This window comes from Urocitellus parryii, chromosome 1 (genome assembly GCF_045843805.1).
Source record: "Urocitellus parryii isolate mUroPar1 chromosome 1, mUroPar1.hap1, whole genome shotgun sequence".
NCBI lineage: Eukaryota > Metazoa > Chordata > Mammalia > Rodentia > Sciuridae > Urocitellus > Urocitellus parryii.
This window is the reverse complement of record NC_135531.1, coordinates 103,690,166-103,833,950: the sequence shown is the minus strand read 5'-3', so window position 1 is coordinate 103,833,950 and position 143,785 is coordinate 103,690,166. Positions and strand designations below refer to the sequence as shown.

The following is a 143,785-nucleotide window of genomic DNA, read 5'->3' as shown; positions in this document are numbered from 1 at the left end:
GAATATTAGTGTTGACAGAGCACTCAGAGTGAATGAGTCCAACTTGTTTATTCTTCAAAGGGGAAAACGGGCCCAGAGAGGGCAAGGGATTCCTCCAAGGTCACAGCAGATCCAATGCAGAGTCAGGGCCACCTACTGGTGTGCACATGTGGACATAACGCTGCGACATCAACACATTTGTCACAGATGCAGGATCTGCTGGGCCTGTAACTTGAGGATGAAGAGGAAAAGCCTCAGAACCAAAGGGGCCTGGGAGACATGGGTCCTGTCCACAGCCAGTGTGCCCCGAGTGTCCTGGGCTTGTTGAGAGCCATCCATGGACTATATATGAACGAAATCAGCATGGAAGCCCACTGAATAGGAAAATCCGGTATTTGGGAGTTTCAGTGGCAACCCTGCTGGTAAGATCTTCCAGATACATATGAATCCTATTCAGCTCTGCCTGGTCCCACACAGCCTGGAGAAGGGGTGACACACAGCCTCTCAGAGATGGAGAGGCCAAGATGCCAATCAACCTGTGACTGCAAGACATCATGAAGCAAGACTCAACCCCTGAAACCCTATCCATGCCTTTAATGTACCCCTTTAAATAAACCATTAGAGGCATTTTCTAATTGTTCTGTTCCAGCTCCAACCAGGACTGGAAGTTCCTATTAAGCTCTTAAAAACTATTCTTTGACACTGCCTCTTAATTAATTTATTTATTTTTTAATCTTTTATCAATTTTTTAAAATACACAACAGCAGTGGAATGCATTACAATTCTTATTACACATACAGAGTATAATTTCTCATATCTCTGTATATAAAGCTTGTTCACGACAATACATGCCTTTATACATATACTTTGTGTTTTTTTGCATTATAATTCTTAATATACATATATACCACAATTTTTCATATCCATATCTCTGTTGGAATATAAAGTAAGTTGACACCCAATTCAAGTCTTCATACATGTACTTTGTATAATGATGTCCATCACATTCTACCATCCTTGCTATTCTCCTGCCCCCTCCCTTTCCCTCCCACCCTTTTTCCCTATCTAGAATTCATCTAATCCTCCCATGCTCTCCCTCCCTACCCCACTATGAGTCAGCCTCCTTATATCAGAGAAAACATTTGGCATTTGTTTTTGGGGGGATTGGCTAACTTATCTTAGCATTATCTTCTCCAATGCCATTCATTTACCATGATTTTGTTCTTTTTTAATGCTGAGTAATATTTCATTGTGTATATATGCCACATTTTTTTATCCATTCATTCCACTGAAGGACATCTAGGTTGGCTCCACAGTTTAGCTATTGTGAATTGTGCTGCTATAAACATTGATGTGGCTGTGTCCCTGTAGTATGCTGTTTTTAAGTCCTTTGAGTATAGTCCAAGGAGAGGAATGGAATCAAACTAAAAATTTCTTCTCAGCAAAAGAAACAATCTGTGGGGTGAACAGAGAGCCTACATCTTGGGAGAAAATTTTTATCCCTCACACATCAGAAGGAGCACCAATCTCTAGGGTATATAAACAACTCAAAAAGCTAAACACCAAAAATACAAATAACCTAATCATCAAATGGGACAAGGACCTGAACAGACACCTCTCAGAAGAGGATATACAATCAATCAACAAATATATGAAAAAATGTTCACCATCTCTAGCAATCAGAAATGCAAATCAAAACTACTCTAAGATTTCATCTCACTCCAGTTAGAATGGCAGCTATTATGAACACAAACAACAATAAGTGTTGGAGAGGATGTGGGGGGAAAGGTACACTCACTCATTGCTGGTGGGACTGCAAATTGGTGCAGCCAATTTGGAAAGCAGTATGGAGATTCCTTGGAAATCTGGGAATGGAACCACCATTTGACCCAGCTATCCCTCTCCCTGGACTATACCTAAGGACAGTTCCTCTAATTTCTTCACTAACTATTTTAGACTCTATTTTCTCGGGTGGCTTATCCCCTCATGAGCAAGAAAATTACCATGGTGAGGTACTGGCCACCTTGTGATACGGGCTGGGTCTGCAGGCCGGGGAGTGCTGTACTTGGTTCAGTCCCAGCAACAATTACAGCATTAGTTAAGCATGGCTGGCCCCAGACCTGCTAGGGCCTGGGAAAGCAGAGACTGGTGTCAGGGGAGGTGGCTTCAGAGTGAAGCAACACTGGCCAGGGCAGGCCCAGCTCAGCCAGGAGCCAGGGGTGCCGGGGTTTCTTCCCCAGCTCCTGGGCAGATGGAAGTGTGGGGACAGGCCTGTGACGCCTTGAGGGGCAGCTGGCTGAACAGAGAGAGGTTACTGACCCCCTCATTCCCCAGGAAGCTCCCCCAGATTCCAGCCTCCCCACTTGTCAGCCAGGGAGACTCCCAGGTAGACTGTGAACTACCAAGTTCAATGTCTCATCTTGTGCATTGGGAAACTGGGTCCCCTGGGAGGGACCCTGGCTCAGTCACATGGCCTCCCAGAGGCAGAGGCTGGGCATGGTCCTGCAGTTCTCTGGCCTCCTGAGTTAGCCCCAGGGCTTGGGGAGCAGTGTGGCAGGGACAGAGCCTTCCACATGGGACAGCTGGCAGGAGCAGCATGGCTCACAGGATGCCAGGCCTGGGGGCTGTGGCCTGGTGGCAGAAGGGGAGCTTCTGGTGGCACAGGGTGGGGGCCACCCCTACAGAAAGCTGTCCTCTGCTTCGGCCCGAGGCCCAGGGCAGCCTGCATCCATTGGTGGCTCCAGCTCCATCTGGGAGTCCCCCTGGGGATGGGGCAGGGGTTCTGGCTCTGGTTCTTCCTGGGGGTCGAGAGGACTGTCACAGGAGATGGTAGAGGAGGTGTTGGCTTCATTCAGGGTGGAGCTGGGGGAAGAAGGCAAGTGGGTGAGGGCTGGGCCACAGCAGGACAGTAACTGCGCTGAGGGATTTCTGTGAACCCAGCTTTGCACACTTCTGCTCGTTGAATCCTGTAAAGACCCCATAAGGCCTGAGCCTGGAGACAAGTGCAGCTCAGAGAGCTCAGGTCATTGCCCTACCTCACACCGTGGGCGTGTGCAGGGGTTAGGCCCCCAGGAGGCCCCATTTGCCTCTGAGCAGCCTACAACAGGGTCTGAGGGCTTGGGTTTGGAAGCCATGTGGCCTGGGTTGTTCACACCTCTGAAGGAGCCCCAGGAGTGGGCAGAGGTCGTAGCTCCTCCTCCCTGTGTCACCAGTCAGTGTCCCTTTTTGGAGCTGCTGGAATAACCTCAGCCTCCGCCCACCCCGTCCTGGGATCAGCAGAGAAACTGAGGCCCAGAGCAGAGGAAGGCTGTCCCCCAAATGCCAGCACAGCACTCGGAGCCCGGGACCCAGGGTCTGAACTGATGGAGCGCCATGCCCCACCCCCACCCTGCTCCACATACCTTTCTGTAGCCCTCGCCAAGCAGCCTCTCCAGAAGCAGCACCAGCTGGGAGAAGGGGGGCCGAACCTCAAACTTCTCCTCCCAGCACTTCTGCATGATCTCGTAGCTGGGGAGGGGCAGAGAGGGTCAGGCCCCCTGGCACTGGTGGGGGCGGGTGGCATTGGGAGCTGGAGCCACCGCCTCTCAGAGCAAGAGGAGCAAGGACCAGGGTGTCGGGAGGCGTGGCAGCCAGCACCACCCACCACTGGCTCTGTGGGGTTGGCCACCCATGGGGAGCACGTGGACCAGGTGCAGCTCAGAGGGGTTTCATCCTCTGTGGTCAGAGACAGGTTCTGATGGCATGCCACCCCAGCTGAGCCACAGAGGTCAGCTCTGGGGCTTTGGCAGTGCAAGTCATCGGCTGGCACTGTGGCATCCATGTGGGCAGTGCCAGCCTGAGAGTGAGGTTGGCACAGAGACAAGAGAGCCCAGGGCAGAAGGGATTCCTGAGCACACGAACAGCCAGAGCCAGGTGTAGCAGACTTTTCTGGATCTCTGAGCTGAGAATTCTCTTTGGCTGAAGCTGGTAGAGCTACATGTCCACTGTCTCATCCAGGAAATCCCCCCCAGGGCACGAGGCTCCACTCACATCTCAGCAGAGGCGTGAGCGGGCTGCGCCATACGGTAACCGCGCTTGATGGCATTGTAGAACTGCTCGTTCATGGGCAGCTCCGGGTAAGGGGTGCCACCTGTGGAGAAGACAGGGATACACAGGCTCAGGGTGTGACAAGGAGCAGGGGGCCCCCTTCCACTGCAGAGAGACAGGCACACTGGTCCTGGTGGAGGAGGGTGCAGTGTCCTTGGCATTGAGAAATGGAGGCCCTTCCTGGGCTCCCAGGAGACACAGCACTCCTCAGGACAGAGAACCTGGGAACACCAGAGCCAAACAGGCGCCCCTTGATCCTCGGATAGGGGGGTAAAGAGGTCCAGAGAGGGCAAGGGTCTTGCCAGAGCAGCACAGTGGGAAAAAGGAGCAGAGCACTCGCCACAGGTCCCCTGACCCATGTCCCACCACCCTGCCCACAGCCCCAGCAGGTGGGAGGTGGGAGGGGAATGTCATGAGAAGATCTCCCAGAGCAGGATCCCAAAGGACCACACATCACTCAGGGTGGTGTAGAGGCTGTTGAAGATGCTCTCTGGGGCCATCCACTTCAGAGGCAGGAAGGTCTGTGGGGGCAGGAGCAGTGCTGAGTGCACAGAGGGGCCAGTGGCCAGTTCCCAGCCCACTCTGCACCTGGGCGGGAGGAGGTCCAGCAGCTCCACTGCCAGCTGCTTCCCTCTCCTCCTTCAGGGTCTGCACAGCTCCCATGCCCACCCCATTCCTGGCCACAGCAGCAGGGAGTCTTCTCTTCTCATTAGATAAGGACACAGCTGCCCCTGTCCCTAGGGAAAAGCCCTGGGTCTAAGAAGGGGTGAGGGAGCCAGGGACACGCCACCTCCCAGTTCTCATCCTGTATGATTTGGTCCCTGGTGTCTAGAGCTCCTCCACCTCTGGAGTTCGCAGGAAGCAGGGAGATGGTGGCAGGCAAGATGGTCCCATTTCATCCAAGCCAATCCCACTACTGCCTGAGGCCAGCGCATCTCTTTTACCTTGTCACTTGGGCTTCTTCCTCTGCCCATCACTCCTGGGTCAACAGATATGATCTGCACACCCCCTTCCTGTCCATCCCTGGCCACTGCAGCTGTGCCGAGTGGACTTGGGATTGTTTGCCTTTTCCTATTCTGGACTTCACTAGTGGCTACCTGTCCTGCCCCTGTGCACAGAGCTGGGCCTTCATTGGGTTCTCATGGATCAAAGTGGCCTGATAAGTCCTGAGAGGAGCTGGGGAGAGCAGAGAGTCACAGGTCACCTCATGTACCCAGTGGCCCAGAGGACCCTGTCTTTTTTCTTGTGGGGCTGAATGTCCAAGGCAGGTGGCTCCTGATCTTCTAGGTCTCACCTGAAAGGATAGTGCTTCGTGTCTAGCCTAAATTTCTTCTTTTTCAGACATTGGTGGGCCAACTTCTAGCTACAGCTGGCTCTGGGTGTTCATTTGCAATTGGGAATCCCTTCTGCCCACTTATTTATATTCGGTGCTGAGAATCAAACCCAGTGCCTCACATATGCTAGTCAAGCACTCCATCACTGAGCCACAACCCCAGCTCCAAACCTCTCATTCTTTACCAGTGTCTTCAATAGCCAGAAAAAAATTTAGACTGGGTATGATGGCACATGCCTGTAATTCCATCTTTTGGCAGGCTGAAGCAAGAGGATCACAAGTTCAAAGCCAGTCTCAGCAACTGAGCAAGACTCTCAGCAACTTTATGAGACCCTGTCTCAAAAACAAATACAAAAACAAAAAAGATCCCCAAACTGGGAATGGAACTGAGTAGCAGAGAGCCCCTGGGTTCAATCCCCAGTACTAATAACAACAACAAAAAAGGTTTAGCCCTGTCTGCCTGTTTCTTCAGAACACTAGCCTAGTCTGGGGCCAGTTCAGAGCTGATCACTTTTCCTCCAGTTTCCGGGAGGCCATATATGCCCCCAATCCCACCCTAGTTCTTCCCTTCCCTGAGGGCCTGTTCATGCCTCTGACCTATGAACAGAGGTTCTTTTTTTTTTTTTTGAGAATTGTTTTTTTAATATTTATTTTTTAGTTTTTGTATGTGGTGCTGAGGATCCAACACAACATCTTTCTTTGTATGTGGTGCTGAGGATTGAACCCAAGCTGCATGCATGCCAGGCGAGCGCGCTACCACTTGAGCCATATCCCCAGCCCTGAACAGAGGTTCTTATGGAGGCCCCACTATATAGCAGTTTGGGGCAAGTGGCTAGCCTCAGTTTCCACTTCCATGAAATGGGTGCAAGGCCATCGTCCTCCAGGATTGCTGCAAGGCTGGGAGTGTGAAGGGCTTTGAAAAGAATGTGTCTCCGCCTGGGTGTGAGCCTGGGCAGATCTGAGCACAATGCGTCCACCCACCAGAGGGGACGTAGTTATCATCAGGGGCCATGTAGTTGGAGGATTCAATGTCTGCGTATTTGACGTCTCCTTTCATGTCCAGCATGGGCACGTAGTCCACTGACTCATCCTTGCTCATGTCCATGTAGCCACCATCGCTCTCCCCAGTCAGGGACACGGGGCTGGGGAGTAAGAGGAACACAACAGGAAGGTTACTGGCTTCCTCTTTCCTTCCCCCTCGTACCCCATGCTCACCCTGGGGACCCCTGAGGCCCTGTCGCTCATGGATTTCTTCTTTCACTCATGCACCCCTCGTCCTTCAGTGTGTTTCAACACAAGTGACCACAGATCCAGTCTCTTAACTAACCTCTGTGGCCCTGAGCTTGGTGCTGGGGCTGCCACGGTGACCTAAGACCCAGTCAGTGTCCTCAGAAAGCTCATACCAGAGGAGATTACAATACCCAGGACAAGGGGCACAGGATGGGCGTGTGCAGAGGCCTCTTTGGGCCTTCCTGCACACCAGCTACCCCGGCAGGTGCCCGGCCGTGATCCAGGGTGGGCAGCAGGGCATCGCCTTGATATCTCTGCCTTCGACCTCGCTCCCCAAAGGGCTGCGGGCTGTCCACAGGTGTGTCTGCGTGGGCAGCCTAAAGACGGCTAGGAAATAGGTCAATGCTGGCGAGGAGGGGCGAATGCCAATGTCTCAGACGCTGATCTAAGTTACCCTTGTCCTTGTCTTTGTAATCAGCAAAGGAACTGAGAGCTGCTCTTTTCAGAAACATTGAAACCAGGAGTTGAGCTGTGAGGGGCACCAGGGTGTGTGTAGAGGGAATGGGGAGGCCGCAGGGGGAGCAGGGCCCACCGTGCACCTCGGGAGGCCCAGCTCTCAGCCCACGATTGCCTCTGCCCACAGTGTCCCTGGGGCAGGAGACCACGACACCCTGGACACAGAGCTGTGGGGTCAGGGGTCCCATCTGCAGAGGGCTCAAGCACAGGACCTGGCACACTGGGGCAGTAGCAGGGGACAGCAGAGCCCAGCACTATCCCCATCACTACTGGCCTTCCCTGGTCCATGGAGGGCTGACTTGAGAAAGAACCCCAGCTCCAGGAGTGACTCTGCCCCCTCCCCAGGGCCCCAGCTGCCCCCCTGCAGGAGCAAGGGCAAGGGGGCTATGCAGGCGCCTGCCTCCTCTTACCTGGGCAGAGGGAGCCCCATGGGCAGGGCTTTGCTGTAGAGCTCAGCACTGGGTGGGCGGTGCTTGTCCGAGTGGTGCTGCAGGAAGCTGTGCTTGTTGCGGTGCAGGTAGTCCACCAGGTCCCCATAGCGGCAGTACTCGGTGATGATGTAGATGGGGCCTGCAAGGGAGGGTGGTGGGCACAGGCCCCAGGGGCCCTCAGGCTTCCCATGAGGGCCCCATAATAAACAGGCTGAATGTGGGAGAGGTGGTGGGCATGACAGCTGAGGGTAGGTGCCTGGCACACCTGGGTCCTCTTCCTGCCTCCGACTGCAGGCAATAGACACTAACCTCCCTGGGCCTCCCCTCCCCCATCTGTGAACTAACACCCCCCCCCCCATCAAAGGACTGTCACAAGGACTAATGAGACCAAACATGGTCCCTGACAAGGACATAACTGCTATGTTTTCACTCTAAAGCTTATTTTGGTACCTGGTATATGTAAAGAGGGAGAGGAAAGTGCTCTCCATTAGCAGTTTACTGGTTATGTTCAAATTGAATGCTTTTACTCAAAGTCAACAAGTAGACAGTGCAGATATTGATAAAAACAAAACTTTTGAAATGAGTGCCAGGCACAGTGGAGCACCCCTGTAATCGCAGCTTGGTGAGATCCTCAGCAACTTAGCAAAAGTCTCATAAAAAAAAAAAAATAAAAGGGCTGCAGAGGAAACTCAGTGGCAAAGTGCCCCTGGGTTCAATTTCCAGTACCAAAAAGAAAGAAAAAAAAAAACACACAACTTTTTAAATGAGCCATCATTGCAGATATGAATTCGTCTATGTATGCAACATACTTCTGTATTTTGAATGATTACACAATCCTGAGGAAAATCCCAAATCTCACAAAGCAGCTAAAAATGGCAATAATGTTATTTTTTTTCTTTTGTTGTAGGTCAACTTGCAATCAAATACACATAGTAAGGCCAATAGACTTTTTTCTATGATCAGAAGGAAAGCAACTCCCAATTAGCTCACTAGTGGTCTCCAATGAGGGAAAGGGGGTAATGTGATTCTTCTGAGTGTCCCATGAGCTGTTATTTATCACAGTTTTCAAAAGGTATTGTGAATAGTTAAACTGTGGAAGCAACCTAGATCATTAGATGAATGTTTAAAAAAATATTGCATGGGCTGGGGATGTGGCTCAATCGGTAGCGCTCTCGCCTGGCCTGTGTTGGGCCCAGGTTCGATCCTCAGCACCACATACAAAGAAAGATGTTGTGTCCGCCGAAAACTAAAAAATAAATATTAAAATTCTCTCTCTCTCTCTCTAAAAAAAATTGACACATATATGCAATGGAATATTTCTCAGCAATAAAAGAGAATAAAATCATGGCATTTGCAGGTAAATGGATGGAGTTAGAGAAGATAATGCTAAGTGAAGTTAGCCAGTCCCAAAAAACCAAATGCCAGGTGTATTCTCTGATTTAAGGAGGCTGATTCATAGTAGGGTAGGGAACAGGAGCATGGGAGGAATAAATGAACTCTAGATTGGGCAGAGGGGTGGAGGGAAAGGGAGGGGCATGGGTTAGAAATGATGGTGGAATGTAATGGACATCATTATCCAAAGTACATGTATGAAGACATGAATTGGTATGAATATACTTTGTATACAACCAGAGATATGAAAAATCGTGCTCTGTATGTGTAATAAGAATTGTAATGCATTCTGCTGTCATATATGAAATTTTAAAATCAATAAAAAAAAGAAAAAAAGGTATTGTGAAAATAGAAGAATGTCCAAGGTCACTTTGATTTGGAAACTCCCAGAACTGGAAGCCTGAGAAGTCTTCTGGCCATGAAGATGTAACTATGTAGGCTCCCAAATCCCACACCCATCTAGGACTGTGAAGGGACTGTGAAGGGACACTGCACTGTCCTGCTATCCACAGGTAAAGCAGGAGTCGGGGCAGCCTGGGCAGCCAGTGGGTGTTTCCCCAGAGTCCTGGGGTGGCTCTCCTACCTCCCTGGGTGCAGGCCCCCAGCAGGTTGACCACGTTCAGGTGGGGCCCCAGGTGGCTCATGATCTTCAGCTCTGACATGAGGGCTTGCTTCTCACTGCTGCGGGCTGTGGCTGCAGGGAAAGGACTCAGCTGGTCACTGAGGCTTCTTAGAGGCCCCATGGGAGCTACTCAGGCTCCTGTGCCCCACCCGTGCCACTGTAAGACCACAGGCCCTGTGCAGGGGAGTGTGCCCCACCAGGGCAGGGAAAGAGGGAGGGAGCAGGGGCCAGGAGGACCCTCTCCTGGTGTGACCCCAGTGCTTGTGTCCAGCACTTCAAAACCAGTGACTCTGGGAGAGGCTGAATGCTTGGGGAGAGGACAGAAGGAACAGGGGATGTGGGGCCCGTGTGAGGGAGGAGCAGGCACCCAGGACTCACATTTCAGCATCTTTAAAAAAAAAATTTATTTATATATGACAGCGGAATGCATTACAATTCTTATTACATATATAGAGCACAATTTTTTCCTATCTCTGGTTGTATGCATAGTATAATTCACACCAATTCATGTCTTCATACCTGTACTTTGGATAATAATGATCATCACATTCCACAATCATTAATAACCCCATGCCCCCTCCCTTCCCCTCCAACCCCTCTGCCCTATCTAGAGTTCATTTATTCCTCCCATGTTCCTGTTCCCTACCCTACTATGAACCAGCCTCCTTATATCAAAGAAAACATTCAGCATTTGGTTTTTTGGGGATTGGCTAACTTCACTTAGCATTATCTTCTCTAATTCCATCCATTTACCTGCAAATGCCATGATTTTATTCTCTTTTAATGCTGAGTAATATTCCATTGTGTATATATGTCACATTTTTTTTTATCCATTCATCCACTTAAGGGCATCTAGGTTGGTTCCACAGTTTAGCTATTGTGAATTGTGCTGCTTTAAACATTGATGTGGCTGTGTCCCTGTAGTATGCTAGTTTTAAGTCCTTTGGGTATAGACCAAGGAGAGAGATAGCTGGGTCAAATGGTGGTTCCATTCCCAATTTTCCAAGAAATCTCCATCTGCTTTCTATTTTGGCTGCACCAATTTGCAGTCCCACCAACACTTATTATTGTTTGTATGCATAATAGCTGTCATTCTGACTGGAGTGAGATGAAATCTTAGAGTGGTTTTGATTTGTATTTCTCTAATTGCTAATGATGATGAACATTTTTTCATGTATTTGTTGATTGATTGTATTTAATCTTCTGAGAAGTTTCTCTTCAGGTCCTTGGCCCATTTACTTTTGGGGTTATTTGTTTTTTTGGTGTTTAGCTATTTGAGTTATTTATATACCCTAGAGATTAGTGCTCTATCTGATGTGTGATGGGTAAAGATTTGCTCCCAAGATATAGGTTCTATATTTGCCTCATAGATTGTTTCTTTTGCTGAGAAGAAACTTTTTAGTTTGAGTTCATCCCATTTATAGATTCTTGATTTTAATTCTTGCACCACAGGAGTCTTATTAAGGAAGTTGGGGCCTAATCCCAGATGATGGAGATTAGGGCCTACTTTTTCTTCCATTAGACACAGGGTCTCTGGATGTATTCCTAAATCCTTCATCCGTTTTGAATTGGGTTTTGTGCATGGTGAGAGATAGAGGTTTAATTTCATTTTGTTGCATATGGATTTCCAGTTTTCCCAGCACCATTTGTTGAAGAGGCTATCTTTTCTCCAATGCATGTTCTTGGCACCTTTGTCTAATATAAGATAATTGTAGTTTTGTGGGTTAGTCTCTGTGTCCTCTATTCTGTACCATTGTTCTACCAGTCTTTTTTGGTGCCAATACCATGCTGTTTTTGTTACTATTGCTCTGTAGTATAGTTTAAGGTCTGGTATAGTGATGCCACTTGGTTCACTCTTCCTGCTAAGGATTGCTTTAACTATTTGGGGTTTCTAATTTTTACAGATGAATTTCATGACTGCTTTTTTCTATTCTATGAGGACTGTCATTGGAATTTTGATCAGTATTGCATTAAATCTGAATAGTACTTTTGGATGTATGGTAATTTTGTTAATATTAATTCTGCCTATCCAAAAGCAAGGGAGATCTTTCTATCTTCTAAGATCTTCTTTGATTTCTCTCTTTAGGGTTCTGTAGTTTTCATTGTATAGATCTTTCACTAAGTTGATCTCCAATATTTTATTTCATGTTTTTGAGGCTATTGAAAATGAAGTAGTTTTCCTCATTTCTTTTTTTTAATTTATTTTTTGTTTAAGTGGACACAGTATCTTTATTTTACATTTATGTGGTGCTGAGGATTGAACCCAGTGCCTCATGCACACTAAGCGAGCTCTCTACCACTGAGCTAAAAACCCAGCCCCTCCTCATTTCCTTTTCTGAGGATTTGTCACTGATACACAGAGATGCCATAAATCAAAGGCATTTCTGTATATCAGTGACATTTCAGCACTGACAGCCACTTTCATGGTGGCCTGGGAATGGCTTAGGTGGTGGAGGCCATGGCCGTGAACCGTGAGCCACCTACCTGAAGGCCACCTCCATCACCTGCCTGAAGGCCCCAGAGCCGAGGGTGCGTCCTGGGAAGAGAGGATCTCTCAGTTCCTAGACCACCAGGAACCTGTACTCCCCTTTCCCACCCAGGGGTGGGGAAGAGCCACTCTCTTAGGTCAACCTACACATCCCTCAAACCCCTCTGGACTTAATGTGCTCCCCCAAAAATGCTCCATACTGATCCCCAGTCTTTCCTGGTGTCTCCTCAAAGTTCTGCCTGCTCTCTGCCCCAGCTTGAGTCCCTACATGCCTTCCTCCTCCCCATGGGAACACAGCTCCCCACACCCCTTCAGCTGGCACCAGACCTGTCCTCGTGCTTCCTGCCATGGAGGGTCCTATCTCAAGTCTCAGGCTCACAGGACTCAAAGCTGGGGAGTCCCTGGGGCTCCTCTTGACCTCATTTGGCAGAGGAGGAGACTGAGGGGTGGGGAAGGCAAGATATCAGCCCCAGGTCCCATAGCTTGTCATGACCAGGCTGAGACCAGACCCAAGAGAGGCTGGCCTCCACTTCAAGTCCCCAAACTGCCAGGTGGGGCTTCCCAGGACTGACCAAGCACAAGCTGGTCCCGTGGCAGTTCCCAGGTGGAATCGTAGGGCAGCTGCATGGGGTCCACATAGATGTACTCATGGCCATCAGAGCTCACAGACTCAATCACCTTCCATCGAATCTCATAGCGTGGCTTCTGCAGGACCAGGACCGGAGCATCAGACAGGCTCTCTGCACTTGAACTCACTAGGTTCAGACTCAGAGGGCCAAGGAGGCAGTAGGCCCTGAGGCCCAAGAGGGGCAGGGCCAAACTAAGTGGCACAGCAAGTCAAGGCCTTCATAGGCTCAGGGATAGGTACCCAGGGGCTCCAGTGGGAGGAGGGGGTGGCAGAGGAGCCTTCGGGGTGTGACAGGCTGAGGAGCAGCTGACAGCCAGGGGCCTGGCTCATCAGAACCACCTCAGCTGCCTCTCTTGGAGCCTCTGCTGCTCCTCAGGTGGGAGTGGAGGAGCAGGCAGCCTGGACATGGTCCCTCCTGACATGAGGTCATCCCAGAAGGAATCGCAGAAGGATGGAACTTATTGAATGTTGAAATTTAGGGTGCCGAATTTATAAGATAGGACTCAGAATTAAGGAAGCATGGGGACAATAATTTTAATTTTTTAATTTTTTTGTGGTGAAATTTCAGGACATAACATTGCACTCATAGACTAGTTATGAGGATCTGAACGCATTCATGAGAGTCTTCATGGGTGACTGGGACAAGCAGGACCTGGGGTTCAAGCCCAGCAGCACCAAGGGATCCTGTGTCATCCCAGGCTGCTGGGGGTGGAGGCAGCTCAGAGACCCTGAGCTCCATGCTGGGCCCACCTATGGCCACATCCTGCAGCATGGAGTGGAGACATGCAAACCTCAGGTACCAACCCCTACCTGCTAGGCCAGAATGGGACTCACCTTCTGCCAGAGCATGATGAGGATGATGAGGGAGATGATTGTGAGAACCACCAAGGCCAGGATGGCTGAGATCACCACCACCTTGAAGGGGAGGGTTGGGGTCAGAGACCAGAGCAGGCCATAAGCAAGCAGGGAACTGGGTAGCTGCTCTCCCCTCTCCCACTGCAGCCATCAAAATCCCTTCCTACTCATTGTGCCCAGACAGAAGGCCTCACATCCTCGATGACCTTTGATGTCAGACCCTCAGCCTCTTGCTCCGGGCCACATCTTCAGCCTCTCTTATGAACCTCCACCCCTCAGTCACCACCCCTAGTTCTGATGCCTGTGGACTTCACGTCTTCGGCCCAGTCAGGGTCAATATTGCCTTTCTGCCCCAGCTTTAGGCCGGGTGCAAACCCTTTTCTGGGTTCCTGTCCATTGCCTGGGTTTCTCATGAGACCAGGAACCCCTGAGGGCTGTGCCCTTGTTGGGCGTCACAGCAGGTCAGAGCTCTAAATTTCATGCCTGATCAAGTAGCCGATGGACGCAGTAACTTGCCACTGAGGGAGTCTCAGGCTGAGCCTCCATGGCCAGATGAATCCAGACTCAGCAAGGAGCCTGCTCTCTGCCTCTCATCTGGTTCTCCCCCACCCAGAGCCCAGCTAGGAATGGACAGGAATGAGAGATAATAGGGCTCATGGGGCACCATGTCCCTGAGTCTCCTCTAAACCAGACCTCAACCTCTTCCCTCCCCAGCACCTTGGCCAGACCTTGCCCTGCCCTGCCCTACTGGATAGCCGAGTCTTCCTTGGGTACTTGGTTCTTCCTCCTCTGTCCCCTTCCTGCCCTTCTCTCATCCCCAGGGAGCCCAGTCCTTCCTCATATCCTCCTCAGGGTCACAGACCCACACTCCCTTCCACTCCCTCTCTCCAGCAGTCTCACTCATCCAGGGCCTGGGATAAAGCCTGCATCCTCCAGGAAGACCTCTGAGTAAAGAGGAGCTGCCGTACAGCCATCTCAGTCCCAGGGTCAGGATGGGTGGCGTCCACCTCTGCAGATGTACTTCTGCCTTCACTCAGAGCTGGTCTGCAGGTCAGGGTGCGGTGTCTAAGCAGGTGCCCACTTGCTCAGGGACATGTGTACATGTGCGCGAGGTTGGATGAGGTAAGTGTATTTTTTTAAAACACACCCACGCTCACAGGGTAGGGGACAGGAGGCAGATGTGTACAACAGGCATGCACACATACCAGGTCACTAAGCCTGCCGAGTACACAAGTGTGCAGAGCGCCTCTCACATCTCTCACGGCCCTTGGAGCCCTTGCTCTGCTTTCTGCCTACTCCCATAACCCATCTCCTTCCCACTGCCTTTTCTCACCCCCTCCCCCAAATCCACACACACTCTAGGCTCTCAGCAGCTCCAATTCCTTTACTTTCTTAAAACCTGCCCTGCCTCAAGGCTTTCCCAAAGGCCGTTCCCGCTGACTAAAACACTCTGCCTGACAGGCCTTCTTCCAGTCATCTATCAAGTTTGACCTAAAGGACTTTTATGCCAGGACATTTTCTCAGTCCCACAGCTGGCCCCTTCTCCCTCGACGCTTTTGCCCCAAAATGGTGATCCCAAGTAGGATTGCTTATTTCTGCACCCCACCCCTCCTTTGATCCTTAGGCCCTAGGAGGGCAGGCAAAGCTGGTCCATTGGCCTTGAGAAGTAGGGTCCACACAACTTTTTATTTTATAAGAAAACAGGTGAATGAATGCAGTGCATTCATGCAAGAGCATACGTACACAAGAATGGGCAGCTAGACATGCAAACACATCTGTGCACTGCTAAGGTTATTCATACGTGTAAGATTTGTGCATGTAGGTGTCCCTTCTAAGATATATGCACTGTACAGCAGGCATACGTGTTCAGGTATTGTGCTTGCACATTTTTCCAGAAAGGTGTGCTGCAATCACATGCTTACAGACATGCACTATGACACTTGACACATATGCACAGGAATTGCACATGTATTTGTATACATGTATGGGGGTTTATACACAAGCCTAGGAGTGGGACAGGCTTATGTCCATGGCTCATAAACATATTCTGTGAGTTTACACACACATATAAGCATCACGCTTGTTGAGTCCATGTTTACAGATATATACTCTAGCTTTATTTGTGTATCTCAGATTAGGCATTCTTCAACACAAAGTTTACAAGTCTACACACAGAGAGTTTGCACCTGTGTCCTGGGACGAGGGCTGCTCGAGGTCAGGGCTTCCACCATCCAGCTTACGTTCTCTCTGTAGAGGCAGATAGTCCTGCTCAGACCATGGTTTCCACACTTGGGTTTGTACACAGGCACCCATTTCTCTCCCCTGCTGCCCTCCTGCTTCTTCAAGGCCAGCTCCAAAGCCACTGCTCTGGAGCCCTCGCAGACTCACCTCCCTGTGTCCCCCACCCCTTAGGGGTACTCACCCTAATGTGCCAGACTACAAGACGCTCTGCTGCCTGGATGAGCCTGTACATGGCTGCAGGTGTGATGAGGGGGAGGGGGACCAGATGTGCATGGAGACCCTGTCCAGGAGGATGGCTAAAGGACCTGAGTGGGGCCTGAAGCATGGTGCCTCCAGAGCCCACAGGGGCTGCCTCCACCTGCTGCAGCCTGATGGGGACAGGGAGCAGGGCTCCTGGAGGTCCACCCTGTGGCAGCAGGAGGACAGGCAGTGCCATGAGAGACAGGTCCTGCCCCTGATGGGGAAACATGTGCCCACAGCTTTCCAGCAACAGGAGGCATGAGGGGGATGTCAGGATCCGTGAGGGGTGCAGGACGTGCTGTTGGCCAGATCTCCTGAGCCCTAGGGAGTGGAGACCCCCAGCCTGGGCCTGAGGCCCTGACCATCTGCTTGTGGCTCTTAGTGTTCCCCAAAGTAGCTGTGTGACCCCAAATAAGTCATTGACCTTCCTTTCATTATCTCTGTCATGGAGATACTGTGCCCTTTGCCAAATCCCTGTGACCCAGGCAGATATGAGAAAATGGAAATGAAATTGCACCGTAAACAATAAACGGCTCAGCCTTCCTCAGCAGAACACGAAACCCAGAAGCCAGAAATGAAAAGACCACAGATTGGACTACACACAAAGTAGAACCTTCTGTGGGAATAAAGACACCAGAAGATCCATAAAACAGAAGTGGTGAGCTGCGGGGAAACCGTTTCACATTCATGACAACAGGGTTCACAGATAAAGCTGCCTGAAAAATCAATTTAAAAAATGGACAAAGTATATTTGTAAAAGAAATACCAGTAAACAATCAAAATGAAAAAAAAAAAGGGTCATCTTCCCACTAATCCAGGAAGTCTCACACTGAAAACATCAGTGAACTTCCATCTGTTTCCAGCAGACTGGGAAGTGTTGATGCTGCTTTTGGGGCACTGGGGTGAACCCAGGGCCTCACACGTGCAGGCAGGGCAAGGGCCCCACCCCTGGGTTCCACCCCCAGGCCTGGGGAAAATTTCTAAATACCCAAAATATTCGCTGCCAACAAGAATGTAGTGATGCTGGGTTTCCCACGCACCTTCTGGGGGTGCACGTCCACGCGGGCATTTTCAGGGCACAGTTGAACAGTATCTCCACAGATTTCAGGACCTACCCTTTGACCCGCCATCTCTCTGCTGAAATGGATCCTGCTCTAAGGACTGCCCATGGGCCCAAAGGCTCCTGTGCAGCGAGGTTCACAGCAGAGAAAAGTCAGAGGGAACTCAAGTGTCCATGCTTAGAGGAACCGAGAGGCAGATGGCGGTCCCTTCATATGGGAGACCAATACAGCCATTTCACAAAGTAGATCTCTGTGCACTGACTTGGAAAGGTTTCTAAGGTGTGTTGTTAAAGAGTGGAGCTCAAACTCCAATGTAACAAATAGCTTATGACATTATTTTTTTGAACCCGTGAAGGATGGAGTGAGGAATGGATGTGTGTAGACACACGTAAATGTCAGGAGGGGTGTACATATAACTTGTGGTTGCTGCTGGGAATGGGCCATGGTTGGGAGAAGGGTTAGGGGGAGCTTCTAGTTTGGGGGACTCTATCCCTCTTTATGGATGGAAGTCTCACATTGAGCACTGGTGTTACAAAAAATAAAGGAGGCACAAAGGATGGGAAGGGATGGGGGTCCCACCACCCCCGGGGGTCCCATGACTGCTACTGGCCCAGTAAGGGAACTACTGGGTGCCCTTGCTGTCTATGTCTTTTCAGAAGCCCTTCTTCCTCTTCCCTGCCTCTGCTTGGCACAACCCAGCTTCCCTGGACCTCGTCCTTGCCCAGCTCACAGGTGGCTTTGGTTCATAGCAGATATACAGCCCCACAAAACACAGTGGGTATCCCAGTGAGCATGGATCCCTCCATGTCGGTGACATTCAGCTCTTAGAGGAGGTGGTGGGTTTGTAGGGCTCACTCATGCATCTACGGAGCAACTAGAGACTGCTCTGGGTGGGGTGGGGACACCTTAGCCACACTGGGCACCTGGGCATGTCATGATGTTAGGAACACAAGAAGCCACAGGGGTGTTGGGGGCAGAGGGGAGAAGAAGGGAAGGAAAACCATACAGTGTCTCTTGAGTCCTACATTTAGAACCGGCCCCTCCTCGTTTCCATCTCATTCTATTAGTCAAAGAATGTCCAACTGCCAAGCCCAGATTCAAGAGGCAGAGGGATGATTCCATCTTTTATCCTAAGGGGGACACTCAAGTCACATGGCCAAGACCTTCAGTGCTAGAAAGAGTGAAAAATTGGGGCATTGGTGCAGTTTTCTTCAAACACCATAAAGAGGGAAAAGATAACCCAGAGAACAGGACAGGTTTGCCACCATGTAAACAAAGTACCTGTTTGATATTTTACTTCTTCCCTTATTTTATGCTATACCATTGTAGAAAACTGCACTTTTTATTGATCCAGCCCATGATTAATGAATATTCAGGTGGATTCTAGTTTGGGGCTACAATGACAAATGCTGCCAGGTGTCTTGATGCATGTGGACACACATTTCTGTTGCATGTGTGCCTGCCAGGAGTGGAACTGGTTGGGATATGCACATTTTCACGTTAGGTAAATAATGCTAAACTCTTTTTTTTTTTTTTTAAAGAGAGAGTGAGAGAGGGGAGAGAGAGAGAGAATTTTTAATATTTATTTTTTAGTTCTCGGCGGACACAACATCTTTGTTGGTATGTGGTGCTGAGGATCGAACCCGGGCCACATGCATGCCAGGCGAGGGCGCTACCGCTTGAGCCACATCCCCAGCCCAAATGCTAAACTCTTTCCCCAAACACTTGTATCAATTAATATCCTCCCCAGCAGTGTATGAAATTTCCTGTTGTTCCACATTCTAGACAAATTTGGCGAAGGAGTTGATCTCCATGTTGTTAGGCAGAAATTAATTGTACTTTAAAAAAAATAACATGGTAAACCAATGATCTCAAGTCCTCTTACTGGAAAGACAGATGTGTCTCCACACCGTCTATCATTTATCAAGATCCTGTATACACAGATCTCTTTCAAAGTTCTTAATTTTGGATCAATTGCCTATTTTTCTGTGAACCAATATAAATTATTTTAATCATATCATTTTACAATATTTCTTGATATGTAGTAGAGAAATACTTCCTCTTTTTCATTTTGTTCAAAATTGTCCTGGTTATTCTTGGCTCTTTACGTTTTCCCGATTGTTTTATTAAAGTTTCATTTACACACTATATAATTTACCCTTTTGAGTCTACAGTTCTGCCACTTTTTTTTTTTTTTTTTTTTTTTTTTTGGTAGTGGGAATTGAACCAAGGGTTGCTTTATCACTGACCTACATCCCAGGCCTTTTGATATTTTATTTGGGGTCAGGGTCTCACTAAGTTGCTGAGACTAGCCTTGAGTTAGTGATCCTCCTGCCTCAGTCTCCCAAATTTCTGAGATTACAGGTGTGCACCTCTGCACATGGCTATCAGTTCTGCTACTTTTGACAAAAATGTGTAGCTGTGTTATGTTATCACAATCCAGATATAGTTCCCTAACTAAAATAGTTCCCCTGTTGTGCTGGGGCTGCAGCTTAGTGGTAGAGAGCTTGCCTGTCCTACACAAGGGCCTGGGTTCAATGAACCAGCACTGCAAAGAAACAGTTCCCCTGGGATTCTCTGAAGTCCACCCTTGTCTCTACCTCCAGCCCTTGGAGTCCAATGGTCCTTTTTCTGACCCTTTTCCAAAAGGCCATATGAATGGAATCATGTAGTATTAAGTCTCTTGAATCTAGTTTCTTTCCTTTAGCATAAAGTATTTGATTTTCACCCATATTATTGTTTATATAAGAAGCTTGTTCATTTTATTTCTGAGAAGCATTTTACAGTATAGTTGTACCTAGTTTGCTTATCCATTTGACAGCTAGGGGACATGAGAATTGTTTCCAGATTGAGGAGATTACAAATAAAGCAACTATAAACATTTATTTTGAACAATAATTTTATTCCACAATTTGTCTGAAACAAATTTATTAAGAAACACCTCAAAAGAATGGAGAAAGGACAGAGGAACAGGGCAGGGGGAGTATCCCAGGGGAGCCATCTCTGATGTCTTCTGCAGGTGGGAGCAGAGGAGACTCCTGATGGTCCAGGTGGATGCAGAAGTGCTCTGGGCTGGAACCCGTGCAGAGACACATGAGGTGGTGGGCACATCTTGCTCCTCTAGATGTTAAGAACAGAGCCATAAGGATCTTCTTTAGCATGTGTTTAAGAACTCTTATCCTCAATACCCTGAAAGTCACAAGATAAAAAAGATTTTCTTTCTTTCTTGTAGTAGTTTTGTATAATTTTACATTTTCGGTCATGAATTCACTACAGATAATTTTTGAGTAGGCTTTAGTGCACAGATTAAGGATTTTCAAGCTTATTGGATGTTTTTTATGTATGTAAATATTCAATTGTCCCCATTCTTTTTTGGGAAAGACTGTCTTTTCTTCCTTGGATTATCTTTGCACCTCCAGCAAGAACCAGTTGACACACATAGGATGGTCTGTTCCCGGGCTCTGTGCTGCTCTGCTGCTGTGCATGTGTGTCCTCTCCCCAGGACCCTGTAGCAACTTTCTAGAATCCAGAACCCAATACTATCAGTCTTTCCAGTTTGTTCTTCTCTTCCAAAATAGTTTGGCTATTCTTGTTCTTTCATGTGTCTATAAAGAAATAAATGTAAACCAACTTGATTCCACTACCCAAAATTTTTATTATCTGCAGGAAATTTGATTGGAATTTTGTTGAATCTATAAACCAATGTGCAGAGAATTGACAGACTTAACAATATCAAGCTTTTCAATCCATAAACCTCAAGTATATCATACTATTATTTATTTAGTTCTTCAATTTTTTTCCTCAATGTTTTGTCCATTACATGCAGATGCTGCACATATTTAGTAAGATTTATGTCTAAGTATTTCATGGATTTTTTTAGTGTTATCATAAACAATACTATTTGGGGGGGGGCAGGAAGTGGGTATTGAACCCAGTGATGTTCTAACACTGAGCTTAATCCCAGCCATTTTTACTTTTAATTGTGAGACAAGGTCTTGCTTAGTTGTCAAGGCTGGACTTGAACTTGCTATCCTCCCTCCTGAGCTGCTGGGATCACAGATATATACCACCATGCCAGTATTTAAAATGATACTTTACAAAGATACATTTAAGCTTTAATTTATTTTTATATATTGGTCTTGTAGCCTATTATCTTGCTAAACTTCTTTTTTAGTTCACGTATGTTTTAAAGGAGTTTTGTTTTGGCATTTTCTATAAAGACAACCATTTCATCTCCAAATAGGAATGTTTTTTTTTTCTTCCCTTCTTTTTAAATTTGTATGTCTTTTATTCCTTTTTCTTGCCTTGCTGTAGTATCTGGGATCCCCAGTACAACGTGGAACAGGAGAACAGACATCCTGCCCCTGCGTCTCATCTTAGGGGGAAAGCTTTCAGTCTTTTGCCATCAAAAGTAACGCCAGCTGTATGCATTTCTGTATGCAAATGCCCTTTATCTCATTGAGTCATTTCGTACAGTCTCTAGTTTGTGGAGAGCTTTTATCAGAAATCGACATGTGTCAGTCAGGTTTTCATCACTGGGACAAAATTACGTAACATGAACAACTTAAGAGGAGGAGAGACCTGGGCTCATCAGCTCCAAGTTCTCAGTGGATGGTCTGCTGGCTCCATTGCTGTGGGTCTATGAAGAGGCAGAGCATGATGGCAGAGAGGACATGGTGGGGCAGAATTGCTCAGCTCACTGAAGGCAGGAAGCAAAGAGAGAGAGGGGAGGGGGTTAGGGACAAGGAACAGATCCCAAGGGCCTGCCTCCAAGGACCCACTCCCTTTGCTCAGGGCCTACCTCTCACAGCCTGCACCTCTGAACATTGCTGCCCTGGGAACCCAGCCTTCCCCACAGGAGACTTGGGGGCACAATCCAGATGCAAACCTAAGAGACATCAGTGTTGTCAAAACATTCATTCTGGGGCAGCAGAATAGAATAGACATTATGATTGATGTATGTACATTCCATGTATGTATTATATGTCAAAATACATTCTGCTGTCATGTATGACTTAAAAAAAAATAAAAATAAACCGTATGGTTAAAAAAAATAAGTGAAAGTGAGACAAAAGCTAAAAAAAAAAAAAAGCAGAAAGATTAAACAGAGAATTAATCAGAAAGCATTCTCAAGAAAGAGAGTGGGCCGTCTCACAGCAGAGAAAAGCAAGGGAGACAATGCTGTCTCAAAATTAATTTACTGCTTGGTGTTTACCAGAACTGGTGTTCTCCTTCAGCAATCTTCACCATCAGGTGTTTAATTTCTCCTTCATTTTGGGTGGTGGAATTTTCAACCTTTGTTGATCCTCTCAAGAACTGTCATGGTGGCCATCATATTGGGGATGGGAGGGCTTCATCTACAAGTCAATCCCATGTTAAAGAGGGCACTGAAGTTAGAAGTTACCTCAGTGCACCTGCACACTTCCTTCCAGACAAGTGGAGAGATCTATAGCTGTAATTCCTAGCTCTCCACCAACCTTAGCGGACTCTGTCAAGAGTTAGTCCCATTAATCACTTTTTATGTATTTTCCAATTAGCTCCTTAGATTCTGTTTCTTTTCTACAAGTTAACCGCCACCCTTTTCTCTCTCATCTACTTTGAATGTAGTTTAAAGAAGACTAAAATTATTTAAAGAATGTTTGTGACCTTGCCATTCATTTCACTGCTCGTTGCTAGCTACTACCTAACGCTTTTAAATATAGGAAATATTTAAGGTGTTCTAAACAAATTGCTTTTCTCAATGAATGTCAATGCAGCATTGATTTAGGAGGGATGAAAAGAGTGGCCCTTCAGTTTGACTTTCATTTTTCCTCAATCTTATGTAAAGGTGGATAGATGATAGGATTGGCTAATGCTGGTATTCTGTATCCCATAATTTAACTGATGTTCCTATTTCATTGAAAATAAGTATGCTTTTCTATCACCATTTGAATGTTTAAGTGATATCCATCCACACATTTTTTTTCTATAAACCTACATTGGAAGCTTATTAAATCATCAGTGGACTATGTACTTTGGATACAACACTGAAAAAAAAACTAAACTTATTCTTATGGACGTTTCCATTGTCTAGAAAAGAAATCTGTTAAAGAAGCAAACATGCTTGTGGTCTGAACCTGTCCATCAACACTATCCAGACTTTGCCAAGTATCAAGGCAGGTGGATTCTTCCACCAATATTCACCATTAGAACAGCAAACTCATACTGGAATAGTTTGGATCCAGCACTTCCCCTAGAACAGACATCCCCAAAGTGTGGGGAAAAGCCTCACTGTGATCAAGGATTTTTGCCATTCAGGTCAGGAAGGGCCCTGGAATCCTCCTACTGCTTCTCACATTATTTGTTTATAAAAAAATAATTCTAATGCTTGAGTACAAAAAAAAAAAAACATTCATTCTGCATCTATTGTGATGCTCATATGTTTTTTTTCTTCATTCTGTTGATATGTAAATTACATTGCTTGATTTTTGCACGTTGAACCCAACTTTAATTCCTATAATAAATACCACTTGGACCGATGTGTTGACCTTTTAGTATGTTCCTGGATTGCATTTGTTAATATTTTGTTCAGAATATTTATAACCATTTTGTGAAGGATCTTAGTGTATGACTTTATTTTCTTATGATGCCCTTGTGTGGGTATATGAGGACAGTGCTTGTTTCATACAATGAGCTGGGAAATTTTTTTCTCCTATTCTTTATTCTGAATGAAATTGTATAAAATTTGTATTATCTGATTCTTGCTTGTGGGTAGAATTTGCCAAAAAGCCATCTCATTCTGTAAATTTCTTTTTGTCTGTAAGTTGTGGTATTGGGGTTGAACCTGGGGTGCTCAATCACTGAGCTACACTCCCAGTATTTTTTAGTTTTTATTTTGAGACAAGGTTTGCTACATTGCCAAGGCTTTTCTTAAACTAAGCCTCAGCTTCCCCAGTCACTGGGATTTATGAAATGTACCCCCATGCCTGGCTTTTGTGTTTATTAGAAGCGTTTTAACTAGAAGTTTAATTGTTTGAAGACAATATACAGAACTGTTCTTGTTATCTAATTCCTGAATGTGCTTTGGCAGTTTGTGTCTTTGAGAGATTTGTTCATTTGTCTAACTTGCTGAATTTTTGGTCATAGACAAGTTTCTATGTGTCCCTTATTATCCTTTATGGCCATTCTCTCATTCCTGATAGTTGTTTTTTTGCAGTCCTGGGGATTGAACTCAGGGCCTTGAGCATGGTAGGCAAGCACTCTACCACTGAGCTACATCTCCAGCTCAGTCCTGATATTTGTAATTTGTGTTTTTCCTGTTTTGTTTTCTTGGTCAATTTTTATTGATTTTTTTTTCAATTGATAGGTTTTGGTTTTATTGATTTTTTTTCTTTAATTCTCTTGTTCTGGGTTTCATTGATTTCTGCTTTTTTCCCTTTCTGATGTTGCTTTTGGTTTAATTTGTTTTTGTAGTGCTGGTCTACTGGCACTGAATTCTCTCTTTCTACTTATTTAAAGTCTTTTCCCCTACTTTTTTGTTCATTTGGTTTTTAAAATGAAATGTAGTGACATTTAGTACATTTGCAATGTTGTACAATTATCACCTCTGTCTAGTTCCAAGATATTTTCATCACCCCTACAGAAAACCTCATAACCATTAAGACATCACCTTCCATTTCCTTTCCCTGTAACCCCTGGAAATCTCTAGTTCACCATCTGTCCCTGTAGATCTACATCTTCAGGGTATTCCATATAAACAGTATTATAGATATCTAATACCTTGTGTCTGGCTTCTTTAACAAAGCACAATGTTTTCAAGGTTCACTCATATTGCAGCAGGTGTCAGTACTTTATTGGTTTTTATGGTTAAGTAATATTCCATTGTACAGGTACGCCACATTTTGTTTATCCATTTGTCAACAGTTTTCACCTCTTCCCTACTGTGTATAGTGCTTCTTATGGTTTAGATATAAGTTTTTCCCAAAAAAGCTCATGTGTTAGACAATGCAGGAATGTTCAGAGGTGAAATGCTTAGAGTATGAGAGCTCTACCCTAATTGGTAGATTAATCCATTTTATGGATTAATAATTTAAATGGATGACTGGGTGGTAACTGTAGGCAGATGGGGCATGGCTGGAGGAGGTCACCTGGGGCATGCCCTTAGGAGTTGTATTTGTCCCTAGCTCATTGCCTTCTTTCCCTCTGCTTTCTGGCTTCCAGGAGCTGAGAAGGTTCCTTCCACCACACCCTTCTGCCATGATGTTCTGACTCATCTTGGGCCCAAAGCAATGGAATTGGCCAAAAATGGACTGAGACCACTGAAACTGTGAGTCCCAAATAAACATTTTCTCCTCTAAGTTGTTCTTGTGAGATGTTCTGTTTACAGCAATGAAAACCTGACTAGCACAATGCTGCATTGAACATTCATCTGCAAACATTTGTTTGAGTCCCTTACGGTTACACTTAAGAGCAGAACTGCTGTGTCATATGCTAAATCTATGTTTAACCTTTTGACAAACCATCCAACCAATTACCACAGCAACTGCACCATTTTACATTTCTACCAGCAATGCACAGTGTTCCAGCTTTTTTTCATATCTTCACCAATACTTATTTTCTGATTTTTTAAAATTATGGCCAACCTAGTAAATGTGATGCTATCTCTCATTGTGTTTTGGTTTGTAATTCCCTAGTGACTAATGATATTTAGTATCTTTCCATGTAGTGTTGATCATTTCTATGTCTTCTCTGGAGAAATGTCTATTCAAATTTTTGTCCATTTTTAAATTAAATTGTTTGACTTTTTGTCCTTGAATTGTAAAAGATGATATCAGTTAAATTTCAATGCAAAATCTATATAAAGAGATATATAATATATAAATATGTAGAGATATAAATACAGATATAGATACACATATTCTGGATACTTAGCCTTTATTAGATATATGATTTCCAAATATTTTCTTCTGTCCTGTGTTATCTTTTCATTCTGTCAACAATGTTATTTGATGTATATTCAACTTTGATAAAGTCTAATTTATCTATTTTTTCTTTTCTTAGCTCCATGTTTGGTGATACAGTTAAGAAATCATCTACTAGTTCAAGGTCTTGAATATGATCTATGATTTATTCTAAGAGTTTTATAGTTTTATCTGTTATATTCATCCCTTTGTTTCTTTTTCAGTTAATTTTTCTATATGGTGCAAAGTAATGGTTGAATTTCATTTTTATCTTAATTTTTTGCATTTAAATGCACAGTATACTTAGTACCATTTATTGAAAGAAACATTCTTTTATCATTAAATGACCTTGCCACCCTTGTTGAGAATCAATTAACCATAGTTGCAAGGTTTGTTTTGTTTTTTACTCTCAATTTGATTCCAATGATCTTTATATTTGATTTTAGTTCTGTCTGGACAGTTTTGATTTCTGTGGTTTTGTAGTAAATTTGAAATTTGTAAATGGGACTCTTCTAATTTCGTTCTTATTTTTGAAGATTGTTTTGATATTCAGCCTCCCTTGAAATTCCATATGAATTTGAAAATTCGTTTTTCTATTGCAGCAAAAAATGGTGTGATTTTGACAGGTATTGCCTTGAATCTGTCAACTCACAGAATCACATCTTGATGGTCAAAGAACTCTGCAGCTATCCAGTACAGATTTCCAATCAAAGTTTCCTTGGTCATTCTTGCATTTTTACAATGCATTTTGAAAATTGTAATAAATGACAGCAGATGTAACTGAGAAGCCTCATGTTACCTCCCCCTCCCACCCCATTGGAGACCACTTGTGAGATAACCAGGAGCTGATTTCCTTCTGGTCACAGAAGAAAGTCCCTCGGTCCAACTGTGTATATTTGAAGCTCTGATTGCAAGTTGAGCTGCAAAAAAAGAAAAAAAAATATCACCCTTGGTAGCTGCTTTGATGAGATTTGGGAATTTCCTCAGGATTGTGCAATCAAATCAAAATACAGAAGTATGTTGCATACATAGACCTCTTCACATTTGCAATGATCACCCATTTCAAAAGTTTTGTTTTTTGTTTTTCTTTCTTTTGGGGGTACTGGTGATTGAGCCCAAGGGCACTTTGCCACTGAGCTTTATCTCCAGCCCTATTTTGTTTGAAGACTTTTTGCTAAATTGTTGAAGGTCTCATCAAGTTGTAGAGACTGGCCTTGAATTTATGATCCTCCTTCTTCAGCCTCCAGAGTAGCTGGGATTACAGGGGTGCTCCACTGTGCCTGGCACTCATTTCGAAAGTTTTGTTTTTATCAATATCTTCACTTACCTCCAGTTGACTTTAAGTAAATGCATTAAATTTGAATGTAACCAGTAAACTGATAATAATAAACAGCCTCCTTTGACTGCTTTATGTATATCTGGCTGAAAAATAAGCTTTAGTATGAAAACATAGCAGTTGTGCGCTTGTCAAGTAAACATGACAGTGTTTAACTAAACCATCCTGACAGAGGTGGGGTCTCATTAGTCCTTGTGACAGTCCTTTGGGGGGTGTTGGTTCACAGATGGGGAATGGGAGGCCCAAGGAGACTAAGTACCTTGCCTGCAGTTGGAGGCAGGAAGAGGACCCAGGTGTGTGAGGCGCTGACTCTCAGCTGTCATGCCCACGACCTTTCCCACATTCATCTTGTTTATTGGCCCCGTGGCCCTCATGGGAAGCCTGAGGGCCCCTGGGGCCTGTGCCAACGCACCCTCCCCTGCAGGCCCCATCTACATCATCACCGAGTACTGCACCTATGGCGACCTGGTGGACAACCTGCATCCAACACACAGCTTCCTGCAGCACCACTATATCATCCCCCTGCCTGACCCCAAACCTGAGGCTGCTGATGAGGGTCTGCTGGAGGGTTCCTCCAGCCTCACCAGGTAGCCACCCTGGCTGGGACCTGGGGCTATGGTTTGCACAGAGTGTGGGTGTGTCTGTGTCAGGCTTGACCCAGCAGCCAGTTCCCTGGGGTGAGGACTTATTCCTACAGGTGAACAGAGGGCAGAACGGGGCTCTCTTGACCTTTGAGCCCTCAGGTGGGAGGGGCAGGCTGCATAGAAAAAGGATGGGCAGGCCTATCTGAAAGGGAGCGCCTTCCTTGAGGGGAATCCCACAGTTGTCCTCTCTAGGCCCTGTCCTAGCCCCATGGGGAAGGAGGGAACCTACTGAGTGTTCCCAGCATGCTGAGGAGTGACCACCTGTGGGGTCCCAGCCAGCCTTAGGCTGTGCTCCATGCTTAGCCCTGTGCCCAGGGGGCCCTGCAGCCTGGCTGTAGGAGGCAGAGGTGGCCCAAGGTCAACCCAGAATGCAGACTGGGAGGGAGACTCATGTGCTCTTCTGTTTTGGGGTGGGGAGGGTTTCAGTCCAGGGAGGGCTTTGGAGGGAGGTCTAGCTGAAGCCTGGACTTGATGTTCAGAGAGCACCTGCCTCAGCTAGAGAGAGGGCTCCCCAGAGGCCAGAGCCACCCACCCCAAACAAGATCCAGCCCCAGGGGAGGTGGCAGGAGTCCTAGGCTGGGCTCTAGCTCCAGCTCTGCCACCATGAGCCCTGGGCAGGCTTTGTCCCTGTGACCCTCAGTTTCTCCACATATGCTGACAGTGCACAGGCCCCTAGAGATGCTAAAGGCCCTTTTAGTCTGTCAGTGAGACTAACATTCCAAGACCTGGGTAGACAGGACAGGATTCAGCCCTGAGTTCCAACAGCTTGCGGTGTGAATGCTGGCCCTGTTTTATGCCCTTGGACAGCTGCTACACCCCTCTGAGCCTCAGTTTCTTTTTTTTATTAAATAAAAACAGTAAAAGTCCTTCTATTAGGGTCTTGCCTTGAGGATTAAGTGAGATAATGTCTCAGAATACAGAAGATGGAGATGCTAGGGAATTGAAGTGTGGGGCCAGCTTGGCCTGCTCCAGCGTCCCAGCCCCTGCACAGGCCCACGGTGTGAGGTAGGGCAATGATATGAGCTCTCTGAGCTGCACTTGTCTCCTGGCTCAGGCCTTATGGGGTCTTTACAGGATTCAACGAGCAGAAGTGTGCAAAGCTGGGTTCAAGGAATCCCTCAGTGCAGTTACTGTCCTGCTGTGGCCCAGCCCTCACCCACTTGCCTTCTTCCCCCAGCTCCACCCTGAATGAAGCCAACACCTCCTCTACCATCTCCTGTGACAGTCCTCTCGACCCCCAGGAAGAACCAGAGCCAGAACCCCTGCCCCAGCCCCAGGGGGACTCCTAGATGGAGCTGGAGCCACCAATGGATGCAGGCTGCCCCAGGCCTCCGGCCGAAGCAGAGGACAGCTTTCTGTAGGGGCTGGCCCCCCACCCCGTGCCACCAGAAGCTCCCCTTCTGCCACCAGGCCACAGCCCCCAGGCCTGGCATCCTGTGAGCCATGCTGCTCCTGCCAGCTGTCCCATGTGGAAGGCTCTGTCCCTGCCACACTGCTCCCCAAGCCCTGGGGCTAACTCAGGAGGCCAGAGAACTGCAGGACCATGCCCAGCCTCTGCCTCTGGGAGGCCATGTGACTGACCAGGGTCCCTCCCAGGGGACCCAGTTTCCCAATACACAAGATGAGACATTGAACTTGGTAGTTCACAGTCTACCTGGGAGTCTCCCTGGCTGACAAGTGGGGAGGCTGGAATCTGGGGGAGCTTCCTGGGGAATGAGGGGGTCAGTAACCTCTCTCTGTTCAGCCAGCTGCCCCTCAAGGCGTCGCAGGCCTGTCCCCACACTTCCATCTGCCCAGGAGCTGGGGAAGAAACCCTGGCAACCCCTGGCTCCTGGCTGAGCTGAGCCTGCCCTGGCCAGTGTTGGTTCACTCTGAAGCCACCTCCCCTGACACTAGTCTCTGCTTTCCCAGGCCCTAGCAGGTCTGGGGCCAGCCATGCTTAATTAATGCTGTAATTGTTGCTGGGACTGAACCAAGTACAGCACTCCCCAGCCTGTAGACCCAGCCCAGGACACTCAGGGCACACTGGCTCTGGACAGTGCCCATATCTTCCAGGCCCCTTGTGTTCTGAGGCTTTTTCTCATTGTCCCTTGTTGCAGGCCCAGCAGATCCTGCATCTGTGGCAAATGTGTTGATGTGCCAGCATTATGTCCACATGCACCCACCAGTAGGTGGCCCTGACTCTGCATTGGATCTGCTGTGATCTTGGAGGAATCTCTTGCCCTCTTTGGGCCTGTTTTCCCCTTTGAAGAGTGAGCAAGTTGGACTATGAGTGCCCTATCAACACTAATATTCTGGGATATTCCTGGGGTTTCCATGCTTGTCCAGAGGAGGCAAGGTCAAGTACCCTAAACCACGTTCTTGAGGGGCTGTTGGCTTTGGGGAGATTCCAGATGACACATGACACCCGGGCATTCAGGAACGTGACCCTTTCTCTGCCCCAAATGCAGCTGTGTGGACCTTGGCTTGGAGTGACAGTCATTGCCCAGGAAAGCCCCCAGCAGCTGCTCCAGGGACATGGGAGGACCACAAGACCCCCTTGAGCACCCACGATGAACTCTGGAGATATCCTGGGCAAGGGGGCAGGGAGGGAGGTCATTACCTCATGCAGCCCAACACTGCCCCCAAGGTATGTGCCACAGAGAGAATGGACAGTAAGGACGATTGTGTCCCATGAAGAACAAGAGCCTTAGGTCAGCACCCAGGAAAGGGGCCGAAGAGGAGGGCACAAGAGGGGATTGCTTCCTTAACTGCCGGCTGCCCCATCCTGGAGGCAGTACCTGGTGGAGTAGGGTCTTGTCACTGCCCAGGTCTGTTAGTGACACCTCACTGCCCTCAAACCAGTGGGCATTGCTGGTGCCAGGTCAGTGGGGGATTTGGCCTCTACCCTCAGGAGGGGGAGCGATGGCAAGGGGTTGAGGCAAGTTCAGCCCTCCTGGGCACAGTGCCTATGCTGGGGGTGTCTCCCCACCCCAGAGCTCCAGAACCTCCCCCAAGGAAAGGAATCCATTCTTACCGTGTTACCAGAGGTATAATCACCTACATTTACAAGTAGGTTTAGGACTCACATTAACTCACATTTATACATCAAAAGCACTATTTTGTATGCAGTTCAGTTTTCCTATGTATATTTTTCTCTTTTTAAAAAATTTTTTATTTGTTTAAATTAGTTATAGATGACAGTAGGATGCATTTATGCACTTTGATATACATAGATGGGGTATAATTTCTCATTTTTCTGAGTGTACATGTTGTAGAATCACATTGGTCATGCAGTCATATATACACATACAGTAATAATTTCTGTTTCGTTCTACTATCCTTCCTACTCCCACATCCCAACTTCTCCCCTCCCTTCAATTCCCTCTACCTAATCTAAGGTGGCTCTATTCTTCTCTAGTGCCCGCCTCTATTGTGAATTAGCATCCACATATTAGAGAAAACATTTGGCCTTTGGTTTTTGGAGATTGGCTTATTTCACTAAGCATGATATTTTTCATCTTCATCCATTTACTGGCAAATGCCATAATTTTATTCTTCTTTTAAGCTTAGTAATATTCCATTGAATATATATACCACATTTTCTTTATCCATTTATCCATCTACCTAGGTTGGTTCCATAGTTTAGAGATTGTGAATTGAGCTGCTATAAACATTGATGTGGCTGCATCACTGTAGTATGCTGATTTTCAGTCCTTTGGGTATAGACAAGAAATGGGATAACTGGATCAAATGGTGGTTCCATTCAATGTTTTCTGAGGAATCTCCATACTGCTTTCTATAGTGGTTGCACCAATTTGCAGTCCCACCAGAGTGTATGAATGTGCCTTTTCCCCCGCATCCTTGCCAACATTTGTTGTTGCCTGTATTCTTGACGATTGCCATTCTGACTGGAGCGAGATGAAATCTTAGCGTAGTTTTGTGTATTTTTTTTAAGGGAGATATTTTCATATTAAACTTGGTTCTTCCTCTCGTAGATGCTGTGGTCTTTCTTGGGTTTGGACCCTGTTCCTGGGGTGCTGGGTATGGATTGAGGGCAGTCAGAGCTCATCACCTGACAGATTCCTTCAGCTCTGTTCTCTTTTCCCTCTTATAAAAAAGGGATTTTCATTTCTCCCACCCCTTGCTAGTGGCTAGGTTTTCTTGACCTTGGCCTTGGATTCCCAAGTGTGAAGTAAGGAAGCTTCTCATTTCTGTTATGCCTGAGCAGTTCTGGGTAGGAGAACTTTGAGCCTACAGGCCTGCTCAGAGGCTCTAGCCCTGGGAGCCCAAACCCTTCCTGCCCCCCTCTTTCCCCACCATGTGCTCTGGCTTTGGCTAATAAGCTGGTGCACCCTCCTGCACGTCCTCCTCTCTGCCTGTGGGCCAGACATGTATGCTGTGGCTGGGGAGATGCATCGCCAGAGCCCGGATTCCAGGTCAGGGTGAGTCATGGTTGGGACCAGATGGGAGCAGAAGAGACAGAGCACGCAAGGGCCCCAGACAGCAGTGGGAAGAAGGTAGGGGAGAGAGGAAGGAAGGAGAGGCCAGGGGACGTCATGGAGCACCAGATTGTGGCTCTGAGGCAGAGTCTAGCCAGGTGGGACAGTGGAGAGCGGACCACAGGCCTCACTGTCTCAGCAGCTCAGTGGCTATGGGGCTAGCACAAGGTGGGCGTCCTGGTCTCTATGGCCAGCTCAGTATTGGCCATCAGCTCCTCTTGGAGCCTGGGCCTGTTAGCCACTGGCTGTACACTATCAGGGGCAATATATCACTGAAGCAGGGGACAGATGCAAGGGTGCCAAGCCAGGCCAGGGGTGCCCTCTACTTGGGCTATTTGGGAGGATTCATTGAAGTAGACCCAGGTTTCAGCCTGAGGCCGATCATTTGCTTGCTGTGTATCTTCAAGCCATCACTGAGCAGAGAGATGGGTATCTCTGCTTGGACCTAGGGGAAGGGTGCCTTGCTTTGGAGCTGCAGGTCTCCCTGGACTGTCTCCAGTAGTCTGTGGCTGTGGCTACAAGTGGGCAGAGGACAGGACTGTGGCCAGCTCTGACTCACGGCCCTGCAGCCAACTCAGGGGCAGCTGAATCATGTCAGGGAAACCCGACCAGCCAGGGCCTGGACATACCAAGCCCCTACCCCTGGGGTCCTGCTCTACAGTGCACCCAGAACTCATGACCTCTTCTGTCCTGGCTGTGGCACTAGTTGATTAAAGCAAAACTTGGATCTGCCTTGGAAAGAGGATAAACAACCCACATTCCAGAAGGGATTGTCTCTGCTCAAGGGAAAGCCTGTTTGCAGGTCAGGAGACTCCAGGCCCCATCCCTCCTGGGACCTTGGGTGGGTCACACCACATCAGAGCCCAGTTCCCTTGTGGCTAATGGAAAAAAACAAGGCCACAGAGAGGAGGCAGATAAAAGTCTGGCTGCCATTAGCCAGTAGGTGGTGCTCGGGGGCTGTCTGGTGCTTCATTCATTTTTCTTATTTCTCCCTCATCAATCCTAGGAACCTAGTACAGGTACAGATGAGAGAGGAGATTGCAATATGACTTGCCTGGGATCATTTGGACAGTGTGTCTGGGTAGGGAGGGAGCCTGGGCCTGGCTGCCTTGCAGATTGGATCTCAGGGAGCTAAGGTGCCCACCCAAAGGGGCAGAGCCAGGGATACAGGGAGCCTGGCCTCCAAACCCTGTTTCCCACACATGACCTCTCTGGTGCCACGTGTCCCTAAAAGAAAGGACAGGAAAGGCTCTTGAGAGGGAAGAGCCGGGTGAATTGAGGGCTGGGTGAAAATAAGAAAACATAGATTGGGAAAGGGCTTGGACCTCAGGGCGCTGTGCAGAGCAGGTGCAGGGGGCTGAGGTGACCTGGGTCAGCCCCTGCCTGGTCCTTCCCAGGGCAGATGGGCAAGCTGGAATTTTCCTCCCAGACAGATGAGCCACTCGGACTACACATTGCTTCCACCACCCACTGTCCGCCTGGGTCCTTCTTCCTGGAAAAAGAGGGAAAGACTGAAAGAGTTTGTTCTGCTGGGCCCTGAGCTGCAGCCTACAAGGGGCCTCCAGCCCCATTAATGTCCCTTCCCTGTCTCTCCAAGGCCTCTGTGACCTGAGTCCATTCTCCAGTTTTACAATAATGAATTTATAACAGTGTCTACAGAACACATGCCCCAAACCCATTAGCAGAGTAGGTAACACAGAAAGAGAACACTTTCCTGTGTGTGTTTTTGTATTTTAGACTCTGGTAACATTGTAAATGCGTTCTTTCTTTAGTCAGAGACTCTGTGTAGGAATTTATGTTATGAAAATTCTGTTTAAATTGCTAATAGTTCAGTTTTATTTTTCTAGGTTCCCCTACTCATATGCATATTAATATTTGTATTTGCATGTAATTGAATTACAGTTTTTTTTAAAGAGGGGGAAGAGAGAGAGAATTTTTCAATATTTATTTCTAGTTCTCAGTGAACACAACATCTTTATTTTATTTTTATGTGATGCTAAGGATTGAAGCCAGCGCCCCATGCATGCCAGGCGAGCACGCTACCACTTGAGCCACATCCCCAGCCCCTACAGTTGTTTTTAAATCTGCCACTACTATTCTGCGACTTTGTTTTCTACTTAACAATACATTATGGACACACTCACAGGACAGTGGCATATACAGATTCTCATTTATCTATTTTGAGTATTGCACCCATTTAGCCAGAGATTAGCTCGCTGATCCCCTACTGATAGACATTTGCATTGTTTTCAAATTCTTAGAGTTATGAATTATGATGCAATGACCCTTGTCTAAAAATCTGTTTATTTTTTCACAATTATACGTTTCTACTCATAGAATAAATTTCTAGACACAGAGTTGCTGGGAGAATAAACATTTGAAGTGCTAGTAGAGTATGAAAGTTCCCTAAATGCAAAAAATATCATAGTGCTTCTCGGAGGCCAAGAAAATCAAACATGAAAACAACATTGTTTAATGCCAGGGAGTGGCCTTGGTCTTCTGGAGGAAGTCTGGAATCTCTGAGGTTTGTTGTAGAAGCCCATAAACAACTGAGAGAGAGAGAAGTAAAGAGAGAGGTGCAGCCAGGCATGTTGGCACACACCTGTCATCCCAGGAACTCTGGAGGTTGAGGCAGGAGGATTGCAACTTGGAGGCCAGCCTCAGCCATTTAGTGAGGCCTTAAGGAACTCAGTGAGAACTTGTCTCAAAATCTAAAATAATAAAGGGGTGGGGTAGGGGTGTTGTTCAGTGGTAAAATACCCCTGGTTCATTTCTCAGTACCAAAGATGGGGGGGGGCAGGTACAGCAGCTGAGACTTCCTTGGCAGGACCGAGAACCCTTAATCAGGCAGATCTGCCCACTGTACCATTCAGTGCTCTCCAGCCCAGGGCCCAGCTCCACTGAACCGTCTGCAGGCCCAGAGGGAACATCCAGCCCACGGTGTGGGAGCGCATCCCTGTTGGGGTCCCTCCCGTCCTCACCATAACCCTGGGAGAGGGCTGAGGGGAGGCCAGCCTGGACGAGGAAGCTGAGGCTCAGAGCCGTCTGTGGCTCCCTCAGGGTCCACGTAGGCTGACGGCCTTGCCACTATCTCCCTCAGGGAGTGTCCAGTTCCTGTGTGGGGTGAGTCCTGGGGTCTGAGGTGATCCAGGTGGAGGCAGCAGGCGGAGCCTGGGGTCAGGGTGCTGCCACCTGCTCTAGGTGAGGCTCCTCCTCAGAATAGGGCTGCAGACCTGGGGCTGCTCTGGGCCACAAGGAGTGTCCACAGCTCAGAGCAACGTGTGACTCAGGCCAGGGGAGGAGACCTCGGGCAGGGCAGGGCCTCAGGGACATCACTGAAGGAGCCCCGCACCATGGTGTCCCTGCTGCACCCACAGCAGCTCCCTACCCCACCTCAGGGCTCCACTGCTCCTGAGAAGCCTCCCAGCAGGCTGCCCCCTGCTGGTTGCCCCAACTAGACTTTGCCACTCCATGGTTTCTTTCTGGCTTTAGGGTTTGTGGCTGATCACTACAAGGAACTAGAAACATCACGAATGTGGGGAAGTAGCAAAATTTCGGGAAAATCACAGATTGTCAGAGTCCTGTTTCCTCTCTGAAGAAACAAGATGGAAATGTCCACATTTGAGCTTCTCTTTGTTAGTAGTGATCTGCCTAAAGCATAATGATGACCTTGGCTGTCCCTTGCTCAGTCACATTTGGTGGCTCCCCATGGTCCAACAAGGTCCTCCTGTGGTCTTCAAGGCCCTCCCACACCTGGGTCCAGCCTCTCCTGCAGCCTCACCATATCTGCCCTCCAAGACCCGTCCTCCCTGTGTGGGCCACAGATCCTCCAACCCCTGCCCTCTGTTGGTGCTGTTTTCTCCCCTAGATGCCCACCCTCTGTGCCTGAAGGTCAGCAGATTGCTCAAGTTTCCAGTCCTCGTTTGTGCTCTTGGGGGCCTTCATGTCTGCTCAGCATCCTGAGCCTCTGATGCACTGTGGACTCTCTTGCTGCCAGGCCTCTCCATGCCATTTCTCCTTGCTGGAACATTCCGTCCTCCTGGTGTCTCCCGACTCCTTCTCTGCTCATGTAGAACCTTCCTTTACTGCCTCTGCAGTGCCAGGAGCTTCTGCAACTCCACCAAGGGCTCCTCCTGGTTCCACCAGAAACACAGGCATCACCTCTGAGGCAGAGGTGCCCAGGCTGTCCTCATGCCATTCCAGTCATGCTTGAGACATCACCAGTCCCTGCACCAGGGAGAGCCCTGCACCTAGGCCTTCCTGGGCCCAGATCAAGGCCCCAGGTATGAAGTATTATGAGATGACTCGGTTTCAGAGTGTGGAGGACTCCTTCTGCCCTCTCTCCACTCATCCCCCAGTGGATGCATGGACACATGCATCTGGCAGTCAGTCATTGACCTCCCACCTGCTGACATGGCGGTGGGGAAGAGGCATGAAGAAGACCAGGAGGGTCTTGCAGGCCCCGGCAGGGAGCTGCCAAACTGCCAGGATGCTGGGTGCCAGGCTTCTGGCTTGGGCCCCCTCCACTCCCTGGTGGGGAAGTCCAAGTCAGGAGGGTCCCAGGTCATGGGCATGGGGTAGGGGCTCAGAAGTCCACCATCCTGTGTCTGGAGGAGCCAGGAACCAGGAGTCAGACAGGGAGGGGAGGACTGTGCTGTCCCTGTGTACAGAAGCCTGAGATCGCCCACACACTTGCGTCAGGCTTTCCTCATCCGTGAGCTGCCATGCGAACCTTCTCAAAGTGCCTCTGCCACAGGAAGGACTGATGTCAACCTGCGGTTCCTGTCATCATGTCATCCTCCTGGCAGCAGCACGTGGCTCCCTCAGCCAGGGCTTCCCCCCCCTCCCCCCCGAGTCCCAGGGCTCTCCCGCCCCAAGTCCACTGGCAATCAGCATACAACCACTGGGAAGACCCAAGGCCACCCCAGGTGGCATGGGGGTGGGCTGCACGCAGTCTGTCTGGGCACAATTCAGGAGCCACTTGTCAAAAGAAACGAACTTTATTTTTAGAACCACACACGCCAAACAAAACAGCTCCTCAGGAAAAACCCTCAGAGCCCAACTGCCACCACAGGATTCCCACAAGCCTCTCTCACCAACCCAAGCCTCCCCACCTCCCACAATCCTCCTGCTCTTGAGGCCGATTGGCTGGGTCGCGTGGGGGAGCCAAAGAAGTCCCCCAATGAGCATCACCGCAGAGGAGCCAATCAGCTAGATGTTGCTGGGGCCGCTGTGAGCCAATCATCAGCTGGCAGTCTGAAAGTCTGCTGGGGCCCCTTTGGCTGTGGCTCTCAACAGAGGTGACTAACAGGTTTTGCAGTCTGGCTGCCTCCTCCCAACCTCAGCTCTGCCCCCACTGGCTCTGGGGCCTTGGACAAGTGACCTAACATCCTCTTTGAGCCTTGTTTCCTCATCAGCAAAATGGACATAATCAGGAGCAGCCTCTTGGGTTAAGGATTAAACGTCATAAACATGCTAAGGCTTGGTGCCGGGTGTAAAGACAACACCCAGAAAATGTGACATCTCCAAATGCCCTTTTCCAAGAAAGGCAGAGCCCCTTCGTGCTTCCTGCTCAAGGGCTTTGGGATACAGCATTCATTCATTGACTCATTCAATACTTTTAAATTTGGTGGGTCAGGGTGGTCAGCTACTCAACAAGCACAGGAGGAAACCAATCCTCACTGGCTGTGTGATGTGACCTGGGAAATGACTGAACTTCTCAGAACCTCAGTTTCTTCTTCAACAAAACCATGGTATTACCTGGACCCATCTCTAGAGTTGAGGATTCAATGAGAGGACTCCAAAGAGCACGTGTCACACTGCCTGACCCAGAGTGAGGGCCTGATAAGCCTTCAGGGCCTCCACACTGGCAAAGTGCTGGACAGGAGGGGAGTGCAGGAGGCCTGGGGGGCAAGGGAAGGCCCCTGCCCAGCTGGCAGGGACAGGGAGGCTTCCTGGAGGGAGAGTCTGGGAGCCATAGGAGTTAACTGGCAGGAGCAGCTTCCGCTCATCTCGGGGAAGACACAGGTCTGCAGAGGTGGCCTCTACTCCCCTGGCCAGCCACTCCCCTGCTTCTCCCAGACACACTCCACCAGACAGAGTCTCCCCGCTCTGGGGTCAGGGACCTGGTGGGAGCTGCATCACAGCTGGCAGCCTGGGCCAAGAGCAGACTCCCACTGCACACAAGTTAGGGGGCCTCCCAGTTTCTTAAAGCCACCGGGGGGGCTTTCAGGGGCAGTGGCCTCAGTGGTGAGCAAGGAAGAGTCCCCCAGGAAGCTGGACACTGTGCAGCTGCCCCCTCCTAACTCGGCAGGCCTGGAGTCCCGGAATCTGCCTGTATCAGGCCCTCCTGCCACTTTGCAGCTGGGGTCCCTGGATTGTTCTTGGAGACACACCCTCTACAGTCCTCAGGTCCCTGAGACCCTGTGGGGGTCAGTCAGACCTTTGCACAGACCTCGTCCCCTCCTGCTCCCACCTCCTGTCCATTCCTTCTCACTGGCCACAGGGAGCCCTGATTTCTCCCCCCTGCTGCCCTCCTGCTTCTTCAAGGCCAGCTCCAAAGCCACTGCTCTGGGGCCCTTTCAGACTCACCTCCCTGTGTCCCCCACCCCTTAGGGGCTCTCACCCAAATGTGCTAGACTACAAGATACTCTGCTGCCTGGATGAGCCTGCACATGGCTGCAGGTGTGATGAGGGGGAGGGGGACCAGATGTGCATGGAGACCCTGTCCAGGAGGATGGCTAAGGAACCTGAGTGTGGCCTGAAGCATGGTGCCTCCAGGGCCCACAGGGGCTGCCTCCACCTGCTGCAGCCTGATGGGGACAGGGAGCAGGGCTCCTGGAGGTCCACCCTGTGGCAGCAGGAGGACAGGCAGTGCCATGAGAGGCAGGTCCTTCCCCTGATGGGGAAGCATGTGCCCACAGCTTTCCAGCAACAGGAGGCACAAGGGGGACATCAGGATCCGTGAGGGGTGCAGGACGTGCTGTTGGCCAAATCTCCTGAGCCCTAGGGAGTGGAGACCCCCAGCCTGGGCCTAAGGCCCTGACCATCTGCTTGTGGCTCTTAGTCTTTCCGTAAGTAGCTGTGTGACCCCAGATAAGTCACTGACCCTCCATGACCTTCCTTTCCTTATCTTTCTGGGGGAGATACTGTGTACTTTGAAAATCCCTATGACCCAGAGTGATAGGAGAAATGGAAATGAAAGTGCACCGTAAACAATAAACGGCTCAGCCTTCCTCAGCAGGACACGGAACCCAGAAGCCAGAAATGAAAAGACCACAGATTGGACTACACACAAAGTAGAACCTTCTGTGGGAATAAAGACACCAGAAGAACCATAAAACAGAAGTGGTGGGCTGCGGGGAAACCGTTTCACACTCATGACAACAGGGTTCATAGATGCAGCACCTGACAATCAATGAAAGTCTAATTTATCAAAATCTATTCATGTTTTATACAGATGATAAGGATCTTCAACAATACTTTTATTCCACAATTTGTCTGAAACAAATTTATTAAGAAACATCTCAGAGAAAGACAGAGGAGCAGGGCAGGGGGAGTGTCCCAGGGAAGCCACCTCTGATGTCTTCTGCAGGTGGGGGCAGAGGAGACTCCTGATGTCCAGGTGGATGCAGAAGTGCTCTGGGCTGGAACCCGTGCAGAGGGACCTGAGGTAGTTGGCACATCTTCTCCTGTAGCTGTTCAGAGTCCACATGACTGAGGCCCAGGCACTGTGTGGCCTCTGGCATCCAGCACGATGTTCTCTGGCTTCAGGTCTCCGTGCACCATGCCCTTGTCATGGCAGTAGGCTACGGCACACACTACCTCCCGGAACAGTCTGCGCGCCTCTTCCTCCTGCATGCCACCCTCCGGGACTTGGTCCAATAGCTGGCCCCCACCTGCGTGCTCCATCACCAGGTAGATATTCCCGTGGGTCTCAATGACCTGAAATAACTGGATCATGTTGGGATGCTCCAGGCTCCTCATCATATCCAGTTCGGAGAGGAACTGGAGTTTCTGCCCTTTCTTCTGCAGGACTTTCACTGCCACCTGTGCCCCAGTGAGGCAATGGCGGGCTAGTTTGATCTGGCCAAACCCACCATGCCCAATGTCCCTCAGGACCTCATACTGGTCCCTCAGGACTGTAGACTTGCAGGAGCTGGGCCCCTGCCCCACTCCACTACTCTCACTACTCTGGCTATCCATCCTAAGCAGGAACACCAACTAAGGATGCTAGCTTAAAAAAAAATAACAGACTAAAACAACAAACCCAAATCAAAAACAAAAACAGGACAAAACAACAAACCCAAATCAAGAACAAAAACAAGAGAAAACAACAAACCCAAATCAAAAACAAAAACAAGACAAAACAAGAAACCCAAATTAAAGAACCAATATCCAAAGACCACCACCAACAACCACCAACCAACAACCACCAACTATCTGGCAGTCTGATAGGTCACCACCAAGAGCTTCCTGTACTTGTGGACAAAACCCCAGCCACGGCCACTCTATTATATACCTGCACTTTTTTTTTTTTTTTTTTAAAGAGAGAGTGAAAGAGAGGTGAGAGAGAGAGAGAAAGAGAGAATTTTTAATATTTATTTATTATTTTTTTTAGTTCTCGGTGGACACAACATTTTTGTTGGTATGTGGTGCTGAGGATCGAACCCGGGCCGCACGCATGCCAGGCGAGCGCGCTACCGCTGAGCCACATCTCCAGCCCCTATATACCTGCACTTTGACATTTACTCAATGGCACCTTTTGTCATCAGAGCAAGTAATAACCCAGTCATGCCTGGCCATAACTCCAAGTGGTCATCTCCCTTTTAGGCCTCCAGAACTTCTTCCATTTTCCTGAATAAATAAGGATAGATGGGGCTGGGGTTGTGGCTCAGAGGTAGAGCGCTTGCCTAGCATGGGCAAGGCCCTAGGTCTGATCCTCACCACCAAATAAAAAATAAATAAAATCAAGGTATTGTGCCCAACTATAACTAAAAAATAAATATTAAAAAAAAGAATAAGGATAGACTCCAGACATTTTTTGCTATTTATTTGTTTAGGAATTAATATTTGTACAGAACTTTAATGTACTTTTATTTTCAGTCTAAAAATCTGTAATAAGTTTTGCTTTTGTAAGGCCACAACATATCTACACTCAAGGTATCCAATTCCTTTTTTCTTCCAACTGTGATTACTGGTGTCAAAGGATGGCAGCACCTCACTCACAAATGCTCTGTTCCCTAAGATACCGCAGAGCACAGTATTAACACCTGTGGGGGTGAGAGGGGAGAAGGTTCCTCATAATTTCTCCATACATTCATACACAAAATGCACTCACGTTACAAGGTGACACCAGCAACTGAGGGGGACAGGTAGAGGTATACAAGAACAGCATTTTCTGGTCCTGAAGTTATGCTGCTATAGGTTCACATCGGAGTTGTCTCTCCATCTCATGCTAAAGGAAATGCCCAGGGGAACTGCACAGATATACCTGTAGGACATAACCTAAAATCAAAGAATGGAAATTCAAATATTTCACATAAAAAAATCAATAGATAGGATGAAGATAATCATTAATGGACACAAGGCACAGTGAATCTTGAGCTTGTCCTGCTCTACTTATGAGGACACAAGGCCCACTGAATGAGCAGCCCACCTTGCTTTCCTTATAAGGGCAAAAGTGTTACTGAACCAGCTGCCCACCCTCCTCTCCTTACAAAGACATAAGTCCCACTGAAACAACAGCTTGCCCTACTCCCTTATGACCCCATCTTAGGTGATTACATCATACTATTGCCATTTCTGAAAAAAAAAAAAAAGGACCTATTCCTAGGTGCAGGATTAGAACCTATACAACGGCTCTGAGAGATATAATTAAACCATAACTTGCTCCATTCCTATTTTTCTAAGAGCTTTTATCCATAGGTGTGGAATTTTGTCATATGACGTTTCTGCATCCACCCACTCAATCATCTGACATCCTGGGCTCATGAATGAAGCACATATCTTTAGTCTTGCCAAGTCCTGATGCCCATGACCCAATAACCCTTCACTTGTTCCACCTCTTAATTCTACCAGCCAACATCACATACTGAGGACAAAGCTGCCAACACACGAACCCTCTGAGGGGGAAGGAGGGGGACACTATTTCCTTAATAGGCTCTTGATGTCTTCAGAGTCTGTCATAATTAATATTCCATTTAATACTTGATGTCGAAAATTTGTCTCTTCTTTCCTTCATTGATATTATTAAAAATTCGTGAATTTTCTTATTCATTTCAAGCAAGCGGCTCTTTGTCTCCCTGGTTTCTTCCATTGTCTCTGCTTTCAATCTAATTAATCTCTGCTCTGATCTTCATTAAACCTTTCTTCTGCTTGATTTTGGTTTATTTGCTCCTCCACCATCCCCCTGCCAATACCCAGATTTCCCAGGTGGTAAAAATGATTATTAAATTGTGCCTATTCCTTATTTGTAATGTGTTTTTAATACTATCAGTTTCCAAGTACTGCTTTAGATGTGATCTACAAATTTTTTAAATGTCATTTTTCACTAGGTTCAATGTCTATTTTATTTCCTTTAAACTTCCTTGATTGTTTAGAATTGTGCTTATTTTCAAACATTTTGGAGATTTTCTTTTAGTTTTACTGTTTTCTAGTTTGAGTTCTTTGTGGAGAAAGAACACACTGAGTATAATTTCAATTCTTTTAAATTAGGTAATTTTGCCTCATGGCATGGAATATATTTTATGTTTTTTGTTTTTTTTTTTTTTTGGCTGTTTCAGTACATTATGGAGATTGATATTTATTTGTTTTAAAATTAAAATTTTGACAGTAATTCAATGGAATTTTCATTTAAAGTTTAACAGTTTTTTAATAACTCTGGGCTTTAAAAGACCTTATCATATCTATACTTGAGGTGTTCAATTCATTTTTTTTCCCAAATAATTGGTATCAAAAGGATGGGAGCAGCTCACCACATAGTGATATTCTTGCTGAAGAAGTGATACTTTCTGCAGGCAAGAAGCAGCCAAGGACACAGGAAGAGTTGGGGAACTCAAACTTAATTTTAGGCCAGAGAACCCAGAGGACATCAGACTCCAAATTCTGAGTGCCCATCACTCCTTTTCCAAAACATTAATAGGCTATCTAGTGTCATAAATTTTCTAGTCAACCTGACACACGACCATGCAAGTGGTTTCTAGCAGGAAGCATGTCTACAGAAGCAGAGTGTGATAAGGGGAAGGACTGGCTCTTCTTACAAGACCTTGGATAAATCTCTAGCCTTGAGTGTGGAGCCTCCACAGGGGCACTGACATTTCAAAGGAGCAGTTAGTGAGTTCCCACTATCTCTTCTTCATTGAATTATCTTTATGTCTCTTTTTTTTTTTTTTTAAAGAGAGAGAGAGAGAATGAGAGAGAGAATTTTTAATATTTATTTTTTAGTTCTCGGGGGACACAACATCTTTGTTGGTATGTGGTGCTGAGGATCGAACCCGGGCCGCACGCATGCCAGGCGAGCGCGCTACCGCTTGAGCCACATCCCCAGCCCATCTTTACGTCTCTAGCAACAATCAATTGACCACACACAGGTGGGTGTGTTCGTGGGCTCTATTCTGCTCTGTTGCTGTACATGTGTACATGGTCCCCAGGACCAGGCAGCAGCCTTCCAGGAATATGTAGCCCAACAGTATCAGTCTTTCAATTTTGTTCTTCCCTTCAAAGTTGTTTTGGTTATTCTTCTTATTTTTTTTCTTAAAAAATTAAACCAACTTGTTAATTACTACACAAAATTTTTATGTTCTGCAGGAATTCTGATTGGAATTTCATGGAATCTATAAATCAATGTGCACAAAATTGACATACTTAAAAATATCAAGCCTTCCAAACCATAAACATGTGACACATCTTACTAATATTTATTCAGTTCTTCAATTTCTTTCCTCAATGTTTTGCACATTATATGCCAATCTTGCACATATTTAGTAAGATTTATGTATAGGAATTTCATGAAAATTTCCAGGGCTATTATAAAAAATTTCTTTTTGAGAGGGTGGGGGGTACTGAGGATTGAACCTAGTAGTGTTCTACCACTGAGCTTAATCCCAGCCCTTTTTATTTTATTTTATTTTATTTTATTTTATTTTATTTATTGAGACAAGGTCCTGGTAAGTGATCAAGGCCGGCCTGGAATTTGCTATCCTCCCTCCTGAGTTGCTGGGATCACAGATATATACCACCATGCCTGTATTTAAAATGATACTTTACAAAGATACATTTCAGTTTTAATTTATTTTTATATATCAATCTTGTACCTATGATCTTGTTAAACTTGCTTTTTAATTCAATAATTTTCTGTAGGTTTTTCTTTTTTTGGCATTTTCTATAAAGACAACCATTTCATCTCCAAATAAGAATAGTTTCTTTTTCCTTCTTTTTAAATTTGTATGTCTTTTATTCCTTTTTCTTGCCTTGCTGTGGTGTCTAGGGTCCCCAGTACAACGTGGAAGAGGAGAAAGACATTCTGGCCGTGCGTCTCATCTTAGGGGGAAAGCATTCAGTCTTTGCCAGCAAACATAATTCCAGCTGTATGCATTTTTGCATGCAGATGTGTTTTATCTCATTGAGTCATTTCCTACAACCTCTAGTTTACAGAGAGATTTCATCAGAAATTGACACGTGTCAGTCATGTTTTCATCACTGGGACAAAATTACGTGACATAAACAACTTAAGAGGAGGAAAGCCCTGGGCTCATCAGCTCCGGGTTCTCAGTGGATGGTCTGCTGGCTTCACAGCTGTGGGTCTGTGAAGAGGCAGAGCTTGATGGCAGAGAGGACATGGTGGGGCAGAATTGCTCAGCTCACTGAGGCGGGAAGCAAGGAGAGAGGGTGGAAAGGGCTAGGGATAAGGTACAGACCCCATGGGCATGTCTCCAAGGACCCACCCCCTTTGCTCAGGGCCTACCTCTCACAGCCTGCACCTCTGAACATTGCTGAACTGGGAACCTAGCCTTCCCCTCAGGAGACTTGGGGAGCACAATCCAGATGCAAACCATACAGACTTTTAATATTTTCAAAACATTTTTTCTGCATCTATTGTGATGCTCACATGTTTTTTTCTTTAACCTGTTGATATGATAAATTACATTTCTTGATTTTTACATGTTGAACCCACCTTTAATTCCTGTACTAAATACCACTTGGACCTGATGTGTTGACCTTTTTGTATATTCTTGGATAGGATTTGTTAACATGTTGTTCAGAATATTTGCATTTATGTTTATGAAGGATATTAGCCTATAGTCTTCTATTTTTGTAATGTCCTCCTGTGATTACATCATACCAGTTACTGAAACATACAATGAGTAGGGAAGTATTCTCTCCTTTATTCTGAAAAAAAAAAAAAAAAAAAAAGTTGTGTGGAATTCTTATTACCTGATTCTTTCTTGTTGGTAGAATTTGCCAGCAAAGCCATCAGATTTTTCAAGTTTCATTTTTCTGTTTGTTGTGGTACTGGAAATTGAACCTGGGGTGCTTACCACGGAGCTATACCCCAGCATATTTTAGTTTTTATTTTGAGACAGGGTCTTGCTATGTGACGAGGCTGGTCTCAAACTTGGCCTCAGCTTCCCCAGTCACTGGGATTATGGAAATGTATCCCCAGGCCTGGCTTGTATGTTTATAATTAGGGTATTAACTACCAGCTTAATTGTTTGAAGAAAATATACAGAACTGTTCTTGTTATCTAGTTCTTCCTGAATATGCTTTGGCAGTTTGTGTCTTTGAGTGATTTGTTCATTTGTCTAACTTGTTGAGTTTTTAGTCATAGGCAAGTTTCGATGCTGAGGGCCATTGCCAAGTAGGAATGATGCATCAAAATTTCCTTGCCAGCGTACCCCATGTTGCTTAGAGGACATTTGATGGGACATTGCATGTATGCTTTAGTAAGGTGACCTTGCTCAAGGACCAGGGCGGATCCGGGTGCCCCCTACTGTTTAAATAAACAACAGGCAAATGTGGCTAGGGACCGTGCCTGTTAGGTATGTCCAATTCACATATGGTTCTTACCCGTCATGGGAAAACTGACCTTATTGCGTCAGTCTCCTGGCTTAGGTTGATACCACTGTAACCGAATCATACCCGTCACTGACTACCGGTCCAGTATATAGCCATACCTGTGTAATAGGCCTATGCACCAGTGGGGGGGTGAGGTTCTTGCCTCACCTCTGTTGGCCCCCAAATTTAACCTTGGTGCCAGTGGGGGGGTGAGGTTCTTGCCTCACCTCTGTTGAAAATGCCGCAAACTGCCCGGCCCCGGGCCGGCTGAGTCCCGCTCCTGCTGCCGAGCACTGCCTGCGGCACCCCTGCTGAGCTGTCAGTGCACACGGGCTTGCAATCTTGCAACCCGGTTGGGCACAAAAACACAAGCCAGTCAAACTGAGACAAAGTTTTATTTAGAGAGAGGCCGTGTGCGTCCCCTAACAGGTGGGTCCGCCACGTGTGTGTTCTACCTGAGCAGGGGGGGGGGGGGGGATTTCCCCTTCCCTCGGAACACCCTCCTACCATCCTTTCCCAACCAATGGGAACTCTCCCATTACAAGAGTGACATGAGTAACCTGAGTCCTGAAAATGGGCCCAGCTGGACAGCATGAGTCCAATTACCATATGAATGTGAATTGCTGGCTGGCAGTCAATAAAATCCAAAGGTGCCTGTATCAATATTTTTGCTGTGGCTCCTAACATCCGGGTTTAGAGCTGATCAGGTTTTAGGGAGTATCCCGTCCTTGGGTTTTAGGGAAGTTCCAGGTTTAAGTTTATTGCTGCTGGGAATAGGGCGTTGCTGCTGCCTGAGTTCCCGTTGAGTTCTCCTGGAATTGAGAAAGTTTTTTGGGACGTGAATTGGCGGGCAGAACTTGGATTTCCCCAGAATGTGTTTGTGTAGAGGCCGGTGTGCGTTCGGGAATAAAGAATTGCTGTTTGAATCTACAAGGTGTGTGGTGGCTCGTGATCTTGTGCCCAGCCAAGACTGCGGCATTTCTATGTGTCCCTTATTATCCTTTTATGACCATTCTCTCATTCCTGATAGTTGTTTTTTGAAATACTGGGGATTGAACTCAGGACCTTGAGCATGGTAGGCAAGCACTCTACCACTGAGCTACATCCCCAGCTCATTCCTGATAGTTGTAATTTGTGTCTTTCCTATTTTATTTTCTTGGTCAATTTAGTTGATTTAATCATTTTTAAAAGATAAATTTAATTGATTTTTTTCAATTAATAGCTTTTGATTTTGTTCATTTTCTCTAATTATTTAATTATGGGTTTCATTGATTTCTGCCTTTAACTTTTTTTCCCCTTCCTTATGATTGCTTTTTTTTTAAAATAGTGCAGTACACTGGCACTGAATTCTCTTTTTTTTTTTTTTTAATATTTATTTTTTAGTTCTTGGCGGACACAACTTCTTTGTTGGTATGTGGTGCTGAGGATCGAACCCGGGCCGCACGCATGCCAGGCGAGCGCGCTACCGCTTGCGCCACATCCCCAGCCCCATTTTTTTTTTTTCCTGCTGGTCCATACTTTATTCTACCATGAATACAATTTTTCTAAAGCAAAATCCTAAATATGTCTCTTACTAATTAGAAAAACTTTTACAGTCTCCCCAGTTGCCTACTGTTAAAAAAAAAAAAAATTCCAAACTTTTCCAGCGAGAGAAGATTCTTTACAGCCTCCTTGGCCTACCTATCCAGTTTCCCAGTCAACCATGTCTTCAAACTATCTTGATGCACCATGAACAATACCTCTACAAGCAGTCTTCCCTGTGCCACCAAAGTCCATATATTGTACATCTATTGGGGGAGTTATTATACAGGATAAGTTTTTTCTGTATGTCTTGCTCTCATGGTTACAGACTGTGATCAATTTGAAGACTAAGATTAAACCTAATTCCTTCTTTATATTGCTCTCTAGCACCAGTTATATAGCATAGTTTCTAGCATACAGTACATACCCAATATCCTGTATAAAGAAGACATACACCTCCAGAAAAACAATAAAAAACAAATGCAATTAACAGGTGAAAAACTTCTCCTTGTCATAAAGATAATAGAAGGCAATCCCCAAAAAAGTGGATTCTTGATCTTTTAAGACAGTATTGCTGACAGAAGGGCAAGTTTGGGATGGCAGAAGAAGCACTAGAAGTGGGCTGACAAAATTTATTGGCTTCTATTCCTTGTTTCCAAATAATACTCCAAGAAAGGAGGTGGCATACTGTGCACTAGACCAGGATTTGGGCAACCTGAGTTTCAATCGTGGCTTTACCATTTGTGGTATCCTTCACCCTGCCCTGACACCTATTATGTAACATGAGACTTGGCCTTCACTCATTCATCCCACAGGTACTTACTCTCTCAGCACCTCTAACACACCAGGATAGCAATATAGATGTGTAGTGAAGAAATAACATCTCTGCTCTCCTGGAGCTCACAGGCTAATAGGGAAGCCAGACTTCATTCAGGAACTGTCCTTTCCAATCCTGAAATTTAGACTTGGCAGAGCACAACACAATATACTAGTATGACCAAGTTCTTGGAGCCAGAGTACCTGAATTTAAATCCAGGCTCTGCCACTAATTCACCTGTGTCTCACTTTTCTTAACTGTCAACTAAGATCAACAATAATTAAATTAGGGACTGATGCGTGCAAAGCACTAGAACAATGGTAAGCACTGAGTGTTTGCAATGAACAGCTATGATGATCCATCATTCTCAATAATGCATCGGCTGAGTCCTTACTCACCGCTTGCTCATTCCTCATCCCGATGTACCTGATGCCTAGCTCCTGGGCTGCAATGGCGATTTCAGTCACCGGGATGCCTACGACGCCAAACATGTACTCCACATTCTGCCCGCGAGAGAACAGGTGAATAAACGCTCGGGCCCCTAAAGGAAACCCCAAAAGACCCCACCCCCAACGCCCCAAGCTCTCCTCGTCCCCATGACAACGCCCGGTCCCGTGCGGCCACCGTAGGAGCCTTTCACTTCAGAGGCTGCCCTCGTACTTGCGTCTTCAGGGCCTGGGCGATGACTTTAGCACCAGACACCTGCTCCTCGCTTCTGTCACTCCGCTCTCTGAATTCTCTTTTTATTTATTTAAAGTTTTTTATTCCCTTTTTGTTGTTGTTCATTTGGTTTTTTACATAAAATTCACAAAATAACATGTAGTGGCATTAAGTACATTTGCAATGTTGTACAATTATCACCTCTATCTAGTTGCAAGATATTTTCCTCACCCTTACAGAAAACCTCATAACCATTAAGACATCACCTTCCATTTCCTTTCCCTGTAACCCCTAGAAATCTCTAGTTCAACATCTGACTCTGTAGATCTATATCTTCAGGTTGTTCCATATAAAAGGCTGGATATCTAACACCTTGTGTCTGACTTCTTTAACAAAGCACAATGCTCTCAAGGTTCACTCATATTCAGCAGGTGTCAGTACTTTAATCTTTTTATGATTAAGTAATATTCCATTGTACAGATAAAACACATTTTGTTTATCCATTTGTCAACAGTCTTCACCTCTTCCCTATTGTGTATAGTGCTTCTTATTGTTTGGATATAAGATCTTCCCCCAAAAGTTCATGTGTTAGACAATATAGAAATGTTCAGAGGTGGAATGATTAGATTATAAGAACTATGCCTTAATTGATAGAATAATCTATTTGATGGATTAACAATTAAATGGATGACTGGGTGGTAATTGCAGGCAGATGGGGCATGGCTGGAGGAGGTCACCTGGGGCATGCCCTTAGGAATTGTATTTGTCCCCAGCTCATTGCTTTCTCTCCCTCTGCTTCCTGTCTTCCATGAGCTGAGAAGGTTCCTTCCACCACATCATTCTGCCATGATGTTCTGTCTCATCTTGGGCCCAAAGCAATGGAATTGGCCAACTATAGACTGTGAGACCTCTAAAACTATGAGCCCCAATAAACATTTTCTCCTCTAAGTTGTTCTTGTCAGGTGTTCTGCTTACAGCAATGAAAACCTGAGTAGCACAATGCTGCATTGAACATTCATTTGCAAACATTTATTTGAGTCCCTTATGGTTACACCTAAGAGCAGAACTGCTGGGTCGCATGGTAAATCTATGTTTAACATTTTGACAAACCATCCAACCAATTACCACAGCAACTGCACCATTTTACATTTCTACCAGCAATGCACAAGTGTTCCAGCTTTTTTCATATTCTCTCCAATACTTGTTATTTCTGATTTGTTAAAATTATGTCCAACCTAGTAAATGTGATGATATCTCTCATTATGGTTTTGGTTTGCAATTTCCTAGTGACTAATGATGTTTAGTATCTTTCCATATAATGTTGATCATTCCTATGTCTTCTCTGGAAAAATGACTATTCAAATTTTTGTTCATTTTTAAATTAAATTGTTTGACTTTTTTCTTGAATTGTATAAGATGCTATCAGTTACTTTCCACTCAACATCTTTATATAGAGATATATAATGTATGTAGAGATATAGATAGATAAAGATATTCTGGATATCTAGCCTTTATTTGAAATATTATTTCCAAGTATTTTATTCCATCCTGTGTTACCTTTTTATTCTCTCTCAGTGTCCTTTGATGCAAACAAATATTCAATTTTGATAAAATCTAATTTATCTATTTTTTATGTGCTTACCTATACTTTGGTGATACAGCTAAGAAATCAAGTACTAGTTTTAGGTCTTAAAAATTATCTAGGATTTATTCAAAGAGTTTTATAGTTTTAGCTTTTGAATTCATTTCTTTGATTCATTTTGAGTTAATTTAGGGTCCAAATTCATCCATATGTATTTGGATACTCATTGTTCTTAGTACCAAATGGTAAGATCATTCAATGGTAAAAGAAGCATTCTTTTACCATTGAATGATCTTGCCACCCTTTTTGAAAATCAGTTGAGCATAGTTGTGAGGGTTTTGTGTTTTGACTCCCATTTTGATTCCATTTGTCTATATATTTATTTCTATGTCACTACTGCACAGTTTTGATTTCTGTGGTTTTGTAGTAACTTTTGAAACTGGGAAGTGTGACTCTTCTTATTTTGTTCTTCTTTTTGAAGATTGTTTTGATTATTCAGCATTCCTTGAAATTCCATATGAATTTGAAAATCAGCTTTTCCATTTCAGCTAAAAATGACTGCTGGTGTTTTGATCAGGATTGCTTTGAATCTGCAGATCACTCTGGGAGTTATTACCATTTTTTTAAAATACTTATTTTTTAGTTGTAGTTGGATACAATATCTTTAATTTATTTATTTTTATGTAGTGCTGAGAATCGAACCCAGGGCCTCACCCATGCTAGGCAAGTGCTCTACCACTGAGCTACAACCTCAGCCCCTGAGATTGCCATCTTAATAATATTAATTCTTCTGATTGATGAAAACAAAATGTCTTCAAACATTAAGATCTTTAATTTTCATTTGGTGCTTTTTCAGTGCTTAAATTTTGCATCCCCTTGGTTAATTTTACCCCAATATTTTATTCTTCTTGATGTTATCACCAATAAGAATCATATTCTTCATTTCCTTTTAGGGCAGGATTCAAGATGGCGGATTAGAGGAAGCCTGCATTCCTAGTCACTCCAAGGCTCAGGATTCAAGCAGCAGGATTATGGTTTCTCCATGAGGTAAGTGAAAGAGGGATTTCATTGAAATTCAATATTAGATAATCAGAGTGTCTTGAAGACTCAAAATTAGGTATATTAAATAAAGACGAAGGACTACATTGGAGCTAAAGCAGGTGTGGCCGTGGCAGCAGTGAGTCTGGTCCACCTCAGAGGGAGGGAGAAGGGAGGGAGAACACAGAGGAAAACACAGCAGACAGTTCAGAATGGAAAAAAAAAACCGAGATCAGAGAAGCAGTCTGACCTAACTGATCCAGAGGCTGCACAGGGCGCTGGCTGGTGCTTGAGAAGGGCTCTCAACTGGGGTGAAGATCCAAGGTGGAAGCCGTCTTGAGGGAGCCACAGCCGCAGTTGCTGCTGGAGCCTGCAGATCAAAGCCAACACTGCCACACTGTCCAGGCAAGCCCCTACCGTGTGGCCTAGAGTGTACCCAGCAGAGGGTGAATGAGAAGACTGCAGCTGGGGATGGGGGGGGGGACCTCCAGTTGGAAAAGTGAAGGGGAGCCCAACTGGCTTCTCCTTCAAGTCTGCTGAGTCATGTGACCAGGTGAAGTTGGTAAGAAATCTGAGCAGGTGGGTGTGAATACCCCCAGGGACTAAGCCTGGGAGGGGGTGTTCAGGGCAGCACAGTGTGTGGAGGATTGGCTTTCCTGATCATGTGTTCTCCCTTTTTGCCTTTCAACAACCGATTTAGATCCTGATAAATGTCTTTTGTGGAAAAGTCAGCTCTTTTTCTCTCTGTGATCAGAATTCCTCCTCTCTGAAGAACCTATTTTATAAGAAATACTATAAATTACTATGATAATAGAAAAGCTGTTAATACTGACAAATATAAAGTGACAACCGTTTAATAGATATTAATCCATTTTAAGTACAATTCTCGGGAAGCCTCTGAGTTCAAGACTGTTGACAGAGATCAGCACCTGTGAAGCCCTAGGGTGTGTTGATGTAATCTCTCCAGAGCACAACAAAGCCCCTGAGGCCTGATTAGACCTAAGCCCCACTAGCTGGAACTCCCTGGGAGTGCATCAATCTGATCTGTGCAGACAAAGCTCCTTCCTCATACCAGGAAGAAGAGAAGCTGAGAGTCATTTCAATCCTCCTTAGTTTGGGTCTACTCAGCTAAGGGAATAACAAAAAACAGGAAGGCGTTAACAACCCCCAGCCCTTGATTTTGCTCTCAGTACACAGCTCAAGAAGAAACACAAAGAAAGATAGTCAGGCATCCACAGTGACCTTTCCATTCTAGTTGACTATTTTGACCACCTTAGTGGAAATGATTCCTTCGTTTTTTTCATTAAGAATCTTGTGTGTGTGTGTGTGTGTGTGTGTGTGTGTGTGTTTGCTGTGTTGATATATATATATATATTTGTTTGTCCTTTTTTTAAAGAAATAAATGTAGTTATTTTTCCATGCCTTGACTTTCTGAGGGTTAGGATTTGGAGTTTGTAATATTTTGCTTTTGTTTTGTATTGTTTTCATTTCTTTCTCTCTTTTCTCCTTTTGCTAATAGCCAAATAATATTGTTCTCTTTCTCTCTCCCTTTACTTTGTATCTTCTAGTTTTTCTTCCTTCCTCATAACCATCACCTGCTACATCTCTTCTGCACTTTCTCTTTTCACTTTTTGAAATTGTAAACTATTTTCTACCTTCCCATCACATTTTCTTTTCTCTTAATTAATAGTATTTTACCATCTTTTAGAACAAATTGGTTTATATAATTTCTGCCCCCATATTTAATGCTCTTGTAATTATTACTTCTGTGGATGAAATAATTGACACTTATTGTTTAATGTCAGATCTACTTTATGGATACTTGTTGGTTTTGCTGTTGGCAATTGCTGACCCCATGATATCTGGTTTATTTGTGGTATTTAACACTATACTTGTCCTAATAGGAACAAGGTATTTATTTTAAAGGTGTATATTGTTGCATTGGCTGTAGCTCTTGTGTGTTTCTCCCTATTCTGTAAGGTGTTGGAAAACTGCAGTGACACTACAAGTTCACAGGGTAGAGACTCTTCTACTGAACTAAACTACATCAAACTACATTGCACTTTGCCCCCCACACAAATTAATGACACTCAATTTTCAGCTAGACCTTAATTCAAAAAATAGGAGAAACAAAAACCCAAATTAATGACCAGGTCCTAAATATGTATGGCTAGGGGTGGGTCCCCAGATCCCACCTGTGGACATCCACTGCTAGAATAAAAACAGAGAAAATTAACACAAAGGCTGTGATTACCACACCTATAAGATGGACTCAATCTACATCACTCTAGGACACTTTGACAAATGAAATCTGCACCCTGAAAATGCCCACACACAGGAGCGGAAGATAAATTTCTCATAACAGATGCATAAAATGCAACACATAAACACAAGAAATATGAAAAAAGAAGGTAACATGACATCTACTAAAGTTTATAATTCACCAGCAACTGGCCATATTGAAGTGGATGAAATATCAATAAAGAATTCATAAGAACCATTATAAAAATGATCAATAAACTCCAAGAGAACACAGAAAAACAACTGAATGTAGAAAGTCAATATAGGATGTGAATAAGAAATTCAATAGAGAGATAGAAATATTTGAAAAAAAAGTAGAAATTTTGGAAATGAAAGACACAATAAATCAAATAAAATGTTCTGTTGAAAGTCTCCCTAGTAGAGTAGCCTATGATTAAGACAGAATCTCTCAGTAAGAAGACAAAGTGGACAGCCTTGAATACTCAGACAGCATTAAAGGAAAAAAATAAGGAAACAGGATCAGAATATACATGAACTCTGGGAAAACATTAAGAGACTAATTTTAAGAATCATTGAATTGAGGAGGGTTGTGAGATGCAAGCTAATGCAATGGATAACTTCTTCAGGGAAATAATAACAGAAAATTTTCCAAACTTTCAGAATGAGATGGATGTCCCCATACAGGAGTCATTCATACCCCTAAATAAGATCAAAAAAGAACCTTTCCACAACATATTATAATTAAAATATCTAACATACAGATAAAGGATAGATTTTTTTTAAAGCCTCAAGAGAAAAACATACAGTCCACATTTACTGTATGAGAAATCACTTCTGATTTCTCAGTACAAACTCTAAAAGCTAGGAGGACTTGGAATGATGTCTTCCAGATCCTAAAAGAAAATAACTAACAACCAAGATTGCTGTATACAGCAAATCTATCCTTCAAAATTGAAGAAGAAATAAAAATCTACCAGATAACCAGAAACGAAAAGATTCATGACTACTAAACCAGTCTTTCTCAAAGAAATATTCCATGCAGAATAAATAAAAAACAAACCCCAGAGCTCACAAATGAGCAAATCTCTTTTGAAAAGTAGTTATGCAAATGAGAAATAAGACCAATTAAATGTTATAAATAAATCAAAATGACAGGAATTCATAAACATCTCTTATATAATATTGAATGCAAATATTCTCAACTTTTCAATGGAAAATGACATGGTTGGCAGAATGGATTAAAAAACAAAACCCAATTGTATATTGTTTGCAAGAAATGCATCTTACAATCAAAACAGTCACAGGCTAAAAGTGAAAGGATGGAAATTGGTATGTCATGTGAATGGAGCCCCTAAACAGGTAGGAATAGCTACTCTAATGTGTGAAAATGCATATTTCAAGCCAAAACTTATCAGAAGACACAAAGAAGGTCACTTAATACTGGTAAAAGAAACAATCCAACCAGAAGATATAGCAATAGTAAATATTTATGGCCCAGATGTGGGTGCATCTAATTACATAAAAGGGATACTACCTAAATTGAAGACTCAGAGCCCAGTACAATAATACTGGTAATTACACCATAAACTTGGCAAAGACTCTTTGAACTTGAAAAATACTATAAATCACATGGACTTAATAGACATCTACATCTACAGAATATTTTATCCAACAACTGTTGAATACCCTTTCATCTCAGCACCTCACGAAACCTTCTCCAAAATATACCATATTTTAGGCCACAGAGCCACTCTTAGCAAATACAAAACACAATGACATTATTCCTTGCATTTTCTCAGATCATAACAATTAAATTAAAAATCAACATGACAAAAACCTATGGAAATTTTCTAAATACATGGAGATCAAAAAATATATTTTTGAATGATAAATGAGTGACTGAAGATATCAAGGAAAAGTTTAAAATTCTTGGACTCAGATAAGAACAGTGATACAACATAATAATACCTCCAAAGGCAATTTTAAGATGCAAGTTTATAGCTATGAATGCCTGCATAAAAGTCAGATCCAAAATAAACAATCTAATAATGCATCTCAAAATTCTTGAAAAAACAAAACAAACCAATAACAAACCAATAGAATGAAGGAAATAATTAAGATCAGAGCCAAAAATCAATGAACTTCAGAACTTAAAAAAAATACAAAGGATCAATGAAACAGAGTTAGTTCTTTGAAAAGATAACAAGATTGATAAGTTCTTAGCCAAACTAACAGAGAGAGAGAGAGAGAGAGAGAGAGAGAAAGAATAAATTAATAAAATTAGAGATGAAAAAAGAGAAATCACCCCAGGCATCACAGAAATTCAGAAGATCATTAGAGACTATTTTGAAAATTTATACTCCAATAAATTGAAAATCAAGAAGAAATGGATACATTTATAGACAAATACCATCTGCCAAAACTGAATCAAGAAGACCTAGAAAATCTAAACAGACCAATAACCTGTAATGAAATAGCAGCAGTAATAAAAAGTCTTCCAACAAAGAAAAGCTCGGAACCAGAATTGTCAGTTGAATTCTACAAAACCTTTAAAGAAGAACTAATGCCAATACTATTCAAATTATTCCATGAAATAGAAAGAGATAGAACACTTCCAGATTCATTCTATGAAGTCAGTATCATACTCATACCAAAACCAGAGAAAGACTCAACAAGGAAAGAATACTACAGACCAATATTCCTGATGAACTTAGATGCAAAAATACTTAATAAAATATTAGCAAATCATGTTCAGCAACATATTAAGAAGATTAAAACTATGATTAAGTTGGTTTTATTCCAGAGATGCAAGGATGATTTAATATATGCAAATCAATAAATGAAATTTATCACATAAATAAAGGTTAAAAAAATCACTCAGTAAACTCAATAGATACAGAAAAGGTCTTCAGCAAAATTTAGCACCCATTCATGATAAAAACACTAAAGAAATTAGGAATAGAAGGAGCCTACCCCAACATAATAAAGGCTGTCTATGAAATCCCAAAGCCAACCTCATAATAAATGGGGACAAACTGAAAGCCTTTCCTTTAAAATCTGGACCAAGGCAAGGATGTCCACTATCAATAGTCCTATTTAATATAGTGCTAGAAATTCTAACCAGGGCAATTAGGCAAAAGAAGAAAATAAAAGGCATAAAAATAGGAAAGGAGGAAGTCAAATTATCACCGTTTGTTGGTGATGTGATTCTAGACCTAGAAAACCCAAAGAACTTTACCAAAAGACTGCTAGAGCTAATAGAAAAATGTGGCAGAGTAGCAGGTTACAGAATCAACATACCAAAAATCACTAGCTTTCCTATATTCCAACAATGAATCTGCTGAGAAAGAAACTAGGAAAACAATTCCATTCACAATAGCCTCAAAAAACAGACACATTTTTAAAACCCTAAAAATAAACCTAGCCAAGCAGGTGAAAGACCTCTACAATGAAAACTATACAACAATGCAAAAAGAAATTGAAGACTTCAGAAAATGAAGAGACCTCCCATGTTCATAAACAGGCATAATTAATATTGTTAAAATGGGCATATAACCAAATGCAATATATAGGGTCAATACAATCCCCATCGAAATACAAATGACATTCTTCACAGAACTAAAAAAAAATAGTTCTACAATTCATTTGGAAGAATAAAAGACCCACAATAGCTAAAGCAAATCTAAGCCAAGAAAGCAATGCGGGAGACATCACAATACCTGACTTCAAGTTATTCTACAGAGTTGTAGTAACAAAACTTGCATAATACTGGCATTAAAACTGACACATAGACCAATGGTACAGAAGAAGACACAGAGACAGACATGCACATCTACAGCTATCTGATCCTTGACAAAGGTGCTGAAAACATATATTGGAGAAAAGACAGACTTTTTAACCACTGGTTCTGGGAAAACTGGTTGCCCATATATAGAAGAATTAACCTAGATCCTTATTTCCCACCCTGCACAAAAATAAACTCAAAATGAACCAAATATCTAGGAATTAGAACAGAAACTATTCCTAGAAGAATATATAGGTTCAACACTCCAGCATATAGGCAAAGGCAGAGATTTTCTCAACAGGACCCCTAAAGCTCAGGAAATAGTGCCAAGAGTTAATAATTGGGATAGCATCAAGTTAAAAAGCTTCTTCACGGCAAAGGAAGCAATTAGGAATGTGAAGAGAGAACCCACAGAATGGGAGAAAACCTTTGCTAGCTACTCTTCTGGCAGAGGATTAATATCTAGAATATATAAAGAACTTAAAACACTTTACACCAAAAATCAAATAACCCAGTTAATAAATGGGCAAATTAATTAAACTGACAAAATAACAAAACAAAAAAGAAAGAAAGAAAGAAAAGAAAAGAGAAATACAAATACAAATAACCAACAGATGTATGAAAAAGTGTTCAACATCATTGCAATTAGGGAAATGCAAATCAAAACTATACTGAGATTTCATCTCATATAAGTCAGAATGGCAGTCATCAAAAATATAAATAATAATAAATGCTAGAGAGGATGTGGAGAAAAAGGAACACTTTTACACTGTTGATGGAATTGTAAATTAGTATAACCACTGTGGAAATAAGTATGGCGTTTCCTCAAAAGACTAAGCATGGAACTGTCGTATGACCCAGCTATACAACTCCTTGGTATTTATCCTAAAGAATTAAAGTCAGCACACTACAGTGATGCATAGATACCCATGATTATAGCAGAACAATTTACAATAGCCAAGCTATGGAATCATCTGCTGAGAAAGAAACCAGGAAAACAATTCCATTAAAAACAATAACCTCAACAAATACACGAAACCTAAAAGTAAACCTAACCAAGCAGGTGAAAGACCTCTACCAAGAAAACTACACATCAATAAAATATTAGCAATCTTCTTACAATCTGCTTAATATGTTGTTAAACATGATTTGCTAATATTTTACTGATTGTATAGGTTCCATCAATGGATGAAATTATAAAGAAAATGTAGTGTGCATATGTAATGGAGTTGTATTCAGCCATAAAGAAAAATAAAATTATGTGATTTGCAGGAAAATGAACGGCACTAGAGATCATTATGTTAAGTAAAATAAGTTAAACCCAGAAGGTCGAGGGTGAAAGATTTTCTCTTATATGCGGAAGCTAGAGTGGAAAAGCAAAAGGAAGGTGGAGACAGATCTCATGAAAATCAAAGGGAAAATCAGTAGAGGAAAGGGACTAAAGGATAGCAGGGGGTAAATGCTGGGGAGTGATATTGGCAATTATATTGTTATATGGTGTGCATGTAGGAATATGTAACAACAAATCCTGTCATTATGTACTACTATAATGCACCAACAAAAAATGTGGAGGAAAAAGAGAACGAAAAATTTATTTTTGGATTATTACTAGTATTTAGACATATGAGTGAATTTTCAATATTGATCTTATATTCTGCAACATTGCTGAATTCACTTATTAGCTGTAAGAGTTTATTTTTGTGGATTTTTTTTAGGGTTCTTCTATGTATCCAATCATGTCATCTATGAATAGATATCATTTTACTTCCTTTTTTAATATTTATTTTTTAGTTGTAGTTGGACACAATACCTTTATTTATTTATTTTTATGTGGTGCCGAGGATTGAACCCAGAGCCTTGTATTTGCTACGCAAGCACTCTACCGCTGAGCCACCATCCTAGCCTGAGATAATTTTACTTCTTCTTCTTCTTCTTCTTCTTCTTCTTCTTCTTCTTCTTCTTCTTCTTCTTCTTCTTCTTCTTCTTTTAATATTTATTTTTTAGGTGTAGATGGACACAACACAATACCTTTATTTTTATGTGGTGCTGATGATCGAACCCCGGCCCCACCCATGCTAGGTGAGTGCTCTACCGCTGAGCTACAATCTTAGCCCTAACTTCTTCTTTTTTAACTTGGATGTCTTTATTTCCTTTTCTTCCTAATTGCTCTGGCCAGAATTTCCAGTACAATATTGAATAAAAGTTATCAGAGTTGGCATCCACAATCTAAGGGGAAAAGTTTTGAGTCTCTTACCTCTAATCATGTGTTCCCTCTTATTACTAGTTTGTCAGATATAGATAATTTTTTAATCACAAAGACAGTCAGATCTTGTCAAAGGCTTTCTCTACATCAATTGAGATGATAATGTACTATTTTTCACTCTGTTAATGTGATACATTACATTGATTTTCACATGTTGAACCATCCTTACATTCTGGCATGAATTCCACTTGGTCATGGTGCATGCTCTGTGTAATACTTTTGAATTTGGCTTGATAATATTTTGTCGGATTTTTTTTTTTTAAAGAGAGAGAGAATTTCAACATTTATTTTTTAGTTCTCGGCGGACACAACATCTTTGTTGGTATGTGGTGCTGAGGATCGAACCCGTGCCGCACGCATGCCAGGCGAGCGCACTACCGCTTGAGCCACATCCCCAGCCCTGTCGGATTTTTTTGCATCTATATCTATCTATATTGGTCTGTGGTTTTCTTTTCTAAAATCATATTTATTTTTGGTTTTGGTATCAGGATAATAATTGGCCTCCTAAAATGAGTTCGGGTGTGTTCCCTCATCTTCTATTTTTTTTTGAAAGAATTTGTTTTGTTTTGTTCTTTGTTTTTGTATTGAGGATTGATCCCAGGGGCAGTTTACCACTGAGCTACATCCTCAGCCTTTTTGCTATTACAGATGTGCACCACAATGCCCAGCTTTTCGTCTTTGAATTTAATTCATTTCTGACACCATTTACCTAGATATAGCTCAGGTCCTAGATGTTGAGGGCTCAGACTCCTTCCCATGGGAAGCTACCTTTCCATGAACTGCCAATAAATTAGGGTTCTCAAGACCCCTCCTTAGATTTGATTAATTGGCTAGAGTGGCTCACAGAAGTCAGAGAAACATTTTCATTTATTGATTTGTTACAAACAAGATTTTAAAGAGTACCCATCTTCATCAGATGAAGAGGTAGATGGACCACAGTATGAGAGAAGGGGCTGTGTGGTCCTCCAGGAACCTCCACCTGGTGGGGCAGGGCTGAAAGTCCCAGCCTTCTAATCCTGTCTTGGTCTTTCTGGAGACTAGTCCCCACCCTGAAACTGCCTAGGGGCTGCCACAGTCCTGGTAGGCTGAAAAAAATCTCAAAGATTCCAAGGGTTTGGGGAGTGGAATACCAAGAAATGGGGGATAATGACAAATATACATCACAATATCGTAAATATCATACTGCCACATAAAGTTTTGTGAGAACCAAAGGAGACAGTGAGTGTGAATGTCAAGGTTGGTAAGTGTGCATGGAAGTCTCATGCCATCATGATGAGGCTCTCCTAGACCAACCTAACTTCTCTTGGCTCAAACAGTGCCCCCCATTTGCTAAGGAGCCCCCCGTTTGTGCTTCTGACTGACTGCTTTGCTCTTAGGCATCATCTTCTCCAGGAGCCCTTTGGAGGTGGCTCCAGAGGTCTCCCAGTGTGGCCAGCTCCCCCGTGGTCAGTCTGGCCCTGCTCTAGACTTCACTCCCTCCCCCTGGGGGTCACAGCTTGTTTTCTTTTAGAGACCCAAGATTTCCAAACTCTGTGGTTACTTGCCTAGCTAAAAGGGGAAGGAGAGGATCAGCCCCAGGAGGAGGAAGAGGAAAACGAGACAAACAGCCAGCGCAGTGGAGAGGAGCGTGTGCCCAGAGGTCCCCATCCCGGCAGAGCTGGGATCTGGGAGCCGGTTTGCCGTCGTCCAGTCCTGCCTCAGCCTGCTGCTGCCCCATGGAGGCCATGGGCCGTGGGACTCTGCTGGTCCTGCTGGCAACCACAGTTTGGCATGGTAAGAACAGAACTGGGGGCTTGATGGGGGTATGACAGAGACTGCCTGTGAAAGGCTCTGAGAGCCCGTTCTGGGGTGTCCCCACGCTCTGCGTCCATCTCCCTAGCACTGGGCTGCAGGTTTGTGGTTATCAGCTTTGGAAAAGCAGTCGAGAGGAAGAGCATGGGTTGGGTGGAACCAGCTTGGCTTAGGGCCATGGATCTGTACCGGCTTAGCCATCAACACACCAAGTGTCCTGAGCAAATCCCTGATACTCTCAGGACTTTGTTGACTCCGTGGCAGGTGGCGATGTGGTGCTGTGGTGCTGGGCTAGATTAATGCAGTACTTTTGGAACTGTCCTGTGTGTACAGGAAATTGACTGAGGATTTTGTCACCCGGCAGACTGTGGCTCTGTAGGTCTCTAGCTAATATTTTGCATTTCTGACAAGTTCCTAGGAGATGTGTGGGCTGCAAGTCCAGCCCTGCACTGAGCAGAGAAGTCTAGAGAGCCGCGTCAGCTCTGCCTGCTCTGCCAGCCTAGGAGTCCAGGCTCCAGGCAGGGCTCGACTCAGAAAGGCCTTCTTTGGGAAGCTGGAGTGAGAGCTAAGCTGGGGAGACAAGAGGCGGCCTCTCTGGCCCAGGGCTCAGGAATGGGGGATTTGGTGAGAGAGAGGTACGGGGCTAGAGGGGGCCCTGAGGAATACCAGCGAGGGTCTCCCCAGGCAAAGCCCCCTCCAGACATAGGCTGCTGGGTCTCAGGAGGGGAAGCTGCATGGGGATCCCACCCCACCTCCAAACTCCCGGCAGCAGCAGCTGTTAAGAACTTCCATGGAGGACCCTGCCTAACTAGCGGGAAGGGGCTGCAGGATGGGACTTGTTGGCCCAGTAAACACAGTGGGCCACAGGTGGCCCAACAAGCCTGTTTCCTATTGTATTGCCTGCTTATTTAGAGGGGTCTCGGGTGGGTGGGGCTTGGTGGGAGGAAGGGCAGCCTCATTCTGACCTCCCACAGAGGTCTCTGAGGAGTTGGTGTGTCTCTCCCCTCTTGAGGAGATGGCACACTCAGGGCCTTTTGCTGGCACAGCCAACCCAGGGGCTAGCCTGCTTGTTCTTTTTCTTATTGGGATGCAACTTATATGCATTAGAAAGCACAGATTTTTAGATGTATGTTTCAGTGCAGCGTGTCAAGTATACATGCTTACGTACCTACTGTCTCAGTGAGCATAGAGACTATTCTTCTCACTCCAGAAAGTTCGATGAGTTTGATTTCAAAGCCTTGTCTCATCGTTATCCCAGGGATGCAGCTGTGGGGCACAGTGAGTGGGGGGGGGGGTTAGGGCTGGTGTGCTGCGGCTAATGTCCAGCTGTAAAGGAAAGGAAAAATGGGGGACACAGGGTTAGAAACCTGTTTTCATCCCAGCAGACTAGTGGTAAGTGGGGAGAGGGGGCTGCCGTAGGGTCAGGGTGGTGCCAGAGCACCTAGAGACAGGGAGAGGCTCCCTGCTCCCCGTCAGGTGATGAGCTCCTGGCTTGAGGAGGGCTGTGTTCAGGGTGCAGGAAAGAGATCGGGGTGTCTTCTGGGAGCGGATGATGGCAACATCTGTCAGGCAATGGAAACGGGTGGGAAGGTTTAGGACATGGGGAAAATTGGGGAGCTGAGACTAGAGAGGGGGAGAATGGACAGGCTCAGGGAAGACCTTGGTCTTGTTCACCAAGCCCCTCGGCCCAGGGAGCGGGGGCTGAGCAGGCTGGCCTTCCTGCTAGCCAAGCCAGCAAGGGGAAGTTGGGGGCGGAAGTGGAGAGCGTCAGCCCTGTCCTGCGTGAATATCTGGGACGACAGGGCAGGACGAAACAAGACAGAGCCTCTCCCTGACCACATTTCCAGGAGGCCAACGTGGGGCCAGAGGAATAGGCAGGGAAGGGGAAGGGAGAAGAGGCCCTGTGAGAAGAGGCAGGGCCAGAAAAGAACACAGGCCGAGGCCCGGAACCCAGGTCCCCACCACAGCCGGAGCAGACTGACAATTAGATAGCAGAGGACCCGACCCAGAAGGGACCTTGGATGGAGCAACAGTGGCCCAGGCAGGAGCAGCGCTGGGAACTGGCCGCCCCCGTCATCTCCTTCTCAGCAGAACTGGGGGGGGGGGGACCTGGGACTGTTCTCAGCAGAGCAGTTGAGGCTCTGAGGGACAGCAACCTCCCCAACAGGCAAGGGGAGGAGCAGGTTCCGAACCAGCGCTGGTGAACGCCCACTCTGCAAGAAAGCCCAGGCTGGGGCCCTGGAGTGTCAGGGAGTAGGTGACTGGGCAGCGCTGGCTCTGCTGAGATTTGCCACAAAACTGCAAGAAATGACACTTGTCCCTCTTGCTGGCAGCCACAACCCCAGGTGTCCCTCGGCCTTGGCAGTACACACAGTTTACTTAATCCCTTTTGCTGATTAGAAGCCCAGGCAGGGGGCCAAGCCACGGGGTGGCGCACGCCTGTAATCACCGCAGATCCGGAGGCTGAGGCAGGAGGATTGTGAATTCAAAGGCAGCCTCAGCAAAAGTGAGGCGCTAAGCAACTCAGTGAGACCCTGTCTCTAAATAAAATACAAAATAGGGCTGAGATGTGGCTCAGGGGTCGAGTGCCCCTGGGTTTAGTCCCTGGTAACCCCCCACCAAAATAAGCAGCAGCTCAGGCAAGGAGGCTGCACATTTCTGACAGACTTGAAATCAGAACATAAAGTAAGCCATCCTGAAATCATTAGGGAGAGGATACCTTGCCAATTTGGCGCTCTTCAAAGGGGGACACTCAGTTAAGGAGTATGAATGGAGAACCCTGAATTCCTTGGAAGCCCTGAGACCCTCAGCTGGCTTGTCACTGTGCCCATCCCTAGAAACAGAAAGGGCTACAGCAGGAAGGTTGGACTAGCCAGGGGACAGTGGCAGAGCCAGCCCTAGGGCGTCCTGAAGCCCAGCAGATGGCCCTGCCTCTCCGGGGGTCTCACTGCGTGGAGCGGGGGCAGTGGCCAGGAGGGCCAGGAAGCAGAAGTGAGAACATCCCTGGTAGAAGGGCTGAGCGGAAACGGGCCGAGTGGGACGCCAGCAATGTGTTTCCGCCCACGCAGACCGGGGGCGCCTGGCAGCCCCTTGCAGGCCGTGAATCAGCTCTCACTTCCCTCCTTCACCCCTATTTTAGGCCCCGGAAAAAATGCTGACACTGCAGAGGCAACGGGCCTTCTTCCCCGAAGGCCAGATAGGAGTTTCAAGTTCTCTTTTCTCCTTCAAGAAAATTTTCCTTAAAAGAGATTGGCTCCCTAGTAAACACAGCAGTGGGGACGGGGGTGCTGGGGGCGTGGCCTATGTCACAGACAGAGTGACTAAGACTTAGGGAGTACTTGTGGACACAGGGGATATTTCAAGACCTCCATGCATTTAAACCACCTAACATGCCGCTGAATGGGTATGACTATTGTCCCCCATTCTACAGGTGGGGAAACTGAGGCATGGCACTTCTGAGGTCTCCCACTGTGCTATAGACCAGGTGTGCAGAGGTGAGGGTGGGTGCAGCAGGAGACCCAGAACCTCCCTCTCCGCTGGGCTGAGAGCCTGCATCCCTTTCCTTCTTCCCGGTGTGAATTAAGTCGGAGGACTTGACCACGCACGTTCCACTCCTTTGGGTCTCCCTTTGTTTCTTTGAGCCCTGGCTGGAGCAGGGACCCTCTGCTCAGCACAGATGACATGGCTGCTTGTGCGTCCACTTCTGGAGAGACAAATGTTGCCATCACACAGGGATGACTGAGGCGAGAGGCTGGGAACAGGTGGGACAGCAGCCAAGGAAGCTGCTGGCCTCCTGTCTCAGAGGACAGGCCATCCCTGAGCAGGATTGGGTTGGGAGCTGAGCAAATGACCAGAGGGGCACAGACGAGTTCAAGGTGACCCCCAGCTCAGCACCTAACCTGCCAAAGCACCACCAATCTTAGGGTCGGGGATGGCCCAGGGGTGCTCGCCAGGCCTCACTTCTGTCTGCCACCCCTCAGCAGGTCAGGGGGTCCCAGTAATTGAGCCCAGCGGCCCTGAGCTGGTGGTGGAGCCGGGAACAACAGTCACCCTGCGATGCAGGGGCAACGGCAGTGTGGAATGGGATGGCCCCATCTCCCCCTACTGGACCCTGGACCCTAATGCTCCCAACAGCGTCCTGACCACAAACAATGCCACCTTCAAAAACACGGGGACGTATCGCTGCACGGAACCCGGAGACCCCCTGGCAGGCAGCGCCACCATCCACCTCTTCGTCAAAGGTGAGCACTCTGAGCCCTCTTCCAAGAAGCCTGGCCCCGCAGGCCCCATTGTAATGCCCAGGAGCTCTGCCCCTATTAACATTCAGAATAAACCAACTCCTCATGTTACTGAGTGCCGACTATGAACAAGGACCTATGGCAGTGTCTCTGATTTATCATGGTCCTCACAATAACCCAGTGAGGTAGGGTCTATGTTTATGCACATTTTTCAGAGGCTCAGAGGGTTGAGTCATTTGCCCAAGGTCACACAGCATCAGTACCCAGCTGCATCTGATTCCAGAAGCCCACTCTGAAGTGTTGGTTGAATGGCCCTGGTATGGTGTAACCTTAAACAAATACTCAGCCTTTTGAGCCTCCCTGTCACCAATTGTGCAAGGAGGGAGAATCATTATAACCTGTATCCCCCTCTATCCCAGACCCTGTCCGGCCCTGGAACCTGTTGGCGGAGGAGGTGACAGTGTTTGAGGGTCAGGATGCCCTACTGCCCTGCCTGCTCACCGACCCCTCGCTAAAGGCGGGCGTCTCGCTGATGCGTGTGCGTGGCCGGTCGGTCTTGCCCCAAACCAACTACTCCTTCTCACCCTGGTATGGCTTCACCATCCACAAGGCCAAGTTCATAGAGGGCAGGGACTACCAGTGCTGTGCCTTGGTGGACGGCAGGATGGTGAAGACTCTTGGCATCCGGCTCCATGTGCAGAAAGGTGAGTGGGGCAGGAGGGGACCAGCCAGGCGTGGAGGGCGGGTGGGTAACAGATGCCTCCCTTTGGCACGTGTTCCTTCCGATCGGCCCACAGTCATCCATGGGGCGAGGTGTGTCAGTTGGGATGCAGACCACTGAAGCAACTGACCATGGGCAGATCATCTCCCACCATGAGATGCTGGACAGACACCAAACCTGACAGCTAGGAGACAGCATGGCAGGTGGAGAAGCCTTGCAGGGAAAGCGCTCTCCTTGCCTCCTGAGTGTCTCTGGACCTTGGGAAACTGGCCCAGAGCATCTTTCAACACAGCCACAAGCACAGGGATTGATTCGATGCCTGCTGTGTGTCAGGCACTGTGCTGGCTATGGGATGTCCCCTGCATGGACTGGACATTGCCCTGGAGAGTCAGACTAGAGAGACAGTAGATAGGGATTGAGATGAACCAAGAGGATCACCTGGGAAAGCCAGGGCAGGCCATGAGCGAGAGCTGATCTCTCCACGCTGGGCACAGGAGGCTTCTCGGAGGAAGGTCCTAACCTAACAAAGATCTGGAGGGTGAGAACAGTCACCCTTCACCACCCGGGAGGGAAAGGATTCCAGGAGGGAGTGCTGAGGGCCAGGTCCTCAGGGAAGAAGGCGGCCCTGGTGGCCATGGTGCAGGGACACAGGTCAAGGGTACAATGGACTTTGGGCTATTATTCTGAGGGTGACAGGAAACCACTGAATGTTTACCTGGCAGAAAAACATGATCCAGTTTCTGTTTTTCAGAGGTCACTTTGGATGCTGAGAGGACCCTCGGCTATAAGGGGCAGAGGGGAGGCAGGGAGGCCTTTAAGAGGGTTATTGCAAAAGTTGGGAGCATGGAGTGGTAGTGGACTGGGATGGGTGGTGGGTGGTACTGAGGGAGAGAGGGGATGTCCCAAGGTCTCTTTAGGAGACAGAATTTCCTTTGGGGGAAACCAAGGCATAGAGCTTGCCTTCCAGGGTTCTGGATAGGAGAATGGTGGGGACCTTGGCCAGTAGCCTGGCCTACAGCAGGGAGCAGGGTGACAGCTCGGCCCTAGGTGTTCAGGGACCTTGTCTCTGCCTCAGTCCTCCCAGGGCCCCCAACCTTGACACTTGAGCCTGCAGAGCTAGTGCGGATCCGAGGGGAGGCTGCCCAGATTGTGTGCTCATCCAGCAACGTGGACGTGGACTTTGACGTCTTCCTCAAACATGGAAACACCAAGGTCAGCCCCGGGGAGCAGGCAAGGGGAAGTCTGCCCATCCTTTCAGCACACTAACCCCTGTAGGCAGAGCCTCCAGCCTCAACCCAAACTGGCTCTCCAGGCTGAGGACACAGCTCAGGCCCAGAGAAGGGAGGGGACTCACCAAGCTCTCACCACCAGCCAGTAGGTGACCCAGAACCAGGACTCAGGCTTCTGTGGGGGGAGGAGTTACTCTGGTCACTTGCTGGTCCCTTGACCCATGACCTTTGCTGCAGAGCCAGATGTGAGCTCACGGCTGACCTAGCAAGGCATTCCTAGGCTACCTTCAAAGCCCAGGGATAGAAAGGCTACTTCAGATGCTTTCAGAGAGGGAGAAGGGGGCAGTATTACCAAGAGGAAATGACAGGAGGCTGCTTTAAGAACCCCCCCCCTACATAACTGCATTCAGTGGGCCAGGCACAGCCCTATGCCCTCTGCATGCGAATCTCATTTACTCCTTACTACAGTCCTAGGAGCTGAGGCCAGTATTATCCCATTTTATAGATGAAGAAACTGAGGCTTAGGGTTTGGTCCCTTGCTGAGAACAGGCAAGTAGCACTCTTAAAGGCTGAGGATTTGAACTCAGAGCTTTCCAATCCCTTATCAACCTCAGTATATCATCTCCATTCCTTCTGGCTTCAGCTCAAAATCGCTCAACAATCGGACTTCAGTGATAACCATTACCACAAAGTCCTCACCCTCAACCTGGATGACGTAGGCTTCCAAGACGCTGGCAACTACTCCTGTGTGGCCACCAATGCCCAGGGCACCCACTCCACTTCCATGATTTTCCAGGTGGTAGGTGAGCATCAGAGAGGGGGGCGGAAATCCTGGGGGAGGGGGCAGCAAGGTCTGAGAAGGAAAAGGCTAATGGCAGAGAGGGCGCTGCTTCATCCTGAGCCCCACTGGGCAGCAGCACCTGCCATCCCAGACCCTCCCCGGGACCCGCTCTCCCTCCCTGGAGCTCCTGCGGTCTTGGGGTCAGCACCGTGCTCTCTGTTTGGGGATTGGAGGCCGGTACCTCCCTACTGAACAGCATCGGTTCACCCGCCCATTCCTTTATTCCTCTAAGCCTGGGACATTGATGTCACAGGGACACATGAACAGTGATCCCCTGGCGTGATCATGGGGGAAGCTTGGGGTGTCCTAGGGTTCCTCTGACTCAAGTTGGAGAAAATGGCCTCCAAGCTGGGACCAGAGGAATGAAGGTAGGTGGATGGGCCAGGGGATAACCAAGGCAGAGAACAGCCCTTGTGGCAGAGAGAACAGCATATTCAAAGAGCAAAGAGAGCGTGGCGTACCCGACACACTGAGGGAGACAAGGTAGCCACAGCAGGGCTGAGGAGTGCTGGGACAGTGGCCACGGGGTATTGGAGACGAGGCAGAAGCCAGGTGATAATGGAGACTTAATAGGTGAAGAAGTTGCGTCTCACCCTGTGTGTGAGCAGTCCCTGCAGGGTTTAAGGAGGAGGGTGGGCTCAGATTGCAAAGGGGACACTCTGTGATGGTCAGGAACATACACTTCCGGACAGCATTCTGATCTGACTCTGCCAACAAGTAGCAGGTTGCTTGACTTCTCTGTGCCTCAGTTTCCCTAGTTGGGTATAGTGATGGTAACTACTTCACAGATTTGTTGGGAGAACTAAATGAGTGTATATCTAAAAAATATGCTGGCACACAGTGTGTGCTAAGTGTGCTGGAGGGGACGTTGTCTGAGCAGGTGCAGTCTGGTGCTGGGTGGGTGGAATGGAGGGTGGAGACAGGCTGGTCAGGGAAGTGGCTGCAGGGCTTGGGGCTGGGGATGCCAGCCAAGGGTCCTAGACCACCTTGACCAGAATGATGTAGAAGACCTGCTGGCTGCTGAGGTGAACGGGTGCAGGAGAGGACAGCCTCCCTCACTATGACTCAGTGATGGGGTTGGGGGGACAGTGGAAGTCACTGGACTGGGAACCCCAGAGTGAAGGAGGAGTTCTTTGGGGTGGGAACAGGGTGAGTCATCTTGATCTAACCGTGGCCATGGCTTTTGTGTCGGTGGTTGGTGGCAGGGGTAGGAGGTAGGGAAGGAAGCATGAATCACCACCCAGGAGCCCAGGCAATGCACTAGATTTGCGTGGAACATGGGCCTTGCTGTACCCCATACTGTGCTGGGAGCTCTGCAGGGGAAGAAGGGCAAAAGCATGTAGAATTGTACCCCCCACCCAGTTATGGCATCTAATGCCATCCGCTTTCTAGCACAGGCATACAGTCATCATTCAATAAATGCTTGGGTTCCTTTACACTTTCGACCACACATTGCTCTGGGTGCCAAGGATACATTTTGCGAGTGAAGGATGGAAACGTTTGTCCACGTGCAAAAGTTTGTGTTCCAGCTGGGAGAAGAAACGCAATGAGCAGAATCTTAAAAACACATAAAGTGAGCAGCATTTGCAGTTCCAAACGGAATGTCTCCATGGCGAGCTGACGTTTGAGCAAAGACTCAAAGTTGGCAAAGGAGGAAGAAGTCTAGGCAGGGGGACAGCGACGTTCTTCAGGCAGAACTATACTTGCCACGTTGGAGGAATAAATTGACCAGGGTGGAGTGTGCAGGAGGAAGAGGGTGAGAGATGAGGTCAGAGAGATAAGGTGGCAGATTCCTAGGGCCCTGTGGGTCAATGTAGGGACTTGAGCTTTTTTTTGAAAGAGATGGTGAGTGGTTAGAAGGTTTGAGTAGTAGAATGACATGATCAGATTTGGATGTGACTGTTATGCCAGATTCGTGGGACCCCAATAGACCTCCAGGAGCTGAATCCAATGCAAGCACACAAGAGTCTTTATTACAAGCTGGATCCTGGTCCCTTGACCCATGACCTGGGTCATGGGTGATTGGTTAATACAAGAGGAGGATTCCTTTGAACTGATTGGTTTAGGCCACAAGGGGTATACCTGCTAAACTACATGGTTTCCCAACATGTTATCAACCACTATAAACTACTTGGGGGTCATCTGGCATTCCAGGTATTTTTCCTGTCTCATGCTGATTGGAGGTTGCTAGGGTTGCTATGGGTCCTCACCTAGCCTAACTGAGTCAGGGACACCTGGCGCCACAAACAACTCAGCAGGGTGGGTGTGTGCTTAGGAGTGCTCTGTGGGTTTTTCCAAGGACAAGGGTCACGCCCCCTTCCTTAGGACAGGCCTTGAGGTAGAAGCTGCTGTTATTTATTTTTAAAAATGGAGTCACATTAGTTTCTCAGTGACAAGCTTTAACAGGGCTTTCTGGTGCTTTGTTGAGGATGGTCTGTAGGGAGACAAGGTTAGAATGAAGGGAACAAGTTCGGAGGCTGCTGTGGTGGTCCAGGTCGGAGGTGATGGCGGCTTGACTGGAGTGGTGATGGAGGTAGTGGGCAGCGGTGGGATTTGGATGGATGGATGGTGAGAAGAGAGGTGTCAGAGGCAAGTCTTGGGTGGGGTGGACCCTGTGAGGTGTTCAGGGTCTGGATGAAGGGTTGAATGATTGAATGAACGATAAGCCAGGGCATCTGTCTTCCCACTGACACCACATCTCCATGTGTCCTGCTTTCCAGAGAGTGCCTACTTGAATTTGACCTCTGAGCAGAACCTCCTCCAGGAGGTGACTGTGGGTGAGAACCTCAACCTCAATGTCAAGGTGGAGGCCTACCCTGGCCTACAGGGTTTCAACTGGACATATTTGGGACCCTTCTCTGACTACCAGCACAAGCTTGATTTTGTCACCAACAAGGAAACCTACAGGTACTACCTGTCAGTTCCTGTCTGCAGAGTCTGTCAGCCAGATGGATGATGTTTTAGTCAGGAATCAGTATGTTTGGGTCACATCCCAACCTTGCTGTGTGACCTTGAAAGAGTCCCCTCCTCTTTCTGGGTCTCAATTTCCATGACTATGGAACTTCAGTGTCAGCATTCCTTCTCCTCTTCCATGACCAGTGCAGATGTGGAAAACAACCTGTGCCCCCAAGACTGTCACCCAGAAACACACTCCAAAGTTGAGTGCACGAAGTCTCTGCCACACATACAGGTTTAGCGTGAGAGGGACTCAGTGTCAAACAATCACAGATGCATCAGAAGTTCTTGAAAGGTCCTGTGGTGTCTCTCTCTCTCTCTCTCTCTCTCTCTCTCTCTCTCTCTCTCTCTCTCTCTCTCTCTTTTACACACACACACACACACACACACGAGAATTTCTCCCTGGCTGACCTTCTCCACAGCTCAGAACTCACCTCTGAGCACAGTCTCACTCCATGTCTTCTTTTCTGCTATCTTTCCACTCCAAGAATTCTGTGTTTTCCACACGTCCAGCATCTTAAACATCTCTTTTCCTATCTCCTATGGCCTGTGTCAGGATTTTCCCTTGTCATCCAAAATGGCCTAACCAAGTTGAGTCTAAATAAGAAAGTTTCCTCCCCAAGTGGACACCAGTGCTGGGTATTAAAATAAATTTCTTAGCCTGTTCTATCAGGATGAGACAGTGCAGCTTGGCCAAGGACAGCTAATATGTCTCACACTCATGACAGATGCCCCTGAGCTTTTTTCTGCAACCCGTTCCTGCAGAGTCTAGATGCAGCCTCAGAGCTCTTCTTGACACAGTCCCCAGACACAATTTCCAGCACAGTTGGTGGAAACCATCTGCCATCCCTAGGCTAGATAATCTCTTAGCCATCCTCAGTCTTCAAAACGCTCTGGGGAGCTCATTCTATTTCCTGAAGCCCCAACCTCACTGACTCCTAGAACCTTGCTTGTCAACTGGCAGAAGCACAGGATTCCCCTTGTCTTCATCTTCCTCCTCTCAGTTCCCCTCTGGTCCTTCTAACCTGGGCTTCTATCTGTCTCTGGCCTAAAGCAGAAGTGTTGGAACTGGTGTCTGTAGAACTCTGGTCTGAGGCTGGTCCATGGACAGGTTTGGGGTTTTCTTATAAAGAAACAGAGACATTGTGGAAAGAAACCATGAGATCTCCTAAGACACAGTGGTCTGGGACCATTTGGCACAGGGCAGACAAAGCTGGACACAAAACAGCCACTGAATTTTAGCTTGTGATGCTTATGAGTCACCCAAGAAAGTTCAGTTATTTCCAGCTGGAGAGGTAGATGTTAGTTATCTCAAGTTATCTCGTGGGCTCACTTCAACAGCGTATATATGAAAAGTGGAATGATACAGAGATCAGCAGGGCCCCTGCCCAAGGATGACATGAAAATTCATGGAATGTTCCATTCAAAAAAGATTGACTTGTGTAGAAGACTCCTCGTGCCAAAGGTCTGGCAGAATGAGACTGCCTTTTGAATATCATGGATTTTAGTCTAGTAGTGGCTGAAGACATTTTCTGAGCAAGAATTGATAATGTGATATAGTTTTTAAATTTTTTGTATTGTTATTTTTTTTCTTTTGGTCCTGGGGATCAAACCCAGGACCTTGCACTTGCTAGGCAAGCACTCTACCACTGAGCTACACCCCCAGCCCTGCTGTCATTTATTTTGAACAAATGTATTTATTACCTAAACAATGCCTTTATTTCGGGCACATTATAAAATGTGATTAAGAAAATAACCAAAAAAAAATTTTTACCTGGAACCAGTCTAGAATGACTTTTGTCATTAGTATTTGATTCCAGGATTTTTCTATAATAAAGGGTACCACTCGATGGTGTGTCTACAATGAGTCTGATCAAGCACCCCAAATACAGGTCCCTTTAATCTTCATGCCATCAGTATTACCTTTGCACCAAAAGAAGTGGAGGATTACAGAGGTGAAGTACCTGCCTACGGTCACACAGCCAAGAAATGCCGGCACCAGGACTTGACCCCCAGTCTATAGGAACCCAGTTCAGAACAAAAGCCCTACATCCTGTCCCTTGTCCTAACCACAGTCCTTCTTGGCAGGGCTGTCTAGTCCAGAGAAGGTGCTAAGATCAGGGGGCCTGGGCTGTGACTTCCAGTACCTATAGAATCACCTCTTCTAAACCTCAAAAAAAAAAATTTTTTTTTCTTTTTTTTTTTTTTTTTAAATCAGAAGACCAGTAAAGGAAATGGCGTGACTGGTTTTCCCCTATCTGGTTTTCCTAATGGCACCCCTGCTCAAGTACCTGGTTCAGCCAGACTTTGTGCTCTAGACACTGTGACAAAAAGAAAACAAAAACTATGAGCCCCACTGTCCTGGGCTCATGGACGCCTGCCCCTGTCTTGCAGGTACACCTCCAGCCTCTCCCTGCCCCGCCTGAAGCCCTCTGAGGCTGGCCGCTACTCCTTCCTGGCTATGAATGCAGGGGGTTCCAGTTCGCTGACCTTTGAACTCACCTTGTGCTGTGAGTGATGGGCAGGTTTGGGTGTGGTTTCCTGGGCTGCTGGGGGTGGGGGTGTACAGGAAGGGGTGAGGAAGGTGGCCTTCTGTCAGGATGGCTGGTCAGGGCTCATCTTTCCCTCTTCCATTTCTTCTTTCCTCCTCAGATGCCCCCGAGGTCAGTGTCATGTGGATCCCCATGAATGGCTCTGAGACCCTGTTCTGTGATGTCTCTGGATACCCCCAGCCCAATGTGACATGGCTGCAGTGCAGGGGCCACACTGATAAGTAAGTTGGTTCCTCCCATCTCCCTCACCTGGGCCAAGGAGCTGGGCAGGGTGACATGCCCATGCTGGGGACCTTCCCACCCTGAGGTCCATTCTGCTCTTCCCAGATGTGATGAAGCCCAGGTGCTGAAGGTCTGGGTAGACTCCCAGCCAAAAGTCCTGAGCCAGGAGCCCTTCTACAAAGTGACCATCCAGAGCCAACTGACCATTGGGACCTTGGAACACAACACCACCTATGAGTGCAGGGCCCACAACAGCGTGGGGAACAGCTCTCAGTCCTTCAAGGCCTTCTCATTAGGTGAGCCTTCCTCCCCACCCCATCCTGGCTGAGCTGCTTCTGGAAGCATCATCCCCAGGAAACCAGGGCTATTTGGAGCAGATCCCAGCAGTACTGAATTCCACCGCTCTGGGTCAACCTCGGGCTCCTCCTGACCTACAGGACTGCCAAGGCAGGGAGATGGGGATATCTTGACCCCTGTGAGACAGAAGCTGAGGGGGAAGAGCAGGAGGAGCAGAAAGCTGGCCTTCCAGTCCCTGCACTGTAACTCACTCATTCATACAAGCATGTAGTGGCATATAGACTCGCTTGGTGCAGGGGACCGGTGCCCCCATGGACATCAGAGTCTGGAAACACAGCCTATACAGGGACAGCCAGGACAGCCTTCTCCATCTCCTCCTGACTCCTCTCCTACCCTGAGACATGGCCATTCAGGGCCACTGCACGTGAGCCACCCAGGGCTGCTGTCGGGCTGTGCACTGGCGTAGGTGGCCTTTCTGTTTTGCACAAAGGCTCCCTGGGCTACCCTTAGCACCCTCAGGCCCTTAAGAACCAGGCTTCAGCCCCTCCTGTGGCCATATCCTGGTGAGGTTCTGGGCCCAGAGGGAACAGAGCGGGCTCCTGACCTCTGCCTGGCTCAGGGATCCATCACTCATGTGCCCCAGGCTGCTGGCCTACAGCATGGCTCTCAGGGCCTCTCTGCTCTCTGCTCACTGTGGTTGTGCATTTTAAGTAATGAGCCTGACATTGTGTTGTTGGCATTGTGACAGATATTGTGCTGAACTCTTTGCAGGTGTTACCTCAATTAGTTCTCATAACCTTAAGGAGGGAAGGCCTGTCTTCCTTCCTATTTGGGGCATGGTAAACCTGAGTTTGAGGTCATAGGTTCAGTGTCACCCATCTCAGGTGACAGAGGTGGAATTTGACCTCATACCCAAATGGACCCCCTACCTGCTCCAAAAGGGAAAGAAATTATGACCTTCAAAACACATCAAGAGAATGAAGGTTCTAGATCCAGGGAAGAAAAGACACCAGACCCATGAGCCTGGCTCACATATCCTCCAGGGGCTGTTTAGGACACATGGAGAGGCTTCAAGGGAAATGCAAGGGAGGCAAATTCAGTGTGACCTCCAGCCTTTTTCGGGGGATTGAAGGGGATACTGGGGTTTGAACTCAGAAGCACTCACTGAGCCACATCCCCAGCCATATTTTGTATTTTATTTAGAGACAGGGTCTCACTGAGTTGCTTAGTGCCTCACTTTTATGGAGGCTGGCTTTGAACTTGCCATCCTCCTGTCTCAGCCTCCCAAACCACTGGGGTTACAGGCATGCACCACCACACCCAGCAATCTCCAGGCCTTCTTTCGCTTGTTTTTTGTTGTTGTTGTTGGTTTGTTTGTTTTTTGTTTTTTGAGCACTGGGGCCTGAACCCAGGGCTCCAGGCATGCTAGGCAAGCGCTGTGCCACTGAGAGACACCCCAGCCCTGCTCACCCAGAGGTGGAGCTGGTGACTCCCCTGTGGGGGCACAGGTGGTGTTGGCAAGCAGTTGCTGGGCCCTGAGCTAGGCTGTGCAGAGGTGTTTCTTGCTCTGGCAGGGGTGAGACTGAATGACCCCAGAGCCCCCTCCCCCTCCCCTCCCCCTGTGCCCTAGCTATAGGAGGCTGTGATTCTGGACAGGATTTGGGGATGGGCATGACAGAGTGGAGAGGAGGGCGTACCTGCAGAGGGCTCTGCAGGAGAGGCCACTGAGGCTCTGAGGGCTTCTCAGCACAGGGTCACTTCATTCAGTCAACAAGCACTTAGTGAGACCCACTGTGTTCCTGGCAGTGCGCTGCCTGGTCCTGGGGGGGAGAGGGGGCACAGAGGTCCTGCAGCTGCTCACTCCTCTGCCCTGTCCCCTCAGAAGCCTACAGGCAGGACCCGGACGAGTTCCTCTTCACACCAGTGGTGGTCGCCTGCATGTCCGCCGTGGCCTTGCTGCTGCTACTGCTGCTGCTGCTCTTGTACAAGTACAAGCAGGTGAGCTGAGGCAGCAGGAGGGGCACCCTGTCCTGAGGAGCCAGACGAGACGGTGCCACAGGTGCACGGTCCACCCTGCAGCGCCCCCTCACCCACTGTCAGTCAGTCATGCAGTTGGCAGCTTCTCAGCATGCGTCTGATGGGTCCCCACATGGGTTAGGTCCTGGAGGCGCCTGGTGCTCAGCCCTACAGGCTTCACTCTCCAGGACAGGGAATGGCCACTAGTCCAATAGCCACAGGATTGAGGGTGTGTCTGTGGAGCCAAAGGTGCCATCAGGCCAGCAATGGGACCCCGGGAGAGGATGGCATGGGATCCTGTCCCAGGCTAGGGCTTCCAGGCCATGCTCCAGCAAGATGGACACACAGAGGGCATCCCTGGGCTGGGCCTGAGTCTCGCCCCAGGTAGCATGCGGATTCACAGAGGACAGAGATCTCTGGGCTTTGTCCTCTTCCTCCATGTTTAATATCCACATGGACCAGAGCTGCCACCTGTTTCTGCTGCACATTCAGTGTGCCGCCTGGCTGGCTGCTTTAGCGATGGCGAGTTTAGTTAGGGGCATTTTGTGAAGTGCACTACTGATGTCACCTCAGTGAGCGCCCTCCGCAGCTGTGGGACATAGGCACTGTCACTGATCCCATTGTACAGAGTTGGAAGCTGAGTCTTAAGAAATGGAGATGGTTTCCCTGCTCTGTGACCAGTGGATGACAGAGTTTAGCTTTTAGTCCAGAAACGACCGACCCCAAAGCCAACTTTAGACATTATGTGAAATATCGGATCATCTCCTTTTATCCTCATGACAACCTGGAGTGCAGAGTTGGGTACAAGTCAGCGTTCTACACATTAGAATACTGAGCTCAGCAAGTGCAGAATGTGCTCATGGTATAGAGGGCTGTGTCCTCTGGGAGACCAGGTGCCTCCATACCAGAGCCCACAGCCTCTGCCACCTGGCTGGCCTCCTCCTCACACAAAAGATGATGCCCAGCATGACCAGCCATTGAAAGGGCCAGGCCAGAGGGTTGTGGAGGTCAGAGGCAGAGGTCCCCTCTGTAAGGGGGTCCTGGAGGCTGCTTGGGGGAGGTGGCTTGGCTTGGATGGAACAGGTTTGGGGTGGGGATGAGAAAGGAAAGATGAGGCTTGGGAGAAAAGTTGCTCTGGGCAAGAGGGCGGTGTGTGAGAGGCACATGAAGGGAAGGCCAAGGTAAATTCTGGAAACGAGACCTGGAAGAGGAGGCAGCAGGGCTGGGGCTGGGGGCTTGCAGGGTTGGTTGGACTCCATCCAGTAGATCTAGGGCTGTGGGTGGGTTTGAACAAGGGAGTGATGAGGGGGCGGATGGTCCCTTGGCTGCCTTTTCATGCCATCCGTGCTTGGATCTTGTGAGAAGGGGACTGAGAAGGGCAGGATAGGAGGTGTGGGGGATCACAGGGTCAGGCTCCCTTGGCTCATGCCAGCATACAGCAGGAGAAGGTACTCTGAATGCAATCCCAAGGAAACAGGGCCCAAGATGAACGCTCAGGGGTCTGGGCCTACCTCTGACTGTTTTGCCAGGTGATCTTGGCTGACTCACTATCCTCTTTGGCCTTGGTTTCCCCTCCTGTATGAAGAGACTGGTGACCTTTACCAGCTCCTCCCCCTCCAACATTAAGATCTTTCTGGGCTGAGTGCTCTGGTACACCCCTGTAATCCCAGCAGCTCAGGAGGCTGAGGCTGGAGGATCACGAGTTCAAAGCCAGCCTCATCAACTTGGCAAGGTCCTATGCAACTCATCAAGACTGTCTCTAATAAAACATAAAAAAGGGCTAGGGATGTGACTCAGTGGCTAAATGCCTCTGGGTTCAATCCCTGGTACAAAAAAAAAAAAAAATCTGCATGTCTGCTTTAGTAGTCAGGGATAGGGAGTTAGTGATCCTGGTCTGGCTCTGCTGGTCAGATCATGGGAGTCTGTGCTTCAAGGTTTCTGTTTCTCCATTTGTGAAGTGGGGTTACAGTGGCGAGCTGTCTCAGGGGTTCTCTGGTCTGTACCTGCCACACACAAGGGACTGGGCAGAGTATGAGGTGCAGACAGTGCTCCAGGGCAGAAGCTCACACCCTGGCCCGGGAGGAAGTCAGCTGGGGAACCCAAGTGAGCTCATGCATCTGGGACTGGACGAGGCCTGAGGCTGGGCTCCTTGGCTACGCACCCAGAGTGGTGGTTGGGCCCTGTTGCCACCTCCACACTGGACCTTACTCACTCTCGTGGCTGCCAGTTCCCTCTCAGAGCAGCTCTGACTGGTGCAAAGTTCCTCCTTATGTGGAATTGAAAATTCCCTCCCAGTGTCCCAAAGAGCCGCCACCTCACCCAGGTCAACCTCATGGAGGTTCCTGAGAAGGGACCAGTACCCACCCCCCCACACCCCTCCGCCACAGCCCTTCTGCCTGCCTGGGCTGAGCTGCCTCCATTGGCTGTGGTTTAGGGACAGCGTATCCTCTCTCCCAAGGGGCTCTTTTTGGAACATGTACTTATTGTCACTTCCTTGCTCCCATCCAGAACTTGAACTAGGACCACCAAGGTCAAGAGTAGACCTGTAGCCTCAGGAGGTCCTCCTCCCCACACCCACTTCTACCATGCGGCCTGCGCAATGGTTTCATTAATGAGGTTCTAGGCATAAAGTTAGTTAGAAGAGATCGAAATAAAACACACAGACTCAGTTACCTTATTTCTATTGCTAGGTCCGAGACGGCTCACCTCTCTGGTTCCCTCCTCTAACCGCCCAACAGGGCAGCAAGGATTACTCAGGGCTAGCAGGAGAGAGAGAGAGTGAACACACCTGGGAGTAGCCTTTTATTGGGGAACAAGAGATTCAGGGGAGAATTCCATCCAATGAAGGCTGAGCGGGGGCTGCACTCCAAGGTCGGGGCCAGTGATTGGGTCCCCGGGGTCAGTGGTCAGGCACACCCCCACACGGATGGGTTCTCTCATCAGGAAAGGGCCGGGAAAGCTTCGACACAGCCAAAGCGCCTTAGACCCTTAACGGGAGCCACCCAATCACGTGTCAGAAATGGCTTCCCACACCCACTCACACACTCTTAAGCTCCCCCAAGCTGAGGTGCCCATCAGACAAGACTTAGAAGAGTCAAGTCAGTCATCCCTCTGCCTCAGGGTCTGCCATCCAGTCTTCCTGTACCTTACCCTTTGCTAGGTATTCAGCCTGACCTGTCCCTCATGGCCAGGCCTGGCATGAGGAGTAGCCCGGCCTGAAGAAGGGCTGTTTCTGCCTCAGGGCTGAGTCATTGCCTTCTGTCCCCAAAGAAACCTGGGTGGGGTTGCAGGGGAAGAGGAAAGGGCAGGAGTCAGCCAGCAGCAAGGAGGGGACACAGGGAGGGAGCCAAAGAGGGACAGCATGGAAGGCCGCTGGAGAGACTAGGATCCTGGGGCCTGGACTGGGCTTGGGGCCAGGAGGTCCCCCTGAGCTTCCCATGGGAGTTGCTCAGGCCTCCACCTTCCTGAGGCAGGACATCTGCCCACGGCACCCCCTGGGCCTAGATGGTTCCTGAAGTCTCCATGCCCACTTGGATCCCAGAAGGGAAGCCAGGGGTGGTCATGGGGCGCAGGTCCAGGAGCAGATGAACTATGTGCGGCAAGTATCTACCCAGGGTCAGCTCACAGGAGGGGCTCGGGAAGCACCCACTGCCCCATTACAGTCCCCTTCTTGGGGGATCTGGCCAAGGCAACGCCCGGACCTCAAGTCTCACTGGTAGTGAGAAGCTCCCCTGGGCAGAAGCTCTGGAGCCACGTGGGAGCCCATCCAGGGCTGTAGGACAGGACAGGTCCTCCTAGGGATGGTGCCTCGAGTGCCTTGGGAAGGGTCTGTGCTGAGCTGGAGGACGGTAGGGATTCCCGAGGTGGATGCAGAACTCAGCACTGTAGTTAGGATCCAGATGTGAAATTCCACCTCTTCTCCCTTTGACCCTCCTCATCTCACCCCTGCCCAGTGCGGGGCAGGGATGGGCTGACTCAGCCCAGCTGCAGGGGGACACAGGAAGGAGAAGTGGCGAGGAGAAAAAACAGCCGTGGCCACAGGGGCTCCTGGAGATGGAAGTGGCCGGAGAGGTCAGAGTGCCCTCCCCACTCTTGGCCTCTGTCTCTTGGGTTAGGCCCCTACAGGCAGGGCCTGCATCCTCAGAGACTCAGGAAGCTTCTCTCTCTGTCTCATTTCAGGCTCTCCTTCCAAGCTATAACATGGATGTTCCTAGGTTTGCCCGTAGCCTACCCTCTTGAATAGAGCCTGGAAGTTCTTCCTTATGACTAACTGCAGTCTTTTTTTCCCAACTTACCCACTAGAAGTTGCTCCCTATGGCTATCTAGAGTCTTTTAACCTGGCAAGACTGGCAGCCACCATCTGTTCACACACCCAGCTGGGGTATCCAGGGAAGGATCTACTAAACACGGCCAAGCCGATCCCCAATCCCAAGGCCTGCTGGGAAAGAGAGTTGTGTCCTCAGTGTCCTCTACTGCCCCAGTCCTCCTCAGCACTTCTCCCGGGCAATCCTTGGCACAATGCCCCTTGCAGCTGCCTGGGGCAGGGAAGGGAGAGGCAGCTGTTTCTCCTCTCCAGATCCCACACCCAGCTCTTCGAGCCAGAAGCTCACCAGGGAACCCCCCTGGGCTGTCTCAGCAGACCTGTGCCAGACTCTGCGGGCTTCTTACTGCATCTGTCATAGCCCTCGAGACCTTCCTGCTTCTCCGACCTCCTCCTCACCTTCCCTCCACACCAACCACTTCTTTGTCCCTCCAACTTGCCAGGGTCTTTCCCATCTCAAGCCACACCATTTGTGTGTACTTTGCCAACCCTAAGGCTGCCCCTCAGGTGTCCTCTCTGACATTGCTCTCTATACCGTGACCCTGTTCACTTCCTTCACAGCACTAACACTATTTGCAGAATTCCCTACATATACATTTACTTGCATTAAATGCCTCTCTGAGCTGCTAAAGTGCAAATAACACTGGAGTCTAGAGTTTGTGTTGTACGATGCTGAATCAGCAGTGCCTGATAGAAGTAGATGCTCAGTAAAATATTTAGATGGGACTATAATTCAGCCTTAAAAAGGAGGGAAGTTCTGACACATGCTAGGACATGAATGAACCTTGAGGATATTATACTTGGTGAAATAAGCCAGCCACAGAAGGAAAATAATATCTAATCCCACTTAAACGAAGAACTTAGGACAATAAAATTCATACAGACAGAAAATAGGATCATGGTTGTCAGTGGTGGGAGGCAGGAGAACAGGGGAGTGGTTCTTCAATAGGTATAAGAGTTTCTGTTTTGCAAGATGAAAAGAGTTCTGGAAATTGGTTGCACAATAGTGTGAATGTACTTAATACCACTGAACCATACACTTAAAAATGGTTGCAATGGTGAATATGATGTTATGTATATTTTACCATAATTAAAAATAAAACAGGGCTGTTGAGTACTCAGTGGAGGAGTGCCCATTTAGCATGCATGTGGCCGTGGGGTCAATCCTCAGCAGAAAAACAAAACAAAACAAAACCAAAAAATTGGGGTGAGAGGCTGGGCAAGTGTGTGAATGACCATGAATAGATCTTGAGTTCTACCCTCCCTCCTGGCCCAGGAATCACCAATTTATCAGAGATATCAAGGCCCTTGGAGGTTGGTTATCTTGTCCAAGTCCTTTAATACGCAGAAAGGGAAACTGGGGCTTGGAGGCAAGGGAAGGCAGAGTTGAGCAGGGACTGTCCACGAGCTGCCATGACCCCCTCCCATGGCGGGCCCCACCCTGACTTCTCCAGCATAGTGCTTTAGGACCGCCTGTACCCCCTGCTCTTGGGAGGTGAGATCAAGGTCTGTCCCGCCAGCCCCAGTTACCTCATGCCTCCTCTCTTGCCTGCAGAAGCCCAAATACCAGGTGCGCTGGAAGATCATCGAGAGCTACGAGGGCAACAGCTACACCTTCATCGACCCCACCCAGCTGCCCTACAATGAGAAGTGGGAGTTCCCAAGAAACAACCTGCAGTTTGGTGAGAGGGGGTCTCAGCACCCCATACCTTCCATTGTGGAAACCCGGGGGGCTGCAGGAGCCTGTGGGCCCTGGGAGGGAGGCTGGACCCAGGGACCTAAGGAGACTATGTGTACGACAGGTAAGACCCTCGGAGCCGGAGCCTTTGGGAAGGTGGTAGAGGCCACAGCCTTTGGTCTGGGCAAGGAAGACGCTGTCCTGAAGGTGGCTGTGAAGATGCTGAAGTGTGAGTGAGGAGAGGGGAGTTGGGGCCTGGGCTGGCCCTGTGGTCACACCTGCAACACCTGCATTTTCAGCCTATTGGAGTCTGCAGGATAGAGCCCAGAATTCAGGACTGAGAACTTGGCTTTTTATGGGAGCTCCAGACTGTGACTCCTGTCTCTGAGGAGCTCTTGGTCAACCTTTGGGTGGGCGGGGGCTTCTGACTAAGCCCCAGGGAGGTTGGGATGCATAGAGGCCAGACCATGGCCTGGTCACAGCTTGTATTCCAACCCCCCACAAGAGCAGCTCGGTGACAGGCCCACCCCCCTCTTCCTTCCATCTGCACGTCTGCTTTCTTTCTCCCACTTTGACCTCTGATGTGTGTCTGGGCCTCGGGAAACTCCTGCTTGCTCTGACCTGTGGCCCATCTCCCAGCCACGGCTCATGCAGATGAAAAGGAGGCTCTGATGTCGGAACTGAAGATCATGAGTCACCTGGGCCAGCACGAGAACATAGTGAACCTTCTGGGGGCCTGCACCCATGGAGGTGAGGGGGCCTTTACAAGAATGGGGGCCCATGGTCTTGGGAACTTTCGGGGCATCTGAGGATCCCAGGGCCACCTAGCTCCATGCTCCCCTTCTCATCTTCTCCAAGTGCCAGTGGGATCCCTGCCTCAGCTTCCCTGAAACCGCTAGGCCACAGTCCTAGGTTAGGCAGGAACTACTTAGGGTGTCACACCAGCTCTGTGGAGCTGCTTTGTGGCTCCTGGACTTCCTTGAGCACCACAGCCCTAGGGGAGAAGGTGGAAGTATAGACTTTTGGACTCTGTTTCAAGGGCATCTGATTTTGTAGGTCTGGAGTGAAGGCCCCAAATCTACCTTTTAAGAGTTGCTACTCAGTCAGACATGGTGACACACATCTATAATCCCAGAGACTTGAGAGGATGAGGCAGGAGGATCCTAAGTTGGAGATCAACCTGGGATTATCAACTTAGCAAGACCCCATCTCAAAATAAAATAAAAAGGGCTGGGGATGTAACTCAGTGGTAGAGCACTCCTGGGTTCCATCCCCAGTACCACAACATACACACACACAAAAGATCAGAGCCCCACCCAAGGACGCTTGTACACTCACCCCCGGTACCACAGAGGTGCCCCAGGACTCCAAAACCACTTCCATTGTCTTCACAAAGACAGCTTTGCCCTCTACTGAATGGCCATGGAGTTCCTTTGAAGAAAAAGTCCTTGAGCTGAAGTTCTTTTTGAATTCCTCCACATTAGACAGCCAGGGTTACCATAGGCACAGAAAAACCTGAGCACAGAGCCAGGATTAGAACTCAGGGGTGTGGGGTCCCAGGCCAAGGGCCCTGTAGCCCTCAGCCCCCATGCTGCTATTTACTCTGGGGAGCAGGGATACAGGGCGACCCCCTCACCCTGCACCCTTGGCCACTGCAGGGCCCGTTCTGGTCATCACCGAGTACTGCTGCTATGGCGACCTGCTCAACTTCCTGCGAAGGAAGGCTGAGGCCATGCTGGGACCCATCCTGGATTCAGGTCAGGACCCCGAGGGAGACACTGGCTACAAAAACATCCACCTGGAGAAGAAATATGTCCGCAGGTAGTACCCTGGCAAAGGATGGGAAGTGGACAGGGAGTGGGGGCCGGGGTCTATGTGAAGGGTCAGCTCTGCCTTGGGATTCCTGCACATTCCCATCTGTGCCACCCCAAATTTTAGGGCAACTCTGCTCTTCTACCACATATTCCCATCATTGAGCAAATATTTGAGCACCTACCACCTTCTGGGAATGTGGAAGGCAAAGATGGGAGGTCACCAAAGATGGCAGAGAAAAGAGTTAAGGAAGTCACTGCCTTAGTGTGCGGAAAGGACCACTGAGGTCCATGTCTGAGCCCTGAGCAGAAATGGGAAGATGTGGGGGATCATTGTCCATTTCGCCCATCACCCCTGTGTCATTCCACTCAGGAGGAGTCAGCCTCAGTCCCCATATCACCACTGACAAGGGTCTGTTAGTTGTAGGGAGAGAGGAGGCCAAAGCAGCAGGATTGCAGCCAGGTCCCTGGCTCACCTGGGCCTCTGTGTCCAAAGGTTAGCCATCAGAGTGTTGAGCCTTTCAGGGTCTTTCTTGCTGTTGTTTTGTGGTGCTGTGATTCCTGGAGGCCACTCAGAGGCAGATGGACAGAGCCACATGGGGAACCGGAGAGAGGAAGTGGCAAGTTTCATCCACATGAGTGGGCCGAGGTGGAACCTGGGCTAGAATTCTCTTCTGATTCTGGGTCCAGGGTTCACAGGAGCCACGCTGTTACTCTGAAGTTCTGTCTTGGGGGCTCAGTGGGGCTCCAGAGCCAGGCTGCTGGGGCCAGGAGAAGAGCAAAACAAGAAGGGTGTGTGTTGTGCCCTTATTTTGGTACTAGCTACTGCCAAGCACAGGGAGGCAAAAGGAGAAGGAGATCATCTGTCTTTGCCTAGTCTTCTCAGAAATGAGAGCTAGCTGGTCTGCTTCCTCTTCTGATTCCCCGATACCCCTCCACAGGTGGCACACACTAAGCCTCTTCAAAAGCCAAACCAAATCCAAATGAGTGTCAAAAGAAAAGTATTGACTTTAACCTTCAAATCTGCAGAGGGAAAGTATTTCCAGAGTGGAGAAATTTCAAGGGCAAATGGCACATGAACCAATCCTGCCAATGGGATCCAGGCTATGTTAATAAGAAGCAAAGTTCTAAAACAAAGGAGAGTGTAGTTTTTGCCATAATAAGTTAATAAATAAAACACTAAGTTCCCTTTCTGGGAACACTGGAGTGTGGGTAGAGTCAGGCTGCCTATCTTCAGCGCAGAAGGACAGGATGCAAGGAGTTCAGAGATGGTATCTTGTTGGATTTTTAGCAACAGAAGTGGCTGGCCAGTCTGGAACAGAACTTCTAAAACTCAAGTCTTCTCTGCTATGGGACTGTTAGAATGTACATCTCAGGCCACCTGCCCATATCTGCTGAGTTAGAATTCTCATTTTAAGAAGCTTCCTCAGATGGTTCATCTGCATGAGTTAAGAGCTCTCCTGAACCTGGAGAGACTGAAAACTGTGAATGTCTTGCCCCTAGAGTTTCTGGGTGGTCTGGGCCTGGAGAGAGTTAAAAGCTCCCCAGGTGATTTTAATGTGAAGCCAAGGATGAGGATATCATCTAGAGAAGAAAGGATTCAAAGTAGTGGCCATAGAATGTGCTCAAATTCCAGCAGGATTGTTATGGGGAACTATGCTCCAAATTCTTGGTATCCCTTGAGGATAGAGCAAGGATCAGAAAGAGGAAAATCCAAGGGGCATATTGGCATTAGGTGCAGTGAAGAACTTTCTAAGGCAAAGCCCACATCTATCTATCTAAATATAGAATGGGTTGTAGCTGGCACTGGGGATTGCCAGGCCCAGCTCAATGATCTGCACAGACAGAAGGAGGGCTTCTTATCAGAAAGGGGTGCTCAAGTCATCCTTGAGGTTCATTCCCTTGAGTAGCCAGGAATGTTCAAAGGATGGCTGGAGGCCAAGCCTGAGCTAGACAGTGCAGTGATGGGACTGACCAGCCTTCAACCCTCTCTCTTATGTAGGGACAGTGGCTTCTCCAGTCAGGGTATGGACACCTATGTGGAGATGAGGCCTGTTTCCACTTCTTCTTCCAATGACTCCTTCTCTGAGCAAGGTGAGGAGGTAACATGGCCAGGGGAGAAAGGAAGGGCTACTGGGGGACGGGGGATGGGGTAGGGTTGTGGTGAGGCTGCCCTGATGTCTCTTCCCCTCTCAGACTTGAACAAGGAGGACTGCCGGCCTCTGGAGCTCTGGGACCTGCTCCACTTCTCCAGCCAAGTGGCACAGGGCATGGCCTTCCTTGCTTCTAAGAATGTGAGTCAGAACCAGTTGGGCCTGTGGTGGCCCAGGTCCCTTTTGGGGAAGGGGGCAGAATTCCTGAGGGCGGGATGCAGGGGAGGAAAGGAGAGATTGTGAGGGGCAAGGGGGGAGTGGGAGTCCAGGAGAGCAGTGACCCCAAAGGCCTCAGGAGTGAGTGGGAGGAGCTGTGCCCAGGGCTCATACTTTAGCAGAAATGGGGTACCCAGCCTGGACAGGCTGTTTCACTCATTTTTACCTAATAGTGTGAAGGAGACAACATTTATGTCCCCTGACAAAGCACATCATTTCAGGGAAGAAAACAGAACTTTTCTCAGTTATGAGGATGAGATGACATATAGAAGACACTTAGACCAGGAACAGTGCCTAGGAACAGAGCTCATGCCATCATCCTTGGGACAGGATTGGGAGTCAATGGTCTAGTGGCCAGCCCTGCCTCTTGCTGTGATTTTGAGCAACTAATTAAATTCTCTGATCTTCAGTGTCTATACCTATAAAAATAGGCACAGTCCCAGAATAAACTAGGTATTCAAGGGTAAACTAGGAATATGTGGAAATGCTCGCGGAGGACTTGGAACAGTCAGGCCCAGAAGAGAGCAACTGCCCTTGCTTGTAATGGGCAGGCTCACTACATCTGGGCCCATGGCAGAGAGCCCAACTTGAAGGCAGCTTCTATGGCTCACAGACAAAGGTGTAGAAGGGCAAGGAAGCAGGTGACAGTGGCTTCTAAACATCAAGTTGACCATATTACATTTTCTCTAGTCCTGGGCCCTGGTATGTTTGGACAGGTATTCAGGGTAGAGGACCAGAACACGTCCACTTCCTCCCAGGGACAGGCCGTGCTCTCCACCCAGGCTTCTGTCCCCCTCACCTTGGGCCGGGTGGAGAGCCATACTAATCCTGCAGTGCTTTCCCTCAGTGCATCCACCGAGACGTGGCAGCTCGAAACGTGCTATTGACCAATGGGCACGTGGCCAAGATTGGAGACTTTGGGCTGGCCAGGGACATCATGAATGACTCCAACTACATTGTCAAGGGCAACGTGAGTGCTGGGGGAAGGTGTGCCAAGCTGAGGAGGGGGACAGAGCGCCAGGGCCCTGAGTAATGGGGACTATTGTGCCAGGCCCGCCTGCCTGTGAAGTGGATGGCCCCAGAGAGCATTTTCGACTGTGTCTATACAGTTCAGAGTGACGTCTGGTCCTACGGCATCCTCCTCTGGGAGATCTTCTCACTCGGTGAGCCATTGAGCCCACTGTGGGCCTGGGCTGGGGCCCACTCCTCTGTTATCCCACTTGTACCTCAAGGAATCTAGCCAAGGATGCCTGGTGCCCAGGGCAGAGCAAGGGCTGGGCAAGGACTCTGAAACCCAGGATGGCAGCCTTTGTGTGGGCTTGGCAGACCCTCCCCATCAGACACCCACACTCTCTGGCCTCTTCCTTCATCTCTGCTCGTGCAGTTGGGGATACCCAGGGTGCTGCATCCTTTGTGCAAAACCTTGAAGCAGCAGCATTACCTGCTAGCTCCTTGGGACTAGCCACAGGGACTCATGCTGTCCTCAAATACAGTGCTCTATCAACTTGATAACTACCTGGGATTGCCCCTACTTTACTGAAATCCAACCTGTCCACCCAATTCCAAAGCCTGTGCTAAAATTCTCCATGTGGTATAGAAAGGCTTGGCAGAGGCTTTCTTTCACCTCCAAGTGTAAGCCAGCTGCTCAGTGCATGGCAGCCAGTCCTGGGTAGGAGCAGCTGCTGCTTTAGAGCCACAGCCCAGGTAGGACCCCCGAGATGTGAGTGGGGAAGAGGAAGGCAAATGACAAGTATGGCCATGGCATGATACTGGCCCTTGCAGGGTTGAACCCCTACCCAGGCATCTTGGTGAACAGCAAGTTCTACAAGCTGGTGAAGGATGGATACCAGATGGCCCAGCCTGCATTTGCCCCGAAGAACATGTACGTGAAGGGGTCCCAGGGAGGGAGGACGACACCTAGGTTTTGGTTGGAAGGGGATGAGAGGGCATGTAGCCCTGGTTTCTGTCCAGAATGCTCCAGGCTTTACCTCCTCCACAGTGGCCTCTGAAACAAGCCCCTTTGATGGAGTTCAAGGTTTCCTATTAGCATGGGGCTGTTACCGAGAAGGCTCTGAACTGGGGCTGGTCCTAACCTCAGATGGTGGGCTTTTAACTCAGACGGTTAGTTACCTTGATCCTAAAGATCCCAATGGCCTCATCTGTCAAAATGGATGTGATGAAAGTACCCATCTTCAAGGGTGACCATGAGGACTGAGAAGGCAAGCAAAGGATTTAGCACAGGTTTTACACTGAACTTTGTTTTGCAGTGCTGGAGACTGGACTCAGGGCTTCTCCAGCACTACAAAAAAGCGCTACACCTCAGCTCCTAACACACTTTTGACTAGTTCTCGGGACTTCTGGGTATATAATGGTTCCCAGGGTGACCGGGAGCTTCATGTGGGCAACCTCTGTCTCCAGATACAGCATAATGCAGGCCTGCTGGGACCTGGAGCCCACTCGCAGACCCACCTTCCAGCAGATTTGCTCCCTCCTCCAGGAACAGGCCCAAGTGGACAGGAGAGAGCAGGTGAGTGGGGCAGTGCTCAGGGTGTTGGTGGTTGGCTAGGAAAGGCTGGGCCTGATGAAGCCAATCTGATTGTCTCTGGTGTCTCCACTCTCAGGATTATGCCAACCTGCCAAGCAGCAGCAGCGGTGGCAGCAGCAGCAGCAGTGAGCCAGAGGAGGAGAGCTCTAGTGAGCACTTGGCCTGCTGTGAGTCAGGAGAGAGCACCCAGCCTCTGCTGCAGCCCAATAACTACCAGTTCTGCTGAGGCAGCCGACTGAGCCTTGCCTCTCCTCTTCTCCAGGACAGGGTGATGTGGGGAGAATGTACACACTCTACCCACGATCACTTCACTCAACAGCTCGGTCCAGCTCTGAAACTTGGGGATGTGAGGGATCCTGAGGACTGAGGACCCCATTCTAGAGCCTGGGCTACCACTGCCAGGAAGGGGCTGGGGCTGAACCCTGCCCCTCACCCACCCGCTACCATTCTCACATTGTTGGCCTCACGTTTGCTACACCAACTAGTGGAACCCCAGTTCCTTCTCTTAATCTGTTCCCATCTCTAAGAACCACCCTACTTGCCTGACCCCCCTCATCTCTATGGAAATGAACTGATTTTGTGTCTATGAAGTCCCTAGGAATTACCCTGATATTGAAGAAATAAGGCTCCTCAGGGTTACGCAGCCCTGCAAGTGGCAGGACAGCTCTGACCATGTGGAGCAGGAGTGGAAGGTGATGCAGACCTCAGAGCGGCTCCTTTGCAACAGTGTGACCAGGCCTTCTATCCCCTGCAGCCTTCTCACTCCACAGCTCGCCCCACCCTGGATCTGGTACTGCTACAATGAGCCAAGTGGCAGCTATATGAGGGGTGTTTTGCCCATCGCGGGCTGGAAGGCAGGAGACCTTTGAGTGTGGCAGGCCACACCAAGCAAGAAGCACGCACTCCCCAAGCTGACTCACCATAACTAACAATCATACTGTGGACGTCCCTGTCAACATTAAACTAACAGCATTAACACAGCTGGTCTCTGGTTCTTTGCGCCACCCAAGTGCCTGCAAATTCCCTGGGCCCTCCTTCCATCCCTTGTTCACATGAAGTGATAAGCTTAAAACCTCATGAACTCCACCACAATGTACCCCACACAATGACCATAGAACTGGCTCTTGCATCATCAAAACCAGATAATTTAATAAACTTTATTCTTGTTGGGGAAGAGAGGGGGGGAAAAGCCACCTACTCCACTCCTCTCAATAAATTAAGTACTTGGCCAATTCTCGGGCCCTAAGCAAACTGTGGGCACTTGAGCCAGTCCCGCTGTTTCCATATGGCCCAGTCTGCTTCCCCTTCACAGAAGGGAGTTTTCCTACTGCTGCCAGGTTATGTCACAACCATGGGCCACATCCCCTCTGTGGTGTGGGTTCCAGGGCCCAGAGAGGATGTAGGGTGCAGCAGCAGTGGCCAGGGAAAGCAGGAAGGGGACTCTGTTCCCCAAAACTCAGGGCAGAGAACAATCCTGGAAGAGAGCTGTGGCTGACTGTCCCTCCCTCCCCAGCTTCCCCCAGAGGTGGGTACAGGAAGAGTCAGAGAAAAATGCATCCCTCCTTTGGGGAGAATCAAGAACCCTAGTGTGAATGAGGGCACCAAGGCCCCTAGTCAAGGCAATAAACTAAGGAGCTCATGTGGCCAGAGGGCTGGAACCAGGGCTCATCCCAGGGGAGATGGGGGTAGGGGAGATACCTCAGCAGCTGCCCCACCTAGTGCAAGGGCTCCTGCCTCAGCCCACCCAGGCTTCTATCCCAACCAGCAGCAAGCCCCAAGAAGCCACTTTGTGCCTATTCCTCAGCCCCACTCCTTCAGCTTAAACACACCATGTCCCCCAAGCTCTCTCAGGGCCAATGAGAGGTTTCTTGGCAACTCTCCTCAGCCCCAAAGGATTAAGAAGCAAGAACCCTGGGCCCCACCATGCTCAGGAGATGGAAGCTCTTTGGTCAGTCCCAGCAGTCAGAGGCCCTTCCCACAGGTGACTGCTTCTACAAGTCCCCTGGAGAGATCTGCATTGGGCAAGGGCCGTACTATGGCTTGAGAGAGATGGTGCAATCCCTGTACAGCAGCCTGGCTTATTCTGCCACTGCGGCCACCTCTTCTTCCTCACCCTCCTCCTCTGTCTCTGTCTTGATCTGAGCAACCCCAAGGCGGTAGAGGGTGTCTCGAATGACCACCTCGCCAGGCTGGCAGTTCTGCACAATGTCATGGATCTGCCGGTTGACAATGTCACGGCTGGTGAGGAAGTCCATGAGGCGGTTGTAGAGGTAATAGTGGGTGGCATTGTCAAAGGCAATGGGCCGCTGGCGGACATTGTTTGGTTTGCTGTTCACGATGGAGGCCAGGACGTTTGCGTAGGGTGCCAACTCAGGGCACAGGGACAAGGAGTGGTGCCCAGAGCTGGGGTCACCAGGACTGGACTGTGTGCCTGCATGGACGATGCGCCGCGTGGCAGTCTTAGTCACTGGGTGCTGGACGGAGTGCTCAGCCTCTGTCATATCCACAGAATAATGCTGGTCCAAGAGCTCAGGGCAGGACACACTCTGGAAGAGATGAGAAGTCACTTAGTCATGAGGGAATGCAATGACTAAGGGAGAACCTGTGTGGGAGGTGAGAGCAGACTGTGAGGCTGGCCAGTCCTGCTTAAATCCCAGCATCACTGCTCACTCCTCCTGGGCCAGCTCGCTCCCTTCTCCCTCTGTGTCTCCATTTCCTCAGGTGAGATCGGGGATAGGACCCTCCACAACAGATACTGGAATGCTTGAGCTGCTCTTTTCACTGTGCCTACTTAATTCAGGCTGCAGGGAGTTGGAGACACTGGCTCTGAGGGAGACTAAGATACCTTTCTGGAGTCCCCTATACAAATTCTTAGAGCTTAGGAGCCCCAGGGAATGATGACAATGTCAACTCCAATGCAAAGCCAGAGGCTTCCGCCTCTCATAATGCACTCTGGCAGGGACAATCATCTCTCACTATTTTTTCTTCTTCCTGGTATCTCTTAATATGTCTTCCAGCAAAGGCCAAAGGAGGGCCTTGGAAGGTGTGTGCTTCTGGTAAGAACTACTGCCTGGTATGATATACCAAGACACAGAGATAAGCACTCTGCCACTGATCTATTATGTGGTCCTGGTTAAGTCCATTGTCTCCTCCAGGTCTTAATTTCCCCTTTTAAAAGGAGAGGGTCAGGTCAGATTGGTACTGGGGGACTGAACCCAAGGCCTCACTGTGGCTACACCCCAATCCTCCTCTTTTTTTAAATTACAAAGAATAGTGGTTTATTTAGCTCATTATTCTGTAGGCAAAATCACTGTTTTCTAAAACCGCTATGTCTTTATGTCACAAAAGGTGTACCATGGGCCCATACCAGCCTGCACAGGACCCAGGCTCACAGTAGGCCTGGTCCACCCCTCCCCTGGCGGGGCAGACACCCGCTAGAGCCTAGCCTCTGGCGCAGGACCACCCCTTCCCACCAGCAGACTACCACGGGAGGTAAAGCCAGCCACCCAGATCTACCCATGCCAACTTGCGTAGGACCCAGACCCAGGATGCAGTAGCATTCATTGAGGGACACCAGCAGCATCTGGAAGCCCAACATCAAGGTGAGGTACAGACAATCTGCACGGGTACTACTAGAATATAGGGAAGAAACTGTAATATCTCAGATCCACACTGTAAGAAAGGAAGACACTTAGACAACATGAAAAAACAAGGGAGGAAAGTGCCCCAAACAAACCAGGACACTATAATAATAGAACCCATGATGAAAAGGCATACCATGTAGTGTGCTCATGAACAAATCTAAGATACAGAATGAAACAACGTGCCCCAGGGCTGGTCAGTATGCACAATGACTCAAAGATGCCAATTCTCTATCTTATCTGGAAGGCAACTTCTTTTAACACACGATACCCATGTATGAGATACCTCAGATGCAATACATGACATTCCATGGCCTCACACACAGAGGTTAATAAAATTTAGTGAAATCAATGCTGGTTCCCACGTATGAAGAAAAAACATTTGTGAAGAAAAATGATAAAAGAGATGGCTCCCAGATGGGACCCCCTGAAGAACTGGGGGCTGAGACAAGGTCAGCCTGAAGGATTTTTCTAGTTCCGCGGAATGTGACTCACCACAGGCGGCTCTGTGGGGCTAGAGAAACAGCCCTGGTTCTTCCCCCACATCTGGCTGGTCAGCTCTGGGTAGCAGATGTCAGCACACAGGGCCACTGGTGTGGCCATATCTACCACATAGATAGGTGGCCAGTGTCGGGAAGAGGCAAGCAGATCCACGTGGTCACGAGCACTCTCACCTCGAACAAGATACTTGGAGCCACAGACCACCTGTGGGGAGATGGAGGGCCCAGCCAGGATTAAGGAACCAATTTGCAGGCAACCTGAGAAGGGTCCTCACTCACCTCTTCCCAGGAAGATTTCATGACTAATGACTAAAGTCAGAGTCATTCGGTGGGATCCATGACATTCTGCTCTCCTCCTATTTCCATCCCTGAATGAATTCACCAGCTCATCCTCTCTTGAGAGAAGAATTAGGACATTCTACCCTCCATTTAGGCGGAAAGGTGCTTCAGGACATTTCCTCTAAACCCCATTTCCTCCACATCACCCTATCAAGCATCATCTAGTGGTTCCCAATACTAGCTACACAGCACCCACAGCTGAGAGCTGGTAAAGATGGGAGATTCTTGGGCCCTAGCCCAAACCTAAGAAATTAGAATCTCTTGAGTCTAAAGTATTTGTATTTTGAGCAAGACCTCCCACCCCTAAAACCCAATGTGCCGTGCAGGTAGGACGTCTAGTGGAGCCTAGTGAACACCTCCACACCACCATTCCACTGTGGGACAGCTCTGGGTACATTGGAGAGTTCTGCCTTCACATCCAACCAATTGTTGCTTCCAAGTGATATGCTTCCCCTGACAATCTGCCACAGTCCTTCCGCTGACAGGTGCTTTTCATGAGATGACCCCAGGCTCTGATCTGCTAAGGAGAGGTCGGGAGCGCATCAAGCATCTCCCTCAGATACAGTTTCTATTCAAGTAGCTGAGAACCTTATTCTCTTTTTAGAGCCAGATCATCCTGTTGACCCCAACATCTCAGTGAACTGAGGCTCTGCTGAAACATGCCTCAACCACCATATTCAGTACTTGGCTTTTGGTTTTGGTATCTTCTGGGGCTATATTCAGGTATACAACTTGTCCCAGAGATACCCTGGTGCCTACTTTGTCCACCCTTTTAAAACATAGATATGGAGTCATATCTTCCCCAAACCAAAATCAGACCATGTCACCACTGCCATTTTCCACTCAACACCAGTCAAAAGGTCCCCCTTGACTCAGAATAAAAATCCCAATAGTTACTCTGGCCTCTAAAGCTCTGTGATATCTGGCCTCTAATGGTCCCTTTGCTGTGAAACACTTCTTCCTCTTGCTTGACTCTGGGATTCTTCCCTATCCTTTAAGGTCTCAGCCTTCTCTGGCTATCTAGTAGGTAGAAGGTCTGTTCCGTTGTATCTCTGGCCCATATTTTGTTTCTTCAGAGCTATCATCATAAGCTGTGGTGACTTTACTCCCCCCCCCCAAATGAGGTCAACTAGAAAGGAATAATATCTTGTTGTTACTCCTCTTCCCTTAATAGGTGACTCAGGGTCCAGCACATCGTAGGGTGCTTAATAAACACACACTGAGGTGACCCAAGCTCCATTACCAGCCCACAGGATGGCACCAGCTACTCCACAGGCTGCAGGGTGACTGAAGTCCCAACCCCCAAAGGATGAGTTGGCTCCAATTCTGTGTGGGCAGCTCACAATTAGTTAGTTCACCCCAAGTTGCTCTTTATTATCTTCTTACCTGATGGGGGCACACTTTATAGATCTTACCCCCAGTGAGATGAGGTGGGGGCTGTCTAGCTCTGGCTCCATTCTGTACAGATTCATAGAGGGCCAATAAGGAGAAGCAGAGTTGGTCCTGGAGAAGGAAGACAAAATAAAAATGCAGGAGTGAATGCTAAAGGACCAGGCCTGGTGCTCAGCACCAAGTGCCTAGTCCATACTAAAAGCAAAAGGATCAACTGCCCGGCCTGAAAGGGCCTTGGAGCCCCACCCAGCCCAACCTCTTCCAGTCAGGCAACAGGAGGCTCAAAAGAATGGGTCACAAACAAAGCCAGCAAGATTGACGGACTCTGGGGCCTAGTTTTTTCTACTTTTTAAAGGTCAGAGAAACCTTCAATGAGGAGCTAACACATGAATCTGAATTTGAAGGAAAAATAACATTTTTAACAGTACAGAAATATGAAGGAAAGTAAATAATGGGTTGATATAACCCATACATACATGTGTATGTAATAGCATCCACTTTCTAAGAGTTTGAAAACCAGACACTATGTAATGTGCATTTCTTACAACAACTTCATGAGGCCGGTATTTTAGTTATTTCAATTTTACAAGTGACAAAAATGACGTTTAAAATATAAGACAACTTATCCAAGGGCACACACAGTAATTAGAGTCAGGATTCTTGATCCCAGAGTCTTACTACTTACTTACTGGTGCTTATTACACCTGCAGCAACAAGAAAAGTAGCAACTGTCATTTTAAAAATGGTATCTCTACACTATGCTGATGAAATTGGCTAATGAAGGATACTGCACAGCGGCCTTACAAAAAATTCCTGGGCCCACAACTTTCAACAGATGGAAACCTACTGGAGGCCAACACCTCACATGAAGTCACCATCTGGCTGCTGCTATCTCCCAGGTTCCCTGACTACCAGCAAGCACCCTTTGCCCAACACAGGTGCCTACTAACAAATGTTCATATCCTTCCTAGAAACACAAACCAACCAGTCTATTCCCAAAGCCTTGAGTCCAACACTGCCCCAGACTCTCACTCTGTTGTCTTCTGCTCCGAAGGGGATGCCACATTGCCCCAGCAGGTGCCGCAGCTCCTCCTCACTGTAGGAGCCAATCTCCTCAATCTTGCAGGTGCCCTCCTGGAGCAACCTCACCAAGGCACTGCCATTGCCTGCAAGAGACAACAGTGCTAATGGGAGACAGTGCCACCAGCAGTCAGAGGTCATGGGCAGTCCCTACCCCCATGCTTGAGGATGAGATCAAGGGGCTAGGCCTGCAGAACAGCAAGCAGTGCAAGCAAGCTCTGCACGGAGTGCTTCCCAGCGTGGTAAAAGTGGGACTCCAGTCAGGTGGATGACTTCCACAGGTATCTTAAGCCTCTCAGAACTGGAACATGCCCTGGAACATCTAAATGAGACACTCAGCATATAGCCATTAAAAAAGAATCCTAAAATGGACCAGCTTTAATCCAAAGCCTTCTGTTTTTTAGAACCAAGAGGACAGATACTTACTACACCTACAGCAATGAGAAGTAGTAGCTGTCTCTTTAAAAATGCTCTCTATATACTATGCTCCAACTGGCTTATCAAGGAAACAGTGCGGTAGTCTTTCAAAAAAACTCCTGGGTCTTGAAGCAGCAACTATTAGATAGAACTTCAATAATTAATGTTTGGAAACAATGTTCGAGAACCAGTAGATCACAGTATCTTAAGGAAATCAACCCAATAGGCCATATCCAGAATTTTAAACATAAAATAAAAAACAAAGCATATTGCACTTGGTAAAGAAAGGTACTGTTTTGTGAAAGTTTTGTTTCAGTTATATATATACACATATGCATATATGTGGATATCATTTCATGTCATGATGCAAAACATTTCTGACTATGAGCTGCAGTTAAAGGCTCAAGACCATGAACTTGCCAGAGGTCACAGAGCTGCTAAATGGGATAATAAGGAATCAAACTCACGTTGTCAGAAAATTATGCTCTGTATAGTTAGTCGAGGGCTCTTCAAACCATCTGCAAAAACACCTGAAAAATGAGTTTTGAAGGAAGATTCCATGGCCTACCCTACACTTTCTCAATGAAAATCTTTGAGACTGGAGATTTATCATCAGTATTTTTTTTTGCAAGATTTCCACTACTCAGTGCAGTACACCCTAGAGGGCTGACAGGGAGCTGTGTGTGTTCTATGGCATAGTCTGATAACTCTTCAAAACTCTCAAACATGACTTTAAACTCTAGGGGCTTTTTGTCATGGGCTATCAACCTTTCTAGAAGGAGTCCTCTAGGTGGGCCTGGCTTTTTCTCTACCACTATGCTGTCTTGCCACAGACAATGTCTTGGACTCTGAGTGAGTCATTCATTCCCTGACCCCTGTCAGCCACCAGGTAGCCTTACCAGGTACTGGCTGCACATCCAGGCTTTTGTCTTTCTCAGTGTTGACGACCACAGCTCCTCTCATGAGTGGTGGGAAGAAAGGGGCAATAACAGAGGCATCGAACTTGGTGATAGGGATGCTGGCAGGGAACGCCACCTGCTCAATCACCTCTGTCTCCATCGTGGCCCAGAAGTCCTCCACATTCACCTCACTGGAGGCCAAGAATTCAGGCCAGGTGAACTAAAGGGCCAAGATAAAATAAAAAAGCAAGCTGTAGGAGCCACAGAATTTTAGTAACACAACAGTCTTCTCCCTTTTGTTATGTACACGGGAAAGGATGAAAGATGGGGTCTGACAGCCATATACTGTGGGCCTACTTCTGAATTTGAACTTGACAACTCAGTACCCAACTGCGTTTTCATTCTTCCATGCCATAGTACTCTTCCAGACTGAAACAGTCCCCAAGTCCCTTTGTTTCTATTTTTTTATTCATGTCATTTACAGTCTGCAAGGGAAGGGGGGCTACTGTTTAAGTGCCTGTAATACCAGACATTTTTTAGTTTAGTTAAGTCCTAATAAATGAGTCTGGGGGAATCTATGAGGTGAGATACTAGAGCTAGGGATGAAACAAGAATGTGAATGTATGTTTTATTCTAAAACACAACCCTCAATCCCAATACCTGGATGCAAAAATAATTAGAACACTATTTAGCACCTGCATGTGTGAGGCCATGCACTGACCATGAAAAGCAAATAAATACCTGGGTCTTAATCTGTATGAACTCTACTCCTTGTTTTGCATTTGAAAAAATTCCCCTAGGTGAGTGGTCTGGACTAGCAGCATGAGCATCACCTGCAAACTCGTTAGAAGTCTTTGCCCTTACTCCAGACTTACTGAATCATAAACCCTGTGGGAGGAGTCCAGCAAGCCCTCCACACTGAAAAGTTTGAGAATCACTGTGCTAAAATCTGGGAGACTGCTCGACAACAAAGGCATCTCCCCCATTTTATTCCTCTTTGTTCACCACTTCACAGGGTGCTTAGTGCAAGCTGTGAGTAAAGGGTAAACTTCTGTACCACCACCATTTCACACCTGCCTAGGAAGGGAGCCAAATGAGCCCACCCTCTCCACAAGCAGCTAGGGACATGAAATACCAACTAAGTATACCAACTGGAATGGCTATTATCATTAGTCCCTGAAGCAGTCTCCTCAGTGACTAACTGCATTGTTAGTTTTCCTTCAATAACTTCCTGTTTTATTTCATAGACTTCATAACATCTCTCCCCTCCAAGTCACACCACTCTTCACACGCAAAAGAAGCAGAATAAAGTCCTGGTTTTCGAGAAAGAAGTAACTGATACCAGAGAAGGGAAGAGACGCTACAAACTGAGAGGAAAGGAATGCTACTCCATGCTGAGATGGAGGAGCCCTGATTGGGACAGGGGAGGTGCCAGGCAGGACTAGGAGACGTGCAGGCTTTGCAAAGAGGAAGGCCTCTATCTATTTTGGAAACAAAAATCCCATGATGGTCAGATGAAATGAGAAACACCAGAGCTCCAAAACCCAGGAGGTACTTGGTGATCCCAGCAGTGCTTAAACAGCACAGGCTCTAGTCAGCAGGCCAGATCCAAGTGCACATCTCAGACCCACACTACCAGGCTGAGTGGGCTTGGGCCAATCCCCATGGGCTTCAGTGCCTGTATCTATAAAATTCTCATAGAGTTGTAAGAATTAAGTCATTCAGTAAAGCACTTAGCAAATATTAGACTTAGGCATATTTAATAAAATGCTTAATAATTCTTAGTGGCATTATTATTACTATTACCATTAGAAAGCCAATTTGAATGAGAGGGGAAACAGCCATTTGGTGAGAAAACGCACAAAAGCAATGGTTCACATAAAATTTTTTATCTAGTTCATTTTATCTACAAGGGACACCTAAAAAGCTACAGGAAGGCTGGGGATACAACTCAGTGGTAGAGCACTGCCTGGCATGCCAAAAGCCCTAATTTCCGCCCTAGGTTCCATCCTCGGCATAAACAGACAGACAGATAAATAGATAGGCTTCAGGAGGTATTATGCTTGTTTTGACACACATATCATGTTATGCATACCATCCTTCAATTAGAAATTAGCATTTGATCAGTATATGTGCTTTGTTTTTCTAATTAGGAGGAAAGAGATAGGAAAATGCATGAAATTTCCTAATATGCTTAGCTGGCCTTTACAAAAGATACCAAACTGTTCTGTAGAACTCCTGAATCTTCCCTGGAAGTAAACACATGAGTTGCAGGTCTGGTGCCTAAGCTCCTCCCAGTCCTCTAGTTTGCTATGACAGAAGTCAGAGGTAGAAACCTCGAACCTCAGCTCAACTACTAGCATATCCAAGAGGCACTCCATGCCTAACTTCTCCATGTAATTGATTACAGGAAAGCATCATCTATGGGATTTTAAAAAATTCTGTACAAGCTTTTCTTATTATTTTTAATTTGCTAAGACTTTGTCATAAATGGGTATTGAATCATAATGAAAGCTTTTAAAATACCCAACTACTTATGCATGAGTTTTCTCCTTTAATATGCTAAATAGTGAATTGCATTGATATATTTTCTAATGATAAAACAATCTTGCCTTCTGGTGATAAACTTGGTCATGATGCATTACTCGATACATTATTAGATATGATTGCTATTATTTTATTCAGGACTTTGACATCCGTATTCATGACTACAATCGGTCCCAGTTTCTTCTTTCTTTTTATTAAATTAAATAGTTATACTGTCTTACACAATAAATTGGGGAAACATTATCTACTTTTGCTGTATTCTTCTCCTATGATTGGAGTAATACATTTCTTGGATATTTGTTACAATGAGTCCATAATAACATCCGAATTTGGCGTTAATTTTTTGGGAATATTTTCAGTTTAGAAACACATCAGCTTAGATTGTCCTTTTTCTCCAATATCTTTGACCATTTCACTGTGGAAATCCTTACTTAATGAGACCCTATGTAGGGCCCTGCTTCCAGAAGCCTCTGAACCTCATCCATTCTTACACTCCCTCTACCACTCACTCCGGCCACAACAACCTTGTTGCTCCTCAACTGTGCCCAGCAGAGCACGATTCAGAGCCTGTTCTTGCTGCTCCTCTGTCTGGAATGTTTTTTCCTAAAGCTACATGGTTTCAGATCTCTACTCAAAAGCCATCGTCTCAGAGAGATATTCCCAACTATTTAAAACACAACAAAAAAATGCCCTTTTCCACCCTTTCCTTCCCCTTGCTCTGCTTTACTGTGTTCCACAGCACCCATCACTATCTGACAAATATTAGTTTCCTATCCATCTCCCCAAAATCAGAATGTGAGATCCATGAGAAAAGAAACTTTGCATCTTTTACTATTATTTTTCAAGGGTCTAAACAGTATATCTAAGGGTTGGGGTTGTAGCTCAATGGTAGAATGTGTACTTAGCATGCATGAGGCCCTGGGTCCAATCCCCAGCACCAAAAAATAAATAACTAAAAGGTTTAAAAAAGGGCCTCTAGTTACATGTATACATGAGTTAACAAATGCCTGTTTCCTTCTGGCTTTCCTCAGATGAAACCCTGGGCTGTGCAATGAAAAAAAGACACTGGCTTCCCCTACACAGGACTGGGGCCATCTATCCCTGGGGACATCATGCTGGAAGGTGGCTGCCAAAGTGGGAGGACAGTTCTGAGGGTCACCCATGGTGACTGAGAGACACTTACCTCCACACTCTTCAGGGCCAGCACATTCTCTTCACTCCTCTGAGCCATTTCCACTTTGGGGGCCACGCCACAGATACCACAGATCATATCATTGTAGTCTCGCACAGTGAGGCACTCGAAAGCCCAATAACCATTGCACAGCAACTCCTGCAGCTGGCTCATCTCCTCTGAGGTCAGAGTCTTCTCTGGAAGGACAGCAAGAACACTCAGAAGTTCAAAGACCTGAAGGCACTAGAGATTAGCAGTACCCAGCAAGAACAGACACCTATAACACTGATTCTCCCCTAGAAACACCCAAGCATACTAATGATTTAGAAGGTAGACACTTGGCCTTCCAGTGCTCAGAGGCAACCTAAGGGACTATTCCAATTGAAATGGCAGTTGCCTTGTATGAGGTATCTCCTAGGTACGAGATGCTGTTCTGAAGGCCTAGAAAATGATACCTATTTTAATTCTCACATGAGTTTAATTCTCTATAAATCAGGAGCTACTATTATCCTCATTTAATCACAGAAGAAACAGAAGCACAGAATAACTTGTGCAAAACTCATACTGCCACTAAGCAGCAGAGATAAGTCTCAAACACAGGTCTGTGTGGCGCTAGCACCTTGCTCCACTCCATCATAGCAGGAAAAAGTATAGAAGGACTGGAGCCTGTGGGAATGGGATGAGGAAAGCACAAACAGAAGCAGAATAGCAAAGGGGCCAAGCCTCTAGATAGTATGAGGATGATCCTCACCCTCAGGTCTCAGCACAAGGTTGGGACTATTCGCAGACATCCAGGAGCTGTGTGTCCACAATGAGTATGACATGCTGTGAGGCCACACTACTTATGACCAAAGGATATGATTCTAAAAGTCAACTGTGATCCCTTGCTGAAGATTCCTGGGTGCATGGAGAGACTCATGCTCTCCAAAGTTAGTCTGGCATTTATAAAACTCAAAAGGAAGAGTATATTAGGAAGTCAAGAATATCTCCTTTTCAAAATACCAGACTCTTCTGGGACATAACTCTTTCAACCAAGGCCTATCACTGAAAATTTTCTGGATGCTTAGGATAACCTTGGAAAAGGGAAGAAGATGACCTTACCTGTCTGTTCCTGCACTGACTTCAGCACAACACTGACAGACACTCTGGGGTCCTCTCCCAGCTTGATCTGGTTTCGGATTGCAAAAAGTAAATCCAAGCTTACTAGCAGCTTGTTTCCCACATTAAAGAGACCTGCAGGTAAAAAGGCAACAAGGAGTTGACTGTAACATCATACATAATGGAAACTAGCCAAATGCCCATCAATAGAAGAATACTTATGATACATTCAAAAAATAGGAAACTATGCATCTTTAAAACAAAGGAAACCTAACTGCTCTAACAAGAAGTTGCCTACAATGTACTATTAAATAAAAAAAGTAATGAAATAATACGTATAGTATATTTGTATTTTTTCCAATTAAAAAAAAAAAAAAAAGAAAGAAACATTTCCCTACCCCCCAGCTCAGTCCTCAGGACCGAAGGAATCACTCTTCCTCTATACCTCACACAAGTGCACCATGGGGAAGAGTCAGGAGCATCCTTTAGCCCAGGGGTATGTAGGGGATATATCAAAGGCTATAAAATCACCCCTACACCAAATCCTGGAATAAAACAACCAGAGGAATTTAAACGCAGTCAATTTAAGACAAATAAAGGAAGGTGACTTTACATTTGTATGAAATATAATAACAAATTTGGACAAAAGCAAATTCTGACATATATGTTCCCAGTGAAAAAGGGTATAGAGGAGAGGGAAAGGACTTTCTAAGTATGATAGCAAAGGCTGAAACAATAAGATCAAAGTTCTAGTTACCCAAAAATCAAAACTAAAAGTAAAAGAAACCCCTGGTGTCCCCAAAATCACAATACACAAAATAAACAAAACAAAGCTGGGCATGGTGGTGCACACCTATAATCCCAGTGAATGAGAGGCTGAGGCAGGAGGATTGCAAGTTCAAGGCCAGCCTCAGCAATTTAGCAAGGCCCTAATCAACTTAGTGGAGACCCTGTCTCAAAAGAAAACAAATGGCTGGGGGTGTGGCTCAATGCAAAGTACAAAAAAAAAAAAAAAAAAAAAAAGAAAGAAAGAAAAGAAAAACAAAGCCCAAAGAAGAATGGAAACATTCACAAAAGAAATTTACAACATAGGAAGAAACCCACAAAGGGCATAAAAAACACATATACTCTTCCTAGTAACCAAAGAAACACATTAATAAATGATATACCAGTTCTTAACTATCAAACTGACAAACTTTAAAACATTCCAATGCTGATCTATAAAAACCTCCTAATAAATTAGTTTATCCAGGTCACAGGATACAAAGTCAACAAAATTCAACCCTATCTCTATACTAGCAATGAATAGTTAAAAACAGAACCATGTCCTTTACTTTAAGAAAAAGACAGACTCAGGCATAAATTTAACAAAATACACATAGGACCTATGTGCTGAAAACTATAAAAACTGATGGAATTTTAAAAGATGAAAACTGTTAACAGTTAAAAACAAAAACTTAATAAAATGGAGAAAAAAACCATGTTTGTGAGCTGGAAGATCTAATATTTTAAAGCACATCATATTTTCCATCTATAAATTCAACACAATCTCAATTAAAATTCTAGTGGGATTTTGCAGCTATTCACAACTCTAAAATTTATATTTTACACCAAAGAAGTAAACTAACCAAAACAATTCTGTAAAAAAAGATTGGAGGGCTCATTCTACTTGATCCTAAGATTCACCATACAGCTATAATAGTCAACACTGTGGTACTAGCCAAAGGAGAGACATATAGAGTCACATATGTGGTCAGCTAATTTTTAATAAAAGAGCAAAAACAAGTCAATGGAGAAAAGACTGTATTTTCAACACATGGTGATATAACTGGACATACATATACAAACATTGAATTCAATTTGGACCTCACATTTTATATAAAAATTAGAAATGGATCATAGATCTAAATGTGAACAGAATTATAAAACTTTTACAAAAACCTGTGTCCAGAATATACAAAGAATTCTCAAAAACTCAACATTAATACAGCAGACCAAAGATGTTAACACAGATCTTTTACCAAAGACTACATATATACATACATACATTATTAGTAACTGGGGAAATAAATATTAAAATAGCAATGAGGTATCACTATACACACCAATAGTAGTGTGGCTATAAAACAACAACAAAGACACTACCAAATGCTAGCATGCAAAGCTAAATGCAACTCTCACATGGTGTCAGAGAGAATACAAAATGGTACAGCCACTTTTCATAAATGGTTTGGTAGTTTCTTGTAAAATTGAACATAAACTTACCATGACACAGCAATCTGACTCCTAGGTATTTACTCAAGAGAAATGAGAACATAATAAGCCTGCAAATGAATGTTTGTAGCAGCTCTACTAACCCAAACATCCTAGGTACTATGGCATATTCACAAATTACTCAACAGTTAAATAGATCAAACCTGTGATGCACACATATGGACAAATCTCACAGGATTATGCTTATTCAAAGATGCCACATTCAAAAGGCTACATACTATTGCTACGTTTATATGACATTCTGGCCAACACTACAGGGATGAAAAAGATCAATCAGCTGCCAAAGGTTAGCAGGCTGTGGGTGGGTTTGGCAATAAAAGAACAAAATATGTTTGGGAGTGACAGACCTGTTCTATATGTTGACAGGTGGCAGGTACACAACTCTGCATATATCAGAACTCTCAGAACTGTACAACAACAAAGCAAATTTTACTACATGTAAATCTGAAAAAGAATTTTAATTTAAAAATATATAATCCTAAGTATTGGACTATACAGAAATAGGTACTCTATTATAATAGTGTACAAGGAAATGAGTACTCTCATTAACTGCTGGCAAGAGAATAAAATAATACAAACTCAAACTGGCAGTACAAGACTAATTAAAAACATGAATTCAAAATAAGGGAACATAAGGTTCTTAAGACCAAGAGAAGAAATAAGTATTTTGAATGGTTAGTAGTACTCAATTTCACATATAAAACTCAGGATTCAACCAGACTCTCAACAATGGTTAGTAGATGACAAGTGTTCAATAATCCATGGCACTGATGAATAATGGGAAGCAAGGGCATAGACATGCAGCAATTCTACTTGTGAGAATTTGTCCAGAGAAATAATTAAGCATCTACACAAATATCTAATTATAAGCAAGACTGTAAAATGGAGCTCCACACGCCTCTTGAAAAAACTTTCATGTAGGTCTGGGGATATAGCTCAGTGATAGTCTTGACTAGCATGTTCAAGGCCCTAGGTTTGATCCCTAGCACCTCAAACACCAAAACAAAAAAAGGACATTTCTCTATTTGCTGGCACATGATATATGGATAAATTTAAAAAGCATGTTTTCAAAAAAAGGCTACCATAGTACCCTTTTGTTCAAAGAAAAACTTAAAAACCTTTCCATAATTTCTTATATCTTATATTTTGCATAGATGAAGGGACATATCTGGTCGGCTAGAGAATACAAGTGCTCATCTCATGGCAATAAGATCACTATTAATTTTCAGGTTCTTCTTATTATTTGTGTACATTTTCCAGCTTTTTCACAATGAAAATCTTTTTTTTTTTTTTTTTTTTTTGGTAATAGCAGGAATTGAACCCAGCACTTCACACATGATAGGCAAATCCTCTACCACTGAGCTACATTCTGGCCCTTTAAAATTTTTATCTTGAAACAGGGTCTCACTAAGTTGCCCAGGCTGTCCTCAAACTTGCCATCTTCCTACCTCAGTCTCCCAAGTAGATGGAATTATAGGCACTACCATCATGCCTGGCTAAGATCTATTTTTTCTGATTTATTATTATTATCATGTATTCATTGTACACAATAATAGGTTTCTGTGTGACATTCACATATATGCATGTAATGTACTTTGATGTATCCACCCTCAAAATCCATAATTTTTAAGCTAACTTTGTTTACTCTTTACAACAGAGCCCTAACATTTGAGAGGTAAAGGTCATCTTCTGGAGATGAGCCAGTCAGAAGGAAGACCCCTCTTCCTCAGAAGCCCCATTGAGTAGATTCAGGGCACACAGGACCAGAGCTTTGACCCAGAAAGCAGTTCTTAAGCCTGCTTTGGAAATGCCTGAGGAGAATAAAAGGTTGGTACTCACCTGTGTAGATGTCCATGAAGCTGTGCAGAGCCAGACAATGAGGGTTCAGACACATCTTCACCTGGGCGGTCACCATCTGCAGTCGGCTAGCTGTCAGCAGCCAGCACTCTTGGGGCCCAGCCAGGGAACTGGTACAAAACATCATCAACAAAAAACAGGGAAATTAATCTCTTCATGCAGGTCTTGGGCATAAGAATGACTTGTCAGTGACCAGTGGCAAAATTCTCAACACTTAAATTCAATGGGCAAAGAAAGGTGCTGGAGTTTGGGATCTAATTTTTTCTAGGTGGATGTTTCTATCTGTTGAACTTCCAAACCCACATATTATGCTGGGTAGTCCAGATGTAATCTAAATCCTAAAGTGATCATAATAATAGAAATAACAATTACTAATTACATTCAGCAATTGGAAAGATTTGGAAGTCTAAGGAAAGCAGAGAATAACATCTTTAAAGATTACAGCTTTAAAGCTGTCTGAAGAGAGGGGAAATATGTCAAGTGCATTGGGAGCTAGGGGCAGAGTAAAAGGGTACTTACTTCTGTTCCCCTTTGAATAACGGGCTGCTACAGAGAAGGCACTGCGTGGATGGAGACTCATAATAATTTGACCAAGAGGTCTGCTCAATGGTGACTGTCTCCTCACTCACGTTGGACAAGATAAGTCGAGAGCTATTGAGTTCATGAATCAAGGCAAAGACCTCAGCCAGCTCTGACTCATTCTCAGGAATCTGCAGGACTTTTCGCAGTAGCTGCAGTGTGGACTGGCGCTGGATCTCCCTCTGGGCTGCACTCAGGGGCTCTGTGGCACTCAGCCCATCTGAAAGTGATGAACTTGCCTCCTGGGAACAGAATGAAATAATTATCAGGGAAAAATGAGCTAGGTTCCAGCTAAAACCATGAAAGCTGGCAGGCAGAAGAGGGCTGGGCCCATGACTGAGAGGTGTTAAACCTAGCTACATTCCTGAAAAGCTCAGCAAATAACTCATTGTTTGGCTAAAGGCAGTCTGTCTGTCTGTCTCTCTCTCTCTTTGGGACTATTTTTCTATCAGGAAAATGAGATTATACACATCTTTTGATAATGGATTTAATTGTAAGCTCCCATTCATCAGGAGGATAGCAGTAGACCTGGGTTTTAGTTCCAGTGATACCAGTTAAGGGCTGTACATGTAGAAGGCAATTTATGAGCCTCAATTTCCTCATCTGTGAAATGATGGATGAAAAATACTAGAAATCCAGAGTTATTGCATGGATTAAGTGAGATAAAACAAGTAAACAATTTAGCATGGTGCCTATGATACAATGAAGACTATGGTAGTTCTAATACTCAAGAGTTTGTTTTAAGTATTTCTTTAATTCTTTGTGGCTTCTGGGTATAAGGGAATTTTACACACTATACAGAGGCTTCTAGGAACAAGGTTCTGAATTACTCATGAGAAACAGATCCTTCTCAGGTGGATCGCTTTTGAATAGAGGCTCCTCCCTGATCCTTTTTGCCAATACAACCTGAATCACTGACTCCTTTGTGCTCCCCATGAGCATCTTTCTACTAGAGGATTCAGCCTCTCATAGTTGCTAAATCAACACTCCCCCATACCCCACCCTTTTGTAAGTTAAGTTCCCAGCTAACTTACAAAGCCTAAGGCATACAAACTGCCAGACACATCTTACATGGCTTTATAATGTTAATTGCTTAATAAGGAGTTTAATTAACTCTGCATACCTACAACAACTTTTATCTGTAACAATTTGATTACAGATCTTTCTTTATGCTACATTCTAAATTCCTCAGGAGAAGCCATCCAATTGACCTCTGAAGGCCTGGCCCATGGCAGGCAAGATAGTTGAAAGGAAGAAAGAAGTAATGGCTTCAGAAGAGCTGAGTGACAAGCTGGGAGATAGTGTATGTTCCCAAACATGACCTGTTGAACCATGAACTGGAAGACTACATGAAAGGAATACTATCCTTTGACTCCAATCTAGTAATGAAGGATAAAGAACTGAAGGCTAGAAGCTGGGGTTGAGGCTCAGGAGTAGAGCGCTCGTCTAGCACATGCAAGGCAATGGGTTTGATCCTTAGCACCACATAAAAATAAATAAGTAAATGTCTTACAACAACAACAACAAAAACATTATAAAAAAGAAAAAGAACTGAAGTCTATTCCAGCCCAGAGATGTCTTAATTACAGTAGCTGAAGGCAAACTGCATGGATATATATGGCCACCAGGTGGCTCCAAAGGGCAACAGACACAAAGGCCCTGGTTTCTGACCTCAGTTTTACTTTTTAGGAAACAATAATTACATTTCATCTCTCCAAACTTCAGGAGATTGAAGAATGAAGGAAAATATGATGTTGAGGGAAAGTCTGAAGATGAGGGTCCTGAGCATGGGCAGCTACCACTTAATTGAGGTCCTTAAACAGTTCCTGCTTGGCCTGAAAAGTTAAATTATTTCACCATCCTAGACCTACAGAGCAACATCCATTTCTATACTGCAAATCACATAAAGAGCCAAAAGGAAATAAATGGAAAGAGAAAGGAATGCTCAAAACACCTACCTACACAGAACTCAATTCCATCCCCAAATTTACAGAGCTACACATGTGTATATGAGCTCTAGAGTCAGAGGTGGGGGAAACAGATACACTACCTAGAAGGGATTATGGTCTCCAGTTAAGAAAAGTTGATACAGGATGTGATTAACACTATGGGAAGAACACATAGAATTCATGGAAAATCCAGGAAGAAAGCTCACCTCCAGCAGAGGGCACTTCAGTGGACCAAGAAAAACTGGTGAAGGCTATAGACCAATTTTGCACACAAGTGCAGGGGTTTACAGACCCCTTGAAGCTCTATTTGGGGTCTTTCCTAGGGCTCCTGGCTTGGAGTAAAATGCCCAGCTCACTTGCTTTGTTTTACCGAATGGAAAACAAAAGCTCAGGAGAGTGAAGCTTCCAACCCGGAGTCACTCCCAGCCAGGTCTCTCCATTCCTAGTCCCAGTACTTTTCCCATGGAGCCACTACTACCTATGTACTTTAGTTTCACTTCCCCTCATCACAAGGTCAGTGACCTCAAATTACTTCCTCAAGGCCAGAAACAGACTGGAAAGGTGGTGGTGGTGGTGTGTTCATCACCAGAAAGGCCACATGCAGAAACTTTCAGCTTGAAGTAGTTCTCCCCATCTCTAGTCCTGTCTATTCCCAAACTCCCATAAGCCTCTCTCCTGAAACAACCTTCCTCTTAGCCTCTCCATGGCTCATGGACCTTCAGTGGGACCCACTGCCTAAAGAACAGACTCTCTAGCCTGGCATTCAAAACCTTCCATGATGCGGTCCCAATATGTTTTTAGGTCTTGTTTTCCTTACTTTCCACGCCAAACTTACCACACACTCTTTACTTTTGCTCATGCCCATCCTAGAATATGCCTTCCCCTTCTATCCAAATCCTGCTTTTATCTTTTGAGGTTCAGTTTATACGCTGAATGGCCAGACTCCACCCTAGACCTTGTGCCCTCCCTTCCCAACTCCCCGCAAGGCAGATCTGCTTACCCTCATCTTATTCCCCTCAGATTCTCTCTCTCTCTTTTTTTTCCACTTTAAAAAATGCCCGTAAGGGAAAGGTGAAAAGAGGAAGAGAGAAACAGATGATGAAGGAAAAGATGATTAAGACCCCAGATAAACTGCGAAAACAGAACTGTTCAGTATTGGTTGGACTGCTCATGGATTTGATAGCTGTTTAAAAAAAAAAAAAAAAGGTAGCTCTGATACAAACCCCAGGATGCCCACCCACCCAATAAGCCAAAGAATAATTCCTATGATATTCCGCCTTCCTTCTTTTAGTCCCTCTTGTTAATCCACCACCAAGCTTGGGGACTTTGCCCCAGAAAATTGTAAGCATTGTTAGTTTTTTTTGTGTAAAACTCTTGCTGTAACATGGAGAGCTGTGACTGGTGAGTCAACTGTCCGTGGCTACCAGTTACACCAAGATTATAAAAGCATTTTTACTTTCTGTACAACAAAAAAGCTTTGTTAAAAAAAAAAAAAATGTCCGTAAGGAGGGGCTGGGGTTGGGGCTGTAGCTCAGTGGCAAAGCACTTGCCTAGCATCTGTGAGGCACTGGGTTTGATCCTCAGCACCACATAAAAATAAATAAACTAAATAAAGGCATTCTGTCCACCCACAACCAGAATTTTCTTAAAGGCACTTGTAGAAATTCTAAGGACCTTTGAAAATGCCTATTTTTCCTGGTTCTAACAATTTTAAAAAATAGCCCTAAGGAGCCAAGTGGAATGCATGTTACTATTCAAGTACTCTGGTCCAGCTTCAGCAAACAGGTTTGTTAAGACTGCTATAACAAGAGCTTTGTGACTAGCAAAATGCTTTCCAAGGAACCTGGTGAGAAATGACAATTTAACTGACAAAAGTCTTAAGGTTGGAATTTACTGTTTACTGAAAGAATGAATCAACTGACAGGTCATGTACCAGGCCTCAGAGCTAAGAGGACGCAGCCCTTTCCTATTTAAGGTCTGTGCTTCCATTCTTTTCAGTGGATGAACACTTGGTTCTCAGATATCAATGTACGGTTTGAATGCATCTCCCAAACTTTGGTGGTTGAAACTTAAATCCTCAAGACTTTCTTTTTTTTCCCCCATTTATTATGGAATTTGAGATGAGACCTTTGGGAGGTGACTGGGTCATGAGGGCTCTGCCCTCATGAATAATTAATCCAGGAGTAGACTAATGGATTAAAGAGTTACTACAAAAGTGGCTTTGTTATAAAGTGAGCTCTCTGGCTCTTGCCTCTATGACCCAGATGCTGACACCACGCTCTTATACTTCCCAGCCTCCAGAACTGTGAACTAAATAAAACTCTGTTCTTTACAAATTATTTGGTCTCAAGTAGTTTGTTGGACAACAGAAAACAGACTATAACACTGGGCAATTCCTTCACCTCAGCAACAAAGACAAGGTCCAGGAGGAAAGCATTTGCTGAGGTATAGAACTTACAACCTAGGTCTAGTTCTGATGCTCTAGCTACTATTCAATGTACTTTTATTTCTATTAAAGCAGGTTTACTAACAGAGCCCATCATAAGGCTAAGGGACTTATCTGAGAATAGAACTCACAATGGCCTTGGTAGTTTTCTCAGTCCGGTCTTTGGTAAGGTTAAAACCACAGCTGGGACAAATCCTAGGTTTGTGCCGGTTGGTGTAGACATAGCTACAAGAGGGATTCTTGCACTTTCCCCGGCCTCTTGATGTAGCCAGGCCCAAATCCTAAAAAAAGTAAGATCAACATTTAATTCTACTAATGTTAGGTTGAACCTGGGCAGAGCCTCAAACCAGGATGACTAGCTGTAAGTCAGAGAAGAAAATGGCAATTACAAACCAGATTTAGCTTAGTTTCCAAAAAGTCCTGAAGCAAGATGCTTTTCAATTTTAACAGTCTATATAATTTAATCCTTCACTATCTATGAAATTAGTGAGTCGAATTTCAAGGTTAAGAAACCTAAATACCTCAGGGTCCATGCAGTGGCAGAGTAAGCAATCTACTTGAATGAGGAGTGCTACTCTATGGCAAATCTAAGATTTCAAGCCCTCCTATGAACAAACTGTGACTTCTGGATTCAAAGCTATGAAAAACTTGACAGCTTTAGCATCTGGGCTCCTATGACCATACTGTCTAATCAACCCAAGAAGAGAACTGGGTAGATGGTAAACCTACTAGCTTCCTGTTGCCAAAACAAATGAGGATATGGAAAGTATAGGAAAGGCAGTAATTAGGTCATTAGAAAAAGAAATCATAAGCAGATCTCCATGATAAGAGACAATCTTCTTAGAGATAAGACCAGAGCAGGCATTAATCCTCTACACTGTGATATCTTGTTCTCTACTAAATACTCAATATAGAGCTAGGCACAAAAATGCTATATATATATATATATATATATATATATATATATATATATATATATATATATATATATATACATACATACATATACAGAGCTGGCCTGGAACTCCTGGACTCAAGCAATCCTTCTGCTTCAGCCTCCCAAGTAGCTGGGACTACAAGCATGCCCCATCACACCTGGGTAAGCTCACTAGTAGAGCGCTTACCTAGCATGCATGAGGCACTGGGACCTGGCACCACATCAAAATAATAAAACAAATAAAATAAAGGTATTGTGTCCATCTATAACTAAAGACATATTTTTTAAAAAATACTTTCGAATAAAAAAAAAGACACTTTCAAAACCTGTCATTATAAAGTGGGATTTTTTTTTTTTCTCTCAAAATCTGTTTAACTTACTTAAATCAGCCAGAAAGACTGCCATAAACAATCTGACTGGTTGTAACCTTAAGGACCAACAGAACTACAGAATATTGAGTGATAAGAGCCTCAAAGATACCTAAACTAATGCAGCATTTTATAGTTGGCAAAACTGAGGACAAGATACAGAGTCTCATCTAGGACCGTATGGCATGCCAGGAACACAGCCAGAACTACTTTTGAACTCAGTCTTCCAACTGTCTACAGTGTTTGTTCCACTGTTCCATGCTGCTTACCTTGCAAAAGTCATACATTCATTTATCAAGATGTTAATATGTGTTAGGGTAAAAATAAAAGGAAAAAGGGGAAGGGAAACTCATTGGAAATGCTAGGCTAAATAAAACAAGTTGTTTTACTAAATTCCTTCTCAAACCCTTTAAGATACTAGTGTTGAATGTCTGTTTTAGGGAGAAAAATCCTTAAAACTTATTTGTGAATCACACTTTCTAGGCCAAAAAGTTCAAAGACTGCTGAATGCTAAATCTGGACTACATTCTCATCTCTGACTACTCTCAACATAAATATCCTGATCTTGGCTGGCCTATGCATTATAGACATCAGGAAAAAACCCTAGACCGCCTAGCACACTCACCCAGAAGTGATCATCTGTATGGGTGACAGGATCTTTGACATTAACAACTTTTATTTGACCCTGCTCTCACTCTAAGCTACCACCACCTTCTTCCCCAGCTTCATATGCTTCCTAAAGTATCAAAGCAATACCACCATGTGGCTTACCAGTGTGACAGTGCAGCTGTACTTATACGGAGGAAACATGTCAGGCTTGACCTCTACAACTTTCACCTGAGAAGTCCTGTTGTTCGGGCCACCTGGTATCTGTGGATCAGAATAAGTTATTTAGTGCTACTTTTAAACCTCAAACTCCTGAGGTCTGTGTCCTCAAACAACTTAAGGAAATGGCTTCCTGGGGAATTTGTTGAGCTCTCCTCCAAATAAGTCCTCTAGACTGCCAACCAGCAGTCACCAGCCCACCAAAGGCTAAGTGGCATGTCCAGGGGTTGCCAGACTTCTCCATATAGCTTCTAACACTGTGTACCAAGAACACCATGAATCAGACTGATAATTATCACATGATAAAAACATAATAACTCTATACACAAATATATAATTGACAAATGTTAGTATAGAAGGAGTATGGAAGACTTGTCACTAAATGTCACAGGGTAAGAGGAAGATCATGGTTGTTTTCCTCCTTTACTATTACCTATAAAATTTTCAAAGGCTCTTTAAGTATTTATATAAATAAAAACAAAGGCATTCTAAATTAATTATTCTATAAGGTGAATTTAAGTTGAATTTTAGAATATATAATTTCATGTACCTGTTAAATGACTTAAGACTAGCAAAACAGCTTGTAGCTTTTTAACAAACACCCAGAGTTGCTGGTCAAAAGGAAACTACAGAGAAGACTGTGTGTTTATTCAAGTGACAGAGTGTACATGAAGGGATTCTAGGGGCTGGAAGTTGACTAATACCTTCCATCTGTACCACCAGATCATACACTGTTAAAATCTGGATCTGGAATGTTCCCCAAAGCTTCATTTGCTGATGGCTTGTACACCAATGCAAAATGTTCTGCCTTACCACAGCCCCAAAACAAAAACCCCAAGTGACTATGGACTGAAACCTCTAAAATCTTTCCTCTTTTGATTTTCTCAGGTATTTTATCTAAGCAATGAAAAGCAAACTAATATATACATACACTCAGAGCTGCCACCACATCTGGGTGAGAAACAGAACAACCCTCCAAGTAAAAGCTAGTTGCTATTTGTCAAGGCAAATTTAGAATGTCAAACAAAGAAAGTCAACCTACAAAGACCATATAGCAGCTGGGCACAGTGGTGCACACCTGTAATCCCAGCAACTAGGAGGCTGAGGCGGGAGAATTACACATTTGAGGCCAGCCTTAACCAACTTAGTGAGGCATTCATCAACTTTGCAAGACCCTATCTCAAAATAAAAAATAAAAAGGGTGGGGATAAAGCTCAGTGGTAAAGCACCCTTGTTCAATCCCAAGTATCAGAAAAAAAAAAAAAAAAAAAAAGGAAGCACATAGCAAGGGAGATGGCAGATTGATTCTCCTATTCTAACCTGGTCCATGACCACTCAAAAACCACAGGCTACAATCCACCCCAAGAGGTCATGAAATAAATTTAAAGGGTAAACCCATTTTACCAACAGGAATAGGAAACACCAAAGTGATGGCACATAACAAGGGAACTGTTTCATTAAAATACTTAATGTGTCTATTTACTGGGCTATACTGTAAAAATTTGTTTATTACTGGGCGGCTGGGTTTATCACTGTGCCTCCATAGTAGATTTCTTGGCTAGCATGTAGGAGGCCCTGCTTCAATCCTAAGCAAAAAACAAAAGAGAAAAACACAAAAAGATGTGTCACTGAAGTCACAGTATAGTCTTAAAAATGCTGACTTAGAGAATTTTTGAGAATAACTATGCTAACCATATTTACATAAAAAAATTAAAAAATAAATTTTAAAAATCTAAGAATATGCTTGGATACATGGAATTTTGATACCTAGGAAAATCTTTAATAGCAATTATTACTAAATAGAATGAAAGATATGATACAAACTAGAACATGGAATAAGAGTCATGTTTTAGGTTTTAAATTATATTAAAAAATAAATACAAATTCAGGAAAAGACCTGAAAACTGAAATAGCAGGTTAATTCTACATGGCAGATCATAAAGGCTTTATTTTCTTCTTTCTTTACCTGAACTTTCTGTATCTTCTATAATAACCATGCATTCATATAAACAAAAACAAAGGAATTCTAAATTAATTATTCTATAAGGTGAATTTAAGTTGAATTTTAGAATATACAATTTCATGTACCTGTTAAATGACTTAAGACTAGCAAAACAGCTTGTGGCTTTTTAAAGGGGGTGGGGAGACTAAGCAGATTATTAAAACTAAATGCAATGTCTAATCCTAGACTGGATCCTATACTGAAAGGGGAAATGTTTATGTAACTTGTAAAACTGACAAAACTAGAACATCAATATGAAATTAATGTGCATCAAGCTAGGCTTGGTGGTGCATGCCTGCAATCCTAGCAACTGAGGAAGCTAAAGGAGGAGGACTGCAAATTTGAGGACAGCCTCAGCACTTAACAAGCAATTTAGTGAGACCGTCTCAAAATAAAAAGGATTGGGGATAGGGTTCAATCCCCACTATCAAAATACATGAGTTAATTTATTTAAATGGTGCATCAATGTTTCAGTAAAAGACTATCCCTATTTTCTGGAAATACACAAAGTATTAAGGAGTAAAAAGCCATATAACTTACTCTTAAATTATGAATATCTTATATATACACATGTATGTGTACACACATAGGGGAGGGTTGTGCAGAAACATTAATGATAAAGTAAAATGGGCTAATACACTAATAAGTGACTTAATAAAAAGTATATGGATGGTCTCTGTACTTTTTGGGGGGCGGCAATTTTCCCCTAAATTGTAGATTATTTCTAAATTGAAGATTTAAAAACATACATTCTTTTATAAAAAGACATGACTTAAATCATTCACATTAACCTCCTCCCAGAAACCTATCAGTTTAAGAACTGCCTTTTGCCTAGGGGATTTGATAAATTATATAGAAGCAGCCATGGCTCCAAACTCCCTTTTTGGGGGATAGGTCTTACCTTTACTTCACCGGTGCTAGATGGCTGCTGGATGGGCTGGCCCAGCTGCTTCAGTGTGCTTGGCTTCAGGCCACAAGTCCTCACAGAAGGAGTCTTATCTGAGAAATCCAGGAGTCAAACTGGAGACTTATATGCATTCAGTTTCCCAAGTCTCTTATCTCCACTCTCCACCCCACTTCTGCTCCCCTCCCATCAGACAGCCCCTCCTCCAAGGTCTGTCTCAGCTCTTACCACTCAGGGGAAAGGCCTGCCTGGCCCTGGGCAGTCCTATGCTGCTGCCTCGCCCTATATTAGCTGGGGCTGGCAGAATTGCTCTCATGGGTCTGGCTGCAGCCAGTAATGAGGGCTTTCCCCGTGCTCTGCCTTTAAGCTCTGGGGCTCTGGGTCCAGTGGTGAGCAGGTCAAATCTAGGGGAAAAAAAAGAAACAAGAAGGGAATCACCTAGAAATTCTGGACCAAGGGGAAGAAAACCAAAATGGTATTTCCAAACAGCATTTTATTAGAAGATAGTTCAGAAGTTAAACTATAAGATCAGATAGACTGAGTTCAGATTCAATCATTATGTATCTGGGCTCTGGGCAAGTGATTTCACTCTTCTGTTAATCTCAAATTTCTAATATGAAGAATGGGGTAGTAATTACTTATATATTTATGGGATCATTACAAAGATTCAAAAGTATACAACAATATCAACAGTGTATACTACCAATAGGTATTATAGTTATGATATTTCACTGCCTCTAATTAAAGCAAGTGCTTAAAGGGTTTGAGCCTCCCACATAAAGGCAGCTTAGAGGCTGGAGAACCAACTATGTTTTCTTCATCTTAGAAGCACCAATACTAAGCACTTGTATCATAGAAGACCTCCTCAGTTGCTAACGTGATTAACATGCCACAAACAAAAGTTGACCTAAAGATCACAACTTCATTCTTAAAGGATATTAAACTATCTCCAAAGTATACCAATTAAAAAAAAAAAAAAAGCAAGACATAGAAGAATGCTATGCTACCATTTGTGTTAAAGAACACACATAGGAAAACAAACACACATATATATACATATTTGTATATGCTTAAAACTATTTCTAGAAGCATCAGATGTAGATGGACACAATACATTTTTTGTTGGAAAAACTGTCTATAAAAAATGAATGACTAAATAATGGGATAGGAGTGAGTTTTTTTAATGTTTATTCCTTGTACTTTTTGAGTTTTGATAGCATGAATATTTTCTATTCAAAAATAAATATTAAAAATCATTAATATAAACCAGAATTTCAAACTTGGTATTATTAACATTTTGAGACAGATATATTCTTTGTTGTGGAAGGCTATTCTACACATTGGAGGATGTTTAGCATCCCTCTAGATGCTAGCAGAAAAACCCCTTCCCAGTTGTGGCAACTAAAAATATCTTTAAACATTGCCAAAATGTCCCTGGGGGCAAAGCTGATCCCACTTTAGAGCCACTGATATAAACAAACAAAAATCTTCAGTTGTAAGAACACAACAGCCTGCTACAAGGGCAACACTGAGAATCCAGTTAAGCCTTTAATAAAGAAGAAACAAGTAAAAAAAGGCCCAAACTTACTGACATCCGCCTCTTTGTAAGGTGCTGAGTTGCATGTTTTACACAGTCACACAGTTGTAGATAAACACAATACCTTTTTTGTTTATTTGTTTTGGCTATCAGGGATTGAATGCAGGGGCGTTTAACCACTAAGCCACATCCTCAGTTCTTTTTAAACATTTTATTTAGAGTCAGAGTCTTGCTGAATTGTTAGGAGCCTAAGTTGCTGAGACTGGCTTTGAACTGGATATCCTCCTGCCTCAACCTCCCAAGACACTGGGATTACAGGCATGTGCCACTGTGCCCAGCAATACTTTTACTGTACTTCTTTATTTTTATGTGATGGTAAGGATCAAACCCAGTGCCTCACACATGCAAGGTATGCGCTCTACCACTGAGCTACAAACTCAGCCTAAAGAGGATATTTTTAAATATCCAACTCAAGATTTTTCAGAAAAGAAAACTGAAGCCAAGAGGTATGAAATGACTCTGCCAAGGGAAGGTTATGACTAGAACTGCATCTTCTGAACAGCAGTTAAGAACTCTTTCTATAGGGTATAAGGCTTCACTTTCCAGATATGATACCCAGGATTGGTAACTCATAGTTTATAATACTGCCCAGGGCTTGTACCAGAGAGATTCTCACAAATGCTTTAGGAATTGACAAGAAAAAGTATACAGGACTCTGAAAGCAGAGCATGGACAGCAAAGCATAGGGGGAAAGGCAAATCATTACATGTCTCTAGGCCTTGGTTTCTGTATCTCTAAAAGAGGAACCTTTATCATGGATCTGCTACCTCTTACAAGAATGCTGTTAAGGACACGGGACAAAGCAAATGTGGGGCATTTCCAAAGCTGCTACAGACACAGTCTCAATAATCTATAACCATATTGACGTACCCTGCAGATTTCTTAGGAGCAAAGAGCGGACTAGAGGTGCTGGTCCCTTCAGCTGGTGGTGGTATGTCTGGTCCAGGAATATCATTCTCAGTTGTCCCCAAAATGACTTCGGGCTGCACACCACTCTTGACAACTGGCGTCTTACTGACTGCTGTACCACGACTCTCAGGAGCTTCCTTGACCCAAACATGGGCATCGGAGATGATCACTTCCTCCCACTCATTCTCCTCACCCACTTCTCTTGGAGGAGCTACATTTAAGAGCTGGCTTACAGCTTCTGAGTTTTCCAGAGTCAGTTTGGAGGCATTTTCTTTAGAGGAGTTTTGCTCAGTGGTGACAGGCTGCTGATTTCTTTTAACAATAGAACTTCTGGAAGAGACACCTGAAGCCAATTCTACTTTTACTTTGGCTGGCTTTTCCTAGAAAAAAGAAAGAATATATTGTATGCATTTTACAAGTGACAACACCACACACAAATATTCTCTCAGATGATCCTCTTAATAACAACATATAGAAAACTGAAGTCCACAAAGAAGGGGCTAACTCACAAGTATAAAATGAATCTGAGTCTTCTGATCCCAAGGGACATTCACTACAGTTAAATACCTCGGTTAGGATAAATATATTCTCCTTCTAACAAATTTCTTTTTGGCATACTGCTTTTTCATCAAATAAACGTTGGCAATTTTTTAGTCTTAATTTTCAAAGCTCCTAGAGAAGAGGATGACATATGTCATATTGGGCTTCTAAGTCCAAATCTATTTATCTTGGTGGTACCAATATGGTCACATCATGTTTCTACTCCCTGGTGGAAAACCTTGCCTTCACCAGATTCCTTCAGATGAGTCTTTAGAATGACTTGCATATATGTCACATGTTTCATACTGGGACAAATTAATTCATCCATATTAATTATGTGCTAGAAAATATTCCAATTCATTAAAAACTTCATCTGCTATCTCAAATCTACTTTTTTATAGTAAAGTCCTTGGTCCCTTATCTTTTATCCAAGAAGCACCTCTACAGAAAAAATAGCATTTACACACACACACACACACACACACACATAAAACATGAAAGCTGGGTTCCATCTGTGCTCAGCTCCACTCCTAATGAGTTACATGGTCTAAGGTAAGCTTCTTCTGAATCCTCATGTTCCCACTAAGAAATAACAGAGGGTTGGACCCTCAGTGTTTGTCAGCAGGAGCAAGCCAGCATTTTGGATAGCTCAGTTTATTCCTGCATGTTCCAGGAAGTTTAGCATCTGAAGCTAATGTTATTAAAACTCACCTACTGACAACCAAAAACCCCTCGTATTCACAAAGCTACCTGGGTAGTGTACTGTTTCTGGGTACACACCAATAACCAATGACATTTAAGAGCTCTCCAGTAAAGCATTCTCAAATTCGAACACACACTAGCCCAAGGATTAATAAGCATGGGTAAAGGTTCCAAGTAAACTGCAGAGTTTTTTAGCACAGGATGGAAGAGCAGAAAAACAGCAGACTATATCCATCTTAGAGATGTGATTTTTGAGTAAAATCACTGCTTAATAAGTAGGCTATTTCAGACAAAAATCGTTTGCACGAATGATACTATAAGCAATCTGAGCATCAACTCTATGGTGATCCCACATTTCCTTAACTTAATCTACCCTTTTAGATGTTGCTTTTCTTTCAAGATGGAAGGTAAATACAACCAGCGGTCCATTAAGAGAGAACTCAATTACCACTATCAGACTCTATATGAATGAAGCCTTGAGTTAAACAGCCTCATATGCTATCTTTTGTCCCACCCAATTAATTGGGAACTATACCACACATTCCTTGGGTGAACTTTAGCCAGTATAAACTCTAGAACAATACAAGAAAAGATGAGTCATTTCATGACTGGTATAAAAACATATGGAGCCTACAGAAACAATTTATATTTGCTGCCTCAAACATGAGAACTCAAGAAATCTTAGATGTTGCAGCTAAATGACATAGTAGTGTCCAAGAAATGTTTAGTGGAAAAGGTGCTGGCATAATTAACTATATGAACTTAGCAAGTCACTTCAATTTTTCTCTCAGCTAAAAAAAGTTGATAAACCAGTCACTATTTCTCTAAAATTCTAAAGTGTATTGATGCTGAAGTGTTACCTTTTTATTTTTTTCTTTTCAAATTCATTCTAACGCTGGAGAAAAAAATTCTGACTTAGCAAATCAAGATTGGGGGGGCAAGGGCAGGGCAAGTAGGTAAGAAAAAACTTGTTTTCGTGCCACACAAGGCTCAAGCGGTAGCGCGCTTGCCTGGCATGCGTGCGGCCCAGGTTCAATCCTCAGCACCACATACAAACAAAGATGTTGTGTCCGCCGAGAACTAAAAAATAAATATTAAAATTCTAAAAAAAAAAAAAAAAAAAAAAAAAAAAGAAACTCAACAGGGGCTGGGGATGTGGCTCAAGCGGTAGCCCACTCGCCTGGCATGCGTGTGGCCCAGGTTCGATCCTCAGCACCACATACAAAGATGTTGTGTCCGCCGAAAACTAAAAAAAAAAATTAAAAAAAACCCCAAGAAACTCAACAAAACTTCAGTTCATAACCCACTTGAATCAAATGTATGAAATATATGTCAAGAGCTTTGTAATGTTTTGAACAACCAATAAAAAGAAAAAAAAAATAGTTACTATGCTACAAAAAAAAAAAGAAGCAACAGCATGCATAGCAATAATAGTTATATAAATGTCAAGCATGGAACCCAGGGGCCTCGCACATGTTAGGCGAGCGCTCTACTGCTGAGCCACAACCGCTGCCCCAACAAGGAACATTTACTAAGGTTTACTATTTATGAAAAATGTGCCATCCACTCATGGATAATCTCATTTGACCCCTCCAGTGATCTTTATTATTAACCTCCATTTGTAGATGAGAAAAAACCTTAACTAAGGAATACAGATATGACAACTTGCTTAAGGTTGCACAGCTAAAAACTTTAGAAGCTTAGGTTTGATCTAAGGATGGTAACCCCAAAACTATATTATAATTGCTGTTGTTTGAATCTTAAGGTATCCCCCAAATATCCATGTGTTAAAGGCTTGTTCCCCAGGATGGTACTGTTAGGGGACATACAACCTTTAGAAGGTGTGACCTAGTAGAGGTTTTATAGATACAGGGAGAACATCCTTGAAGGAGATTGTGGGTTCATGGTCTCTTTTCTCTACCTTGTACTTACTGGCCATGAGGTAAGAAGTTTTCTGTCACCAAACACTCCTACCAGGATGTGCCACCACCTTGCCACAGGCCCCCAAACAATGGGGCTAATGGACTATGGGCTGAAACCTCCAAAACTGTGGGACAAATGAAGCTTTTTTGTTTATAAGTTGATTATAACTTATAACTCAGTGGATCATGCCAAGTTAAACACATGACTATTAAAATCCTAGCCTAAGTAAGGTTCATAAAAACAGTACCCCTCTCTTTCCTTTTCTACTTATGTAACGTGCTATTGATCCTTCAAGATCATCTCTTATAAAACCTTTCCCATCCATTCCAGTCCTGGTAAGCATTTCTCTTAGAATTAATTGAGAATTAAATATATACCATTCTTTTTTCTTTTTGGTTCTGGGGATTGAACCTGGGGACATTTTATCACTAAGCCACACCCTCAACCCCTTTTTTTGGGGACAGGGTTTCACTATGTTACTTAGGGCCTTGCTAAGTTGCCGAGTTGCCCTTGAACTTGCCATGCTCCTGCCTCAGCCTCCCCAGTTGGTGGGATTACAGGAATGTGCCACCATGCCTGGCTATTCCATTCATTTTGACCCTAAAAATTTAGTATCATATAAAAAAACATGACAAGCATGTACATTTTATCCAGTCAATGCCAAGTGTACAACAAGTTAACAAACATGCTGAACTAAAACACCATATGAACATCTTCTAGGGATAAAAGCTGTAGGGGACGCAAAGATCATGGAGAAGCTTATGACATGACACAAACAGAAACACTGTTAAATGGTGATAACTGCTACTTAAAAGTGTCAAAGGCATACATACAGAGAAAGTCATTCATTCTTCCCTAAGGAAACCTAGGTATGTTTCACAGAAAAAAAATAACATTTACATTGAGTCATGATCCATCATTATACATTCATTTCAGAAAAAATAACCAACTTGTTTGTCTACAGGAGAGAAATGCAGAAAGAGAAAAGATGGAAGGGTGGGAAGGAGGAAGGGGATGCATTAGAGTTAGATGATGGAAGACTTGAATACCAAGTTAAGTTAAGGACTTCGACTTCTACAGGAGAAGTAAAGGTTTTGAGCTAAGCAGTGAAAAGATGAGAGCTATGCAGTGAAAGCCAGGTGCGGTGGTGCATGCCTGTAAACCCAGTGACTTGGGAGGCTGAGGCAGGAGGATTGCAAGTTCAAAGCCAACCTCAGCAAGGGTGAGGCGCTAAGCAACTCATGAGACCCTATCTCTAAATAAAACAGAAAATAGGGCTGGGGATGTGGCTCAGTGCTTGAGTGCTCCTGAGTTCAATCCCCATTACCCAAAATAATAATAATAATAATTAAGCAGTGTGGGGGATGGATTATTAAGTTAGCCTTAACAGGAAGTGAGTAAATTAGCATACTGTAGTCATTCATGGGAAATTAAGAAGCAATTAAAGATAATATTGTTAAAGAATATTTAATAGATATTAAGTTAAATGAAAAAATATATATAACATGTTCGTAGAAAAATGGACTAAAAGAAAACATACCAAAATGTTAAGTAATAAGGCTTTTCTTTGGATGATATGATTGTGGATAAAGGCTGAAGGTGTAGCTCAGTGGTAGAACATTTGCTTCACAAGCATGAGGCCCTGGACCCAATCTCCATCATCATACACAAAAAATTACACATAAAATTTTGTTTTCTGTTATTATTTTTTAATTTTATAAACTGTTTATAATGAAAATGATGGTCAAAATTAAAAGTATCAATTTTTAAAAAGTTATCTGCTCTTAAGGGCAACAGGAAGCTTACTCTGCTGTGTTTCCAAAGCAACAATGGTCAACGGACCTTACCTTTGGGATCCACTTCCCTCCTAGGAAGTTACCACAGGTAGGGCACTTAGGTGGTTTGTGCCTAGTGACATATGTGAAGGAGCAACCTGGGCTGGTGCACGTCCCATGGCCCCGGCGAGTGTATGTAGTGGTCTGTTAAAAAAATAATAATAATAAAGTATCAGAATCAAGATCACAATCCAACCCCTCTAAGACGCTGCTGACCATTATAACCACAATGGTATACCACAGTGGTAACTGCTATTAATTGAGCAAGGTAACACACAGTGCTAAACATTTTAGTAATATCTCATTTAATACTCTCAGCAATGCTACTGAGTAGATAAGTATTATCACTACTTAGGTTCACAGTAGTTAAATGCTATCTCAAATCACATAGTGACTCAAAGGCAAAGCTGGACTAGAACTCAAATGTGTCTGATTCTGGGTCCAAGATTCCTTCTGTGTACCTAGGTGTAACCTCTGATTCAATATTTCAAAAAATTTGCTTCTTTTTCCTTCTTACTAGTTAAAAATCAGAGAAACTACGACCTAGAATTCAGAGATATAAAAATAGAACCATGATTACTGGAAAAAAATAATGATAAGAAAATGCAGGAGTAGAAATCAGGTCCTTTGATATTCACCAGAATTTAGTTGTTTGCATATGAATATAGTCAGCCATTGGCTCTCACCACCTCTACTAACCAACCTTTGAGCAAAATGTATTACAATGGGTTATTACATTTCAGCTACAAATGGGAATTATTCACTCATTAGCCATGTTCCATTGCTAGATTAAAGCTGAAAAAATAATTTCCTTATCAGATTTGTTTTGTCACTTATAATGTTTACTCAACTATTAATTTTGCCAAAAAGCAAAAATCTTCCTTGGGAAACACTAAATTGCCACTAGCTTTTACCTCTGCCAGGGAGCCTTAAGAAAAGCTGATTATCAAAGCAGTACCAAATAAAGCATGAGTACAAAGTGGCCAGGCACCAAGGAAAGAGACCAAGCTCTGGGTTCCAACTTTGCCATTAACACACTGGATGACCTAGAAGTAAGTCATCATAACTCTTGGGCCTTGGGTTTAATGTCTGTAAAAATCATACGCTCTTCCTATTTTACTGGTATCTTGAGGAAGAAATGAAGCAGAAAATGAAGAAACATTCACTTAGTAAATTGTAAGATTCTATACGTTTGTGAGAGCTAAATTACTGAGCTGTAAAACATCTGTCATCTTTTTTTAGACTGTGACCCCATACATAATCTTCATAGTGAACACTCCCAAGAAGCAGAATAAAAATTTAACTTAGTTCTATAAGTGAATTACCATGGAAATTTCAAGATGGCAGAATAGAGGAGGTTGCTTTTTTGGCTGCTCTGTGGTGTGAAACAAGAAAGCAGACAGGCAGCTTCTCAGCAAGTGGGTAAACAAAAAAAAAAAAAAAGGGTGGAGAGAACTTTACTGGAATTTAATACTGGACATTCAAAGCAGACTGGGGACTAAGGTTGGATATAATAAAAGAATGAGGTACTGGAAACCTTCAGGAACATTACAAGTCCACAGGATAGAAACTCTACTCCCTCAGACTGCTAGTTTGGACTGCTAGATGGGTAGACACACAAATAACTGAAAAAGCAAAGGAACAAATCACCCCAAACAAACCAAGATACTTCAATGACGGAATCCCACAATACCACAGTAGAAGAATTGTCAGAAGGCATTTAGAATGTACACAGTCAAATTGATCTGCGATGTAAAGGATGACATAAGGAGTAAAATCAGAGAGAAAATACAGGAAGTGAAAGATAACTTCAATAAAGAGGTAAGAGATTCTGAAAAAAAAATCAAGCAGAAATTCTCAAAATGAAGAAATCAATAAACCAAATTAAAAATTCAACTGAAAACATCACCAACAGACTAGACCACTCAGAAGAGTTTCAGGCAATGAAGACAAATTATATAATCTTGAAAATAAAGTTGACCATGAAGAAAAGATGTTAAGAGACCATGAACAGAATTTGCAAGAAATATGGGACAACCTCAAAAGACCAAATTTAAGATTTATTAGGATAGATGAAGGCACGCAGATACAAACCAACAGAATGTACAATCTTTTCAATGAAACAATGTAAGAAAATTTCCCAGACCTAAAGAATGAAATGGAAAATCAAATTCAGGAGGCTTATAGTGAAGCCAGATTTAAAATTAGGCAGTCAGTGTAGTTAGGGTCTAATATCGAGTAAAATCTAAAATGGAGGCCATGTTGAGAATGAATTTCTGGAAAAGTTGAGCAACTCTTGAAATGTTAATAAAGTCCCAAGAAAAGCCCTAGGCCCAAAGTCCATCCCAAAGAAATGTTAATGAATAGCCCCAGCAGATTTGAAGATAGCCCATCCCAAAGAAGTGTGAGTGTAGTCCTTCCTGCCCAGATTACTTCTTTGGCCCATCTGTGTCCCACCCCTTGGGCCTTCCAACCTACATTCCATCACTGAAAGAACTATAAAAAGGGGAAACAACCCGCACTTCCACGGATTACACCTCTCTGGTCCCCTTCTTCCTCTAGGAGAAGTCTTTTCTGCTGTCCTTTAATAAACTTCTAATTTCTACTCTGACCTTGCCTTGGCGTGCTTCTCTGGTGTTATTCTTCAACAATGGGGAAGCAAGGACTCATCAGGTCAACAGCGTAACAATAGGACCCCAAATATACTAAATTACAATAGACCCACTTAGGCACATTATTGTGAAAATGACTAACATACAGAATAAGTATATTAGGCATCCAGAATAAGAATAGAATTTTAAAGGCTGAGAGAGAAAACAACAAATTACATTTAGAGGGAAATCAATACAGATCTCGGCTGATTTTTCAACTTAGATCCTCAAAGGTCTTGGAATAATATATACTAAGCTCTAAAAGAAACTGGATGCCAGACAAGAATGCTATACTCAGCAAAATTAAGCTTCAGAATTGACAATGAAATTAAAAAAAAAAACTTCCACAACTAGAAAACTTGTACTACAAAACATTCTCAATAAATATTTCATAAAGAAGAAATGAAAAATAAAAGTGAAAACCAGCAAAGGGAGGAACTACATTCGAAGAATAGTCAATCAAAGGAGAAACCAATTCAAAGTAAAAACCAGAAACAAATTAAAATGACAGGGAATAAAAACCATTTCTCAATAACAGCATCAAGGGGCTGGGGTTGTAGCTCAGTGGTAGAGTGCTTGCCTCACATGGGTGAGGGCACTGGGTTCGATCCTCAGCACCACATAAAAATAAATAAGTAAAATAAAGGTATTGTGTCCATCTATAATTAAAAATTTAAAAAAAAATAACATTGAATGCCAATGGCCTACAATCAATCAAAAAACAGACTAGCAGACTGGACTAAAAAACAAAACCCAACAATATGGTGCCTTTAAGAGACTCACTTCGTAGGCAAAGACATCCTCAAACTGAAGGTAAAAGGATGGGAAACAACACATATCAATCACAATTGTAAACAATCAGGGGTTTGTTTCTATCCTTATATTAGATAAAGTAGACTTCAAGCCAAAGTTAATCAGAAGGGACAAAGGAAACCATTTCAAACTGCTTTAGGGAACTGCACATCAACAAGACATAACAATTATATTCATGCCCCAAACAATGGAGCATATACATACATCAAACAAATCCTTCTCAATTTCAATACTGGGTGACTTTAATGTACCTCTCTCACCACTGGATAGATCTTCCACACAAAAACTAAACAAAGCTATAAAAATAAAAAACACAATTGATAACTTACACTTAACAGACATATATGGGATATTTCATCCATCAATGACAGAATACACTTTCTTCTCAGCAACACACAGCTCCTTCTCTAACATAGAAGGCTTACACAGGGGACAACTGATCATGGAAACCCACCCAGCTCTCCTCCCCCATGTAATGTAAGCTATCACATATGCTGGCAAACAACTGTAATATTACTTTAATATATTTTTAGCATCTATAGAGTTGTTTTAATAGCTCCCCTTTCATTAATTTTTGTGTTCTTACTTTTTTATTATACTTGTTAGATTTTTTATCAACTTTTAGCTGTATTATTTTTCTATTTCATATATTTCTGTTCCCACTCGTTATTTTTTCCTTCCTACTACCTAATATGAAAATAATTTGACTATTAATCTAGCTTCTTTCTGATAGTAGTACTTCAGGTTTATAAGTGTTCATTTGAGTACTGTTTCATCCCAGAGATTTGGAATATTTAATATTTTAATAAATTATTACTTCAAAGTACTTTTTATTTACTTCTTTTGTGCTTTCTTCTTTGACATGTGAGATATCATTTTGATTTGTTTCTGGTTTTTACTTTGAATTGGTTTCTCCTTTGATTGACTATTCTTTGAGTGTAGTTCCTCCCTTTGCTGGTTTAAAAGTGCACTTTTTAATTTTGAAGTAGTTGAGATGTGGGGATGGAGTTCTATTTATTTTAAGGTGACTGATTTCTAATGTAATAAATCATGCAGGAAACATGGTCTGCATGATTTCAAATTTGAAAAAAGTAATGGAAATCCTTTTTCTATTGATTGTATTGGTTACATACATGTCAAAACTGATCAAACTGCATACTTCAAATATGTACATTTTATTTTACTTCAATTTTACCTTAATAAAGCTATGAAAAAATTAAAATATTAAAAATAAAAAGAAAAGGAAAAATAAGAGGGGAAAAAATTACTATGAACTTGGAAATACTCTTAAACAGAACTGACTTCAGAGCGGTGTGAATATAGATCACACCTGTAATCTCAGACACTGGGAGGCTGAGGCAGGAGAATCTAAGTTCTAGGTCAGCCTCAACATCTTATCAAGACTCTATTCCAAATTTTTTTTTAAAAAAGAAAAGCGGGCGGGGGACTAGCGATATAGTTCAGTGGTATAGTGGGCATGGATGCAATCCCCAGTACTGCAAAAAAGAAAAGATGCTAGTGTTCAAGGCTGATGTTTTTAGGCCCAAGTACTGTCAAAAAAATACTGTTCTAGAAGAGTTTGGCAGACACTTTTTAGAACATGATAGTCATTTCCAGGAGCACGGGACTAAGAAAAAATAAGCAGTTTCTTCAAGTTGCAGCAACTATTTCTGTTTTAATATCCTGAAACTTTTTCATCTAAGAACATACTATTTATTTGGGTATGGTGGCACATGCCTATAGCCCATGACACTTAGGAGGCTCAGGAAGGAAGAATGCTTCAGCCCAAGAGCCCAGGAGTCTCAAAACAACAACAACCAAAAAAAAAAAAAAAAAAAAAAAAAAAATTAAAGTATGTATCACTTATCTGCAACAGGAGTTAAAGATAATATATTAACACTAAAGAAACTCACAAACAGAACCAAAATAAACTTAATAGTGTATAAGCCATTAAAATGGAAAAAAAGAATTCATAAAAATACAATTAAATCAAAAGAAAGCAGAAAAAATGGATGGAACAAATAGTAAGATAAGAGATCTAAACTTAACCATTTTAATAATTATATTAAATAAAAATGCCTTAAACTCTCCAATTAAGATAGATTGTGAGATGGGGTTGTAGCCCATGGTATAGCACTTGCTTATCATGCAGGAGGTATTGGGTTTAATCCTAAACACTGCAAAAAAAAAAAAAAAAAAGAGAGAGAGAAAAAAAAAAACACTTTAAATACCAAGATATAATTTGTGAAAGGTTAAAACGACAGAAAAAGATAGATCTTAATGTAATAATTATAATTAAAAAACCAGGTCCGACACAGACAAAGTCAATTACAAAGCTAAAATTACTAGAGATAAAGATATTTTCATAATAATGAAGGGGTCAATTTATCAAGAGAACATAACAATCTTATATGTTTATGTACTTAGGAAGAGTCCAAATATAGACAGAAAAATAGAATTGTAAGAAGAGACAAATCTGCAATTTTTTCATAAATAACTGATAGAACAAATAGGCAGAAAGGATATAAAAGAGTTGAAGTACATTATCAATCAACCTGACCTAATCTGACATGTATACAACACTCCATTCAACAGCAGAATACACATTCTCTTAAAATGCACACAGGACATTTATCAAGATAGACCATATTCTGAGCGATAAAATAAATCTAAATAAATTTAAAAGGACTCAGATTTTATAAACCATAAAATTCTGACAATGAAATTAAATTATAAATCAGTAACAGAAAAATATATGGAAAATCACTAAATATTCCAAAAAAAGGTAACACACTTCTATGTAACTCATGAGTCAAATAAACAAATCCAAAAGAGGATTTTAAACCAAGTGAAAATAAAAATATACTATCAGAATTTGTGGGATGCCACTAAAGTAGTGCTTAAAGGGAAATTTATAACACTAAGCACCTATATTAAAAAAGAAAGGTCTCAAATCAATGACATCAGCTTCCACCTTAAGAAACTAGAAAAAAAAGAGTGAACGATAAGTGAAATAGAAACAAAAACAGAGAAAACAATACCAAAAGCTGTTTCTTGGAGATCAATAAAATTTATAAACTTATAGCTACGCTTATCAGGAAAAAAAAATATGGAAGACCCAAATTGTCAGAAACAGGAATGAGACACATGAAATCACTATAGATTCTACAGATTGGAAAGGATAAAAATTCCTCAAAAATTTAAGCACAGAATTACCATGTGACCTAGCAATTCCACTCATAACTATGTACCCAAAAGAATAGGATACAGAGACTCAAACTAATACTTGCACACCAAAGTTCATAGCAGCACTTTTTACAACTAGACAAAATACAGAAACAATCCAAATGTCCATGAAAAGATGAATGGATAATAAATGAACAAAATAAAAAATATTTTTAAAAATAACAAAAAAGATGAATGGATAAACAAAATATGGTATATACACACAATGGAATATCTAGACATAACATTCTAATACAAGGTTTGAGATAAATGAACAATATTTGTATAATTTCACCTATAACAGGTACCTAGAACGTGTAAATTCATAGATAAAAAGTAGGAGAGAGGTGGGAATGGAAAGTTACTATTTATTGGATATAGAGTTTCAACTGGGAACAAAGAAAAAGTGCTAGAAGTGGATATTGGTAACGACTCTATAATACTACGAATGTACTAAATGACACTGAACTGTATACTTAAAAATTATTAAAATGACTGGGTATCGTGGCACATGCACATAATCCTAGTTACTTAGGATACTAAGGAAAAAGGACCACAAGTTCAAGGTCAGCCTGGGAAATTTAGCAAGACCCTGTCTCAAAATTTAAAAAAAATAGAAAAGGATGAGGATGTTCCTTGGTGGTAGAACCCCTGGGTTCAATCCCCAGTATGAAATAACAAATTTCCTGACAGACAATATACAAAGAGCTTACTCAAAAATAGGTACTCCAATGCCGCACTCCAAACAGTCCTATATAGCTGGGCACGAGATATGCAACAGTAGTCCCAGCTACTCTAGAGGTTGAGGCAGGAGGATCATAAATTCAAGGCCAGCCAGGGGAATAAAGCAAGATTGTATCTTTAAAAAAAAAAAAAAAAAAAAAAAAAAAAGCCCCATGTATATTTTTAAAAGTTGGACTTGTAGTTAAAAACCTCTCAGCAAGAAAACTCCAGGCCTAGATGACTTTACAACTTCACTGGTAATTCTACCAAACACTGTAAGAAATAATATGAACACAACATCACAGAATTACCATGTGACCCAGCAATTCCACTCATAACTACCCAGAAAACAGAAGAGGAGAAAATAGTTTTCAACTCATTTTATGAAGCAAGCACACAAAACTATTATACAAAAACCACACTACACACATTAGAGATCAACATCCCTCATGAACACAGATACAAAAATTCTGAACAAAATTTTAGTAGATCAAATCTGACAATACATAAAAATAATAATAGATTACTGCCAAGTAGGGTTTAATCCCAGGAATGCTGTGTTGGTTTAACATTTGGAAAAACAATGAAGTTAATCACATTAACTAACTAGAAAAAAGAAAATCCACACAATCATCTCAATAGACACAGAAAAAGCATTTGACAAAAATCCAATATCAGTTCCTAATAAAAACTCCTAGAAAGCTGGGTGAGGTGGTACACATCTATAATCCCAGCAATTTGGAAGGATAAGGCAGAATAGATTACTGCAAGTTTGAGGCCAGTAAATTTGTGGTTTCAGCAACTTTACGAGACCACACTGCAAAATAAAAAAGGCTGGTTCAGGGGTAGAGGCCCCCTAGGTTCAATCCCAGTAATGCAGAAAACAAACAAAAAATAAGAACAACAAAACCCTCCTAGCAAATCAGAAATAGAAGGAAACATCCTAAACTTGATAAACAGGATCTATGAAAAACCTACAGCTAATATCATACTTAATAGTGAAAGACTGAAATTTCCCCGAAGATCTTATCTGCCCTTAGGACTTTTATTTAACATTGTACTAGAGGACCTAGACAATGTAATAAGGTAAGAAAAAAAAATCAATTATATTACTAAATACTAGCAGGGAACAATCAGATATTGATAATTTTTTAAAAATTTTATGATAGCATCGAAAACATGAGGGATAAATCTCAGCCCAGATGCTATAGTGTGTGATGAAATAAATATCAACTGAGAATCAAAAAAACTAGAATTCTGGTTCTGGCTCTCTTGTAGTCTAGGGGCCTTTCTCTTCTCTGGGTCTGTTCCCTAATCTATACAATAACAATATTTAATTATATCAGTGGCTCCTTTTTTGAAAGCATGCATGATTCTGAAAATTTGATAGCCATGGAATCTATCCCAGGAAAATTCTCTCCAGCAGTTTGTATATAACTTGAGGGAATTCATGGATCCTGTGGAGTTCTATAAAACTCCCAATTTAAGAACACATGGCCTGGATAATCCCCGAGACCTCTGCCAGTCCCAACTGTCTAGCAGTCTAAGTGTCTCTCTCTCTCTCTCCCTTTTTTTTTAGTGTGTTATAATTATATATAACATATAACACTGTTATATATTCGTATATGCATACAACATCATTTGGTCAATTTCATTCCCCAGTCAAAGGGTCAGAGACTTTTTAAGAAAAACTAATTTAGGCCGGGCATGGTGGTGCATGCCTATAATCCCAGGACGATCGGGAGTTCATCAGCAAAAGTGAGGTGTAAAGCAACTCAGTAAGACCCTATCTCTAAATAAAATACAAAATAGGGCTGGGAATGTGGCTCAGTGGTCAAGTGCCCCTGAGTTCAATCCCTGGTACCCATCGTACCCCCCAAAAGAGAAAAACAACTTTAGAAAAGAAGAACCCTAAATGCTATCACCTCTCCAAATACTGACCAGTTTGATGGAGGTGGGGTTCTCCACAACTGAGTAGGCAGGCAGAGGCAACATGATGTACTGTGTGGCTGGTGCAGAGGAGCTACTCTCACAGGAGTCCTGCAGGTAATGGAGAGAAGGACAGTTTCATTGAAGTACAGTGCAGAACACCACTCATAACACTTGAAGACTATTAAATCCAATACTCATAAACAGTGTGCTTATCAATGTATACATGTAGAAACAAATATATAGTTACCTCAAAATGAAGACAAGTTTAATTAGGAGGAAACAAAGAGAAAACTACTACCACAAAATATTTGCTATCCTAGTTTTACGTATGAAAAAACGGAGGTTCCAAGAGTCTTGGGACTCCTAAGATCACATAAGCAGTGAGAGAATCCAATTCTTCTAACCCTGTCAATATTATCTTTCCAGTCCTGGGGATTGAACTGAGGGTCCTGTACGTGCTAGGTTAAGTGTTCTACCACTAAGCCTTCTTAGACTTACTAGGATTCCCACCTGTCTGAGAATGCTATCCCATCCAGGGAAAAGAGCAGAAGCCATACACTGGGGCATGGTAGCCAATTCCCCCACTTCTGGGAACCAGCTATACAATCAATGAAACTGCTACTTTTCCTTCAAATGAACATAAGTCTTAGGCTAAATTACTTAATCCCATCAAACTGGCCTTGAAGAAAATGTCTTTCTTCCTACCCCATCTGTACCTAGGAATAAATTTTAATAATTCTCATATACAGATCAAGGTGCCACTGTTTGCTCAAATAGTCATTAAGAATACAAAATCCTGACTGGTATTAATAGCCTGACAGGTCCTGGTTTTGACAATTTCCAGCTTTCCTGCTAATGAATCTCATGTGCCATATTATGTCAAGAAAATTCTCATTAAGCTGGGCCAGAATTATTAATAGGAGTGCCTGAGAAACTGAGACCTTTGGAGCAAGCACAGAGGTCAGAAATATTCAAGAGAACTAGTCCCACCAGAAGTTCCATATAAGAACTCTTACCATATCACTGTTCCAAAATCACACTGCATGGTGCTGGCTGCCTTTTTACTAACTCCTAGATAAAGAAAAAGATGAGTACCAAAGCCACTTACCCTCATGACTGTCACCACTGATACACTCTCCCCAACCTGGGGGTGGGACACAGCCAGGCTTCCAGTGGGGAGGTCTGATGAGCCATTCACTAAGGTCTCTTCAATTACCAGGCTTGTCTGATAAGGCTGGTGGCTCTCTCCTACCTCCAAGGAAGCCTCCTCCAAAAGCACATCCTGGCCGAGCATCTCTGAGGTGGCAATCTCTTGTACAGCACCTGGATGAGCAAGGGTTCCCACCTCCTCAGCCAAGGCCTCCACAGCCAGGCATTGCTCTGCCATGCCAGCATGGCTGGACACTGTCTCTGGGGCAGTGCTGGACACAAGAGGAGGTCCTTTAGGGGAGATCTGGTTCTGAGCCACACACAGCTCTAACTGAGGGCAGCTCCGGTCCTCCTGTAGGCTGCTCTTGGGGATAATGATGTAATCTGAGCGGGGGAGGATCTTGCGGAAACCTGGAATGTCCGGAACCACAGCAGTCAGTGCAGACAGTTTAGAGTTCTGAAGATGAGAAAGCCAGGGAAAGAGGGATAAGCAAAGACAATGATAAAGTAAATAGATACATATGTATTAGCTCATTTTTTTTTCTGCAAAAGGACCAAAAAGACTCTACTCCCTTGATTTAAATTAGTTAGGGTCAGCCTCTGTCAACAGTAATGTCATCTTCACTTGAATCAATCTTACTTCTTGGTGACTCACATAGAAAATGTAGGCATCTAAAACTATGAGCTAGTACTACTGGCCTAGCATGGTCTTGAGAAAATACTTTCTTCTTTTGAGGTCTCAGTTTCCCCATCTATACAATGAGTGCAATCTGGCAATATGAGTTCTTTTTGAGCTTTGATACTTCGGGATTCCTAAGTATATAAAGTAGTCTATAAGCTTTACCAGAATGTATCATGCTCAATAAAAATCCTAAAAGCATAAAAAAAACCCCAATAGGTCAAGATGGAACTCAATACAGCAAGTCAGGTTTTCTGACCTCACTGGTTCTCCCAGATTTACAAAAAAAAAAAAAAGGTCAAAAGTTGAGAAAGCACGGTGAGAAAAAATATACATAGCAGGGGCTCCATGAAGTGTCCTGAATATATTTAAAGAGAAAAAAAAAGTGATCTAATACATTAAAGTTAGAAAATGCTTTCAAACCTATTCTCTAATTTCACCTTAAAAACAATACTATCAAGTTAGGTGACACTATTATTAACTGCATTTAACACAGGAGGAAATTCAGGCTGAAGAAGATTAAACTTCCAAAACACAAATTTATTAAGTAGTAAAGACCTGACTCAAGGCAAAGTCTCCTTAAGATCAAGAAGACCTGGGACTAAAAACATAACCCTGTATGGTTAACTGGCACCAAAAAAGGGGCATTTTGTTTCATTTTTTCAACTTAAACTGAAAGTCATCTAATAAGGAAGTAGGAGTTCAAAGTAAATAGGGAGAGCTAAAACTAAATGCAACAACAACAAAAAAAATAATTTCAGAAGCATATTTTAGAAGAAACACTAAAATCAATTACAAATGAATCCTTGAATCAAAAACAAAAAGTCAATAAGACTACTTAGTGTTTCTTAGGAAACACTAAGAAATAAAAGAAACATTCAGATGAAACATGAAAGAAGACAGACTTAATCCTTTATGGAGCAGGTGTTGAGGAAACATTCTCTAGTCAACCTCTGAAGCTGGCCGATTAAAAGAACATGATTAAATGGTGGCAAATACACTTAAATCCAAGCATAGAGAAAACAGAATGGTCTGGATGACATCAATTTTACAGGCTGGAAGGAATAACACTGGAACACTGGACCTGCCCTTGGTGGGAGACTGCTGAGGAGGCAGCCTGCCACAAAGACTCTGACAAGCTACTACATTCAGGCAGGGAGGTTCTCAGCCTCACACCAGGCAATATGAGAAGATGAACAGCCCCTAAAGTTTCACCCAGCCTTGGCACATTTTAGTTGCTCAATAAACAACACCTTTACTTATATGTTTATTGGACATTTAATCTACTCAAGGGTGACAATTATTGACAAAGTCAGAATGTGCAAGGATTTAGATAGGTGATTTTATTCTCTTTTTAAACATTATGAGTAGGTACTAGATCCATTTGTAGATGAGTTAAACCAAGACTCAAAAGTTAAATAATTCTTCTAGTGTCACTCAGTATCAGAGCTAAGCCATTCATGATCTTGGTGGTAGTGGTGAAGATAGGATAAATTTAAATATGCATATGGATAAGGAAGAATCATGGCTGATGACTTAAAATTTTCAGTCTTTATAAGGATCTACATCCTCAGTGTCTAGTAAAACCAAATCATTCCAAGACTACATGAAATTTTCTTCATCATGGACAAAAATATTGCATTGGTTGGGGGGATGCTGGTGGCTGAACCCATGGTCTCACATATGCTAAGCACATTGTCTGCCACTGAGCTACACTCCCAGCTCTTAGATCTCGAATTATACAATAGGGAAGGAATAGGTTTTCTTTTCTTTTCTTAGATTCTATCTCCCACCCCCACCCCCAGGGATTATTTCCCAGACTCACACCTTATAAACAAATCTAAAAGAGGTAGAAAGTGGTATCTTTAAGACTATAAGTTGTCAAGTAAATAAGAACAAAATCTAAACGGCAGTGGCAGATGAACTTAATATAACCTGTTCTGTTACATACTTGTTGACTTCAAAAGAAACCTCTGCTTTATATCATCAAAAAAGAAGATAGAGACAATTGTTTAATTGGAGCTCAAGTATAAAGATTTCAGCTTGTAAGAGAAAGGTTTTATTTCCTGCAGGAACTTCAATTAAAAAAAAAAAACAGCTGTTTAAATAGCTGCCAATGTATTTTGTCACACTGTGAAGGAGAAATAACAAAATGGCTGACAAATATAAACCTAAATGCTTTCATGATAGTTCTTTAATCCAAGCATTCAAAGCTTCAGTTTCCTCCATCATCTTTGGCTTTAATCTTGCAGTTTTGCTTCTAGTATATTTCATAATCGCCATTAGTAACAAAAGAACCCCATGCTACACAAACAATGGCATCTTACCTCTAACCATGCATAATTCTTGATTATAGTTGATAATAGTCAGTAAAATTAATTATACCATAATCAATTTGCAATATGAAAACATATAAGAGAAATGCCTTTGTAAGCTATTTTATTAAAGGAAAAATACCACTAACTACCCAAGAGATAAGGGCTCCAAGTTCTACTAAAATTCAGAAAAGGAGCCTAAGGCTCACTGCAGAAAACCCAGAAAATGTCAGCTTTAGTACTGTCATAACCAAAGAGGAAAAGAGAGTCCAGAGAATCATCAAAATGGAAACAGACATTGTGAAATTCAAGAAAGATAAAATGATAAAAATTTTCCCAAGCAAAGAAAAGAAAACAAGGTGGTTGGTCTCCCCAAGGCTTTCTCATTTGAACCAATGGAGAAATTAGCTGGAAAAAAATTACTTACAGGATCCAAACCTTCTTTCTCTAGTTTGGCTTTCTCCAAGTAGTAACTCCTCTCGGCCACGCTGAGAAGTCTCCAACTCTCACTAATCTTCTTATTGATTTCAGACTGTGGGAGGTGGGGGAGCTCTTGTTGCACTTTCAGGTAGATGTCATAGTAGTACAGAAGGTAAGCAGACCTGAGGAAGCAACCACTTCTTCAGACCTTCCCTTATTCACCCCATGTGTACCACAACATTAGAGGCTGCATAATTAAGAGATTAATATAAAAACCCAGCATCTCCATTCAAAGCAATTAATAAGACTGAAAATCAAGCAAAAAAAAAAAAAAAAATTTATAACACACCCAGATGGTATTTGAGAGGTGGGGCAAAATGAATAGTAAAGACAAGTCAGTGGTTATTCTCCCTTCAGAAACCTGGAAGAAAGGCGATGTACTTTTTCATGGACCACTTTTTCCTGCAGGACCAACTGGCTTAAAATCAAACATAGCCAAAGAAAGACACAGGTGTCCTGTTGCACCACTCAGGGAAAGGCTATCAGGGGGCTGATTGCCCAGGCTGGTTATCACACATACTTTTTACTCCTTTACACAGCCTCTGGTCATTTAACTGAACAAAAATACCTCCTGAAGGCTGAGAAAGCCTCAGCAAGATGTATGCAGTGTTCACATTTAAGAGGGATATTAGAGCTACAATCTGGATATTCTCTATATATGTCACTGGTACTATTTATAATTCTATAATTTTATTAATGACTTGTTTTAATATTTAAACAACAATGGTATAATAAAAATAATGTAGCTCTTTTTGTACATAGCTTCTACCATCTGTCTGGTGCAAATTTTATTTTTTTTTATGACAGCCTGAAAACATAAGCAAAGTCTGGCCAGGAACAGCAAATGTTGGCATGTATCCAGCCACTTTCCATCTTCCTCTCCCCACTTCCCAATGCCCATTCAAAGACTTCAACAACTGTACTCTTAAAAAAATTTTAAAGTATTCTTCAACATGGCTCTCGAAGCAGTAGGTTTATAAATTTCAGCAGCAACCAAAACATGTTGGCTAACCTGGGTTTCTTGGCCTTTTCTCCATGTATTTTATACTTTTTCTTCTTCTTAGGTGGCCCAGAGGAGGTATAACAGAAGGCTTCCTCAATTTCCTCCATCACGACAGTTACCTCAGTACCATCATATGATGCATCCATGGCTATAGGCAAGGAAAGTCAAACACAAAATTTTAAAAATCTATCCTAAAAGGAGCAACTGCCTCCAGATGCAATAATACCTTACTTCTATCATGGTCTAAAGGCTTAGCCATTTCCCAAACTCAGCAGATACTGAGAAACATGGGTACTTGTTAAATATACAAATTTCAAGGCTCCACTTCTTCTGAATTGGAATCTCTAGAAGGTATATAAACTTATATACTTCACAAATATCTTAGGTGATTCCTTTGACATACTCATATTCACTCATGGAACACTGTAATTCTTCAACTCAAAGACTTTATAGCCCCACATGGAAACAGGTAAAAAGACAACCTGGCCAGGAGTCAGAAGTTCTCACCCTCTCCCTTAAGGGGTTGTTCATCAACTTAAACAGCTTCAATTCATTGAAGTAAATTCAAACAGCAATAAGGACCTATGTACAAAAGATTTCTTTACACTCTGTCAGCTTGTGTGATTTCAACTGTTTGTGTGATTTTTAACTGCTTTAGGTTCTCTCATGTATAAAAAGAGATGTCTCACTTACCTCCCCACAGATTTACAGTGGTAAGTCTCAAAAGATCTAATAGACATAACTATTATTTGAGAACAGACAAGTATTATACAAATGAAAGCACTCATTATTAAAGACTATTATTTGTAATTGAGATGCTTAACAACTTGCCTAAGGCCACCAGACCTTTTTATTTTATCTTATTTTTTTGGTACTGGAGATTGAACCCAGAGGTGCTTAAACACTGGGTCACATCCTCAGTGCCACAGTCTAGCTGGGCACAAAATCACGAGCCACTCAAGCAGGAACAAACTTTATTTCCAAAACTCCCTCGAACCGCCATGACCGGGACACACACCAACCGGAAATCCCTCCTACCGCACTTCCCCAATCAATGGGAACTCGCTGGGAGTCCCAGTGAGAGCTCCACAGTAGCAGGCCCAGGAGGACAGCAGGGGTCTAATATCCAATTGAATGCACATCTTAACATAATCATTATCACCTCAATGGCTTGCTGGCCTCATTCCTACTTGGCTATGGCTCTTAGCACTCAGCCCTTTTTGAATTTTATTTAGAGACAGGTTGAGTTGCTAAGTGCCTTGCCAAGCTGCTGAAGCTGGCTTTGAACTAGCAAATCCTCCTGCCTCAGCCTCCCTAGTCGCTGGGATTACAGGTATGTGCCAAAGTGCCCGGCTCCTTTTTAATTTTTTATTAAAAAATTCAACTCCCCAATCCTTTTTACATAATGCTACACTGCTACTGGCAACTCTCCCTACCAGAACTGTCCAATAAACCCCAATGGAAATGATCTACTCTATGCTGTCTAGTATAGTATTCACTAGTCACATAAGGTTATTTAGATGAAGAACCAGACTAATTTTGCTTTACTGAACTGTAATTAATTTAAAATAGCTGTATATGGCCAATAGAGTACAGTGGTAAAATACTATTCAGCACAGATCTAAATGGTAACCTGATAGATCGGCATGAGCTCTCTGAAGCTGGCTTAAAAACAGAAAATCTACTGAGAGCTTTTATGTGTAGGAAGAAGGAGGAATAAAAAACTGAATGCCTGGGGCTGGGGATGTGGCTCAAGCGGTAGCGCTTGCCTGGCTTGCTTGCCCGGATTCGATCCTCATCACCACATACAAAGATGTTGTGTCCGCCGAAAACTTTAAAAAAAAAAAAAATTATATATATATATATATATATATATATATATAAAGTTCTCTCTCTCTCCCCCTCCTCAAAAAAAAAAAAAAAAAGAAAAGAAAAAGACTGCTTGTAATATGGCAAGATTGTTTAAAAAAAAAAAAGAATGCCTAACCAGGCATGGTGGTGTACACCTGTAATCCCAGCAATTCAGAAGGCTGAGACAGGAGAATCCTAAGTTCAAGACCAGCCTTAGCAACTTATTGAGGCCCTAAAAAATTAGTGATGACTCTGCCTCAAAATAAAACATAAAAAGGGCTGGTGACTTAGCTCAGTTCAGTGGTAAAAAAAAAAAAAGTGGGATGTGACTTAGTGATAAAGCCCCTCTGGGTTTTAAAAAACACTGAATGCTTAGATCAAGAAGAGATCATTTATTTGTGATCAAGTTCTAGGTTGGAATTTTATCAATTAAATCCTTGAAGAAGCAAGATTCTCAGAAAACCTTGAATTTCCTGAGAGGAATAATAGTTGTTAATGAAAATCTATCAGAAGAAAATTTGGAATTCTGGAAAAAGGGATTTGTGGGATTCTGGAAAGAGGTAGGAAACACTTATATGTACTACAAAGCCCATCTGCATCTCATTTAGACCTCACTCCACAACTCCACAAATGATAAGGCATCTTACAACTATAATGAGCAAAAGAAGTCTATACATGGAGTCAGGGGACCTGAATCCAACTCTAAATTCTTACTTTTATTATCTCAAACAAAGGCAATCCACAACCTAAATTTCCGTTGTTTTTTCTATGGACGAAGAGGATGAAATTAGTAGCTCCTACCTTTGAGGAGTCAAGAATCCTTTTGACAAATGTGAAAGCTAAAAACCTCCCCTAGAAAATGAAGACATACAATATTTCACCTATATTTTAAAGATATATATCCCAGGTTATAAGCATATTATTCCTAAGATCTTTTATAGTTGTGTTATCTCTAAATGATTCCTCTTCTACCCCTCTCTCCCAAAAACCTCTAAACAAAGAAAACAAAAACAAAAACCTGCAACCCAGGAAAAAAATATAGTCCACAACTTGGTTGGATAAACAAAAGGCAAAAGGGTAAGGGAAGCTGGAGTTCAAAGCAAGGTTATGTGGGGACTGTGCTTTTTTGTCCTTTATAATTGATTTCCTGGCCCTTAAAATCCTTGTAGAGAGGATCAGTATCTCCAAGAGAACATCTGTAAAGGATGACATGTAAGATTTTAGCAACCAGGGCAAAACAAGTTAAGAACCAAAATCAATACAACCACATTTGGAGCAGGAAGAGACTACCCTAAGCTTTTGTTTTACTATCCTGTTCTGTCTGGGAAGAATGTTTTCTGCGGCTAGGCCTCAGTGCATCAGTGCAAAAAGAGGCAGGATAAAATGAGGTTAAAGCCAAGGGCTCTACAGAAGACCTGGGTTCTAATGTTGTTTCCACCGTTTAATCGCAGAAGTACAGACCCCTATGGCTTAAGAAACCTATTTACCCTCTCCAAACCTTAGTTTTCTCATTTGCAAAACACAGAGGGGCAGCATTTGAACTAGAGACACTTTCACTGTCCCATCAGATCCTAGGAATCTCATAAGATGACTCGACTATCGGCCAGGTTTGACTCTGGGATACCTTAGTTCCCTCCCTGGGTCTCAGATGTCTCAAAGGCATGGGCTGAGGGAAGAGGAAACTAAAGCTCACTGGTCCTACTTTGTCGAAGAGGCAACCGAAGCTAAGAGAGAGACGGCACTTAGTTCGAGGTCGCCCAGCAGGTAGATAGGGCGGCGTGACCCTCGTGAACCAGACTTACCAGGAGGAGCGTGCTAGCCGCGCGGCTCACATTCCGGGAGGCGCCTGGCCCAAGGGCTAGACTAGGAGGCTTGCCCGCGCACTCGCGCTCCCCGCTGTCGGAGAGAGGCGGCTCCAGTCGTGACAGCGGCAACAAGGAAGTGGAGGCGAGGGCTCGCGCGCGCATCCCGGGTACTGGAGGAGCCCCGGCCCCGGGGCCCCCCGGAGACACACGGCGCAGAGTCGCGACCACCCCTCCTGCTCCCCTCCTCGGAGTCGCGATATGGGGTCGGGAAGGGCAAGTGCAGGAGTTCAAGTTCACTTTGCAGGCTTCTCACCGACGCCTGCAGAGGACCCCGGGGGTCGAGCCCCGGGGAGCCCGA

At 44.7% G+C, this 143,785-nt stretch overlaps 3 protein-coding genes and 1 pseudogene across 7 annotated transcripts; 2 read left to right on the top strand and 2 right to left on the bottom strand.

The window, feature by feature from the left end:
* Nucleotides 1-2,657: 2,657 nt before the first annotated feature.
* Nucleotides 2,658-17,171, bottom strand: LOC144254133 (platelet-derived growth factor receptor beta-like). Its single transcript, XM_077796865.1, has 16 exons — nt 17,082-17,171; nt 15,983-16,207; nt 13,540-13,701; nt 12,650-12,782; nt 12,080-12,125; nt 11,997-12,045; nt 9,968-9,977; nt 9,551-9,661; nt 7,555-7,714; nt 6,380-6,540; nt 5,163-5,241; nt 4,487-4,653; nt 4,009-4,120; nt 3,381-3,486; nt 3,015-3,076; nt 2,658-2,841 (listed from the first exon to the last, which is right to left on the bottom strand). Exons 1-16 carry the CDS (start codon nt 17,169-17,171, stop codon nt 2,658-2,660), a joined length of 1,857 nt encoding a protein of 618 aa, XP_077652991.1.
* Nucleotides 17,172-60,254: 43,083 nt separating this feature from the next.
* Csf1r (colony stimulating factor 1 receptor) lies at nt 60,255-91,039 on the top strand. Of its 4 annotated transcripts, XM_077801085.1 has the most exons (22): nt 60,255-60,300; nt 62,033-62,257; nt 66,256-66,516; nt 66,933-67,217; nt 68,310-68,446; nt 69,107-69,266; nt 72,025-72,211; nt 74,654-74,769; nt 74,912-75,032; nt 75,139-75,329; nt 77,213-77,328; nt 83,223-83,349; nt 83,470-83,574; nt 83,985-84,095; nt 85,004-85,166; nt 87,159-87,250; nt 87,353-87,450; nt 88,373-88,495; nt 88,577-88,688; nt 89,308-89,407; nt 89,944-90,052; nt 90,147-91,039. In XM_077801085.1, the coding sequence occupies exons 1-22, from the start codon at nt 60,294-60,296 to the stop codon at nt 90,294-90,296; spliced, it is 3,096 nt and encodes a 1,031-aa protein (XP_077657211.1). In that variant the 5' UTR covers nt 60,255-60,293; the 3' UTR covers nt 90,297-91,039. The 4 variants fall into 4 exon arrangements, with proteins under 4 accessions (XP_077657211.1, XP_026240251.2, XP_077657217.1 ...); XM_026384466.2 differs by lacking the exon at nt 60,255-60,300; XM_077801091.1 differs by lacking the exon at nt 60,255-60,300 and having other exon boundaries at nt 62,041-62,257; nt 66,410-66,516.
* Nucleotides 73,589-73,688, top strand: LOC113179788 (U6 spliceosomal RNA; annotated as a pseudogene).
* A 215-nt stretch (nt 91,040-91,254) lies between the features above and the next one.
* Hmgxb3 (HMG-box containing 3) lies at nt 91,255-143,511 on the bottom strand. Of its 2 annotated transcripts, XM_026384464.2 has the most exons (20): nt 143,425-143,511; nt 139,781-139,919; nt 138,716-138,890; nt 135,254-135,751; nt 134,155-134,253; nt 124,814-124,945; nt 119,763-120,181; nt 117,524-117,699; nt 117,293-117,390; nt 114,336-114,434; nt 112,391-112,540; nt 107,805-108,106; nt 107,268-107,395; nt 103,158-103,289; nt 102,069-102,253; nt 98,339-98,558; nt 96,975-97,108; nt 95,937-96,053; nt 94,207-94,416; nt 91,255-92,616 (listed from the first exon to the last, which is right to left on the bottom strand). In XM_026384464.2, the coding sequence occupies exons 2-20, from the start codon at nt 139,915-139,917 to the stop codon at nt 92,149-92,151; spliced, it is 3,879 nt and encodes a 1,292-aa protein (XP_026240249.2). In that variant the 5' UTR covers nt 139,918-139,919; nt 143,425-143,511; the 3' UTR covers nt 91,255-92,148. The 2 variants fall into 2 exon arrangements, with proteins under 2 accessions (XP_026240249.2, XP_026240250.2); XM_026384465.2 differs by lacking the exon at nt 91,255-92,616 and having other exon boundaries at nt 94,290-94,416; nt 95,966-96,053.
* Nucleotides 143,512-143,785: the final 274 nt, after the last annotated feature.

What these genes read in the sequence shown, in the direction of transcription:
- Hmgxb3 (XM_026384464.2), bottom strand. Translation starts at nt 139,917, where the DNA reads ATGGATGCATCATATGATGGTACTGAGGTAACTGTCGTGATGGAGGAA. An exon ending in AGAAAACTACCAAGGCCATT is followed by an intron (nt 108,107 to 112,390) that starts GTGAGTTCTATT and finishes TTCTGTTCCCAG; the next exon opens with GAGGCAAGTTCATCACTTTC. An exon ending in CTTCATGGACATCTACACAG is followed by an intron (nt 103,290 to 107,267) that starts GTGAGTACCAAC and finishes TTTTACCTGCAG; the next exon opens with GTCTCTTTAATGTGGGAAAC.
- Csf1r (XM_077801085.1), top strand. An exon ending in CCTTCCTTGCTTCTAAGAAT is followed by an intron (nt 87,451 to 88,372) that starts GTGAGTCAGAAC and finishes GCTTTCCCTCAG; the next exon opens with TGCATCCACCGAGACGTGGC. An exon ending in ACTACATTGTCAAGGGCAAC is followed by an intron (nt 88,496 to 88,576) that starts GTGAGTGCTGGG and finishes CTATTGTGCCAG; the next exon opens with GCCCGCCTGCCTGTGAAGTG.
- LOC144254133 (XM_077796865.1), bottom strand. Translation starts at nt 17,171, where the DNA reads ATGGCGGGTCAAAGGGTAGGTCCTGAAATCTGTGGAGATACTGTTCAA. An exon ending in TGGACGTGCACCCCCAGAAG is followed by an intron (nt 16,208 to 17,081) that starts GTGCGTGGGAAA and finishes CTGCTGCCACAG; the next exon opens with GGTGGACCTCCAGGAGCCCT. An exon ending in GGGGGCCTGCACCCAGGGAG is followed by an intron (nt 7,715 to 9,550) that starts GTAGGAGAGCCA and finishes CCTCCCTTGCAG; the next exon opens with GCCCCATCTACATCATCACC.